At 44.4% G+C, this 123,027-nt stretch overlaps 2 protein-coding genes and 2 long non-coding RNA genes across 7 annotated transcripts; 1 reads left to right on the top strand and 3 right to left on the bottom strand.

Moving 5' to 3' along the window:
- Positions 1-2,811: 2,811 nt before the first annotated feature.
- On the bottom strand, positions 2,812-17,007 carry SDCBP2 (syndecan binding protein 2). 2 transcript variants are annotated; one of them, XM_064382295.1, is made up of 9 exons: positions 16,627-16,825; positions 11,149-11,221; positions 10,378-10,447; positions 9,095-9,195; positions 6,309-6,467; positions 5,574-5,749; positions 5,324-5,495; positions 3,709-3,800; positions 2,812-3,421 (listed from the first exon to the last, which is right to left on the bottom strand). In XM_064382295.1, exons 2-9 carry the CDS (start codon positions 11,200-11,202, stop codon positions 3,367-3,369), a joined length of 879 nt encoding a protein of 292 aa, XP_064238365.1. In that variant the 5' UTR covers positions 11,203-11,221; positions 16,627-16,825; the 3' UTR covers positions 2,812-3,366. The 2 variants fall into 2 exon arrangements, with proteins under 2 accessions (XP_064238365.1, XP_012310706.2); XM_012455283.2 differs by lacking the exon at positions 16,627-16,825 and adding an exon at positions 16,902-17,007 and having other exon boundaries at positions 2,813-3,421.
- Positions 17,008-31,003: 13,996 nt separating this feature from the next.
- LOC105719291 (uncharacterized) lies at positions 31,004-80,531 on the top strand. Its single transcript, XR_001107945.3, has 3 exons — positions 31,004-31,334; positions 74,894-75,011; positions 78,057-80,531. It is a non-coding gene; the product is annotated as an uncharacterized LOC105719291 (long non-coding RNA).
- Positions 72,555-94,823, bottom strand: FKBP1A (FKBP prolyl isomerase 1A). The gene is made up of 5 exons (XM_012455286.2): positions 94,700-94,823; positions 94,572-94,619; positions 76,923-77,035; positions 73,933-74,097; positions 72,555-73,664 (listed from the first exon to the last, which is right to left on the bottom strand). Exons 1-4 carry the CDS (start codon positions 94,734-94,736, stop codon positions 73,969-73,971), a joined length of 327 nt encoding a protein of 108 aa, XP_012310709.1. The 5' UTR covers positions 94,737-94,823; the 3' UTR covers positions 72,555-73,664; positions 73,933-73,968.
- Positions 94,824-94,870: 47 nt separating this feature from the next.
- On the bottom strand, positions 94,871-119,528 carry LOC105719292 (uncharacterized). 3 transcript variants are annotated; one of them, XR_010344518.1, is made up of 5 exons: positions 119,004-119,528; positions 114,592-114,757; positions 100,404-100,470; positions 96,569-98,361; positions 94,871-95,017 (listed from the first exon to the last, which is right to left on the bottom strand). It is a non-coding gene; the product is annotated as an uncharacterized LOC105719292 (long non-coding RNA). The 3 variants fall into 3 exon arrangements; XR_001107947.2 differs by having other exon boundaries at positions 94,871-97,182; XR_010344517.1 differs by lacking the exon at positions 100,404-100,470 and having other exon boundaries at positions 94,871-97,182.
- Positions 119,529-123,027: the final 3,499 nt, after the last annotated feature.

Below are 123,027 nucleotides of genomic sequence, written 5' to 3'. Positions count from 1 at the left end.
CTTTGGGGCTGGTTCTCAGCCATGCAGTGGTCTCCGGTGAGGTGGCTGCTTGCTTACTGAGATGAGGGTTCCTAAACCTTAAACCTATCTGCCTCTGGAGAAGGGTGGGGGATTCTGGCAGGATGAATTGCAGGATGGCGTACTGAAGCCACGATGTTCGTCCAGGCCAAAGCAGGGTGTCCTGGGATGGGTTTCCCAGGCATGCGTGTGGAAGAGCGGGCAGGCATCCTGCAGCCTCCCCGCTCCCAGCCCAAGGCCAGTTGGCCTGGGAAGGTTCACTGCCCCCAACCCCTTTCCCGGGACCATACTGAGTCCCCCAGCCAAGCTGCTGACATTCTTATTACCATTATTATTTTACCAAGTAAACTCACTCCTCTTCCCCCACAGGGTTTGCACCCATCTGGTCATCCCACCCACTCTTCAGAGGCGAGGCTCCACATCTGGGGGGTTGGAGGGACTCTGTGTCTTCCTCGCCACTCTGGTTCTCTGCCAAGGTTGCTTGCCCTCACCCCGATGTTCTGACAGCCATTGCCTGACTCCTGGGCTCTGCCCTTCTGCTTGGTGCCCTCCACGCCAGGTGGGGCACCTGCATGCACTGGGAATGGGCAGCTGGCCCAGCCCTTGGGGCAGGAGCCCCCTCTGCCACACGCTTTGTGCCTCCAAAGCTCCCCCCGCCTTGGTCAGGGCCTCAGACCAGCCATCCTTTGTGGAATATGCCCCAACCCAGCCAAACCAAACCTAAATGCCTGGGGCCTGGCTGGGCATGCCCCTGCAGGACACTGTGGCCATACCACGGAGCGGGCAGTGGACAAAACCAATCCAAAGCCAAGCCGGGACTGGCCACGGACCCAGCCTCCTGTGCCATGCATTCATGGAGCTGCACAGTCTCCTTAGACATAGTCCAAGCTTTGCCGAGAAAAGAAATGTATGAACTATATTTGACAACATAAAGTCTCTATATTTTTCACCACTGGAATTTAGTCAAGCTTCAAGCCCCTCTGCTCCTGTCTGTGTCTTGCGTCTGTGGACTTCCTATTGTGTCTTGTGTTTTGGTGGATGTGACAGGGCTGGGGCCACAGTCTACTCTGTCCCTGCTGCTAGAGAAGCCACCTGTGGAGGAGTGGGCTGTGGCTGGGCCCGAGGTGGAGGTGAATGTAGCCGGAGGAGCCACCTGCGGAGGAGGTGAGTGTAGCCGGCTGCAGCCCTCTACTCCTGCTCTGGCCTGAGACCACCGTGTGGGTCACGCAGGCCCTAACCCACAGTGTTGAGGGTCCTCTCTTTCGGGGGTTCTCCTGGGGTCTTTGATGGGCTTTTCTTCTTGTCAGTGGAGGAAGCAGCTCCCCACTCAGCCCTGGGACAGGCCCTGGGACCGTGACGGCAGGTGGCCCTAGCCCAGCTCTGGAGTGCGTGTATGTGTGCTCAGTATCTGCATCGATGCAAAGGTGCAGGCTGCCCGTGCGGCTCCAGGCGGTGGAGGTGCAGCAGCTATGGCTCGGGCACCGCGCCCTGGAGAGGCAGGGTACAGATGGGGCTGGGAGGGCAAAGCTGGGGTGGGGCCTCCCCTGAGAGAGCTCACCCTCCACAGCGGCCCTTTTCCTTCCTGCCTAATACCTCCTCCCATTGGGCTGCAACCATTTCCTCCTGCCTTCAGCTTCTGAAGCAGAAATCTTTGGGGCCTCCCCTTTCCCCAGCGTCTGGCCAGAGCTGATGAGGTCCTGAGGAACAGTGTCCCCAGGAACCACCTTCTGGAACCTAGTGGCCAGAGGTGGCTTCTGCTGAGTTCTAGGGCTCAGGCCAGAGTGGCCCCACTGCCCGGCCAGTCCAGGCTCAGGCAGCCATTGGAAGCTGGGGCCCGGGCTCTGCACAGAGAGCTGGGCTTGAGTGGAGTGTATTGTAGATTTCTCCCAAGGGGATCACTTAGGTTCTCACTGACACACCCTTCCCAATTGCCACTAGCACAGGGGTACCTTACAGCACTTTGGGGAGGGGTGGGACAAACTCCAAGGTTCTGGGGCCAAGGCCTACCCAAGGGCCTCTGCCCAGAGAACTCACAACCCCCTCTCTGACCTAGGGGACAACGCAAACGGGTCACAGTGCACTCCCATATTAGGCCATCCCCTTGACAAAGAATTCAGGGGATTCGGGAAGTGGGGAGGTGGGGAGGGATCTTGACTCTTGTCTCCTTTGTCCTTTTGTTCAGACAGAGTTGTACCTGCGGCAGACAACTCTGAATTAAAGCATGAACACACAGCAAGCCCCTCAGCCTGTTTTCTTTATACTGTGTGGTTTCTCTAAATGGGAGGAGTGAGGGGTTCACACTGTCCTCCTCTGACACAGGGGTCACAACACTTGCACAGGAAAAAGCCAGGCAGGCAGCCATCGTCTCTGACGTGCAGGTAAGCAGAGAGCTGCGTGGGGCTGGGGCACCACTTCCCTCCTGGGATCAGGCACAGGGTCTGGAACCACCTCCCCCCTGCAACGTGGCACACCCTGCTGGGCACCGTGAGCGCATCGTGTCTCATCCCCCCAGCAACCCCTGAAGTGGCTTCTCCTTCCCACTTTGCAGAAGCAGAAGCAGCCAGTCACAGGGGAGGGGGCCCCAAAGCCACTGCTCTCTCTGCCAGTCCCACTGCCCCACAGTCCCACCCCGTCCCCACAGTTCCATCCTGTCCCCGGTTCCAGTCATCCCTGTGCCAGGCTGGCAGGGAGCATGTGACAGAGGCAGAGCCAAATCATGGCTCTCAGAGGCCATGTGTTGAAAAGACCCTGGTCTCCCCACTGTTTGAGAGAAAACCAGCTCTGGCATGTCAGGGGACCAAGATTCCACAATTTCAGTTACCTTTTTATTTTATTATTTTTGATAGTTTTTGGGGGAATCAATTACCTTTGAGGACAGGATTTTGTTTAAAATCAAATCTTTATTCAAATGATAATCAAGACTGAGAACTTCCGCAGTCTATGACAAAGAGCAAGTCCAGGAAAGGAAAAAGCTCTCATAAAGAATGTCACTCTGGTCTCTTAAAATGTATAACTGTTTTCCTAGTAGAGCAAAATCTTGAAAGGGGCCCAATTGCAACTTTAAGAAGTGTTTAGGCAGCCTGCCTACGTGGCCAGCATTTAAACCAGCGCCAGAGAATCGGCTGCCTGTGGGCCTTGCCTGAGCCTCAGCCCAGCTTAGAGTCTGAGGCTCCAAGGAGGCCTGTGTTTATAAACGACACACCCACGCCATCCCGTGGTCACCCTCCTGGACATGCCCCCCTCAAGGCAACCTCCACCTTAGGCAGCAGGCCAGCTGCAACCCATAGTCGGAGGATGGTTGCCCTTGGCCACAGGAGGGTGAGAGGCCTGCCCTGCCCTCTGATGGCTTTAGACATCTGGGATGGAGTGGTCCATGGTGTGGCGGAGCAGCGTTGGAGACAACCTGGGTACAACAACAACGGTGGCCAAGTTGGCGGCTCCTTCTCTCCGCCCTCCAGCACCCCCATCCCCTTCTGAGCCAGTGCCTCCATGTGGGCCTTCACTCCCAGTGCTAAGACTTACAAATCTCCAGAAGCCACAGGCTACCTTGGAGGGAGGGGAGGGGAAGGGAGGATGGAGCTGGCTGGGCCTGTGCCCCGTGTCAGGGCTGAGAAGGTGGGAGTGGCCGAGCCCAGGTGCAGCCAGGAGACAGGGAGGTGAGGGGATGGCATAGGAGGGGTACAGCCTTACTTTTTGACCATGTGCTCGTAGATCACAGCAGGGATGATGGTCAGGGTGACAACATTCCCAGCTGTGGCCAGAATCTCCATGATCTGTTTGTCCTAGAGAGAAGGCAAGTGGGCAATCACCTTAAGGATTGGGGACCAGGGGCAACCCTGCAGGCCCGTCTGTGAAAGGGTCAGCGTGGCCACTGCTGGAGGACACCACTGACGCCTGACTGCAGGGCACGGCTGCCTCGGACCCCGAGCCTGTCAGACAAGGGTCCCAGCAGACTCCGAGATAAAGCCTTGCTTCAGTGAGAACATGGGCCTCCCACCTGAGGATCTTCTTGGTCAAATGAGCATGTGCTTCCCACCTTCAGCTGGGAGGCCAGCGGAGTGGGCCTGACGCATAACAGGGCCTCATCAATGCGATTCTTCTCCCCCTTTCAAGGGCTTTCAGAGACCCACCAACCCCACGTTTGCTATCCTATATCCCTGGCCCCAGTCACATTTGGGTTCTGGCCTCAACGCATAAAGAGAATCCTCATCCTGTGGGTGGTATTAGTGCACCCATCCACCCTCTGGCTCCTGCTGCCGTCAGGGCCACAAGGGTCTTCCTCCTCTTACATCCTCTTAGATCTGCTTGTTTGGTAAAAAGAGAGGCCTGCAAACACCACGTAGATCATGGGAAGAAAAAGAAACTAAAAGTCTCTAGGCAAAGTGTGCCAGGCAGTCCAAACACTAATGCCGTGGCCACAGAAGAGCCTCTGGCCTTACTCAGAGCCTATTGACCTTTAATTTACACATGTATGTAATCTGGTTATGTGTTTTCTTGGTTGTTCCAAAATAAATGAGAGAATATGTGCTAGACAGGACTAGGGATGGCCACAGGTGGAAATAAACTTTGAAAAGACAAATGATCTCAAGAAGTATGGCTGGCCAGGACAAACCCAGTTCTGAAGAGCCTGATGACCCTATGGATTTCTGAATAACAGGTTTCTAAAACATTCCTACTTCTGAACATGATCCACTATGCAAACAACAGTGCCACACAGAGCAAGGAGGTGTCCATGCAGCCAGCAGCCACCTGGGTGGGTGCCTGGGAACTCTACACACTCCTAATCCAGTCATGCCTCTGGCCTCCGTGTGTCAGTAGCAATAGCTATTATTTATTAAGCACCTACTATATGCCTGGCACTGTGCTCAGAGCTCTAAGTACACTTTTTTTTTTTTTTTGAGAAAGGGTCTCTCTGTTGCCCAGGCTGGAGTGCAGCGGCATGATCACAGCTCACTGCAGCCTTGATCTCCCAGGCTCAAGTGGTCCTCTCACCTCAGCCCCCTGAGTAGCTGGGACTACAGGCGTGCACCACCACACTTGGCTAATTTTTTAGTGGTTTTTTTGTAGAAAGAGGATCTCACATAGCCCAGGCTGGTCTCGAATTCCCAGGCTCAAAGTGATCCTCCTGCTTTGGCCTCCCAGAGCACTGGGATTATAGACGTGAGTCACCGCACCCAGCCCTACCAACACTGTCTTACTAAATCCTCACAGCAGCCTTAGGATGAGGATGCTGAGGCTCAGCTACCCACAGACCTGAGCCCTCCCACCACCCAGCCATCCCTCCCTGGCGCAGCCATCAGCCTACCTTCAGCCCGATGACATTCTGCCCGTTCACCTCACACACATAGTGGTTGGTGAGGAGCCCGTTGCGGGCCGCAGAACTCCCTTTGACCAAAGAGACGACCTTCCCCTTCTTGATCATGAAGCCCACGTGGCCTGTGCTGTCCTTGTGCATGGTGACAGTCCGCTGGAATGGCCTGGCAGGAGGGACAGTGAGCTGGCCTGGGGACATGGCTGGGGTCAGATGGAAAGGCTGCCCGGGCCTGGCTACTCACCTGTCCCGAACCACCATGACGATCTTCTCGGCTGATGCCCTCTTCACCACCCGATGGGCTTTGTGCGCGCTCCACCCGGCACAGTCACGGCCGTCAATCTGCAGGATCTGGTCCCCAAAGCGCAGCCCCACAAGGGATGCAGGGGTGTTGGCCTGGACCAACTGCACAAAGAGCCCCTGGGGGAGGCAGGGCCACAGAGTCAGCGTCCCTGGCCCACCCTGGGCCGGGATCCCTCTTCCAAGCTGTTGTTTTCCTCCTGATACTCTGAGAGCCTACAGTGTCCCAGGGGCACAGCTCTGCGTGGCAGGCACCAAGGTTACCCCATTTTCCTGAGGAAGAAACACTCTAGGCTGCATAGTTAAGAAGGAGATGAGCCAGGATTTCAACCCTGGCCCGAGGCTGCACCCGCAAACACTCTACTGTACCATTCACAAAGGCATGGGCTTCCCTGGCGTCCGCTGTCTACACCATCGCCTGGAAGCTAGATGACCAGGGCAGTGAAGGGCAGGTGGGAAAGGAGACTCCTCCGAGAGACAGGGGCCCATGGAGAGGGCGGTGGAGGGCCCTGTGAAACCCAGAACCAGCGTTGCCCGGGCATCGAGGCAGAGGGACAGGGAGCGAGGGCCTCGCCGCTGGGGTTAGGAGGCCCACCTTACTGTGGACGGGACCTCTGAGCTCTGAGGACTGGTGGGAGGAGCTCAGGGCTCCTCCTCCCGCCCAGCCCCAGCGCCCTACCTGGTCGACTGTCCGCAGCCTCAGCCCTGTCTTGCCGCGCTCATCCTTGCACAGATGGATCTCGCGCACCCCGGGCTTGATCTCCGCTCGCCGCACGCCCAGGCTGTACCCGGACACCGGTGCCACCACCTGGCCGGGCCCATGGTCCGAAGCCGCTGTCTGCAGACACCAGGGAGCAGGGGGTCAGCCAGGCCCGTAGGGACCCTGTGCCTCAGGAGACACTGGGGTGGGGGCAGGGATGGGGAAAGGATGGAGCGGTCCCGGGTCCCATCACGTCCCAAGTCCACACCTCTCCCCTAGGGCCGAGAGGAGACGTGGCTCCATGCGGCCACTAGAGGGCGTCAAAGTCCATGCCCCTAAAAGGCCATGGACATGGGGAGAGAAGGGGCGAGGATACAGAAAGAGGCCCTTCATTCTCCGACGGAAATTGGTAGGAGGAAGACTCCTTTAAAATCCACTTAAAATAGAAAAAGTCACAGTAAACAGAGAGCAGCAGGGGATAAAACTACTGGATTTTTGTCTTAACAAATGTAAAATATAAAAATTAATGATGCAGAAAAAGGCAAGGAACTTCGCTCTCCCACCACTGTTAAAGACGGACGATCTAGCCAGCGCAACAGGCAAGAAAAGAGGGGGAGTCACACAGATCAGGAGAGAAGAAATAAAACGGTCCCTATCTATAGATGGCATGATGGTCTACTAGAAAATTCCAAAGAATCTACAAATAAACTCCTAGATCAAATAAAGAAGTTTAGCAAGGTCCTGGGATGCAGAATTAACATATAAAATGTTAATCGTATTCTCAGCCTCCCAAAGTGCTGGGATTACAGGCATGCCCACCACACCTGGTAGCAGTTCCTTTAAAAAATTTAAACATACATTTATCATACAGCCTAGCAATTGCACTTTGGGCATTTATCCCAGAGAGATGAAAATGTATGTCTATACAAAAACCTGTATACGAATAGCTTTGTTTATAACTACCAAAAACTGAGAACTAAACTATTCAACAGGTTAAACAAATCCTGGTACATCCGCATCATGGAATACTACTCAGCAGTAAAAACGAATGAACGATTATTGACACACACCACAGCCTGGATGGATCTAGAGGGTTTTGTGTTGAGTGAAAAAAGCCAACCTCAAATAGTCACATACTGGATGATTCCACTTATATAACATTCTGAAATGACAAAATTACAGAGACAGAAAACAGATGCCTGTTTGCCAGTGGTTAGGGAGGGTGGTGAGCAGGCAGGCACGACTATACAGAAGCAGAGGTGGTTGTGTGATGAACTAGTTCTGTGTGGATTGTAGTGCTGGTTACATGAATCTACAGACTGATGAAATGACAGAGAACTAGAGACACACATTATACCCGCGTAAGACTCCTGGTTTTGATAGTATACCATAGCTATGGAAAACGTAACCATTGAAGAAACTGGCTGAAGAGTACAAATGACTTCTCTGTACTCACTGTTCATCTTCCTGGGAATCTACTATTTAACAATAAACAGTTAAAAGCCAACCCACATGGTGACTCAAGCCCATAATCCCAGCACTTTGGGAGGCCGAGGCGGGTGGATCACGAGGTCCGGAGATCGAGACCATCTGTCTAACATGGTGAAACCCCGTCTCTACTAAAAATACAAAAATAGTTAGCTGAGCGTGGTGGCACGCACCTGTAGTTTCAGCTACTAGGGAGGTTGAGGTGGGAGAATCGCTTGAACCCAGGAGGCAGAGGTTGCAGTGAGCCGAGATTGCACCACTGCACTCCAGCCTGGGCAACGCAGAGAGACTCTTGTCTCAAAAAAAAAAAGTTAAAAGCCATAAACAATTTAAAATTATAAAAATGTATTTATCATCTTATATCTGTACCAAAATTAAGGTTGGAGGTTGAATGCATTTATGTCCTAATTATTGGAACAAAGGATGGTGACAGTGGGGGCTGCCTACAGCAGGACCTTCTTTGCTTCGTGTCTGCCTTTCACAGCATGACCATGAAGGGGGCCATCGTGGAGAAACACCCCAGGGTGCCACCAGTTCTTCTCAGGGTCCCACAGGGCCTCATCCTTGTCGATTTTCTCCTGTCACATTCTCACTTTGGCAGCGGCTTTGTATGCGTCTGTGACAGTTCTCCATCATCACTTCCATCAACTTCATGAAACTCCCCAGCCTTAGCAAGCTTTGCAGTTCGTACTTTCTGTTTCGTTGGCTCGGGATGAGCCTGGCAGGAAAGACTGACAGGTGGGACTCAGGGATACTAGAGCAAACTGGCAAGGGGCAAGGGGACTGGTTCTGCAGGTGAATACGTTTTCATAGCAAATATTTCTGATATGGTGTCTTTTTCTCCCAGAAGCCGTGGAAAGCAGGATCATGGGGATTCCTTCTTTCTACAGCTTCTGGGAGAAAAAGGGGACCAGAGCTGGGTGGCAAGCTCCTGCCCTCTTGGCTCTGCTTATCCATGCAGGCAACCATGTTTTCGATGCCCCCAGGTTCATGCTGGGTTTAACGGCCTCACTTCTCAACCAGCTCAGGCCCAAGGTCAAAGGGCAAGCCCTGGTTTCCCAGCCCCAAGGCTTGTGGGAAGATCTGAAACTGTGAAAGCCCGCAGTGCTTTTCATGAAGCCTCAAAATTAACAGTGCCATCAAGAAACAGCCACAGAGTGCTGGGGAGAGAGGAAGTCCGAACACAGAGAGAAAGAAGGTCTGCTGAGTGGCAAGACCAGGAAAGAGGGAGGATTGGGACGTTCTGCACCCACAGCAGGCAGAAGCCAAATACCTACACTGTCATCCTCTAGAATCTGAAGCAGGCTCTGCTGGACTTCTTGGCTGGAGAGGGAAAGACCCATATAATTTTCCAATTCTGCCAAGTTTGGGTACAAAGCTGATGGGGAAGGAAGAAAGAAGAAATGTGTCATTCGAGGGCATGTGCTTCCCCATACCTGCCTGGCTCCCCTGTGGCTGCTCATTTTTATTAAGAAATGAGGCCTGGGAATGGTGTTTATTTCCAAGAGTGCAGGGTATCCCAGGAACACTCGCTGGTGAACACTCCTCGAAGGGCCCAGGTGCAGGTGGGACACCGAGTCCTCATGCACCACTTTGCTATTCAACTCCACTGACTCTGTTTGGCACCCAGAAATCTCTGCACCCCTCAATGAATGGTTCCCACCAGGACTGGCAGAGTTCTAATCCCTTCTTGTAAGGAGTTGTGTCCTTATAAGAAGAGACGACAGAGGGGGCAGGTGCTCTCATGCTCTCTCTCTCATGTTCTCTCTCGTGTCCTCTCTCTCTCTCTCACCCCACCCCCAGCCCTAAGCAAGTGCACTGAGGAAAGGCCATGTAAGGACTCAGCCAGAAGGTGGCAATCTGCAAGCTGGGAAGGGAGCCCTCACTAGAAACCAAATCGGCCAGAACCTTGGTCTCGGGCTTCCAGCCTCCAGAGCTGTGGGAATACACATTTCTGCTGTTAGCCATCCAGCCTATGGTATTTTGTTATGGCAGCCTGAGTTAAATAAGGCAAGTGGGGTTCTGGCCCCTTCTCTCTTTGGGGCACTATCTGCCATCCACTTCTCCCCCACCTGCCCCTACCCCAGGCCAGCCACGGTTCCAGCAAGGAAGTGTGGCAAGTGTGGTATTTCATTCCTGGGGTCACATGAGATTGGGTCACCAGAATAGTGCTGACATGCTAAATTGAGGTGACTCCAATTGTTTATTTAGACAGAGGCCCCACAAATGATATCACATTCTCAAGGCAGCCCTGCTGGAGGCATCAGAGAAGACCCAGCTTCCCTAACTCTGAGTTGGGTTTGGAAGGATAAACAGGAGTTCACCAGGCCGTCGAGGAGGGAGGGAGCAGCATGGGCACAGGCTCTGGGAGGTGAAGTGACTCAGCCCAGGTCACCCAGGCAGTAAGATGTGGGTAGCAACTGGAAGCCTGGTCCTCTCCTCCGCCATGTTGAGTAATAACCTAGGAGCCTCCCATACCTTTGGCATTGCCAAGCTTCCCTGATGACCTCTTCCCTGAACGGACTGGGCGCCCAGGAGCCCCCCAACCCAGCTTACTCACCTGGTGTTGGGGAAATGGCTGCCGCCTGGACTGGCAGGGCTGGCATCTTGGGTGAGGCTCTGGCCTGGGCCTAGGGAGGGGCAGGGAGCACTGGTCAGCTGTGGCCAGGACCCCAGGAAACCCACAGCCTGGAGCTCCATGAGGCCAGGGTCTGGGCATCAGGTATGTGAGTGGGCCTGGGGTGTGGGGGGAAGTGTCCACCAACCCTCAGGGCTCAAGATCACGTAAACGTGGCCTCTGCAGATGTGTCTTTTCCTGGGAGGAAGTTCTGAGGACTGTGACCCACCATATGCCACAACTCATTTACTGCCTGCAGAAGGAGGAACATCAAGGCCCATCTCCCAATCAAATTCTCAGCTGAGAACTTCCAAATTCTCAAAGCCCACTGGAACCACAGAGTGCTGGGATGGAGGGACAAGGGGGCTCTGGGGGCTGAGCAGGCCACTTCCCATGCCTAGAGTCTTGTTTTCTCTGAAAGCCTGCCTCAGAGCATGGGGCCTGCCCATCCTGGACGGAGGGAGAGCTGGGACTGGGCGGGCCAGAGCGAGCATGAGAGAGGCATGTGTGCAGCTGCGTGATCTCATCCATTCTCGCTGTAACACCACTGGCATTGCCCCCTGGATGCCTTCTCTGCCCAGCAGGCCCTGCAGTGGAGACCTACATGCCCTGAGGCCTACAGGAATTTCCAAGTGGCCCAATACCCAGCACCTTCCAGGGTAATCCCCAAGGTCCCCTTCAGGGAGTCCAGGCCAACAGGGCCTGGCGACTTACCTGAATGGCTTGGTCCACTTTTAGGTCCTCCAGGGATGGGTACAGGGACGACATGGCTGCTTCTTGGAACACCCTGCAGAGCACAGAGGGTGGGGAGGGATGAGGACGAAGCTCGTGCCCCCTTGAGAGGAGGCACAGGCATTGGTAACAGCAAGCGGGTTGGAAGTTAATATTCAAACAGAAAGGCATCAGGGCACTTAGAATCCCTCCCGGAACTCCGCCCCGAATTCCCTCTCGATATTGGAGCTCTACTGTATTCCACCCATCTCCAGCCTTACTGTCAACTTTTAATCTTGGCCACAGTGAAGACCAGTAGGAAATTTATAAAGACTCTCACACAAACTGTAGCAGAACTTAGACACTCAATAGAGCACTGCTCAGAGGGAGGGGGGAATGGGGGATGGAGAGGCACCATGAGCATTCATTTACTAAACACCTTCTCATTGTCCCAGGGAGAATCAGCAGGGCCTCTGAGCAAGGTGCCCAGAGAAAGTGAAAGGAATGATGACCTCTCAAGATATGTTTTATTTCCTTCCTGATGAAATGTGGGGAAGCAGTCTGCCTTTCTGGGTTCCTTCCTTTACCCACTAACCCCTAGCTCTGTCACACCTCCAGACTTCGCTGAGGCAGTCTACTCCAATGGAGCCCCTCTTGGTCACCCTCGGTTCCTGTGGGACAGGCCTCCCCTCGCTCCCAGGCAGCATGGTCACTGTTCCGGGACAGTGCTGGGCTGAACTTCAGTCTCCCACCTGAACTCACTAATTATCCTGACTGCAGTTCTGAGGGGTCAAGATGTGTCCTGTTCACCCCACTGAACCCACACGTGACAGGTACACATGATAAAGGCATGCCTGCTGGCCGCACAGGAAACTGAGGGGCCTGTGCTTGGGTGATGTGACTTCACTCATAAGGGCAGGAGCTCTGTCCTGTTCACACTCTATCCTTTCCCACCACGACACTGCCCAGCACATGTATGCTAGCAGAAATTGTTTGGCTGAATAAATCAGTGGTTTTCCAAGGAACAGATTGGAAATTTGTGTGGGTATTTTTGGGTGTCACAAGACTGAGGGGACAGTCATATCCCTGGGGGGGGGGACAGGATTTGAAACTCCTGTAATGGATGGGACAGTCCATTATAGTCACCACAACAAATGGTCCTGTCCCACACAACTTTCAGATCAAACCTTCAAGTAGGCCAAAAATCTGTTATAATTGGTTGTATATACAATCACAGTGAATTTTTTCCTAGTTTTAATACACACGAGATTGTCTGGAAATGCATACACTAGGTTAGTTGTGGGGAGTTACACTTTGCTCACCATTCTAGAAAATCACTGCCCACCCTGCTCACCACGGGTGAGTCACTGGAACAGCATGCCCACGTCTGTGCGCATGTGTAGCTGTCAGAGTGGCTCCACGCTTCTACACAAATGTATTTAGCCTTTGATTCAAGATGTCAGATATAAACTGTTGGCAAAATCCAGCTGAATATTCTCTTCCAGTAAATCTAAGCTGACTCCTAAGTTAGGTATAAGCATGATTGGGTGTAAGCCAGCCTCAGCTTTTACAAAGTGAAATGCATATTCTTTTATTAGAAATTGCTTTCATTTCCCTGACTTCTCCTTTATAAAGACAGGGCATCATATTGATTTTTTTACCCGGGGGAACCATCACCTAGGCTACAGCCTCGGGACAAACCTGCCCCTTCCCTTGGCCTCAATTTCCTGCTTTGGGAAATAGCCACGAGGCACAAACTCCATCCACTGCGCGAGTCCAGGAGAGAGGGCCAACACAACGGTCCCTGGGGACTGCCTCCACCCTGGCCTCAGTTTCCCATTTGTCACATCGTTCCGTGATCTCGAAACGACTACCACCCCGCCGCCGCCCCAAACCAGCCAGAAGCGACATCCCCCGGTTGCTACAGGTTACGGCGGTTGCTAAGGGCTACGGCGCCTGCGCAGAAACCCCGCCAAGTGACGCAGCAGCATCTAGAGCGCATGCGTCTCGCCCACCCGGACTCAGGCGCGACTAGGGGTGACTCCCACGATCCCTGTCGGCTACGGAGTGGAAAATGGCGGCCTCCATGCCGTGTGGGTTGTTAGTCGGGTGGGTTTCTAGAGTCCACCCGGTCTCGTGCTTTCTCGGGGCACCCGTAGCTGGCGCCGGCATCCACAAAAATAGATCAGGTAAAGCAGCAGAGTAAGGGATAGGAAGGCTCGGCCGGGCTCCGCGGCCCCTCTTTACCGGATTGGAGGCTGCGAGGGTGAAATCGAGCTTTAAACTCCCCTGGCCTCTGAACACCATTTTAGCCTCCGAAGGAGGAGGACTTATAAGATTCTGTACTAAGGCAGCTGTGGGAAAGGAGGAGAACCATGACGACCCGTGAGCTTCAGGCTGCTTTTGCGCGCCCTTTGGTTTCGGAGGCGTCAGGTCCCAAGGTATTGCCTACCAATTGTGACGTCACTCTTCCTCCCACCCTCTCACCCGTTTCTTGTCTGGCAGTGACTTCTGACCCAGTGCTAAGCTAAAAAGGCCCCACCCTATCCTACGCAGATTCACCTCGGGTCCCACCTACCAGTGACTGATTGGGCTTCTACTGCCTAGGGAAGGGTTCTTGCCTTGGCCGGGCAAATCAGTTCCCACAGCAAAATCAGACCAAAAGCCAGTTATGAGGGACTCAGACAGTTGGGTCTGGCGTATAGGAAAAAGGCTAGGGCAATCTGGAAGGTCTCCTGGACGGAGGAAGAAGACTCTGACTGGGCCATGTAGGATGGATATTCAAGGGGGTGGGAAGAGAGTGCTGTTCCAGGGACAGGGAGGCCCGGGCCTGAGAGTCTAGTTGCCTTCTGGATCCTGTTTATCTCCTGCAGGTTATCCAGACCGGACTCATAATCCTCCCCAGCAGCTGCTGCGCCTCCACAGCAGTCCCACTAAATCCACCCAGCGCTGTGCCAGAAATCTGGGAGTTATCCTCAGCTCCTCCCTTTCCCTTCTGAAGCCATACCTAGTTCTTGCCCTGAAATTTCTGTGACCTGACTTCTGGTAATGTTTATAATCTCACCAACTCCCGCTTTGCCACACTCATCATGAAGTTCATTTATTCCAAACTACTCTAGATTGAGTCCTAAAGCTCAACCTGCTAGTTCATGCCTCCATGCGTTCGCAGGTGCTGGTCCCTCTGTCTTAAATGTCATTCATGCCTTCTCTCTTTTCCTTGTTGTGAACTCTTCTTCCTCCAATTCAAAGCTTTTGCCCACAACCACATGTACCCATGGAGATTGGCAAGCCTCCCTTCTGTAGACTACAGCATTTCTTATATTTGCCTCTTCATCATTCATTCCACAAATGTTTATTAATCACCTATTGTGAGCAAGGCCTTCTGCATTTCCTGGGTTGGAGTTCCACTGTGCTGTGTTTGTTTGCTCATCTCCCTCACTGGTCAGGAAATGTCACTCATTTGTTAACCCCCAGTGCTGTGCACAGTGCCTGGCACACAACAGGCGTCCTGTTACTATTTCTGCAAGGAGTGGAAAAGCAAGCACAGAGAGAAGAGAAAGCCTGATATCCTAAATATACAGACTTTCTTCCCAGGCTTGTCTATGTTTGCAATCACTAAGTAGAAAATCCTCCGAAGAATTACCTGGGCCTAGAAAGGGAGCGAAAATACGACCATAATGAGTTAGGTTGAAAGGCTGCCTGGCTCCTATAATCTGACAATGGAAGTTTGCTCAGTTCTCTGCTAACGGCTTCCCACAAGTAATTAACTCCTCTGAAAGGAAAAGAACCCACCTAACTCTTCTCTCCCAGAGGAATTTTCCTTTCCCACAGCACTTTCCAGATTTCCATCCCTGAGCTTCTGTACTTTTTGATGTTATAAGCAATAACACCCACAACAAACCAATAGTTGGGCTTTGGAGATCAGCAGGGCTGACAAGGGGACTTCAGCCCCCATCTTTGAACTTAGAGTGAGAACACTCCTTTGGAACACTTTGTTCCAAAGAGCTGAAGCAATGGGACTCCCACTCGTTCCTGTGGACAGCTCATCCATCCTTTACAAGACAGCGCGCGGGAGGGAAGCGTGGGTTAGAGTGTCAGAGGAATAGCTCCTGGAAGGCCAAATTAGCCCAGGGATATGGTGAGTCGGAATGGAAGAAGCTGTTGCTAGGCCACCAGCATGTACCCCTGCTCCTCCTCTCAGGGCTGCACTGCCTGCTGGAGAAAAACTGTGACTTCCTCAAGCAGACACACCTGAACCCACCCTCGGAGGGGGGGTGGCGGGGAGCAGGGTTCAGACTGACTGCTTCTGACTTGTGAGAGCACAGCATAGGCAAGTCCCTTTTGAATGCCATTTCTTCCTTTATAATCTGGATAATAATACTTGCATCACAGTTATCTGGAGATTGAAAGATTTTTGAAAAGAAATAAGATGTATATGGAAAGCATTTAGCACAGTACCTGGCACAGAATAGGCATTCAGTAAAAGCCGTTTATTCATTGTTTCAACACTTACTTACTGAGCACCTACTAAGTCTGAGTACTGTTCTAGGTGTCAGCAGTGAAGGAAAGAATTGGTCCCCAAATGTGCTTTTTTGGGGGAGGAGCTGGATAAATAGACTCTGTGACTTTATGTGCTGTGTTAGATGGTAGGAGGAAATAGAGAGAAAAGAGCAGGATGGACGGTTGTGTCAGGAGGTTCAGAAGCCTTGCTGGCGGGCTGGGGTGACATTTGAGGAAAGGCCTAAAGGGGTGGGGAAGAGCCTTTCAGACTGAGGGCATGGCCATTGCAGAGGCTCTCAGGTGCGAGTTGGTGTTGTGTTTAGAGAGCATCTCACCGGTGAGAAGCTGTTCAGAGAGGGAGTAAGGAGCAGTAGTGGGAAGGAGGCTGAAGAAGTAGAGAGGCCAGATCCTGGAGGGCCTGGAGGCCATGATGAGGACACTGGCATTTACTGTAGTGAGGTGGGAGCCACTGGGGGATTTGAGCAGCAGAGTGCCAAGTTCCAGGGGTTATTTTAACAAGCTTCCTCTGGCTGATGTTTGGAGGATAGGCTGCAGGGCAGGAGTGGGAGCAGGAGTCCATGTGGGAAGTGATGGTGGTGGAACTGTCATGAGCTTGGTCCACTGTATGTGAAGCCACCTGTCCAGTGCCCGCCCAGCCCATAGTAGGCTCATTTCCTGCCCCATTTTCTGAGGCCCTGCTGAGGAGGGCATGCACTGGCTCCTTGTGTCCAGTATATCATTCCATTCTCCCGACTGTGTGGGCTCTTTTCAGTCTCCAGATGAAGAAGCCAGTTTTTAGAAAGGTGAAGCCCCTGGCATAGTTCCCCAGCAGGTGTTGAAGGGTTTCTTGATAGAAACAGCTTTAAGCCAGAGGAGGAGGCCTGGGCTATGGATTCCTTGGGGGAAATGGGCTTTTTGCCTGCCTGCACCTTCTGGTTTCAGCTGGAATTGGCCTTTTGAGGAGCAAAGTGTGGGTCTCACCTCCTTGAGCACAGTCATGGGCAGTCAGAAGGCACTGGAGGCCTCATGATGTCTGGGTAAAGAAAATCACTCAGTCCTCAATCAACCCTGGCCCAGGGCTGGGATCAGAAGAAGAAACCTCACTTAACACTTGACTCCTGCAGTGAAGCACTTCGAAAGGAAGCTGCCTGGGAAGTCCCAGAAGGGAAGGGGCAGGGAGGGAATGAGACAGGGTGAGAGCAGGTCTCACTCATCCCAGTCCCAGCCAGGATCAGGTCAGGACCCCCAGCGCTTACCTGCAGGCTAGGTGCTCCTCCACGTCCTTCTCCAGCTGCTGCTGAATCTGTTTCCCTTCCTGGAAGGTAGCCCTGTCTCAGCTGGCTTCGTGCTCTGGGAAGGGTGGCGCCCGTCCCCTGTTCAGCTGACTCACCTTGGACTGGGTTGGGCACAGGTCAGGCCTGTGACTGGGTAAACAAGGCAGGTTGCCAGCCCAGAGGAGGCCTTTGGCCTTCGTCTAGATTTGGAGGTGGGATTAAGGCCCTCACAGCTGCTGTTGAGAGGGTTATGAGCCAAGACTTCTTGGCCTTTTGTTAAATAGCTCTAAATTTGGGTTGGATTCCTAGTCCTGTGGATGGGGAAGGCAGCTGAGTAGAGGGTGGTTTGTGATAGGTATCTAGGGGTCTAAGCCAGGCTATTAAGTGGCCAGACCCTGTGACCCAGCATTTCTTCTTAGAATTTGTTACAGTGAAGTCTCAGGGCCCATCCATCATTGCTGCTTCTAATAAGGAAAATGTAGAAATCCCAAATGCCTCTGCTTAGTAAATCATTATCTGTGGAAGCTCACAAAGCTATTAAAGTCATTTCAGGAAGAAACTACGAGGAAATATTTCTGAGATTCTGGTGAGATATTGAAAAATCAATATTGTGAATCTCTTCTCGCATTTTGCTTTCTCTTTTTGTAAAGTGGACCTGCGTTGAAAACAGTCTAGGAGGACATGCGCTAAAATGCCGAGTATCTCTGGATGGTGGCGTTGAGGTTTTTAGTTTGTACTTTTGTGTGTTCCAAGGTGGTGGTTTTCTTTTTTGTTTGTTTTTTTAAAGTCTTGACTTTTGTAAGGGGAAAGTGATTAAGTTTAATTATTTTAACGGGAATTTAGATTGGTTGTCTCCTGGGAGCAGGACTGAGGAACTGTGTGCTGAAGTGGAGATTTTTTTTTTTATGGCACATTTTTTGGTGTCTTAAATTTTGAAAAGATTAAATGTACTACTTATTCCAAAAAAAATCATAAAAATTTAAACAGAAAAGGAGGAAGAATTTAGTAAGATCCTGGTGGGTTTGGTTGGACAAGGGTGCCTGTCCCATTGGGTGCCTGGAGAGGGACGGGGACCCACATGCTGGGCAGTCCCATGAGGAGTGACAGTGTACACACTCAGGGTGTGTCAGTATCTGGGCTGCCCGCCAGGCCACACAGGCCCACGCCACAGTCCCCATGACCCACCTGGCAGAGTGGCACTAGCCTTGGATGTCAGATCTTGTGCCTACCTATGACGAGCTTGCAGCCCAGAGTCCCACACAGGAAACACGCAATAGGAACAATAACAAGAAAGACGTTTGCCACTCCCAGAGAGCACAGGGATACTGCCTCTGGTATTTTAAAGGCATTATCTCAGTGGTTCCTCATACCTTCCCTGCAGAGTAAGTGTGACTCACACCATTCCTACAGGTGGGGAAACTGAGGCACGGGGGCAAAGTTTCTCTCTCAGGTTAGCTGGAAAGTGGCCCAAGGCTATGCCTTCTCTTCTATGGGACATGCTGTTTCTGAAAGCTGAGGTGTGGGGCATACCTCATTGTAAGCCACGTGGGCCTGAAGCTGAGGTAATGTGGGTGATGGATCCACCTTAGGTCAGGTCTCCAAGGCCAAAGCAAAGTGGAAAATAGAGACTCTAATTGAACCAAGCGACTCCTTCCCCACCTCACTTCATTCAGTCATGACCTGAAAGAGCCTTTAGAGAAGAGAGGAGGAAGCAAGCCCTTCTGGGCTTGCCCTGACTTGCCTGTGGTCCCAGCATGTCAGCGTGGAGCCCAGGTCCCCTAACTCCCATGTATTGAATATATACAGGGACTCTCTTTCTCTTCCCTGGTTTTCTAGTTGCCACCCATCACTGACTTCCAGCCACCTGGAGATACTTTCCATTGGGCATGCCCTTGCTCGAACGCTTCGGTGACCCCCTCCTGCCTCAGGGTCTGGACTAAACTCCCAGGGCTGACATGGAGACCTCCACAGCCCACTCCCTTTACTCCCTCCTCAACATTCCCCCTGCACCTCTCCCTCAGCTGGACCGGGAGCCCCAGCATTCTTGCCCCACCACACACTCACTTTCCACTTGCCTTGACTCCATACTTTTGCCTGTGCTGCTGCTGCCCCTGGCACCCCTTCTCCTGCCCCATCCACCCACCTCACCAAATCCACCACTGAGCTCCTCCAGAAAGCCTCCTGGATCATTCCCATCCACGTGGCCTTTCCCCTCTGACTCTGGATCAGACTATCCTCTTCCATTCTTTAATAATAATCATCTTATATTCGTGTGTACCTTAGGCTGCTAGTTAGACCCTAAGTTCTTTGAGGGCAGGGCCAAGTTATTAGATCTACAGTGGTTACTCTTCTTTTGAGATAGCATTTCTCTCTGTTGCCGAGGCTGTAGTGCTATAGTGCAATCATGGCTCACTGGAGCCTCGACCTCCTGGGCTCAAGGGAGGTCCTACCTCAGCCTCCCTAGTAGCTGAGACCACAGGTGCACACCACCACACCTTGCTAATTTTTTTTTATTTTCTGTAGAGACAGGGTTTCACCATGTTACCCAGACTGGTCTCAAACTCCTGGGCTCAAGCGATCCACCTGCCTCAGCTTCCCGAAGTCCTGGGATTACAGGCGTGAACCACGATGCCCAGCTAGTTAATCTTTTCAAAATAGGGAGTGTAACCTGTGCTCTGATAAGAATATATGTCTGTTTTGTTTACATTTGTATGAGTAAGTCTAAAACTTTGGGTGGCCAATATACAGCACACACTCAGAAACTCCCTAGTAGCACCCGTCCTTCCTGCTGAGCCCAGAGGCCTCTCCGGATCCTCTTATAATGCTGCAGGCAGCTACTGTCACCTAGAGTTGGCTCATGAGGTGAAGTCCCTATGCCATCTGGAATGGGTGCTCCATGATGGCAGAGGCTTGTCTTATCCCTAGGGCCTAGTACTATATCCAGAACACAGCAGGCTCTCAGTACATTTTTATTTTTTAAATAGGATCTTGCTCTTTCTGCCAGGCTCAAGTGATGCTCCTGTCTCAGCCTCCCAAGTAGCTGGTACCACAGGTGCATGCCACTACGGCTGGCTAATTTTTGTATTTTCTGTAGAGATGGGGTTTTGCCATGTTGCCCAGGCTGGTTTTGAACTCCTGAACTCAAGGGATCTGCCCGCCTTGGCCTCCCAAAGTACTGGGAGTACAGGCATGAGCCACCACACCTGGCCTCAGTAAATATTGATTGAATGAATAAATGCCCCTCCTAGAAAAGTCAATCACAGTTAGAAACTTAAATGGCTGACCCTTATTTAAAAGATGCGTTGGGCTCGGGCATCAGATCTGAGTCCCAGCTCTGTGATGCTGCACACATTACTAAACCTCTCTAAGCTGTAGTTTCCACACCTACCTTCTTTACAGACTTATCCTGAAGACTAAATGAGGACTAAGCCTAGGACACAGCTGGCATTTAGTAAATGTTAGTTTCCTACCTTCTCATGGCTGCATGTTACAGAAACAGTCATCTGATTGAAGTGAAAATGGATATGCTCTTCGCAGAAGAGAGAATGGAAGCTGGGCAGAGGAGCTTCTCTGCACTCCAGCCCTCTGCATGGAATCTGGGTGGTGCAGTAAGACCCTGGCTTGTGTCACCACAGCTTTGTTTCTATTGCTGAATGAGAATAACGGGAAGAGTACCATTTGTTGAGTTCCCGCACAGTGGGCGCTCTGCTGGGCACTGGGTATATACTGATCTCATCTGTTCACCTTAGTCCCCAGCTTCAGAGTAAAGCACCTTGCCCAAGGCAACACATCTTGAGAGTGGTAAGGCCAGGCCTTGGCTGTGAACGTCTAGTAGTCTCCTACCCTGGTGCAGCTGAGTCACAGATTGCTCTTTAAGAAACCCACAAAGAAGTCCTTAGGTGGCAAAAATTTGATCACATGGTCACACAGAGCTGCATGGAGTCTGGGAAATGGAGGGAGTCTATTGTTAGCAGGTTCTGTGCCAGCCTCTGTTACAGCGTGCTATCCAGCCCCTGCCCTCTCTGGGTCTCAGTCTCCATATTTGGTCAGGGAAGAGTTTGGATGGATTTTCTCTGAGGTTTCCTCTAGCTGTACTAAGGTCCCACAAAGGGCCAACTCTATGCCACCTCCATTCCCTGCTGAGGCCTGAACACCAAAGGTGTCCACTTTGAGCATTTGGTCTCCAGAGACAACATCCTTCATGCTGTTTCTGAGCTCTGTCTGGTTTTGCTCTTTGGAGATATGTGTGAGTTAAGATAGGCCAGGTTATGCTGCAGCAACAAACAACCCTGAAATCTCAGTGGCTCCTAATGGAAGGTGTCTTTCTCATGCACACTACTATCCACCCAGGGCTGGCAGGGTCCCCATGTCTCCTTATTCCAGGACCAGGGGTGATGGAGCAGCTGCCATCTCAAAGGCTGTCAGAAGCCACGGCAGAGGGAAAGAGGTCTCTATCTGGCAATTAAGTGCTCCAGCCCAAATGACAAATATCACTTCTCACACCTTGTTGGCCAGGTTACCCCACCTCCCAATCACAAGGGAGCAGAGAACTGCCATCCCACCGCATGCCTGGAAGGCAGAGAGTAGGAAATAAAGGAGGATGACATTTATGACAACCTCAGGCCTCTGTTCCAGAGTGCCAGCCAGCTGTGATCACCTGTGTTGGGGCAGGGGTAGCAGATGTGACCTGGGAGGCTGCACTGAGCCCTGCTAGGACCTACCTGGAAGTAAGGGGCTAAGAGATGGAAAGACATCTGACATTCTGGAGGCTGGGTCTGAGGCTGGTCAGTCCAACCTGCCACTGTAGGTAGAATTCCTATGTTGAAACTGAATCTCCAATGTGATAGTACTAAGAGGTGGATTCTTTTGGGAGGTGATTATGTCATTAGAGCAGAGATTAGGGCTCTTATACAAGAGGTCTGAGGGAGCTTGTTTGCCCCTTTACCTGAGGATACAGTGAGAAAATGTAATCTCTGAAGCAGAGAGCACCTTGATCTTGATCTGGAGGACTTCCCAACCTCCAGAATTGTGAGCAGTAGTAAATTTCTGTTAATAAATTACCCAGTTTAAAGTAGTTGTTACAGCACACTGAATGGACTAAGACACAGTCCCAGCAAGGAGCATTAGTTTCCACTTCTGTAAAATTGCGGCAGTATTTCCTAACCTGCAGGATTTTAGTGAAGACGAAGTGGATGAGTAACAGTGGGAAAACGCCTTTCTACTCCCAGCAGCCTTCTATGGAAGGTGTACTTTTCAGCAGAAGACTGCCCAGCTGAGCCCTATGCTGGATTCGGGTGGTCAAATTTGAGAGTAGGAGCTTGGCAAAGGGGGCTTTGGAGAGGCAGTCAGTTTGGAGAGGACATATTGTAAGACCGTGTGCTTACAAAAGCATAATATAGTCCTAAGATTTTTGGGGGGTGACTTTATTTGGGATGGTTTTGGGGGAGTTAATGGAGGTGGGGGCAACTTAGCCCGCGATGGCTGCCCCCATTCAAACAGAAGATTTGGGGGTTCCTGTGGCAATGTACAAGATGGGGGTGCAAAAAGAGGGGACAGGAGAAGGAAGGCAGCATGATGGATGGAGGCTGGAACAGTATAGTGACCCCCAGGGAAAGTCCCTGGGAGGGTGAAGGCAAGTAGGAGAGTACTCTGAGAATAGGGTTAGATTCTGAAGCTGTTGCCTTCCTGTGATGCAGCTCCTCCTCCACCCTCAGATCTTCAGTACACTCCCTCTGTTGACAGGACATTCGCTACTGTACAGTGGGCACTCAGCATGCTGCTTTGTGTCATCTGTCATGTCAAAGCAACCTGTGGACACAGAGGTCCTCTCAGCTTCCCTTGGGTGAGGGTGGGGAGAAAGCAGATCAAAAGCCCAGCCTTGGTGGGAATGTAAACCAGTACAACCACTATGGAAAACAGTATGGAGATTCCTTAAAGAACTAAAAGTAGAATTACCATTCAACCCAGCAATCCCATTACTGGGTACCTACCCAAAGGAAAAGAAGTCACGTGTGGAAAAGATACATGCACACGCATGTTTATAGCAGCACAATTGGCAATTGCAAAAATATGGGAACAACATAAATGACCCATCAACCGACGGATGGATACAGAAAATGTGGTATATATACACCATAGAATACTACTCAGCCATAAAACGGAACAGAATAATGGCCTCTGCAGCAACTTGGGTGGAGCTGGAGGCCATTATTCTGAGTGAAGTAACTCAGGAATGGAAAACCAAATATCATATGTTTTTTTGTTTTTGGAAGGAGTCTCACTGTTGCCCAGACTGGAGTGCAGTGGCACCATCTCGGCTCACTGCAAACTCCGCCTGCCGGGTTCAAGCAATTCTCCTGCCTCAGCCTCCCGAGTAGCTAGGACTACAGGTGTGCACCACCATGCTTAGCTAACTTTTGTATTTTTAGTAGAGATGGGGTTTCACCATGCTGGCCAGGCTGGTCTCGAACTCTTGACCTCGTGATGTTCTCTAAGTGGCAGCTAAGTTATGAGGATGCAAAGGCATAAGAATAGTATAATGAGGCTGCGTGCGGTGGCTCACGCCTGTATTCCCAGCACTTTGGGAGGCTGAAGCAGGTGGATCTCAAGGTCAAGAGTTCAAGACCAGCCTGGCCAAGATGGTTAAACCCCGTCTCTACTAAAAATACAAAAAATTAGCCAGGCGTGGTGGCGGGAACCTGTAATCCCAGTTACTTGGGAGGCTGAGGCAGGGAATTGCTTGAACCCAGGAGGCAGAGGTTACAGTGAGCCAAGATTGCACCACTGCACTCCAGCCTGGGCGACAGAGCAAGACTCCCTATCAAAAAAAAAAAAGAAGAAGAAGAATATAATGGCCTTTGAGGACTCACAGGGGAGGGTGGGAGGGGTTGAGGAATTAGAGGCTACATATTGGGTACAGGGTACACAACTTAGTTGATAGATGTACCAAAATCTCAGAACTCAGCACTAAAGAACTTATACATGTAACCAAAAGCCACCTGTACCCCAAAAACTATTGACATTTTAAAAAAGCCTAGTCTTGGTCCTGCCCAGTGCACAAAGACATGAAGCTATGACTTGGATTTACTCTTCCAAAAGCCTCAAATAGCCAGCCCTGATCTGCTGACACAGTTCCACTTCTGAGCAGAGAAATGGAAAAGAAGCCAGCAGAAGGACAAGAAACTCCCCTGAGATCAGGGGCTAGCTTATTAATCTAGGTGAGCATGCCAATTTGGAGATTAGACAAACTGACCCTGGAGGGGTCAAATGACTCAGTAATGCAGCCAGTCCATGGCACAGGCAAGGTGAGGAGCCACATCTGCCTTCCTACAGCCACTAGAGAAGGAAAAGGGGAACAGAACAGTCACATAGCAATTCAGTAGCAGATCCAGGATCCAGCAACCCCAAATCCTGGTCTCTCCCAGCTGCCAGCCTGGAAACGTTGCCCAGCTCTTTCACTCACTTTTGGCTTTGGCTCCTTACCGCACCTGTGCCAGTGGTTGGCTGGGGTACTCTCAGTCGCTTGACTCCTCCAGGGCTCAGTTTGAATAATCTCCAAAATGGCATGCTCACCTAGGTTGACTAGCTAGCTTCTAATCTCAGTGAAGTGTCTATTTTGTCTTTCTAGGGGAAATCTGGGTGTCAGATAGGGAAAGGCAGCATGATCTGGGAAATCTAAGCCCCAGACACTAGAGGTGGAACTGGTCCCCCTGCATCCTGGCTGGAAGCAGCATTTGAAAGCCGGTCTTGAACGAGGCAGTAACTGAGGACGGCCATTCTCAGGGTTGTGCGTGTGATCTTACTTAACCCTCAGGTGGCCCTGTCAAGTGGATTCCTTCGTTTTCTCATTTTTCCATTGAGAAAACACAAGTAGGATTCAGTTTGAAGACTCGTAGTTCAGTGCTCCCAACAAGGGGCAGGAGGGGCCTGGCTGAGCACTCTGAAGGTGGAGTGGGGCTGGGTGCCAGAACAGGGATGCTTTCCTGGCTGTCTGGAGCTGCTCCCGCTGTGTTCCGGAGCAGGGCAGAACAGGAAGGCAGAAACAATGGGCAGCTGGCAGTGGCAGGGTGCTGAGGTTCCTGAGCCCAGGGGTGGGGAGGCTCAGGCCTGGTCACCACCAAGCCTGGGAGTGCAAGTTTCCTGTGCAAGAGACTAACAAGATTTGCAGCTAACATTTTTGAGCACTTACTGTATGTCCGGACCTGTGTTAGACACTTTAGATGGGTTAGCCTCATTTTACAGATAAAGAAATTGAGGCACAGAGAGTTTAAATGAAATGCTCAAGGTAAGTAAGAGGTGAAAGATTTGAACTCAGGCAGATTGGCTCCAGATCCTATGCTCTTAACTACTATAACTTTATACATGTATACATACATATATGATTATATATGTGTTATACATACTTTCCCATACTTTTCCCTTTTCTCTTAATTTATCATTGCCAGCTTTCTATGTCATCAGTATCATCCTTGTTTAAAGTGCTAACATGCTGACAAGACCTTGTCCGTGTGTCCCGCCCACATCCCAGTCTGTTTCTCCCACTGAGGGGTCTGGATTTTCACCATTGGTGCTGACATTGAGTTAAAGTGTCGTTCCTCTCATTTAAATTAGTGATAACAATGGTGGCACCAAGGGGTGGGCTTCAGGGGTGCTTAAGTCCCTATTTTTTTTTTAAGAGATGGGGTTTCACCATGTTGGCCAGAATGGTCTCGATCGCTTGACCTCGTGATCCACCCGCCTTGGACTCCCAAAGTACTGGGATTACAGGTGTGAGCCACCGTGCCTGGCCACCTTTTTTTTTTTTTAAGCCCCTCTTAATCTCTATCATAATAACCCCTTTATCTGAATAAACACCATCTACAGAAAATAATGTGCTTTTATGCAAACACTGCTTCAAGACAGGCTTCCCTCCCCAGCTCAATCAGCTTGCTGCACCCAAGCATTCCCATGAAGTCCCCCAGGCAGCCTGGCTGGTGGGTTCACGCCAGAGCGGTGCTAGTTCTGAACACAAGCTGTGGGAGCACTGTGGGTTTCTTAGGATCCAGTGGGGTGGAGATTTGGAGCCCAGGAAGACCCAGCCTGGCTTGGTGGTGGTGGCTTCAGAAAGAGCTGGAGAGGGTAGAGGCTCTTGCGTAGGGCTCTGCTTACTGCATTTTATGTAAGATTAAGGCCTCAGATTGGTGCCGTAAAGACTGTGAAGGCCTGTGGGACTCAGGACTCCAGGGTAAGACTGACCTGCCCCTCCTTTCACCTGAGACAGACAGAGATCCCAGGGCAGTAGGGGCAGGGGAGTGGGAGGGACTTGTTGAAAACGCTCCACCATGGCAGCTAGGAGAGGCTGCTGGAGCTGCTCCCCCAGGGGTGAGGAACCAGTTGGAGGACCCCTCCTGGAGCCCCTTTTGGCCCTCACAAGGCCAGCTGGGAGCACCGGATGGGGAACCAGATAGCTGAGTTTTGTGTTCTAGTTTCACCCCTGCCTGTGGGTGGCTGTGTGGCCCTGGGCAAGTCACTCTACTTGGTAGTCTCTGGCTTCCCAACCCTACCACACCTGGAAACACCATGGATTCTCCCGTTCTGCCAGATGATCTAACAAATAATGCTTTTCCTCTCGAGTCACCTGGGCTGGCAGGTGGGTGATTCAGAAGTCATCTTTCTAAACCTCCAATTATTAGTACATATTAATATACATTTACATAATTTCCTTCCAAGGATGGCTCTTGGGGGTCACCTATCATCTACTTCCCCTTCTTATGGTAGCTGTCCTCAATTTTCCTCTGGGGAAGCCTCCTCTCCTCCCCCTCAGCCATGTGCAGTGGGTGGAGTTGACTCTTCTTCTGACTCCAAAAGGGGAAGAGAGGCTTGCCAATCTGTGCATTCCATTCCCCAAACCTCAGAGGAGTGGGGGTCAGGGTGGGGCATGTGACCCAATTCCAGCCAATGGCATCAGGCTCAAAACTGGTTTCGATTGTGTAGTCTGGAAGCTTCTAACCTAAGGGTATTTGAGGCTGGAGTTAACTGGCAGCCATCCTGCTCCCACTGAGAATGGAGCCATTGCAGAGAAAGCAGAGCTGAGGGTGGAGAGACAGACCAGGGCCTCGTAGCTTAATCCCTCAAGTCCAGCTGTGCATGAAGCCAACTGCTTACCCTTAGGCTTTTCAGGTACAAAAGACAATCAAATGCCTTTTTCACTGAAGCCAGTTTGAAGTGGGTTTTCTGTTGCTTACAGCTAGAAGAATCCTGACTTTCTTTGATGTTACTTAATTCTATGATGCTATCAATGGTACGATGTTTTTTTTAAAGGAAACTATTAAATCTGTTTAATAACAGGGTTTGTAAAAATTTTTTTGAGAAGGTCTTGCTCTGTTGTCCAAGCTGGAGTGCAGTGGCGTGATCTCGGCTTACTGCAACCTCTGCCTCCTGGGCTTAAGCCATCTTCCTACCTCATCCTCCCAGCTGCCCAAGTAGCTGGAACTATAGACACATGCCAACCACACCCTGATAATTTTTGTATTTTTAGCAGAGATGACATTTCTCCATGTTTTCCAGGCTGGTCTTGAACTCCTGAGCTCAAGTGATCCACCCACCTCAGCCTCCCAAAGTGCTGGGATTATGAGCCTGAGCCATGGCACCTGGCTTAATAACAGGTTTTTTTCTTTTAATTAAAAAGATGCAAATCAGATTTCCCCTGGAAAAAAAAAAACTGACAATAGTGTATTTTTATTTATAAAATTGCATACCACCATCTCCTTTGGTAATATAATCAAAGTTCTTCATCTAGAGTCTAGACTGTGAGAAACAAACTCACCTATCCAAACCCAAAGAAGGGACTCAGAGACACGGAGAACGGTGGAAAAGAGACTTTTAATGACAGCCTTGCAAGATCAGGTATCTGGTGGGCAGGCACCCCCAGCATGGTTACAACAAGCACTTTATCCTCTAGTGTGCAGGTCCCTGCCCCAGTTCCTCATGGGCTGTACTATGGGGTCACAGTCTTCCTGGACCCTGGACATCATCTGTTGGTCGTGGATAGGGCTTTTTATTTTATTATTTTGTTTTTGAGACAGAGTATCATTCTGTCGCCCAGCCTGGAGTACAATGGTGTAATCTTGGCTCACTGCAACCTCCACCACCAACACCCCCACCCCGGGTTCAAGTGATTCTCCTGCCTTAGCCTCCCAAGTAGCTGGGATTACAGACACATGCCACCACACCTGGCTGATTTTTGTATTTTTATTAGAGACACGGTTTCTCCATGTTGGCCAGGCTGGTCTTGAACTCCTGACCTCAAGTGATCCGCCTACCTTGGCCTCCCGAAGTGCTGGAATTATAGGCGTGAGTCACCTTACCCGGCCGGGTATGGGTTTTAGGTGTTTTCTTTCTCTTTCTTTCTTTCTTTCTTTCTTTCTTTCTTTCTTTCTTTCTTTCTTTCTTTCTTTCTAATTGTATTTGGCTCTGGGGTACATATGTACATCCTGTATCCTGCAGGATTATTGCATAGGAACATGCCATGGTGGTTTGCTGTCTCCATCCCTGCACCTCCCCCCACCCCCCACTGTCTCCTACATCAGGCATTTTTCCCGGTGCTATCCCTCCCCATCCTCCCTGCCCCCCTTCGCTGTCTCTCCCCTCCCCTCCCCTCCACCCTACCATCTCGTCTTGTGAGGGTTTTTCCCTTCCCTATGCCTGAGTGTTCTCATTGTTCATCACCCACTGATGAGTGAAAACATGTGGTGTTTGGTTTTCTGTTCTTGTGTCAGTTTGCTGAGAATGTTGGTTTATAGATTCATCCATGTCTGTACAAAGGACACGAACTCATTTTTTATGGTTGCATAATATTCCATGGTGTATATGTGCCACATTTTTTTTGTCCAGTCTATCATCGATGGGTATTTGGGTTGGTTCCAGGTCTTTGCTATTGTAAACAGTGCCACAATGAACATATGTGTGCATGTGCCCTTATAATAGAATGATTTAAAATCCTTTGGGTATATACCCAGTAATGGGGTTGCTGGGTCAAATGGAATTTCTATTTCTAGGTCCTTGAGGAATCACCACACTGTCTTCCACAATGTTTGAACTAATTTACACTCTCACCAACAGTGTAAAAGTGTTCCTATTTCTCTACATCCTCTCCAGCATCTGTTGTCTCCAGATTTTTTAATGATCGCCATTCTAACTTGCGTGATATGGTATCTCAGTGTGGTTTTGATTTGCATTTCTCTAATGACCAGTGATGATGAGCATTTTTTCATATGTTTGTTGGCCACATATTTGTCTTCTTTTGAAAAGTGTCTGTTTATATCCTTTGCCCACTTTTGGATGGGTTAGTTTGTTTTCCTCTTGTAAATCTGCTTTAGTTCTTTGTAGATTCTGGACATTAGCCCTTTTTCTGATGGGTAGATTGCAAAAATTTTTTCCCATTCTGTTGGTTGCAGGTTCACTCTAATGATTGTTTCTTTTGCTGTGCAGAAATTCTTTAAGTTTAATTAGATCCCATTTGTCTATTTTGGCTTTTGTTGTCATTGCTTTTGGTATTTTAGTCATGAAGTCCTTGCCTATGCCTATGTCCTGAATGGTGTTGCCTAGGTTTTCTTCCAGGGTTTTTATGGTGTTAGGTCTTATGTTTAAATCTTTAATCCATCTGGAGTTAATTTTTGTATAAGGTATAAGGAAGGGGTCCAGTTTCTGCTTTCTGCACATGGCTAGCCAGTTTTCCCAACACCATTTATTAAACAGGGAATCCTTTCTCCATTGCTTGTTTTTGTCCAGTTTGTCAAAGATCAGATGGTTCTAGATGTGTGGTGTTGCTTCCAAGGCCTCTGTTTTGTTCTATTGGTCTATATCTCTGTTTTGGTACCAGTACCATGCTGTTTTCATTACTGTAGCCTTGTAGTATAGTTTGAAGTCAGGTAGTGTGATGCTTCCAGCTTTGTTCTTTTTGCTTAGGATTGTCTTGGCTTTGCAGGCTCTCTTTTGGTTCCAAATGAAGGTTAAAGTGGTTTTTTCCAGTTCTGTGAAGAAGGTCAATGGTAGCTTGATGGGGATAGTATTGAATCTATAAATTACTTTGGGCAGTATGGCCATTTTCACAATATTGATTCTTCTTAACCATGAGCATGGAATGTTTTTCCATCTGTTTATGTCCTCTCTTATTTCGTTGAGCTGTGGTTTGTATTTCTCCTTGAAGAGATCTTTCCTTTGTGGGTGCCTCGATCTTTCTCTCTGCCTGCCCTTAGGATTTTTTCCTTCATTTTGACCCTAGTGAATCTAAACAATTATGTGCCTTGGCGTTGCTCTCGTTGAGGAATATCTTTGAGGTGTTCTCTGTATTTCCTGGATTTGAATGTTGGCCTGCCTTGTGAGGTTGGGAAAGTTCTCTTGGGTAATATCTTGAAGAGTGTTTTCCAACTTGGATTCATTTTCCCTGTCTCATTCAGGTACACCGATCAAGTGTAGGTTACGTCTTTTCACATAATACCATAATTCTTGGAGGCTTTGCTCATTTTTTTTTCACTCTTTTTTCTCTAATCTTGCCTTCTTGTTTTATTTCATTAATTTGATCTTCTATCTCTGATGTCCTTTCTTCTGCTTGATTGATTTGGCTGTTGACACTTGTGTATGCCTCGTGAAGTTCTTGTGCTGTGTTTTTCAGCTCCATCAAGTTGTTTATGTTCTTCTCTAAGCTGATTATTCTAGTTAGCATTTCGTCTAACCTTTTTTCAAGGTTCTTAGTTTCTTTGCCTTGGGTTAGAACATGGTCTTTTAACTCAGAGAAGTTTGTTATTACCCACCTTCTGAAGTCTACTTCTGTCAATTAGTCAAATTCATTCTCTTTTTTTGTTGCCTTGATAGTGAGAAGTGGTGATCCCTGGGAGGAGAAGAGATATTCTGTTGATGGTTTCATCCTTTTTGCGCTGTTTTTTCCCCTCTTCATGGATTTATCTCCCTTTGATCTTTGGTGATTTCAGGAGTCGTCTCTGAGTGGGCGTTTTTTTCTGTTGAGGTTGGAGCTATATCTTTTTTTGGCCTGTAGAGGGCGTTGCTGGGCGCTCTTGGGTTCAGTCAGGTTGTTGGGTGGGTGGTCCTTCCCTGGAGTTTGTTTGCAGGTGAGATTAGCCCCGCCTTCTCAATGGCGTCTCTCCCAGAGCTCGGTCTTCCTGGTTGAAGTCAAACTGCTGGTGTATTTGCTGCCAGGCTCTCTAACAAGGGCTTCGGTTTGAGTTCTGTGGAGGTGGGGCCTGCCAGGCCTTATGGTCTGTTTCCCAACTTTCAACTTTGCCTTTGGACTGTCCGTCCTGCGGGTCTGTGCAAGTTGCTGCGCCCGGCGGTAGCCGCTGCTCAGATTTGCTTCAACTACCCACGGCGCCCCTCAGTCTGGCAGGGCTCTCCAGGACCGTCGGTTGCAGGAGGGATGAGGTAAGCACAGGATCCGAAGTGGGTGGATGAGGTAAGCACAGGTGGAGCACCGAGTGGGGTGAAGTCCCCCTAGACCCTCTGAGCCGGCTGCACGTTTCAGGTGGGGACTCACCCCCCCACTACCCGCTCCCCCACCGCCTCGTCTTGATTTGCCCTGCTGGGCGGCTCTCGCCCTGGAATCACGAAGTCTTCTAGCCGGTGCGTCTCATTTGCTGGGAGCTGCATTCCGGTGTTGCCTGCTCACAGCCATCTTTCCCGGGTTTAGGTGTTTTTTTTTTTTATGGTTGTCTCGCTGCATTTTGTTGCAGTCCCTACTGCGTTGCAATTACAGTCTGCTCAGGGGCTTTTAAAGTATTTGACTTATGACCTAGATATTCAGGCAAGCTGATAAGAATAGATAAAGTGAGCTATTTTGCAGGCTACAAAGTTTTCATTCTAAACTCTTAGGTTCAGGTGAGGGCAGTTAAGGGCGCCCCAACGAGCAGGTGGCAGCTATTAAAGCAGGGGTCTGGTATATTCTGTTCTTCTGTAGTTTGCAGACCCAAGCCTACTCGAGGCACTTTGTCTTGGAAATGGACCACCATTTACATTGTTTCCTACATACACTTTTGAGGAATTTAACAATTTTTACTTTCTTTTTTCTGTTCTTTTTCTTCTTCTTCTTCTTTTTTGGACAGAGTTTCATTTTGTTGCCCAAGCTGGATTGCAGTGGTGTGATCATAGCTCACTGCAGCCTCTAACTCCGGAGCTCAAGTCAGCCTCCTGAGTAGCTGGGACTACAGGCATGCACCACCACATCCAGCTAATTACTTTTGTAGAGACAGAGTTTTACCATGTTGCCCAGGCTGGTCTCAAACTCCTGGACTCAAATGGTCATCCCGCCTCAGCCTTCCAAGGTGCTGGGATTACAGGCCTGAGCCACCGTGCCCAGCGTTCTCTTTTAACTGCATTGTCTGGCTAGCAATAAATCAGTGTTCTGTATACTCTATATAATCTGTTATTTCCATGTGATATCATTTTAAAGGTCATTTTAAGCGATAATTAGGGAATCGGGTAAAATTCCACTGGGCTTGATCACAGTCACCTGAACAATTGGATAGCCGACAGTGACACCACCTAACTCACCCTCTGCCTGCTGACTGGTGGGTTTCTTGGACATCACAATTCTTGGGCACACCTCATTCAAGAAACTTTAAGATGGTGCTGATGGCGAGGTAGTGTGTGAGAACAGCTTATGATCATTGTTACCATTTCTTTGAAGCATTCCAAATTGTTACCAAACTTGAAACAAATGCCCCTGGCTGAGTCTGGGTGTGTTGGGGGCCAAGTGTATAACTGGAAGTTCTCTGGATTAATGTCTATATAGAATACAATGCTTATTACAGGTGGTTTTTTAAAAGTGCTAATATCATATTATTAAAACCTAACCATAACCACAATGATTATTTAGAACTTAAGACTAACAGAAGGTTTTTTGGGCTAATTTAATCACTGACTTTGGAATTGCCAGTGCAGTGATAATAAAAAGCAGACCTATTTTTGGTGGTTTTCTTGTTGCCTTCAACCTTTCTGCAGATTACATCCCCCTCATTGCCTGTACGAAACGGGTCCCCCCCACCCCACTGCTCATTGTGCTCAGTAAATGTTTTGATGATCATAAGGAGAGGTCCGTAATGGGCATTCCCAGAAAGGAGTGAATGAGGGAGTGATCCCAGGACAGGGAGCCATTGCTTCTGAGTCTTAGGCTTGACTCATTTATAATATGCTGTGTGTCTTTAGGGAAGTCACACCCTGTCTGTGCTTCAGATGGGGTATCCTTTCCCTGCTCTGCTTAGCTTGGATGATGGAGATGTCAGGCCTTGGGCAGAAGTGAATGAAATGCTTGCCTGCTCCAACCCTTGGCACCTCCTAGGAGTCAGACCCACACTGGTGCTGGGCCAGGTCAGCCTTCCTGCCTGCCCCTTCTACTCCTGCTCCCCAGCTATCCTTGCACCTAATGTTTAGTGGGGGCCCCTCACGTGAAGGGGCTGATCACTAATGCTCTCAAGGACCCCTGTCCCTGGAGTTGCCTCATGGCTGCCACTGTGAGCACTTCTTCCCAGCCTGTGCAAAAATGGCTTCCCAGTGTCTCACTGCTGTACTGGTTTCACAGCACTAGGCTGGGGCCCTAAAGGACATCTTCCAGTCCTGTCACTTAGCCATCCAGTTAGTTACACTACAGCTGAGCTTGGTGAAAAGGCAGCCTCATTCCTGCCTGGAACTTCTGCTCCTTTCCCACTTTTAATCTGATAGTGGAGTCTGACTCACTGCAGGGCTGTGAGGGCAACAGATGGCCCGGAAGAAAACAAATGCATGCACGCGTGCGCACACACACACACACACACACCATGTTTCACATTACTTTAAGGGTAGTGAGATGGCCACAGAGCAAGAGCAGATGCAGCCAGTCACGGCCTGGCTTTTGACCTTCCCCGGTTTCCTGTGGGGCCCTGCAGTGGTTGCCATGTTCTCTGAGTAGGTAGGATCCTTCAAGAGCAGAGTAAAAGGCTGCGTCCCTGCTATGCCACAAAGTCTTTAGACTCAGTTTCCATCACTTCCAGAAGAACCTACAAACAATGGAAGCCCTTCCGTGTAACGTTCACCAAGGTCAAATTTCCCTAGTTCCTAAAGCTTCAATATTACCATTCCAGCCTTCCTGTGACCAACAAGCTCATCTTGCCGGTGTCCTGAGTCTTTTATTTTCACTGAAGACCGCCTCATCTCCATCAAACATGACAGGAGAGGTCTGAAGGCCATTGGTTGGCAGAGATTGTTTCTTCCCTAGTTCTCCCCTGTGAGGACTGAGAAGTGGTCAGTCTGCCAATCCTCAGAGACAGCTCGGGAGGTTTTGTCTGCCTGGTGCATACAGAGGCGCCTGTGATGGGTCACATCTAATGTCTTCCCAGAGCAGAGAGGAGCCCAGGATGGGGATGTCCCTGTCCTGACAGAGGTGAGGGGCAGGACACTCAAACACATACACATGCATACACTGGAAGATAAGGTCCATGATGACAGGGATTCTTTTGTTTACTATTGTGTTATAGGACCTCAATAAATACTTCTTCAATAAGTGACTGGAACCACACTTACAGTATATTAAAAATATGCATAGAACAACAAAATACTTTTTCACTCATCATTTAGCTAACATTTAAGAGATGATAACATCCAGGCTGGGCACGGTGGCTTACACCTGTAATCCCAGCATTTTGGGAGGCAAAGGCAGGTGGATCACTTGAGCGCAGGAGTTCAAGACCAGTCTGGATAAAATAGTGAGACCCCATGTTTACAAAAAATACAGAAATTTGCCAAGCATCGTGGCACATGCCTGGAGTCCCAACTACTCAGAAGGCTGAGGTCGGAGGATGACTTGAACCCAAGAGGCAGAGGTTGCAGTGAGCGGAGACTGCACCATGGCACTCCAGCCTGGGCGACAGAGCAAGGCCCTGTCTTAAAATAATAATAAATAAAAGATAACTGTTTTGGTGATAATGCAGGAAAATATGCACTCCTCACTGCTAAGTGGGCAACACTACCACACAGGGCACACAGGCTGTGCACTGCACAACTGTGTAATTATAAGAGTGTTATCAGTGGAGGGTGTCCAGATTCTTGAACAAAGAATTGGACAAAATGCACAAACAAAGCAAGGAAAGAATGAAGTAACAGAAGCAGAAATTTGTGGAAAATGAAAGTGCACTCCACAGTTTGGGAATGGACCTGAGCTTAGGGGCTCAAGGGCCCTATTACAGAATTTTGGGGAGTTTAAATACCCTCTAGAGGATTCCATTGGTTACTTGGTGAATCCCCTATGTAAATGAAGAGGATGAAGTAAAGTTACAAAGTCGTTTACTTGGCTATGCCTCATGGAGATGGTATTTCCTGTCACAGCTGAAGTGTGAATAGGCTTTATGTTCCCTGCCTCCAGACACTATTTTCCTGCCTTAAGAGGAAGACCTGATGGAAGGGATTGTGATAAAATGTATCAAAAACCTGATAAGTGTTCATACTCTTTGAACCAAGAGTTCTTCTACTCCTAGGATTTAGCTCTAAGGAATAACTGTGAGGTGAAGGAATATTTAGCTAAGGATCTTCATCACATGGTTTATGGCAGTGAAAAAAGTCTAAGTGATTAAAAATAGTGAATGATTGACTAAGGAATGTCACACATACACTTATATAGCAAAATGCTCTTCAGGAATTTAAATGGCACTACAAGAATAAATTTAATAACCCAGGCAGGTAGTGGCATATACAGTAGAAACCCACTTTTAAAAAGTGTGAGTATATATATGCTTTTTTTTTTTTTTTGAGACAGAGTCTCGCTCTGTTACCCAGGCTGTGTAGTGGCACGATCTTGGCTCACTGCAACCTCCACCTTCCGGGTTCAAGCGATTCTCCTGCCTCAGTCTCCTGAGTAGCTGTGACTACAGGCACCCGCCACCATGCCTGGCTAATTTTTGTATTATTAGTACAGTCGGGGTTTCACCATGTTGGCCAGGATGGTCTCGAACTCCTGACCTCGTGATCCGCCCATCTTGGCCTCCCAAAGTGCTGGGATTACAGGCATGAGCCACCATACCTGGCCTATATATACAAATTTTTATGTGTCTTATTTATAGAATAAACCCAGGACATCTGGGTGAAGAATTACAAATGCTGGTTAGTTTTTGGTATTTATTAATTTTGCCTAAATGAATGTGCATTAGCTACATGATTTTAAAAAATTTAAAAACTTATTTTAAAGATATTGGAAGAAAATACAATCATACCTTATGAGAAGTTGTTTTGGAAGAGAGAAGATTTTGAATTCTATACTTCTCTCAACTATAAAGCTGTAGTAATTTTATAATGGAAGAATAAACCTTTAGAAGAGAAATAGAAGATTTGGGGATCAAGAGGATAGATTAGCACATGCTAAAATTTATCTTTTTATTTGAAAAAAAAAATGATAGAAAAAAATTTAAATATATACATAAATACAAACATACACACTCATTCTCAAAATCTTTGTCAACCAGAAACCAAAAATAAAGAGCCCATTGTTGAAGCAGGAATTGAACTTCAAGACCTGTGGGAGCTGGGTCTAGAAACAGGCTTTGGACCTGTGGTAGCCAGCCTCCAGGATGGTCCCAGATGACCCTTACCTCCTGGTATTCATGCCCTTGTGTAGTCTCCTCCCACAGTGAATCAGAGCTGATCTGTTACTAGGAGAGAATGATACAAGTGACAGTGTATGATTTCCACATTAGGTCATAAAAAGCATTGCAGCTTCCATCTTGGTCTTTTGGATCACTGGATTTGGGGGAAACTAACCACCATGTTGTGAGGACACTCAAGCAGTTCTGTGGAGGCCCAAAATGGAGAGGAAAGAACTGGGGGACAAGCTACCCTGCAAGTCAACTCTAACAACTTGGTTGATGACACAAAGACCACAAAGGAAAGGGTACATAAAGCAGGGCCCTTTGAATCTGGGGCACAGTTTGGCACCATGTACCAATGGCACTTTTGTTTTAATTAATAAACCAATATTGATATATTATTATTAACTATAGTCTATAGGTTATATTAAGGTTCTCTTTTTTTGTGTTGTACAGATCTGTGTTGTTTTGACAAACACATAATGTTGTGTGTCCACCATTACACTATCATACAGAATAGTTTTACTGCCCTGAAAAGCCTCTGTGCTCCACCTTTTTAACTCTCTGCCCTCAAACCAAACCCCTGGCAACCACTGACTGACCTTTTTACATTCCCTATAGTTCTGCTTTTTGCAGAATGTCATAGTAGAAATCATACACTATGCCGACTTTTCAGACTGGCTTCTTTCACTTATTAATATGCATTTCTGTCTTGCATGTCGTTTCTTGGCTTGCTAGCTCTTTTCTTTATTACTGAATAATATTCCTTTGAATGGATGTGCCAGACATTGTTTATTCATTCACCTATTAAAGGACATCTTGGTGGCTTCCAGTTTCTGGCAATTGTGAATAAAGCTACTACATTCATGTGCAGGTTTTTGTGTGGAGTTAAGTTTACAACTCAATTGGGTAAATATCTAGGAGTGCAATTACTGGATCATATGGTGCAAATATGTTTAGTTTTGTAAGGAACTGCTGAATTGTCTTCCAAAGTGGCTGTAGCATTTTGCATTCTCATCACCAAAGAGAAGGCGTTCTGTTGCCAGAATTTGGTATTGTCAGTTTTGTGGATTTTAGTCATTCTAAAAGATATGTAGTGACGTCTCATTTTAATTTGCAATCTCCTAATGACAAATAATGTGGGGCTTCATTTCCATGCTTATTTGCCACCTGCATATTTTCTTTAGTGAAGTGTAACTTTCAGAACTTTTGCCCATTTAAAAAAGTAGATTCTTATTGTTAAGTGTTTATAATTTTGAATACCAGTCCTTTATCAGTTAATGTGTTTTGCAAATAACTAATCTTTGGCTTACCTTTTCATTGTCTTAACATTCTTTCACAGAGAAGTTTTTAATTTTAATAAAGTTCAGTTGAAGGATTTTTTATTCCATGGGTTGTGCTTTTGATGTTGAATTTTAAGCTCATCGTCAAACCCCAAACCACCTAGATTTGTTCCTAGGTTTTCTTCTGTAAGTTTTGTAGTTTTATGTTTCACGTTTAAGTCTAAGATCTATTGTGACCTAACTTTTGTAAAAGGTCTAGATTTTCCCATTTGTTAAAAAGATTATCCTCTTCCTGCACTGAATTGCCTTTGCTCCTTTGTCAAATATCATTTGACTATATATATATATATATATTTTTTTTTTTTTTTCCTTTTTTTTTGAGACAGAGTCTCGCTCTGTTACCAGGCACCAGGCTGGAGTGCAGTAGCGCCATCTCAGCTCACTGCAACCTCTGCTTCCCGGGTTCAAGCAATTCTCCCTCAGCCTCCCGAGTAGCTGGGACCACAGGCATGCGCCACCACACCAAGCTAATTTTTTGTATTTTTTTCGTAGCGACGGGGTTTCACTATGGTCTCGATCTCTTCACCTCATGATCCGCCTGCCTTGGCCTCCCAAAGTTCTGGGATTGACTATATTTATGTGGGTGTATTTCTGGGCTCTCTATTCTGTGCTGTTGATCAGTTTGTCTATTTTTTCACCAATACCAAACAGTCTTGCTTACTGTAGATTTATAGTAAGTCTTAAAGTCAGGTAGTGTTAATCCTCTGACTTTGTTCTTTTTCAGGATTGTGTTGGTCACTCTGGGTCATTTGACTTCCCATACTAACTTTAGAATCTGTCACTTATTGGAATAACTTATTAGAGTTTTTATTGGGATTGTGTTGAAACTGTAGAGTTGGGGAGAATTCTCATCTTAAAATTATTGAGTTTTCCTATTCATATACGTGGAATAGCTCTCTCTTTATTTGTATCTTCTTTGATTTTTGACATCAGAGTTTTCTGTGTTTTCTCATATAGATATTGTACATTTTACTGTATTTATGCCTAGGTATTTCATTACTTTTGGTGGTAATATAAATGGTGTTATGTTTCTAATTTCAACTTCCAACTGTTCGTTGATGGCATAAAGGAAAGCAATAAACTTTTATTCTGTGAACTTCCTATAATCACTTATTAGTTCCAGGATTCCAGCAGTCTTTTGTTGTTGAATCTTTGGGGTTTTCTTTTTTCTTTTTCTTTCTTTCTTTTTCTTTTTTTTTAAGGCGGAGTCTCACTCTATTGCCCAGGCTGGAGTGCAATGATATGATCTTGGCTCACTGCAACCTCCGCCTCCTGGACTCAAGCGGTTCTCCTGCCTCAGCCTCCTGAGTAGCTGAGATTACAGGCGCGCACCACTAGGCTGGCTAATTTTTGTACTTTTAGTAGAGATGGAGTTTCACCATGTTGGTCAGGCTGGTCTCGAACTCCTGACCTTGTGATCTGCCTGCTTCAGCCTCCCAAAGTGTTGGGATTACATACATGAGCCACTGCGCCTGGCCTGGGATTTTCTATATAGACAATCATGCCATCTGTACACAAAGAGAGCTTTATTTCTTCCTTCCCAATTGGTATGCCTTTTATTCCCTTTTCTTGTCTTATTGCACTAGCAAGAAATTCTAGTGCAATCTTGAATAGGAGTGGTGAAAGGAGACATCTTTGCCTTGTTCCTAGTATTAGGGGGAAAAATATCCAGTTTCTCATCATTAAGTATGGTGTTAGTTATAGAATTACTGTAAATTCCATTTGTTAATTTGAGAATGTTTCCTATTATTCCTAGGTCGATGAGAGTTTTTATTATGGAAGGGTATTGGATTTTGGCAATGCGTTTTCTGCATCCATTGATATGATCACATGATTTTCTTCTTGAGCTTATTGATTTGATGAATTACATTGATTGATTTTTGAATGAGGAGCCAGTCGTTCATCCTAGATAAATCCTGCTTGGTCATGGTGTGTGATGATTTTTATACATTGTTGGATTTGATTTGCTAATTTTTTAAAAAAAATTGGGGGTACATAGTAGGTATATGTGTATTTATGGGGTACATGTGATATTTTGATTTGGGGATTCAATGTGTAATAATCACATCAGGGTAAATGGGGTATTCATCACCTCAAGCATTTATCCTTTCTTTGTGTTACAAACAATCCAATTATATTCTTTTAGTTTTTTAAAATGTGCAATAAATGTTGTTGACTGTAGTTACCCTGTTGTGCTATCAAATACTATATCTTATTCATTCTATCTAACTATATTTTTGTACCTGTCTACCATCCCCACTTCCTTCCCTACTCTCCTCGCTACCCTTCCCAGCCTCTGGTAACCACCATTCTACTCTTTATCTCCATGAGTTAAAAAAAAATTTAGCTCCCCCAAATAAGTGAGAATATGTGAGGTTTGCCTTTCTGTGCCTGGCTTATTTCACTTCACATAATGACATTCTGTTCCATCCATGTTGTTGCAAATGACAGGATCTCATTCTTTTTTTATGGCAGAATAATACTCCATTGTGTATATGTGCCACATTTTCTTTATCCATTCATCTATTGATGGACACTTACATTGCTTCCAGAAGTTGGCTATTGTGAATAGTGCTACAATAAACATGGAAGTGCAAATATCTCTTTGATATATTGATTTCCTTTCTTCTGGGTATATACCTAGCAGTGGGATTGATGGATCATATGGCTCTATTTTTAGTTTTTTGAGGAACTTCCAAACTGTTCTCCATAGTGTTTGTACTAATTTACATTCCCACCAACAGTGTATGAGGGTTGCCTTTTCTTTACATCCTTACCAGCATTTGTTATTGCCTGTCTTTTGGATAAAAGCCATTTTAACTGGGGTGAGATGATATCTCATTGTGTTTTGATTTGCATTTCTCTGATAATCAATGATGTTAAGCACCTTTTCATATGCCTGTTTGCCATTTGTATGTCTTCTTTTGAGAAATGGCTATTCAGATGTTTTGCCCATTTTAAAATCATATTGTTAGATTTTTCTTTCCTATTGAGTTGTCTGAGCTCCTTATATATTCTGGTTATTAATCTCCTATCAGATGAATAGTTTGCCAATATTTTCTCCCATTATGTGGGTTGTCTCACAGCAAAGGAAACAAGAGACAATTGTTTCCTTTGCTGTGCAGAAGCTTTTTAACTTCACGTGATCCCATTTGTCCATTTTTGCTTTGGCTGCCTGTGCTTGTGAATTAGTACTTTGCCCAGTCCAATGTCCCAGACAGTTTCCCCAGTGTTTTCTTTTAGTAGTTTCATCGTTCATGGTCTTAGATTTAAATCTTGAATCCATTTTAATTTGATTTTTGTACACATGGCAGGCGATAGTCTAGTTTCATTCTTCTCCATATGGATATCCAGTTTTCCCGGCACCATTTATTGAAGAGACTGCCCTTTTCCCAATCTATGTTCTTGGCATCTTTGTTTAAATAAATTGGATGGATTTGTTTTTGGGTTCTCTATTCTGTTCCATTAGTCTGTCTATTTTATGCCATTAACATACTGTTTTGGTTATTATAGCGCCGTAGTATAATTTGAAGTCAGGTAATGTGATTCCTCAAGTTTTGTTCCTTTTGCTCATAATAGGTTTTGGGTATTGTGGGTCTTTTTTGTGGTTCCATATAAGTTGTAGGATTTTATTCTATTTCTGTTAAGAATGTCACTGGTATTTTGATGGCAATTGCATTGATTCTGTAGATTGGTTTGGGTAGTGTGGACATTTTAACAATACTGATTCTTCCAACCCATGAACATGGAATATCTCTATTTTTTGTGTCTCCCTCAATTTATTTTACCAATGTTTTATACTTTCATTGTAGAGATTTTTCACTATTTTGGTTAGGTTTAGTCTCAGGTATATTTATTTTATTTGTAGCTATTCCAAATGGAATTATTTTCTTGATTTCTTCTTCAGATTTTTCATCCTTGGCATATAGAAATGCTACAGATTTTTGTATGTTGATTTTGTATTCTGCAACTTTACTGAATTATTTATCCGTTCTAATAGTTTTTTGGTGGAGCCTTTAGATTTTTCCAAATAGAAGATCCTATCATCTAAAAACAAGGGTAGTTTGACTTCTTCTTTTCCAATTTGGATGTCCTTTATTTCTTTTTTATTTTTATATTTTATTATGTTTTAGGTTTTGGGGTACATGTGAAGAACATGCAAGATTGTTGCATAGGTATATATGTGGCAGTGTGGTTTGCTGCCTTCCTCCTCATCACCTATATCTGATATTTCTCCCCATGTTATGCTTCCCCAACTCCCCACCCCCAGCTGTCCCTCCCCTAGTTCCCCCTCCCCACAGACCCCAGTGTGTGATGCTCCCCTCCCTGTGTCTATATGTTCTCATTGTTCAACACCCACCTATGAGTGAGAACATGTGATGTTTGATTTTCTGTTCTTGTATCACTTTGCTGAGAATGACGGTTTCCAGGTTCATCTATGTCCCTACAAAGGACATGAACTCATCGTTTTTTATGGCTGCATAGTATTCCATGGTGTATATGTACCACATTTTCCCTGTCCAGTCTATTATCGATGGGCATTTGGGTTGGTTCCAAGTCTTTGTTATTGTAAACAGTGTTGCAGTGAACATTCATGTGCATGTGTCCTTATAATAGAATGATTTATAATCCTTTGGATATATACCCAGTAATGGGATTGCTGAGTCAAATGGAATTTCTATTTCTAGGTCCTTAAGGAATCGCCACACTGTCTTCCACAATGGTTGAACTAATTTACACTCCCACCAACAATGTAAAACTGTTCCTATTTCTCCACATACTCTCCAGCATCTGTTGTCTCCAGATTTTTTAATGATCGCCATTCTAACTGGCGTGAGATGGTATCTCAATGTAGTTTTGATTTGCATTTCTCTAATGACCAGTGATGATGAGCATTTTTTCATATATTTGTTGGCCTCATATATGTCTTCTTTTGTAAAGTGTCTGTTCATATCCTTTGCCCACTTTTGAATGGGCTTGTTTGTTTTTTTCTTGTAAATCTGTTTTAGTTCTTTGTAGATTCTGATATCAGCCCTTTGTCAGATGGGTAGATTGCAAAAATTTTTTCCCATTCTGTTGGTTGCCAATTTGCTCTGATGACTGTTTCTTTTGCTGTGCAGAAGCTCTGGAGTTTGATTAGGTCCCATTTGTCTATTTTGGCTTTTGTTGCCAATGCTTTTGATGTTATAGTCATGAAGTCCTTGCCTATGCCTATGTCCCGAATGGTTTTGCCTAGGTTTTCTTCCAGGGTTTTTATAGTGTTAGGTCTTATGTTTAAGTCTTTAATCCATCTGGAGTTAATTTTAGTGTAAGGTGTCAGGAAGGGGTCCAGTTTCTGCTTTCTGCACATGGCTAGCCAGTTTTCCCAACACCATTTATTAAACAGGGAATCCTTTCTCCATTGCTTGTTTTTGTCAAAGATCGGATGGTTGTAGATGTGTGTTGTTGCCTCCGAGGCTTCTGTTCTGTTTCATTGGTCTATATCTCTGTTTTGGTACCAGTACCATGCTGTTTTCATTACTGTAGCCTTGTAGTAGAGTTTGAAGTCAGGTAGTGTGGTGCCTCCAGCTTTGTTCTTTTTGCTTAGAATTGACTTGGCTATGCAGGCTCTCTTTTGGTTCCATATGAAGTTTAAGGTGGTTTTATCCAGTTCTGTGAAGAAGGTCATTGGTAGCTTGATGGGGATAGCGTTGAATGTATGAATTACTTTGGGCAGTAAGGCCATTTTCATGATATTGGCCTTCTAACCATGAGCGTGGAATGTTTCTCCATCTGTTTGTGTCCTCTCTTATTTCGTTGAGCAGTGGTTTGTAGTTCTCCTTGAAGAGGTCCTTTACATTCTTTGTTAGTTGTATTCCTAGGCATTTTATTCTCTTTGTAGCAATTGTGAATGGCAGTTGCTTCTTGATTTGGCTCTCTTTAAGTCTGTTATTGGTGTATAGGAATGCTTGTGATTTTTGCACATTGATTTTGTATCCTGAGACTTTGCTGAAGTTGCTTATCAGTTTCAGGAGATTTTGGGCTGAGACGATGGGGTCTTCTAAATATACAGTCATGTCGTCTGCAAATAGAGACAGTTTGAGTTCCTCCTTTCCTAATTGAATACGCTTTATTTCTTTTTCTTGCCTGATTGCTCTGGCTAGAACTTCCAATACTATATTGAATAGGAGTGGTGAGAGAGGGCATCCTTGTCTAGTGCCTGATTTCAAATGGAATGCTTCCAGTTTTTGCCTATTCAGTATGATATTGGCTGTGGGTTTCTCGTAAATAGCTTTTATTATTTTGAGATATGTTCCGTCAATACCTAGTTTATTGAGAATTTTTAGCATAAAGGGCTGTTGAATTTTGTCAAAGGCTTTCTCTGCATTTATTGAGACAATCATGTGGTTTTTGTCTTTGGTTCTGTTTATGTGGTGAATTACATTTATAGACTTGCGTATGTTGAACCAGCCTTGCATCCCTGGGATGAAGCCCACTTGATCGTGATGGATAAGTTTTTTGATGTGTTGTTGGATTCGGTTTGTCAGTATTTTATTGAAGATATTTGCATCTGTGTTCCTCATAGATATTGGCCTGAAGTTTTCTTTTCTTGTTGAGTCTCTGCCAGGTTTTGGTATCAGGATTATGTTGGTCTCATAAAATGATTTGGGAAGGATTCCCTCTTTTCGGATTGTTTGGAATAGTTTCAGAAGGAATGGTACCAGCTCCTCTTTGTATGGTAGAATTCGGCTGTGAACCCATCTGGACCTGGGCTTTTTTTGGTGGGTAGGCTATTGATTGCTGCCTCAACTTCAGCCCTTGTTATTGGTCTATTCAGGGTTTCGACTTCTCCCTGGTTGAGGCTTGGGAGGATGCAAGTGTCCAGGAATTTATCCATTTCTTCCAGGTTTACTGGTTTATGTGCATAGTGTTGTTTGTAGTAATCTCTGATGGTGGTTTATATTTCTGTGGAGTCTGTGGTGATAATCCCCTTTATCGTTTTTTATTGCATCTATTTGATTCTTCTCTCTTTTCTTTTTTATTAATCTGGCTAGTGGTCTATTATGTTAATCTTTTCAAAAAAACCAGCTCCTGGATTTATCGATTTTTTGAAGGGTTTTTTGTGTCTCTGTCTCCTTCAGTTCTGCTCTGATCTTAGTTATTTCTTGTCTTCTGCTATGTTTTGAGTTTTTTTGGTCTTGCTCCTCTAGCTCTTTCAATTTTGACGATAGAGTGTCGATTTTAGATCTTTCCTTGCTTCTCATGTGGGCATTTATTGCTATATATTTTCCTCTAGACACTGCTTTAAATGTGTCCCAGAGATTCTGGTATGTTGTGTCTTCGTTCTCATTGGTTTCAAAGAACATCTTTATTTCTGCCTTCATTTCATTGTTTATCCAGTCAACATTCAAGAGCCAGTTGTTCAGTTTCCATGAAGCTGTGCAGTTCTGAGTTTCTGAATTCTGAGTTCTAATTTGATTGTACTGTGGTCTGAGAGACTGTTTGTTATGATTTCCGTTCTTTTGCATTTGCTAAGGAGTGATTTACTTCCAATTATGTGGTCAAGTTTAGAGTAGGTGTGATGTGGTGCTGAGAAGAATGTATATTCTGTGGAATTGGGTTGGAAAGTTCTGTAAATGTCTATTAGGTTTGCTTGGTCCAGGCCTGAGTTCAAGTCCTGGATATCCTTGTTAATTTTCTGTCTTGTTGATCTATCTAATATTGACAGGGGAGTGTTAACATCTCCCACTATTATTGTGTGGGAATCTAAGTCTCTTTGTAAGTCATTAAGAACTTGCTTTATGTATCTGGGTGCTCCTGTATTGGGTGCGTATATATTTAGGATCGTTAACTCTTCTTGTTGCATTGATCCTTTTACCATTATGTAATGTCTTTCTTTGTCTCTTTTGATTTTTGTTGGTTTAAAATCTATTTTATCAGAGACTATGATTGCAACTCCTGCTTTTTCTTGCTCTCCATTTTCTTTGTAAATCTTTCTCCATCCCTTTATTTTGAGCCTATGTATATCCTTGCATGTGAGATGGGTTTCCTGGATACAGCATACCAATGGGTTTTGGCTTTTTATCCAATTTGCCAGTCTGTGTCTTTTGATTGGGGCATTTAGCCCATTTACATTTAGTGTTAATATTGTTGTGTGTGAATTTGATCCTGCCATTTTGAAGCCAGCTGATTGTTTTGCCCGTTAGTTGATGCAGTTTATTCATTGTGTCCATGCTGTTTACCATTTGGTATGTTTTTCGAGTGGCTGGTACTGGTTGTTCCTTTCTATGTAGCTTTTTTCAGGAGCTCTTGTAAAGCAGGCCTGGTGGTGATGAAATCTCTGAGTAATTGCTTGTTCGTAAAGGATTTTATTTCTCCTTTACTTATGAAACTTAGTTTGGCTGGATATGAAATCCTAGGTTGAACATTCTTTTCTTTAAGGTTGTTGAATATTGGCCCCCACTCTCTTCTGGCTTATAGGGTTTCTGCTGAGAGATCCACTGTGAGTCTGATGGGCTTCCCTTTGTGGGTGACCTGACCTTTCTCTCTGGCTGCCCTTAGCATTTTCTCCTTCATTTCAATCTGGTGAATCTGACCATTATGTGTCTTGGGGTTGCTCGTCTTGAGGAATATCTTTGTGGTGTTCTCTGTATTTCCTGGACTTGAATATTGGCCTGCCTTGCTAGGTTGGGGAAATTTTCCTGGATAGTATCCTGAAGAGTGTTTTCCAGCTTGGATTCATTCGCTTCGTCACATTCAGTTACACCTATCAAATGTAGATTAGGTCTTTTCACATAGTCCCATATTTCTTGGAGGCTTTGTTCGTTTCTTTTTACTCTTTTTTCTCTAATCTTGCCTTCTAGTTTTATTTCATTGAGTTGATCTTCGACCTCTGATAGCCTTTCTTCTGCTTGGTCAATTCAGCTGTTGAAACTTGTGTATGCTTTGTGAATTTCTCGTGTTGTGTTTTTCAACTCCATCAATTCATTTATATTCCTCCCTAAGCTGTTTATTCTTGTTAGCATTTCATCAAACCTTTTTTCAAGGTTCTTAGTTTCTTTGCATTGGGTTAGAACATGTTCTTTTAGCTCAGAGAAGTTTCTTATTACCCATCTTCTGAAGCCTGTTTCTGTCAATTCATCAGACTTATTCTCCATCCAGCCTTGTTCCCTTACTGGTGAGAAGTTGTGATCCCTTGGAGGAGGAGAGGCGTTCTGGTTTTGGGTGTTTTCATCCTTTTTGCGCTGGTTTCTTCCTACTTTGTGGATTTATTTATCTGTGGTCTTTGTAGTTGGTGACTTTCAGATGGGGTCTGAGTGGATGTCCTTTTTGTTGATGATGAAGTTATTTCTTTCTGTTTCTTAGTTTTCCTTCTAACAGTCAGGCCCCTATGCTGTAGGACTGCTGGAGGTCCACTCCAGGCCCTGCTTACCTGGGGTTCACCTGCAGTGGCTGCAGAACAGTGAGGGTTGCTGCCAGTTTCTTCTTCTGCTATCTTTGTCCCTGAAGGATACCTGCCAGATGTCAATCTGAGCTCTCCCTTATGAGGTGACTCCTTGGATATATGGGTGTCAGGGAGCTGCTTGAGGAGACTGTCTGTCCTTTATAGGAGCTCAAGTGCTAAGCTGTGAGCTCCGTTGTTTCATTCAGAGCTGCTGGGCAGGTACATTTAAGTCTGCTGCAGCAGAACTGATAACATCCTTTTTTTCCCCAGGTGCTCTGTCCCAGGAAGGTAGGGCTTTATTTATAAGTTTCTGTCATGCTGCTGCCTTTCTTCAGGGATGCCCTGCCCAGCGAGGAGGCAGCCTAGTCACAGTCTGCCAGCAGAGGCATTGTTAATCTGCTGTGGGCTCCACCCAGCTGCCATGTGAACTTCCCTGCAGTCCTGTTTATAGGGGTATAGTTAGAACTGCCTTGGCAATGGTGTTCCGCCTCTGTAATGGCGGACTCTCTCTGTAATGGTGGACTGCCTCGGCAATGGCAAGCTGCCTTGGTAATGGCGGACTGTCTTGGTAATGGCAGACTGTCTTGGCAATGGCAGACCGCCTCAGCAGTGGTGGACCACCTCGGTAGTGGTGGACTGCCTCGGTAATGGTGGATGACCTTTCCCCACAGAGCTGGACCGTCCCGGGTTCAGCTGTGCTTGCTGTGAAACTCTCAATCCAGAGCATTTCAGATTGCTGGTCTTTGTCGGGGTGGGACCAGCCATGCCTGATCACCTGGCTCCCTGCCTCAGACCCCTTTTTTTTCAGTTAAATGGGCAACTCTGTCTCCCAGGTGTTCTAGTCGCCAGTTGAAAAGGCACCCAGATTTGTGTGAGATTTTGTGTGGAGATCCACTGCGCCAGCTGAAACAGCCGCGCTGGAGACTCATGACACTTTTTCACTCAGGAATTTCCTGGCCTGGCTCCCTATTTCAGTCCCCTTTTTATCAGGTGAATGGGTTACTCTGTCTCCCAGGCACTCCGGTTGCCAGCTGAAATGGCGCCTGGACCAGTGTGAGTTTTCTGAGCAAAGAGCTGCCATGCCGGCCGAAACAGCCACGCTGGAGACCCATGGCGCTCCTCTGCCCGGGAATCCCCTGGTCTGTGGGCAATAAAAATCCATCTGGAAATGTGGTGACCACTCACCCTCTGTGCCCTAACTGGGAGCTGCAATCCAGAGCTGCTCCTACTCGGCCATCTTGGATCCCCTCTCTATTTATTTACTTACAGTACTATGTTGTATAACAGTGTACTGGGCATCCCTGGCTTATTTCAGATCTTAAAGGAAAGTCTTTTAGTTTTTCTCCATTCAGTATTATACTAGCTATGAGTCTGTCATATATGGCTTTTATTATGTTGAGGTACATTCCTTCTCTACCCAGTTTTTTAAGGGTTTTATTCATGAAGGGATGTTGAATTTTATCAAATACTTTTTCAGCTTCAATTAAAATGATCATATTATTTTTGTCCTTCATGTTGATATATCACATTGATTAATTTCCATATGTTGAACCATCCTTGTATTCCTGGGATAAATCTCACTTGGTTATAATGAATAATCTTGGTGGGTGTTTTGTTTGTTTGTTTGTTTGTTTGTTTTGACAGAGTTTTGCTCTTGTCACCTAGGCTGGAGTGAAATGGCACAATCTTGGCTCACTGCAGCCTCCGCCTCCTGAGTTCAAGCAATTTTCCTGCCTTAACCTCCCAAGTAGCTGGGATTACAGGCACCTGCCACCACACCAAGCTAATTTTTGTATTTTTAGTAGACACAAGGTTTCACCATATTGGTCAGGCTGGCTTCAAATTCCTGACCTCAGGTTATCCACCCACTTCAGCCTCCTAAAGTGTTGGGATTGCAGGCATGAGCCACCATGCCCAGCCACAAATGATCTTTTAAATGTGTGTCTTTGAATTTGGCTTGCTAGTATTTTGTTGAGAATTTTTGCATCAATGTTCAACAGGGATCCTGGCCTGTAGTTTTTTTTTTTTTGATGTGTCTTTGTCTGGTTTTGGTATCAGAGTAATACTGGCCTTTTAGCATGAGTTTGGAAGTATTCCCTTCTCTGTTTTTCAGAATAATATGAGTAGGACAGGCATTAGTTCTTCTTTAAATGTTTGGTAAAATTCAGCAGTGAAGCAATTGGGTTCTGGGCTCTTCTTTGCTGTTAGACTTTTTATTATGACTTTGATCTCATTACTTGTTATTAGTCTGTTCAGGTTTTGGATTTCCTCATGGTTCAATCTTAGTAGATTGTATTTATTTCTTCTAGATTTTCCAATTTATTAGCATATAGTTGCTCATAGTAGTGTCTAATAATCCTTTGAATTTCTGCAGTATCAGTTGTAATGTCTCCTTTTCATCTCTGATTTTATTAGAGTCTTCTCTCTTTTTTTTTTAATTGGGCTTAAGGTTTATCAATATTGTTTGTTTTTTCAAAAAAACATATTTTTGGTTAATTGATCTGTATTTTTTAATTTCAATTTTATTTCTGCTCTGATCTTTATTTCTTCTACTGATTTTGGGTTTGGTTTGCTCTTGCTTTCTAATTCTTTAAGGTGCATCATTAGATTGTTTATTTGAAGTTTTTTTCTACTTTTTGATGTAGGTGCTTATTGCTGTAAATTTTCCTCTTAGTGCTGCTTTTGTTGTATTCCACAGGATTTGGTGTGTTGTGTTTCCATATTCATTTATTTCAACATTTTATTTTCTTTTATCTTATTTTTTTCTACTTGTAAAATTTTTATACAATAGCAAAATGTTTTTCACTTTCCTTCTTGAATTTCTTTATGACCCACTAGTCATTTAGGAGCATATTGTTTAATTTCCATGTGTTTGTACAGTTTCCAAAATTCCTCTTGTTATTGATTTCTCGTTTTATTCCCACTGTGGTCAGAGAAGATACTTGATATTATTTCAATTTTTTGCAATTTTTAAAGACTTGTTTTGGGGCCTAACATATAGTCTATCCTTGATCCATGTGTAGTCATTGTATTTTGTAGTCATTGCATAAAACGTTCTATAAATATCTATTAGGTCCATTTGGTCTATAGATAGAATCTATAGTTGAGATTAAGTCCAATGTTTCTTTGCTGATTTTCTGTCTGGATGATCTATTCAGTGCTGCACGTGGGATGTTGAAGTCTCTAGTTATTGTATTGGAGTCTGCCTCTCTAGCTCTAATAATATTTGCTTTATATATCTGGGTACTCCAGTGTTGGATGCACATATGTTTACAATTGTTATATTCTCTTGATGAAGTGAACCATTTATTATATAATGATCCTCTTTGTCTCTTTTTATAGTTTTTGTCTTTAAATATACTCCTGCTCTTTTTTGGTTTCCATTTGCAAGGAATGTCTTTTTTCCAGAACCCTTTATTTTCAATTTACTTGTGTCTTTAAAGGTGAAATGTGTTTCTTGTAGGCAAGACTTATTGGGTCTTGCTTTTTTAAAATCCATTTTGCCACTCTGTCTTTTGTTTCTTTATTTTATTTTTTCTTATGAAGATGAAGACTTGCTGTGTTGCCCAGGCTGGAGTGCAGTGGCACAATCTTGGCTCACTGTAACCTCTACCTCCCGGTCCAAGCGATCTTCCTGCCTCAGCCTCCCAAGTAGCTGGGACTACAGATACACACCACCACACCTAGCTAATTTTTTTTGTAGTTTTAGTAGAGAGACGGGGTTTCACCATGTTGGCTTGCTGGTCTCAAATTCCTGACCTCAAGTGATCCACCTGTCTTGGCCTCCCAAAGTGCTGGGATTACAGGCGTGAACCACCATGCCCCACCCACTTTACATCTTTTGATTGGAGAGTTTAGTTCATTTGCCTTCAGTGTTATTATTGATAAGTAAGGATTTACTCTTGCCATTTTGTATCTGTTTTCTGGTTGTTTTCTAGTCTTCCTTCTTTCCATCCTTTCCATCTTCCTTTTAACAAAGGTGATTTTCTCAGGTGGTATGTTTTAATTTCTTGCTGTTATTTTTTGTGTATCCATTGTATGTTTTTTGATTTGAGGCCACCATAAGGCTTGCATATAATATCTTATAACCCATTATTTTAAACTGATGACAACTTAACACTGATCGCATGAACAAGCAAAGAGATTAATAAAAACTCTACACTTTAACTTCATCCCCCTGCTTTTGACTTTTTGTTGTGCCTATTTATCTTATTATACCCTCTATGTCTTGAAAAGTTGTAGTTATTATTTTTGATAGAGTCATCATTTAGTTTTTTTACTCAACATATCAGTAGTTTACACACCACAATTATAGTGTTATAATATTCTGCATCTTTCTGTGGACTTATGGTTATCTGTGAGTTTTGTACCTTCAAATGATTTTTTTTTTTTTGAGGCAGGGTCTCACTGTCACCCTCACTGGAGTGCAATGGAGTGTAGCTCACTGCAGACTCAACCTCCCAGGCTCAAGCAATCTTCCCATCCCAGCCTTTCAAATAGTTGGGACTACAGACATACACCACCATGCTCAGCTAATTTTTACTTTTTGTAGAAATGGAGTTTCATTATGTTACCCAGGCTAATCCTGAACTCCTGGCCTCAAGTGATCCCCCTGCCTCAGCTTCCCAAAATGCTGGGATTATAGGTGTGAGCCCCCAGCTGATTTCTTATTGCTCAATAACATCTTTTTTTTTTTTTTCTGAATTGAAGAAATTCCTTTAATATTTCTTGTAGGACAGGTCTGGGGTTGATGAAATCTCTCAGGTTTTGTTTGTTTAGGAAAGTCGTTATTTCTTCTTCATGTTTGAAGGATATTTTCACTGGATAAATTCCAGTATAAAAAGGTTCATTTTTCTTTAGCACTTTAAGTATGCCATGCTAGTCTCTCTCCTGACCTGTAAGGTTTCCACTGAGAAGTCTGTTGCTAGATGTATTGGAGCTCCTTTGTATGTTGTTTCTTTTCTCTTGCTGCTTTTAGGATCTTTTTTTAATCCTTGATTTTTAGGAGTCTTATTATTAAATGTCTTTGAGGTAGTCTTATTTGGGTTAAATCTGCTTGGTGTTCTATAACCTTCTTGTATTTGAATATTGATATCTATCTTAGGTTAGGAAAATTCTCCATTATTATCCTTTTGAATAAACTCTCTACACCAATCTCTCTCTCTACTGCTTCTTTATGGCCAGTAACTTAGATTTGCCCTTTGGAGGCTATTTTCTAGTTTTTGTAGGCATGCTTCATTCTTTCTAATTCTTTTCTCTTTTGTCTGCTCTGACCATGTATTTTAAAATACACCATTTTCAAGCTCACTAATTCTTTCTTCTGCTTAACAAATTCTCCTAAGAGACTCTGATGCATTCTTCAGCATTTCAGTTGCATTTTTCCGCTTCAGAGTTTCTGCTTGGTTCTGTTTATTTCAATCTCTGTTAAATTTATCTGATAGGATTCTGAATTCCTTCTCTGTTATGAACATGATTTTCTTGAGCTTCTTCAAAATGGCTATTTCGAATGATCTGTCTAAAAGGTCATATATCTCTGTCCCTCTGAGATTGGCCCCAGGTGGGTCCATAGATGTCATCCAGAAGGCAGGGCCTGTAATTGGGAACCTTAGGAGTCTACCTGATGCTCTATTCTAGTGTGGCTGAGCTGCCATCCAAGCCACAAGACAAAGTCCTTTCCACTATTCCCTCCCACTTCCTCAAGCAGAGGAGTTTCCCCATGGCCACCAGTGTCCTAGGCCCATGGTGAGTACTGCCTGCTAGCACCAATGTTCATTAAAGACCCAAGGATTCTTTGGTCAGCTTATGGTGAATGCTTGCAGTCCTGAGTCTCTCCTTTCAGGACAGTGGGCTTCTCTCTGGCCCAGTACAGGTCCAGAAATGCCATCCAGGAGCCAAGACCTAGAATCGGGGCCCCAGGGTCCCACTTGGTACTCTACCCAAACTGGCCAAGCTGGTACCTAAGCTGCAAGACAAAGTCCCCTTTACTCTTCCCTCTCTTTTTCTTAGGCAGAAGGGGTTTTTCCCTGTAGCCACCGTAGCTGGGAATGTACTGGGTCACACACAAAGCCAGTGTGGCTCTGAGTCTCACCCAAGGCCTGCAGCCAGTACTACTTGGCTAACACTGCTGATTATTCAGGGCCAAAGGGCCCTCTAGTCAGCAGGTGATGAATTTTGCCAGAACTGGGTCTTTCCATTCTGGCAGCAGGTTCCTTTCTGGTGAGTTTAGAAATGTCATCCAGGAGCTAGAGCCTGGAATGAGAGCCTCAGACCTCTGCTTGGTGTCTTATTCTGCTGTGGCTGAGCTGCTATACAATTTACCAAAAAAAAAAAAAGTCCTCTTTACTCTCCTCTTCCTCTCCTTAAGCAGAGAGAAAGAGTCTTTCCTGGAGCTATAAGTTGTGCTGTGTTGAGTTGGGGGAGAGATGACACAGGCACTCCCTTGGTGACCCCAGCTGCTGTCTTACTAGGTCACATGCCTCCCAAGTACACTGGCTCCAAACACAGCATAGCACCAGGACTTGCCCAGGAATTACAGTCCTTCTGGCCCAGACTGCCTTTCAAATTTATTTAGGACCCCAAAGCACTTTAGCCCACTTCAGCAGGGCTTGCCAGAACTTCGGTTGTGACCGCTGGGATGGATGATTTGCCCATAGCTAGGGCATGGGCACTGGCTGAGTTCTGCTCCATTGCTTTCCACTGTGAGAGGGCAGCACTAAATTCCAATGCAGTGTCCCACAATCACTGTGCTCTCTCTCCCAGAAGTGCACATATTCTCCACACCACACCCAGGGCCTCTTTCTTTAGTGTGATTTTAATACCAAGTACTGTAATCACTCATCTGATTTTTGGCTCCTATGAAGTGCTTTTTTTGTGTGGATCATTGTACAATTTGGTGTTCTGCCAGGTAGACAATTGTTGGAGGCTTCTTTTTAGCCATCATACTCCACCTCCTCTTGATTTGCTAATATTTTATTGAGAATTTGTACATCTATGTTCCTGAGACTGGTTTTTAATTTTCCTTTCTTATATCTTAATCTGGTTTTGGTATTAGGGTGATGCTGGCCTCATAAGGATGAGTTAAGAAGTATTCCCTTTGCTTCCATTTTTCTGGAAGAAATTGTAGAGAATTGATACTATTTATTCCTTAAATGTATGGTAGGATTCAACAGTGAAACCATCTGGACCTTGTACTTTCTTTTTTTGGAAGGTTACTAATTATTAATTCAATATAAAATCAGCCTCCCCCTTCCTCAAGCAGAGGAGTCTCCCCAAGAATGCAAGGCTGGTTTAATGAGAGACATACATTTAATTCCATCACAATTGATTAGAAAACATACTTCCTATAACTTCAATTCTTTCAAATTTGTTAAGGTTTGTTTTATGTCCCAGGATATGCTCCATCTTGGTAAATGTTCCATGTGCACTTGAAAAAAATGTGTATTCTGCTGCCGTTGGATGGAATGTTCTATAAATGTCATGCAAATATTGTTGGTCCAGGTTAATTTCTTCTAATCTTTTATGTTTTTTTTTTGTCTAATGGTTCTATGAGTGATAGAAGGATGCTTAAGGCCACACTGTAATTATGGATTTATCTATTTCTTCTTTCAATTTTGTCAGTTTTCACCTTCTTTTATAACTCTGTTGTTTAGTGCATACTATTTTAAGGTGGTTATGTCCTCTTGGCTTGGGGTTTGCTCAGTTTCTTAAATCTGAAGATTTATGTCTTCCACCAAATTTGGGGAGTTTTCAGCTATTATTTCTTTAAGTATATTTTCAGCACTGCACTCTTTCTCCTGTCCTTATGGAACTCCAATAACATAAAAGATCTTTGAGTATTTTCCCATAGGTCCCTGATGTCCTATACATTTTTAAAAAATCTATTGTTTTTTCTCTGTTCAGTCTATATAACTTTTATTGGTCTATCTTCAAGTTCAGTGTTTCTTTCCTCTGTCATCTCCACTCTGCCATTGTGTCCATCCAGTGAGTTAATTTCTGTTATCATATATTTTTTTAAGTTCTAAAACTTCCATCTGGGGCTGGGTGTGGTGGCTCATGCCTGTAATCCCAGTACTTTGGGAGGCTGAGGCAGGCAGATCACTTGAGTTCATGAGTTTGAGACCAGCCTCGGCAACATGGCAAAACTCTCTCTCTATAAAAAATACAAAAAATTAGCTGGGCAGGTGCCTGTAGTCCCAGCCATTCATGAGGCTGAGACAGAAGGATCGATTGAGCTCAAGAGAGCTTGCAGGTGAGCTGAGATAATGCCACTACACACCAGCCTGGGTGACAGAGACAAATCCTGTCTCAAAAGAAATAATAAATAAAGAATAAAATAGGCTGGGCACAGTGGCTCACACCTGTAGTCCCAGCACTTTGAGAGGCTGAGGCAGGAAGATTGAGCACAGGAGTTTGAGAGCAGCCTGGGCAACATAGTGAGACCCTGTCTCAATTTTTTTAAAAAAAATTATATTTAAAATTATTTAAAATAAAACTTCCATTTGGATTTTCTTTATATCTTCTGTTTATTTATTGAAACTTTGTTTTTTCAGTGTTCATAGTTTCTTGATAAAGTTGTTGTTTTTAATGATAGTTGCTTTAAAAATCCTTGTCAGACAATTCCAGTGTCTGTGCCATCTTGGTATTGGCATCTGTTGATTGCCGTTTCTCATTCTGGTTGACTTTTTGTTTTCTGACATGACAAGTGATATTCAGTGTTATCAGGACTTTGGGTATTATGCAACTCTGATTCATTTTTATATTTTCTACTTTAGCATGCATTCACCCCATTTAAATTCAGAATGCACATCATGACTCACTTTTGTGGACTGTGAGTTTGAATGTCAATTTGGTTTCAAATTTGGTGTTATCTTGCTTTGCTCTGCCTGTGTGCTACCCAGAGACCAATCTGAAACCCGAATGTTATTCCACATCATAGCTCAGTTCTTAAAGCTTTTGCTGTGTTAATTATGATGAATTTCACACAAAAGCCACTTGGGGATGTGAACAAATTGAAAGCCTCTTTCTGCAGCTCCCTCCTCTCTGTAATTCTGCCCACACTCTCTAACTGTGAGTGGGTGGGTGCTGACTCTGTTACTGCAAGGCAGGCGGTAGTCAATGGGGCTCTACCCTAGAGTCTCCACAGCATCCCATGGGAAGGAGGAAGGAGGGGGCTGTCACCTCTTATCACATTCGTGCAGGATGGGGCTCAATAATAGAGCTCCACTTGTCTCCAAAATCACTGGTGAGGAAGAGGAGTGGTGTCCACACAATAGGGCACAGCAGGGATGGTTGACCGAACTCTGCACCAGTCTCCCCAGAGCCTGCTGGGGAGAGGAGGGCTGTGACTTCTTTAATGGTGTTCGCCTGAAATAGAGCAAGTATTGTCAAAAGGGTCATCTTTGGAGGTTGCAGTGAGCCGAGATTGTGCCATTGCACTCCAGCCTGGGAGACAGAGCAAGACTCCACCTCAAAAATATAAAACTAAAAAAGGGCCCTCCTTCATTGCTGTCTCCTAGGTCCTTTGACTAGAGAAAGCATTTTCCTTAGGACTCTCTTTGTCTGTGCTTGTTGGTCATTTTGGGTTGTGCCTTCCTCTAGTGTCCAGGTTGAAATAAGTGAGTACTATGAAAGCCCCTGAGAACTTCCTGCCAGGTCATCCCTTGAGACTCAAGTTGCCTAGCCAGTCTGTCTAGTTTACTCCACCTTCAGAGGTTTCTCATAGTTGCTTTATGTATTTTGTCCAGTTTTTAGTTGTAATTAGCAGAAAGAATAGGGGGAATCCACTTTATCTTGTGTGGAAATGGAAGCCCCATGTATTTTTTCTCTTTTTTTTTTGAGACAGAGTTTCACTCTCGTTACCCAGGCTGGAGTGCAATGGCGCGATCTCGGCTCACTGCAACCTCTGCCTCCTGGGTTCAGGCAATTCTCTTGCTTCAGCCTCCTGAGTAGCTGGGATTACAGGCACGCACCACCATGCCCAGCTAATTTTTTGTATTTTTAGTAGAGACGGGGTTTCACCATGTTGACCAGGATGGTCTCGATCTCTTGACCTCGTGATCCACCCGCCTCGGCCTCCCAAAGTGCTGGGATTACAGGCGTGAGCCACCGCGCCCAGCCTGTATTTTTTCAAATCAACTTTTTGAGGTATAATTTACATGAAATAAAATGTGTCCATTTAAAGTATACATTTCCATGAGTTTTGACAATGTATATACCACTTCCATTACCCCAAAAGGTGTCCCCTTTGTCTTCCTTCCTAGTCAGTTTCCTCTATCCTGAGCCTCAGACAACCACTGGCCTGATTTCTGCCAGTATAAATTGGACTTGTCTTTTCTAGAGTTCCATATGAAGAAAATCACATAGAATGTAATATTTGTAAAAGTCTTGCTTCTTTTAGCATAGTATCTGTGAGATTCATCCACATTGTTGGCATATCAGTAGTTCATTCCTTTTTATGTTTGTCTATGCTTTCATTTGGATTGTCACCATCCTATGCTCTTGTCTGACAGACCCCAAGAGCCTACTGACCACAGCAGCTCCTGTTACCATGGCTACCATTTCTGCTCTAAGTGCTACTGCTCATAGATCCCAGGGAGGAACATTCTGGTGCATCCCTTAGTACTTATTTCAGGTATGGTTAGGACAACATTCCAGAATAAAAGGATGGTTTCTTCTTGATGTATCTGAGTTGATCTACTGTCATATACTGATTAATCACATGCTTAGACCAAAGTACATAAAAAAGTCATTCTCTTGCCAGGTAAGTTTAGGGGTTTGTAACCTTGGTCTTATACTACTCCATGGCCTATGAGTTAGTAACAGGACTAGTGAAATTCCATAGTCCTGTTACTACAAGATTACCCATATCTTTTGATGATCTATCTGCTGCAAACTCATAGAATCTACTGGACAGTCTTCTTCATTTTATGTAAGAATGACCCCTGTATCATCATATGTCAATGTCCTGCATCACTGTCACCATCCCTCCATGCTGAATACCTCGTGGCTTGTGATGAGTTGAGAACCTCACTAAACAGTCTTATCCACATCCTCAGGTTCTCTGAGATTTTCCTTCTGTCCAGTCCATGCACTTTACCCCTGGTGGTCGAAGTACAGTCATGCACTGCATTCGATGTTCTCATCAGTGCTGGGCTGCATACACAACAGTGGTCCCATAAAACCATAATGAAGCTCAAAAATCCCTATTGCCAACTGGCACCATAATGTCATAGAATAACACATTACCTTTTCTATGTTTAGATCTGTTCAGATACACAAATACCACTGTGTTCCAACTGCCTGTAGTATTCGATAGTCACATGCTATACACGTTTGTAACCTAGGAGCAACAGGTTGTACTATATAGCCTAGGTGTGTGGGAGGAAAGCTGTACTATTTAGATTTGTCTAAGTATAGTCTATGATGTTCACACAATGGTGAAGTCTCCTAATGACACATTTTTCAGAATGTCTCCCCATCACTTTGGCCAGCTCACTCACTTTGTGACGGCAATTGTCAGACCAGCTGAAGGGTGATCTGACCCGTATATTATCTTGGTTAATTTTATTTACAAATTAGATACACGATTTCCCTGATTGCTCTCTTCACAAACTACATTCGAACATACAAATGAAGTACTAAGTGGTTTTTATAGAGGGAAACAAAGCCAGTTTTGTTTTCTACCAATGCAAGGTTGGATTAATTCTCAAAAAGATGACTAAATATTTCCCAGTTAGCAAAGACCTGAGATAAAGAGATGCCAGGTATTTCTCGTTATGTTGGTTTCTGTACTGCTATCTGTTCAGACACAAGCTTCCTTAAAAATATGCTTAGTTGTAATTTCTTAATAGATTTCAACCAAAACAACATATTGCAAGATTTAATGCACAAGTAGATGTGAGAACTCATTTGTGTTCTATTAAGCCAAAGTAAATGTTTTAAAATGTAAAATAATACCACTCTTCTGATATTTTTGTGAGAATACACATTTGTGGAAAATATACCTATCAAAGAAATATCAGAAAATCTTCCAAACTGAAGGACACGTTTCCAGATTGAAATGACCTTCCAAATGCTTAACATAGTAAACAAAAAATGGGAGGAAAGCGGGGGAGAAAAGGAAAAAAGAAGACCCATACAAGGCTATATTATGACATTTAATCATACCATAGATAAATCCTGAAAGATTTCAGAAAGGAATATGAGATCACATATGAAGGAACAGGAATCAAAATGCCATTACCCTTCTCAACAACATTGGAAGCTCCAAGACAGTGCAGCAATGCTTTCATCTTAAGAGAAAATAATTATCAATACAGAATAATATTCCCAGCGAAACTACTAATTGTGAAGAAAGGCATTTTTAGACATTGTGTGGGTATATTATAATAATGGTCCCAATGAATCACACCTCCCTGTATCCACACCACTTTACAATGAGAAATTTGCTGTTTCTTCTAATGAGAGAGGGAGTCTATTTCTTTAACCCTTGGGTCTGGGCTGGCCTGTGACTTGTTTTGACCAATACATGGAAGAAGTGACAGTATGTGAGTTCTGCAGCTGAGGTATTAAGAGGCCTTGACGTTTCTCCTCTCCCCTTGGAACCTTGAGACCACCATGCTGTGAGAAGCCTGGGCATATCTACTGGAGGCTGAGAGGCCACATGACACATCTAAAACTCATACATTAAGATACAGTAATATAATGTGAAATTCCTAGAGCAGCTTAATGCTAGTCTCTTTTTGGTTACCTTTTTTAGAATTGTCTACCTAGTGTATGAGATTTTTGTTATATTTTGCAAATGGTTTCTCTCCATTATAGCTCATCTTTTAGCTTTGTTTATAGCATGTTTTTATGATAGAGAAGTTTTATGTTTTATTTTTGGGGGGTTACATCTATTAATACTTCCCTTTTGTGTCTTTGAGGTTTTGTTTCTTGATTAAGGAGGACTTCTCCACTCAAAGATTTAATCTAATTTACTTAAAAAGCAAAAAATAAAAAATAATATCACAGTATAATATAAGCAGCTGGTTAATGCAGTATGGTGGTAGTTATCAAAGAGAGCTGAGTCTGTAGCTCTAAGGAGTGGCGTGGAGAAGGCCAGGCAGGCACTTGCTCCTTTTCTATTCTACCTCTTTCCCATATATTCCAACCCGAAAGTTGCACCGATCAAGTGTGTCCGGAATCTGACCACTCACTATCTTCACTTCTGCCAGTCTGCTCCAGGCCTCCATCTTTCTTGCCTAAATGAACTCTAGAGCTGGCTTGTGTCCTGCATCCACCCTCTACTCTTGCCCTTGTTTCAGTTATCTATTGCTGTAAAATAAACTTCAAAACCAAGTGATTCAGTCTCACAGTTCTGGTTTTCCTGGGCTGGTTCCTCTATTCGTGTGATGTGGCTGGAGCTGTGGGCATTTGTGGGCTTGAGTGGGCAGAATGTTCAGTGACCTGGTCGTTCACTCACCTAGTGGCAGTTGGCTAAGTTTTCAGCTAGGACAGTGGCCTCTCCATGTAGCTTGTGCTCAGGGATGGTATTCTGGGAAGGAAGTAGAAGCTGGCAGTCCCATTGAGGCCTGGGTTTGAAGTCCCAGAACATCCTTTCCCACTGCCTTGTAATGATCAAAGTAGTCACAAGGCCAGCCTAGATTCAAAGGCTTGGAGGAATACTACCTTTCAACTTCCCAGTTTCCAGAGAACTTTTAAAAACAAATAGGGCTCAACACAGTGACATGTGCACCTGTAGTCCCAGCTACTTGGGAGGCTAAAGTGGGAGGATCACTTCAGCCTGGGAGGTTGAGGGTGCAGTGAGCTGTGCTGTGATTGCTCTACTGCACTCCAACCTGGGTGACAGATCAGACCTTGTCTCAAAATGCTCTCCCCAAAACAGACATAATTCTCCTGCTGAAATCACTGCTCACTAGATCTATATTGTAACAGCCTGCCTCACCTGGCCCCTGCCTAACTCTGTCCTTCATACCTTTGCTCTGTCCCTACTGGTCATACTGCTGTTTCCCCAGCACCCCAAACTCACCACCCCTCAGGGACTTAGGCTAGAACAATTTTCCTCCAGGTCTTCACTAGGCCACTGCACTCCATTGTTTCCAGACTTTAGATAGCTGACATTATTTACTCATCTGTTTTGGGTCTCCTTCACTGTCATGAATGGAAGGTCTCCCTCACTGGCACGAATGGAAGGTCTCCCTCACTGGCACGAATGGAAGGTCTCCCTCACTGGCACGAATGGAAGGTCTCCCTCACTGGCACGAATGGAAGGTCTCCCTCACTGGCACGAATGGAAGGTCTCCCTCACTGGCACGAATGGAAGGTCTCCCTCACTGGCACGAATGGAAGGTCTCCCTCACTGGCACGAATGGAAGGTCTCCCTCACTGGCACGAATGGAAGGTCTCGTGGGCAGCGCTTTTCTCTGTCCTATCCTACATTCACTCTTAGCATCTAGAATAGTGTTATCACAGGAACAGTATAAAAGTATACTCTGTGGTTAACTGAATTTACTGTCCTAAATCTTGGGCATGTGCAGCTTTGAGAAATATACAAATTAATGTTAAAAACAGTGGTCAGTAGCAGGGAGATCCAACAATACACCAGTTCTGCATGCATACCCACTGGCATGTTTCTACCTTCCTAACGAGCCAACAGCTGTTTTGCTGCATCCTGTACAGGGCAGCTGCTGCTGCAAGCCCAGCTGGTGGGTCCGTAATTGATCTGCCTGCTGCATGCCTTGAACTCTGGGAACTCAGATGAACTCATCACACACTCCGGCCAGAAACTAGGGGACTGCTGGCTTTGACATTTTAATTCATTTTTGGTGTCAGCTGCCCTTCATTGATTCACTGAATTATAGAGGTCTGAACAAGAATCCCTACACTGGCTTCTCAATGGTTCTTAAGAAGCCAGTGTAGCCCAAGGTTGTTAACCCAAGGGATCCCACATCTATCCAGGAAGCAAGAGGTGTGATAAGGCCAGAATTCTAACAGATACCCATTCCACATGTGTCAGAGACAAAACTAAGTCCAAGACAAAATCGACAAAGGTGATTTATTCATAAATTTGCAGGAAGGGAACCCTTCTGCTGAAACCTTTGTTTCAGCAAGGATTCAGAGGGGTTAGATGTTCTAGAGTAAAAAGGGGAAATACTGACATTGTTGACTTGGCAAATGTCATATAAGGGTAGGGTTTGTGGAAGCAAGCCAAGGGACGAACTGGTCTTCAAGTATATTTGGCCATACTTGATTAGCTTCAAGGAGGCAGGTGAGCAGTTGGGGAACATTTCAAAAGAGGAAAGGGGCGGAGAGTTTTCTGTGGCCAGCCATTTCCTGAAAAAAGTGAAGGTTCATGGGATGCTTTTTTGCAGTCTATCATCATGGCTCTCAGGGGGTAGGGTGGGGTTGTGGTGGTATGTGGTTGCCACAGCAGTTAAGTTTCTCACATGAATCATTAAATTTCAAATAATTAAAATTTTAGAGTTGGAAGGTATCTTAAATTTAATCTGGTCACTGTGACTACCCATATTCCCACTCTCATCCCATGTTCATTTAATGAATGAAAAAACTCAGACACAGGGTAATTTGGTGTCTAACCCTTAGCAAAGGTTAGATGTAGAATTAGAAGTTTTCCTGAATCCTAGGACTGTAGTATAATATCATGCATTTTAAAAGTAAAACAGAAAAGAAAATTAAAGAAAGAAAATTCAGTAAGTAGCCACATAAACCAGTTATAGCTGTGTCCATTGGTCCCCTGCTTCTTTTTCTTTTTCTTTTTTAATATAATGAGGTATTTTAATAACCTTTATTAAGTGTTTTTTACACCTTGGTCTAAAGTAAACCAAAACCTCTCTGTGTATTATACGCTTACAGGACAAAATCATTGTATTTGTGTATACGTATGTGAAAGTTAGAGATTTCTTTAAACCTTAATTTTACAGTGTAAAAATTTTAGTCTACAATGACAGAATGGCCACAGGCAAAGTGGATAATGTCTCTTTGTGATCCTGGTTGAACTGTGGCCTCACATGGAAGTTGGCTTACTTCTTCGTCTTTTTTTTTTTTTTTTTTTTTTTTAACTTCAGGTGCATACTATATCTGGCATTTCTCCCCATGTTATCCCTCCCCACCCCCCCAACACCCCTGTCTCTCCCCTACACCTTCCCGCCAGCTGCCCCCAGTGTGTGATGTTCCTCTCCCTGAGTCCATGTGTTCTCGTTCAACACCCATCTGTGAGTGAGAACATACGGTGTTTGGCTTTCTGTTCTTGTGTCAGTTTGCTGAGAATGATGGTTTCCAGATTGATCCAAGTCCCTACAAAGGACATGAACTCATCGTTTTTTATGGCTGCATAGTATTCCATGGTGTATATGTACCACATTTTCTTTGTCCAGTCTATCATTGATGGGTATTTGGGTTGGTTCCAAGTCTTTGTTATTGTACACAGGGCTGCAATGAACATACGTCTGCATGTGTCTTTATAGTAGAACAATTTATAGTTCTTTGGGTATATACACAGTAATGGGATTGCTGGGTCAAATGGAATTTCTGTTTCTAGATCCTTGAGAAATCGCCACACTGTCTTCCACAATGGTTGAACTAATTTACACTCCCACCAACAGTGTAAAGAGTGTTCCTATTTCTCCACATCCTCTCCTGCATCTGTTGTCTCCAGATTTTTTAATGATCACCATTCTAACTGGCGTGAGATGATATATCAGTGTGGTTTTGATTTGCATTTCTCTAATGAGCAGTGATAATGAGCATTTTTTCATATGTTTGTTGGCCTCATACATGTCCTCTTTTGTAAAGTGTCTGTTCATATCCTTTGCCCACTTTTGAATGGGCTTTTTTTTTTTTCTTGTATATCTGTTTTAGTTCCTTGTAGATTCTGGATATTAACCCTTTGTCAGTTGGGTAGATTGCAAAAATTTTTTCCCATTCTGTTGGTTGCCGATTTGCTCTGATGATGGTTTCTTTTGCTGTACAGAAGCTCTGGAGTTTAATTAGATCCCATTTGTCTATCTTGGCTTTTATTGCCGTTGCTTTTGGTGATTTAGTCATGAAGTCCTTGCCTATGCCTATGTCCTGGATGGTTTTGCCTACATTTTCTTCTAGTGTGTTTATGGTGTTAGGTTTTATGTTTAAATCTTTGATCCATCTGGAGTTAATTTTAGTGTAAGGTGACAGGTAGGTCCAGTTTCTGCTTTCTGCACATTGCTAGCCAGTTTTCCCAACACCATTTATTAAACATGGAGTCCTTTCCCCATTGCTTGTTTTTGCCGGGTCTGTCAAAGATCAGATGGTTGTAGATGTGTGGTGTTTATTCTGGGATCTCTCTTCTGTTCCATTGGTCTATGTCTCTGTTTTGGTACCAGTACCATGTTGTTTTGATTACTGTAGCCTTGTAGTATAGTTTAAGTCCAGCAGTGTGATGCCTCCAGCTTTGTTCTTTTTGCTTAGGATTGTCTTGGCTGTGCGGGGTCTTTTGTGATTCCATATAAAGTTTAAAGTGGCTTTTTCCAGTTCTTTGAAGAAGGTCATTGGTAGCTTGATGGGGATGGCGTTGAATCTATATATTACTTTGGGCAGTATGGCCATTTTCATGATACTGATTCTTCCTAACCATAAGCATGGAATGTTTCTCCATCTGTTTGTGTCCTCTCTTATTTTGTTGAGCAGTGGTTTGTAGTTCTCATTGAAGAGGTCCTTTACATCCTTTGTTAATTGTATTCCTAGGTATTTTATTCTCTTTGTAGTAATTGTGAATGGGAGTTTGCTCTTGATTTGGCTCTCTGTTTGTCTGTTATTGATATATAGGAATGCTTGTGATTTCTGCACATTGATTTTGTATCCTGAGACTTTGCTGAAGTTGCTTATCAGTTTGAGAAGATTTTGGGCTGAGATGATGGGGTCTTCTAGATATATAATCATGTCATCTGCAAATAGAGACAGTTTGACTTCCTCCTTTCCTAATTGAATACCTTTATTTCTTTTTCTTGCCTGATTGCTCTGGCTAAAACTTCCAGTATTATGTTGAATAGGAGTGGTGAGAGAGGGCATCCTTGTCTAGTGCCTGATTTCAAAGGGAATTCTTCTAGCTTTTGCTCGTTCAGTATGATATTGGCTGTAGGTTGTCATATATAGCTTTTATCATTTTATGATATGTTCCGTCAATATCTAGTTTATTGAGAGTTTTTAGCATGAAGAGCTGTTGAATTTTATTGAAGGCCTTCTCTGCATCTATTGAGATAATCATGTGGTTTTTGTCTTTGGTTCCGTTTATGTGATGGATTACATTTATGGATTTGCATATGTTGAACCAGCCTTGCATCCCCGGGATGAAGCCTACTTGGTCATGATGGATAAGCTTCTTGATGTGCTGTTGCAATCTGTTTGCCAGTATGTTATTGAAGATTTTTGCATTGATGTTCATCATGGATATTGGCGTGAAGTTTCCTTTTTTGTTGAGTCTCTGCTTGGTTTTGGTATCAGGATGATGTTGGTCTCATAAAATGAGTTAGGGAGGATTTCCTCCTTTTGTATTGTTTGATACAGTTTCAGAAGGAATGGAACCAGCTCCTCTTTGTATGTCTGGTAGAATTTGGCTGTGAACCCGTCTTGACCTGGACTTTTTTTGGTTGGTAGGCTATTGATTGCTGCCTCTACTTCAGCCCTTGTTATTGGTCTATTCAGGGTTTCAACTTCCTCCTGGTTTAGTCTTGGTAGAGTACAAGTGTCTAGGAATTTATCCTTTTCTTCCTGGTTTACTGGTTTATGTGAGTAGAGCTGTTTGTAGTTATCTCTGATGGTAGTTTGTATTTCTGTGGGATCAGTGGTGATATCCCCTTTATCATTTTTTATTCCATCTATTTGATTCTTTTCCCTTTTCATCTGGCTAGTGATCTATTTTGTTCATCTTTTCAAAAAAACCAGCTCCTGGATTTATTGATTTTTTGAAGGGTTTTTGGTGTCTCTATCTCCTTCAGTTCTGCTCTGATCTTAGTTATTTCTTGTCTTCTGCTAGCTTTTGAATTTTTTTGATCTTGCTCCTCTAGCTCTTTCAATTTTGATGATAGGGTATCGATTTTAGATCTTTCTTCTCTTCTCTGGTGGGCATTTATTGCTATAAATTTCCCTCTCGACACTGCTTTAAAGGTGTCCCAGAGATTCTGGTAAGTTTGGTTTCGAAGAACATCTTTATTTCTGCCTTCATTTCATTGTTTATCCAGTCGCCACTCAGAAGCAAGTTGTTCAGGTTCCAAGTGGTTGTGCAGGTTTGAGTGTGTTTCTTGATCCTGAGTTCTAGTCTGATTGTGCTGTGGTCTGATAGACTGTTATGATTTCTGTTCTTTTGCATTTGCAGAGGAGTGATTTGCTTCCAATGATTGGTCAATTTTAGAGTAAATGCAATGTGGTGCTGAGAAAAATGTATATTCTGTGGATTTGGGGTGGAGCGTTCTGTATATGTCTATTAGGTCCACTTGGTCCAGCTCTGCATTCAAGTCCTGGATATCCTTGTTAATTTTCTGTCTTGTTGATCTAATACTGACAGTGGAGTGTTGAAGTCTCCCACTATTATTGTGTGGGAGTCTAAATCTCATTTTAGGTTGTTAAGAACTTGCTTTATGTATCTGGGTGCTCCTGTGTTGGGGGCGTATATATTTAGGATAGTTAGCTCTTCCTGTTGGATTGATCCTTTTACCATTATGTAGTGTTCTTCTTTGTCTCTTTTGATCTTTGTTAGTTTGAAGTCCATTTTATCAGAGACTAGGATTGCAACCCCTGTTTTGTTTTGTTTTGTTTTTTTGTTGTTCTCCATTTGCTTGGTAAATCTTCTTCCATCCCTTTATTTTGAGTCTACGTGTGTCTTTGTATGTGAGATGGGTTTCCTGAATACAGCATACTGATAGATTCTGACTTTTTATCCAGTTTGCCAGTCTGTGTCTTTTGATTGGGGTGTTTAGGCCATTTACATTCAATGTTAATATTGTTATGTGTGAATTTGATCCTGCCATTTTGTTACTGGCTAGTTTTCTTTCTCATTAGTTGACTCATTTTCTTCATTGCATTTTTGGTCTTTGCCAACAGGTTTGCTTTTGCAGTGTCTGGTACTTGTTCCTTTCCGTGCTTAGTGTTTCTTTCAGGAGCTCTTGTAGGGCAGGTCTGGTGGTGACAAAATCTCTCAATAATTGCTTGTCCATAAAGGATTTTATTTCTCCTTCACTTACAAAGCTTAGTTTGGCTGGATATGAGATTCTGGGTTGAAAGTTCTTTTCTTTAAGGATATTGAATATTGGCCCCCACTCTCTTCTGGCTTGTAGGGTAGATCTCTCTGCTGAGAGATCTGCTGTGAGTCTGATTGGCTTCCCTCTGTGGGTGACCTGACCTTTCTCTCTGGCTGCCCTTAGCATTTTTTCCTTCATTTCAACCCTGGTGAATCTGATGATTATGTGCCTTGAGGTTGCCCTTCTTGAGGAATATCTTTGTGGAGTTCTCTGTATTTCTTGAATTTGAAATTTGGACTGCCTTGCTAGGCTTGGGAAGTTCTCCTGGATAATATCCTGGAGCATGTTTTCCAGCTTAGATTTATTCTCCCCATCATATTCAGGTACACCAATCAAACATAGATTAGGTCTTTTCACATAATCCCATATTTCTTGGAGGCTTTGTTCATTTCTTTTCACTCTTTTTTCTCTTATCTTGCCTTCTCTTTTTATTTCATTGAGTTGATTTTCAGTCTCTGATATCCTTTCTTCTGCTTGATCGATTCAGCTATTAAAACTTCACACTGCCATGTGTGTACCTGTGCAACAATTTTGCATGTTCTCCACATGTACCCCAAAACCTAAAAAAAAGTTAAAAAAAAAACCAAAAAACGTGTGTTTGCTTCACGTAGTTCTCGTGCTGTGTTTTTCAACTCCATCGAGTCGTTTATGTTCTTCTCTAAGCTGGTTATTCTAGTTATCATTTCATCTAACCTTTTTTCAAGGTTTTTGGTTTCTTTGCATTGAGTTAGAACGTGTTCCTTTAGCTCAGAGAAGTTTATTATCCACCTTCTGAAGCCCGTTTCTGTCAATTCGTCGCACTCCTCGGTCAAGTTGTGATCCTGTGTTGTTGAGGAGTTGTGATCCCTTAAGGAGGTGTTCTGGTTTTTGATGGTTTCATCTTTTTTGCACTGTTTTTTTTCCCATTTTTGTGGATTTACCTGGCTGTGTTGACAGGGAGCTGCCTGATGAGGTCACTTGTCTGCCTGTGGAGGCACTACTGAGTTTCTAGGGACTCCTTCAGGTTACTAGGGAAGCTTCTTGTGTCTTTTTTTGTTTATACTGGGAGATTAGGCCCGCCTCTTCCACTGACCTGTAGGCGCTGCTGGGTTGTCAAGAATGCTGTCCCGTTGCTACGTAGGCTTCCTGTGTTTTTTGTTAAAACATGTAGCCCAGTCCCACCCCTCTAGTGGTGGGTTGTGCCCTTCCTCCACTGGGCTGGATCGTTCAGGGATCTCAGACTGTGGCACTGGCTGCGCAATCCATTAGAGTCAGAGCTTCGGCCCTCTGAGGTTTGTCGGGGAGGGTAGGGACCTGCCCAGCCGTACCTGGCCATCTCCCTATTTCAGCTTCCTCTCTCTCTGGTCATAGGGTAGGGGCCCGCCCAGCTGCTCCCGCTTACAACTCCCTCTCTCTCTCTCCCCTGGCAGAGGGAGGGGGCAATAGCTTAGTCCGCAGGCTCTTATTCAACTCCGAGCTTGTAATTCCCGGCGCTTGACTGGCAAAGATCCCCTGTTCTGTGTATTGCTGAGGCTTTTGGGGAAGCACTGTATCTGGACTGGAGTGCCAGTCGGAGCCTCTGACTTGCTGGTCAGATGGACTTTCTGGGTGAAGCAGCACCCCTCCCCGCCTCGGTCTGCCCTGAGTGGGCTTTGCTCACCATTGGACCAGACCTGTTGAAAAGCACCTGGTACCTCGGTTGGAGCTCGGAGATCTCTGGATTTCTGTCTCTCTCTCACTGGGTGTTGTGTCTAATCGGCCATCTTGGATCCCCCACTTCTTGTTTATTAACAGAATCTGTTCAGGGACTGTAGGGCTCAGAGCTTCAGGGGAGTCTGAGCCCTTCTCCAGCCCTGGGGATGGGTCTTGATTGATCCAGGTCAGTCAAATTCTCCACAGATTTAATTCTGGCCAATGAATATAAGGAGAAATGAGAAGGTGGAAAGGTGTCTTAGTCTACTTTTTGCTGCTATAATACAAATACCACAGATGGGGTAATTTATAATGAACAGAAATTGATCTTGCAGAGTTTTGGAGGCTGGGGAGTCCAAAAGCAAGGTGCAAGGGGCTTCTTGCTGTTACCTCATGGTGGAGGGCAGAAGGATGGGGGAGAGAGAGACAGCGAGAGAGCGAGCGAGAGAGAATGAGAGCGAGTGCAACACATGGAACTTTGGGAGACACATTCACGCTATAGCAGAGGACCGCTGGAAAAGGAAGGTTTTTAAGTTTTTTTTAGGACACCATGGAAGTGATAGCCATTTTCCTCCATGGGACATGGATGGTGTTTTTGTTTTTGGCATGGGAAAAGGCTTATACAACTCTGGTCAACTTGGCAACACTAGTCAAAAGTCGAAAAATCTCCTTTGACCCTACAAATCCCCTCTATTAACAGTATTATATCCTACAGAACCTAGGTATTTAGGAGAGAAAAAAAAATGTTCAAAGATGTATTGACTTTTAATAAAAGCAAATAATTGGACATAACCCAAGTATACAAGTACAGGTTATCAGGAAACACTGTGAAGGACTTTGAAATAGGTCTTACCCACTGCCCCCACCTCTGCTGCCAATTACTGGGTGTTCCATCTAATCTAGCCCACCTTTCTGGATTGATTCCACCTTTCATTTCACTGCCTTTGAGCTACTTTACAATTATGTAAATTAAGGGAAACTGATAATGCACATGATTCTTGTTCATAGAAATGCAAATTGTGACCAATGGAATGTAGCTGATTATTGTTCTACAGATATTGGCCAATTTTGCCAGTTTTGTAACTAGGAAGCAAATTCATTTCAGCATTCCTGCTAGGCTTATAATTATTTTTTCTTTGGATTCTCCTTTGAGCCAATTAAAATGTCCTGCTGGTTCTTTTTTTTTGGTTCTCTCAATAATGAACAAGCTAAATACAATCTTTAACATGTTAATTTTCTATGAGTCATAATCTAATTTCTTAAAAGTTATCCTTTAACAAGGTAGTTACGTAAATTTAATATGTTCATGTGATATAATTTACTTGCAGCTCTCTTAAAACAGTTATAAAGACCATATGGCAACATGGACAGATACTCCTGATAAAAACGGCAAGTGGGGAAAAAAGCAGAAATGCAAAATTTGTACTATGCTGTGATTAAAGCTAAACGCTGTAAGTGCTCAGGGCAAGAAACAGAAGGGAAGGAGAAAAAAAATTGAACCTGGATTTGCTAGGATGGTAGGATCCTGAACAGATTAACAAAAAAAGAAACCCTGACTTCTTATTCTGTTGTTATATATTAAAAATAATATTAAAATGGCCCTATATTAGTTTTCTATTATTGCTATAACTAATTACCACAGTGGTTTAAAGCAACACTCATTTATCACCTTAGTAATAAATTCTGCATTTCTGGAGGTCGGAAGTCCAAAATGGGCATCACAGGGCTAAAATTAAGGTATAGGTAGGGGTGTGTCTCTTTCAGGAGTCCTAGGGGAAAATCCATTTCCTTCCCCTTTCTAGTGTCTAGAGGCTGCCAGCATCTCTTGGCTTGTTGCTCTCCTTCCTCCATCTTAAAAGCCAATACCTTAGCATCCTCAAAGTCTTTGCACCCTCACTTCGCCTTCACTGATGCTTGTATGGATGTGTGTGCTTACACTGCATCCACCCAGGTAAATAAAGAGACTCTTCCTGTCTCAGAATCCTTACTTAACTTCATCTGCAGAGTCCCTTTTGCCAGTTAAGGTGACACAGTCACAGGTCCTGGGGATTAGGATGTGAAAATCTTTGAGGACCCCCATCCTCAATCAGAGGATTTCCCTGAAATGCAAGTTCAGTGAGAAGAGCTTTCCATATGTTTGAGTGAAGTCACAACACTGACTGCTGAGTGCAAAAGGACACAGTGTAGGATCCCATTTAAATTAAATTTCAGAACAGGCAACACTAGCCTATGGTGGGAAAGAATTACAACAATTATCGCTTCTCAGTGTGGGGTGGGGTTGACTGGGAAAGCCCATAATGGAATTTTCTGGTATGGTAATGTTCTTTATCCTGGCAGGAGCACAAAAGCGTACACAAACACTACTCTCTAGTCAATGATATGCACTGGGGGAATTGTTGTGATGTCTGCCATTTACTCTGAAGAGACATAATGGATAGTTTGATGGACAGATAGATATGTGATATATAGGCACAGTAACATGTTTATGATAGAATCTAGGTGGTAGATATACAGGTGTTCATTTTAATAATCTTTGTTGTTTGAAAACTTTTATAAAAAACTGTTGGGGACACTAAGATATGGCCCTGGAATATGACTCTGGCAGTCTAGATTATAAATTAACAAAAAGAACTTAGGAAGCCAGTAAAGGAAGCTCTTGAATAATTTCCTATTTAAAATCAGTGGTTCTCAACTAGGGCAATTTTGGAAGGTGTTTAGAAAGGTGTGGGAGCATTCTCTGTAACTCTGAGTAAGGGCAGGGTGTTACTGGCACACAGGGTAGGGTCCAGGGAAGCTACTGCAATCACGCAGCCTCTCCACAGGACTAAGTCTTTCTACACTAGATGTTACTGAGGAATACCAATTTAAAATCAAAATCTTCCCTTCGAATCTCTTCATGAATTTGCTTGCAGTTGCTGGTAGCACATCTCCAAATGGACTGTGACTCACTTCTCCAAAGTCTGTTGCATCTCCCACTTCTCTGTAACCCAAGAACACTCAGCATAGTGCTCTACTCAGAACATACATTTAATAAATATTTGATAATGGGGAGGGGATGTTCCCTGACTATCTTGGCCTGCCCTTCAGGCAGTTCCTTTGATGCAAACCTACTGCCCCCCACATTCCCCCTCCTCACTCCCAACCTCCTCACCCCTTAATGGCTAATGCGAAGGATGTTCACTGCTGCATTTTTCTGCCAAGACACAATCTTGAAACTACATCCCCACTGCCACCCTCCTTCACCCAGCCCAACCCCATCCTCCTGCACCAAATGGCAGGGGAGGCACCTGAAAGTAACCACCATAACACAGAGCTGAGAAAAGCCGGCATAAAGCACTTTTATTGCAATAATAAAACTTGAAACTCATATATGGTGCTGGGGGGAGGGGTCAGCAATGATTTCTCTCACCAAATCACTACACAGGACAGCAAAGGGGTGAGAAGGGGCTGAGGGAGGAAAAGCCAGGAAACTTTGAGATCAGCAGAGGGAGCCAAGCATCAAAACACAGGAGATGCTGAAGCTGCGATGACCAGCATCATTTTCTTAAGAGAACATTCAAGGATTTGTCATGATGGCTGGGCTTTCATTGGGTGTTAAGTCTACAAACAGCACCTTCAATTTAAACTGTCAAAGTTCTCAAGATTTAGGAAGTGGTGGAGCTTGGAAAGTTATGAGATTACAAAATTCCTGAAAGTCCATTAGAAAAACCACAGGATGGGAAAAAAAAAAAAAAAAATAAGCCAGGCCACAAAGAAGGCTTCAGAGGTCCCTGCTGGCTCAGGGACAGATAGATACCTGTAGTGTCCAACATCGCAGTGAAAATGACCTGCTTTCAAAGGCAGAGGGTTTAAGGAGAGGGTGGGGTGGGACTGGTGGAGGCAAAGGCTCTCCCCATCCCCACCTCAGTTTTAGGTAGGGCTTTTATTTTAACCCAAGGACATCTCTCAACTTGGAGAATAATTCAGCCCTCAACAGCGCCTCAAATCTGCTATGGCTTTGCAGCGCAGCAGCAAGAATGTTTAATATATAATAGATAAAAATTTCATCCAAAAAATTAAAATAAAATATTCTTGCAACCCCCCCAACACCAATTCCTATTCTAAAGTTAACCTATCACTTGTGCTGTTAATAGTTGATCATGTACTTAACTGGAAACCTAGATCCAAAAGACTGAAACTGAATCTTCACCCCAAAATGAAAACAAAATAAAATGAATAACTTGAGGTTTATGGCATATAGTTTAGGTAAACACACATACGAGGATAAAGGGGAAGAGGAAATGGAGGTGTTGGAAGCAAAGCTGAGTGACAGAACACATTCAGTCAGGGCAGATGTCTATACAGAGTGTAGTGGAACATCAGGAAAAGCTCCATATGGATTCATGTGCACGCATCTGGAGGCACCAGATCCCTCCACGGCAGACCTGTTGGGGACAGAAAATCTGTGAGTTTCCAGCAGCTCAGTGTTCTTTGTCTGCAGTGGTGACAGCCACGATGCCATCTGCCACGCCAGATCCCTTCCCCAACAGCTGAGCAGTCTGAGACCAAGCCACTTCTCTTCTAGCTGGAGAAAGCCAGATAGGCTTGGGCTGGGTCCCAGGTGTATGTTCTCTCTGCTACCCACCAAAACACTGGGCATAACATGGGAGGCACAAAGGCAGTGAAGGACCCTTCAGCATTTGATCTCCTTACCCAAGAACAGGGAGCTAAGGGAGGAGGCCATTCCTGTCATTCCAGTTTTAGAAGCTCCACATCGAAGACAAGAGTGGCATGTGGTGGGATGATGCCTGGGTGCCCAGTGGCACCATAGGCATAATCTGGAGATATAGTCAGTTTGGCTCTCTGACCCACACTCATCTGTGAAAAGAACAAGGAAGAAAGACTCAGCTTGACACACACCCAAGCTGTCTCTGTAAGAACAAGAGCTGTTTACCTAGGTGCTCCTTGGCCAGGATGGTATTGACTTTGCAGCTGCCCAGGCATCACCACCTCCCTGGGCAAGACTTGAAGGTTGGCAGTCAGATTCCATGACCCCTGCATCTCACTCCAAGAGGCCCAATGGCAGTTCAAAACCTTTCTTGACTCTCAGAAGGGTCATGCCCTCAACCTTTCTACCCAAGACTTAATGACTAATGCTGGGCAGGTAACATTCCAGATGTCTCACCACCTAGTCCCCCCTTCAGTGGTCTGTCACTCAAAGGACACGTTTGGTGACATCTATGCTCGTCTTGAAAAAGGAATACTCTGAAACTATGCTTTAAAAAAGTATATACATAGAAAGTAATACTTGGGGGTAGTCTATATTTCTTCTGTATTTTTTCTACTTTTACTTTTTTGCCCATATAGGAAAACTTCAAAAAAGATAGTATGATTTTCTGGGCTACACAATAGCATGTACTATATGATACTATTTTTGAAAATACTGATTATACCTACAACAGAAAACATCTTTGGAAGGACATACCAGATTTTTGCTATGAGAACAATGTGGATAGTGAGTGACCAGTAAGGAGATTTTTACTTTAAAATATGTATTTGTGTATTATTTTGTTTCAAACTAAATACAGAAATAAGTATAAATATCTACTTTCTGAACAGTGAGCAGGTTCTCTGCAGTATTTCCATCCTTCGACCTATCTCTGCTTTGCTTTAGGTCTCCCACGTTCCTGGCTTTCGGACTCCACTGGAGGGAGGATGAATAAAGAGGAAGCTGCAGGCTGTGAAGTGTCTAATCCTTGCTCCCCTCTGAAACTGGGACATGTTGGACCAAGGTGGGAAGGACAGTGAAATATGGCTTTATCTTGTACAATTCAAAACAATCATATTCCTTGACTCAGCAATTCTACTTCCAGAATATTCTGCTAACAACTCAAATATCCATCATAGAAGGAGTGGTTTCATAGGCATATCCACACCAGGGATTAGTCAAAGAGAATATAGTGGTGGCTTTAAATGTACTAACATGAAAAGATGTCCAAGATGGATGAAAAAAAGCTGCCAAAATAGTCCTTGTGGCATGATTCAATGCCTGTAAACATGTAAAACCAAAACAATATCAAAAGGAAAGGAAAAGGGGCATAAGACAATTTCCCTTTTCTGTGTTTTTAACTTATATGCTGAAAAAATATGCTGTGAAGAATTTAAAAGATGTTTTATGCAGATCTCAAACTACCCAGACTTCTCACAAATGATAGGGCTGTGACTGACCCCAAAGCACCAGTTAAAGGGAGAGTCAGGCATCTCCCCAATACTCCGTCATACCTCTCCAAGCCTGAGATGTGAAGTAGGCTGATAACACTATCTTGATGGGAGATACAGCACTTAGGATATACGACGCAGCGACTGTTCCAATGCTGGAGCAGTCAAAGACGGGATGTGGTATGAACAATGGCTGGCATGCGAGATAGAGGATGGGCTACAGATCTAAGAGCCAGCTAGACTAGGGAGACAGAGGCCAAAAGCTATGGTTGGCAAGGTTTCCCAAGGGAAGTAAACTACAAAGCCTCTTCCTCATACTGCCAACCCTCTGCTCTACAGGAACAGAAACCCAGACACCTGCGACTGGAAGGCTTCAAGTTTCTGAAAGTTGAGCAGTTTATTTGGAGATAAATCAGTGATGTTTTATAGAGGAAGTAGAGCATGTATATTCTGGAAAAGAGAGAGACAGAAATCTGTCTTCCATCTTGGTTAAATTTCTGATTCTCCTTGGTGAGAGGAAAGCAGACTACCCATCATGCAGAGCCTAATTATAAAGTTCCCTGGGTCTTAGGTCATTGAAAAACATCCCTTTACCTGGTTAGAGCCAGAAAAAATCCCCAGGATTGATGGGAAGACAGAATCCAGCTGAAATTTGGCAACCCTGGGTCCCTACTGTCTCCTGGGAATTTTATAGTGTTAGCAGAACAAAAGCTGTTTCCACAAATGGGGAGGAAAGAGATTAGGATCACAAGACAAAATTACTTTCTCCATTAGTATGACCTGTCAGAAGCAGTCTGACACAATACGGTTAATAGTAAGAGAAATAATTAAAATCACTGATACTGCTTTTTACTCATACTGTCCTGAGGCCAAAGATTTAACAATACACTGTGATGCTAGGGACAGGAGGAGATTGCACCTTCATAGCCTTCAGGCAGTTCAGAGTGCAACCCCTAGAGACAGCAACTTGGCATATCTGTCAAAAAACAGTACACACAACTTTAAGCACTCACCCTACTTTTGAGAATATGTCCTATGGCGACATTTGCACGCATGTAAAATAAAATCTGTACAAGGTAAGTTACTGCAGCATTGTTTACAATAGCAAAATTCTGGAAATTACCCAAATACTCATTAATAGAGCACTAGCAAAATAAGTTATAGAACACTTACATAAAGAAACACTATGCAGCTGTATCAGAGTTTACTCCTCTTTCATGTACTGGTATAGGGAGTGTCAAAAATAGATTAAGTGAAAAAGTAAACTGCAAAACAGTATGTATGTGAAAGCAAGAAAAAAGCAGTATGTGCTTAAACCACAGTACAAAAAACATTAACAACAGGAGCTTCTTGTGGGGTTATTGGGCAGATGGGATGAGAGTGAGACTTTTCACTTTTTAAATTTTTGAGCCATATAAATATGCCATCTATAAAAATAATATAAAAGGTAAATACTAGAAAGTAAAACAAAACAGAGAGCATACCTGGGCAACCCCTTCTTCCCAGCCTCGGATCACCTCCTGCTTGCCTAGCATAAACTTAAAGGGCTTGTTTCTGTCCCGGGAGGAATCAAATTTCTTTCCATCTTCAAGCATCCCTGTGAAAAAGGGCAGTTGTAACATGAGCAACAAGTAATGACACAAGGCAAGTCAGAGACCAGCAGAGCACCCATCAGAGATGCTAGTGCGGAAGAGTCTGGCAGGAATTGCGGTACCTAGGGAGGGTTTCCTGTGGCCTCACTGGGCATCTAAGGAGTTGGGGTAGTCCTACACCAGACCTGTGAATGCTCTTCCCTGACTCCAAGCAGTAAGTTGACTACAAAAGGACCCTGCATACCAAAGGTGGTTGGCAGTCCACCTTGTTCTGGAGATGGGAAGTATAAACTTCCTCCTGCCATGACTCTCCTAGCACCTGGTGGATTTTCTCCCCAACTAAAAATAACTGTGGTCCCTTGAGGTGCACAAAATGTCTAGAAGACACACACAGTGCAAGAAGCAATCTTCCTTCCTAAGTTCCCCAATCACCTTTCACATATAATGTGTTTACATGTTGCTCCTCCATTGTTCAATGCAGGCAAATCCCCCTCCACTATCTGCCACCCTCTCCTCTGTGGTTCACTGATTGTGACCTACACATGTTGCTGCTCTCCAGGCTGTGGGTCAGCACTATGGGATGTGGTAAGAGGAAGCTATAAGGCAAGCTGTCACTCACATTCTAGTGCCAAGTGTCTCATACCAACAGGAAACCTGGGGCATAAAGCTGGGCCCTTGTAGGCTGGTTCCTAAGCTGTCATAATCTTCCTGGAAAAAGTAAAAACCAACCTGGGCTGAAGTAGAGAAATGAAAGACAGAATGTGTGCAGCATTCATCCCACTTATTTTATCCATTGCTGCCCCAGAAAACAACCTGTGCTGATTTTTGCACAGCTAACACTTATGTCATCTCTGTTAAACAAAGAGAGCAGGAATACTAAGGAGGTTAGAATGGTTGCCCTTAAAGAATTAACTCAGTAAACCCAGCCAACTGCTAGCAACTCTGTTGGCTGTGGCTCCACTCTGAGGTACTCTAACTGGGCTAGGTGCTTTCCACACATGAACTAATTCAATTCTTTCTCCACAGCACTATCCCCATTTCACAGATGAAGAAACTGAGGCAGACAGAAGTGAAGTAGCTTGCCAAAATAGTAAAACTACATTATAAATCATAAACCCAAATGCCACGCTCTATTATCCGTTTCCCAGAAGCTGGACAAGCCACGACGGCACCTTCCAATAAAAGGGGAACTCCAGAGATGCTATGAGAAAAGAGGAACAGACATCTGCTGTAGATATCTGCAACTTCCTTTTCAAAAACAACATCAGCATTGGTTTCTCAGGGAGCCACTGCCAGCCAAATGTGATAGCTGACACTGAGTTCCTGAAATTCTCTAATTAGGATCCCAGATTGGAGGGTCAGCCAGTGGTTAACATATAATTGGCACAAAACTGATTTTACTGGAAGACTGTGAGTGGGCACTCACCATGGTTCTAAGCATTAGAAAATCCACAAAAACATTACAATTCTGTTGTGTATGAGTTTAGGAAAAAAGGAAAATCCTGACAAAATCCCAACCTAAAAAACAATGTCAATACTTGCAAGTAGGATGGGGAGGCAGAGATGAATTGGCAGCGTTATCACAGCTACTGGACTATGTGGACTTTAACAAAATAAGAAATCAGGACGGGGGTTGGGTAGTGGTGTTTTAACAGAGCAGGAGTAGAGACGGATGTCCTGGGAGCAGAATGGATGCCAATGCTGCCTGCAGCCTGAAGCTGGGAGCTGAGGACTAAGAGGAGACAGGAGGGTGGGGATCTGTACCTGTTCCAAGAAATTGGTGCCCCAAAACTGGTAAGCTGGGATATGCATTTAGTTCATTCCTTTACCAGAATGCAGTCACCACTCAATGAAAGAAATAACTGATGGCAGGACTTGAACAGTTCTCTATAAATGAGTTCCTAGGAGACAACAGGTCTCCAGGCTCCACAATACCCACCAAACACACTGCCTTTAGCCCGTTTCAAACTGTACTTCTTATACAGAATCCAACCCAACCAAACTCAGAGGTAAGGGTGAGAGTAGGCAATGAACAGCTTTGATCCTCCATTCCTTGGCCAGGCAGGGAGCCTTTCCATCCACTTCCATGAAACTGCTTTTAACAGAAATAAGAAAACCAACTTCAAGGCTCAGTAACCCACCCAAGGTCAGAACCACTGAGTGGCACAGCCTGTGAGCCACAAAGGAGACTGAAAACCAGAAAGAGCTTCTCTCTAGTCTACATTATTTTAAGAAAAACATGCCCATAGGGGCAACCTGGAACCAAGGCTGTGGGACAACCTGGACTCAGCACACTCACCTTCCTTTCTAATTAAACATCAACTTCCCAGGAGCAACAACAGCCTGGCCCAGCAGATGAACTGAAATCAATCTAAGCTTTTCCCCTATGCCAGGGGTGGTGTGGGGTAGGGATTTGGGTCAGTTTGGGCACTTACACCTACTTAGTCTGGGCACCACTGCACCTGCTGTGATGTCTACTGGCGTCTTCCAGGAAAGTCCTACCTCAGTAAAAAGAAAAACAAAGACTTGGGAAGAAAGTTCATGCTCTACCTGATGAATGCTGTTGTGTGAGGATATCATATATGGAACATGCCAGTGACCCTGTGACCACACGAAGGCCAGGCATACCACAAGATGGTCATTCCAGTGCTCTGAATCAGCCCCAAACCACTTCCCTCAAAACTCATGTTCTAAAGTGATTAAAAGTGTGCTTTGAAGGTAAAACCAGTGACAGTCAACAGGTCAGTGACTGCCAGGAGTCAAGGGTAGAGGGAGGTAAGAACAGATGGAGCACAGAGAATTTTTAGGGCAGTGAAAATGTTCTGTATGATGCTATAATGAATACATGCCATCATACACTTGTCCAAACCCACAGAATGTACACCACCAAGAGAGAACCCTAGAGTAAAATATGGACTTTGGGTGATCATGATGTGTCAATGCAGGTTCGTCAATTGCAACAAATGTACCATTCTAGTGGGGGATGCTGATAATAGAAGGCTATGCATGTGTGGGACCAGGGGATATATGGGAAATCTCTGTATTTGCCTCTCAAGTTTGCTGATAATCTAAAACTGCTCTTAAAAATAAAGTCTTACAAAAAAAAGGAAGTCTGCTTTGCCTTATGTTGGGTCTTCAGTTGCCTCCAGCCAAACACAACTGGCATGAGGTAAACCTTTATTTGACATTTAGTGAGCACACCACAATGCAGTGCTGCCACAACAGGTGTAACAAAGAAATGGAACTCAACAACCAAAACCACAAAGAGATATCCCTGATCTGCGACAATGGACCAGTATCTTATGTCAGGACCCAGTACATGTAACCACATTTTATGTATAAACAAAATAAAATTTACATGTAAGTTACTACACGGAATATACTTCTCATTTTTAAAAAGAATGCTGATTGTGACCCACTAAATTTATTTCATGATACATTAATGGTTTGCAACCCATAATTTGAAAAATATGGTATATCTATAAAAGAATTACTCTATTTCTTACCAAATTTGAACATGCCCTGACCTGTGCAAGATAGTATTTTGATTGCAATGAAAACCACAGGGTACTGAGACAGACTCCCTAAACTTTGTTTTTACTGCCTTGATCAAATGCAATGCCAAGCAACCTCCAGACACTACATGCATCCATGTATCAATGTTGCTTTGCCTGAGGTGAGATACTTCAATTATCTATCTGACTGGTACCAGGATAGAAGGACAAGGTGGGACATAGCCTGAATCTGCTGCCGAGCCAGTATGGAGACGTGGATGTTCTTCGGTGAAGACTATGGCTCTGTGAGAATGCCTGACCCCAGCTCTCTTGAGCCTACTATCTTGGACACTGAGGGGCAAGCCTCTCCCTAGTATCTTAAGAAAAACATAAAAGCCAGGAAGCAGGATTTCTAAGTCAAGGAGCTTAAGCAGGACCTTTGCCTAGGATCTTTATTTTCCTATGCTATTTTGGATGATCTGTTGTCCCTGGGAAAGGGACGTACGACTTGCTCTAGAATTTCAGACCAGTCACCAACTGTCAATCTCATCTACTTTTTTAAGGAGAAATCTTCACAGGGAAGGGTTGGGTGGTGGCAGTGGTGTTGCGATTCCTTAGGCCCAAGGAGAGGATTTCCCATAATGAAGTCAGAAAGCTAAACAATAACCTGCAAAAATGGGCAGGGTGGTATGTGATTAAGTGGGCGTCACACAACTGGCACAAGCTATAGGACAAGGAAAAAAGAGGGCTTCCCAAGCGGGGAGGAACAGGCCACTCATCTATGGCCATAAGTTGTCAGGCAGGGGGAGAAGGCAAAAGCAGTGTTTGTTAAGCTAGAATGAGTGTGCATGTAGCATTTTCAGGGGGGGGAATTATGCTGTTCAGTCTGTAATGTCAAAACAGGTAGGGAGGACTTTCATTCCTGGTCAAGATGGAGGACAAGGATCAGATTTGTTCTTGAAACAACCCACAACCAATCCCTTCCTCCCTAAAAAGAGTCCCACAAAATACTAAAAACCACCTAGACAAAATAGCTAAAATGATAGTTTGTAAGACACCAGACATCCATAATGAAGAACAATAATTCCTGAGACCTGGGAAACAAGGCCAGGCCTATATCCTTGGGAGTTCCAGGGAGAGGGAAGGGGAATGGAGCTCAAGGCACCTAGAGTCAGGTCATAGGACAGAGTACTGGCAGGAGAGAGCTATAAAGAGCTCCCCAGAGATCTACAGAGGGTCCTCTTTTGAGTATTCAGCAGAGTCCCTCTCAGTGCATACATTAGAGGGAACTATTCAAGGCCAGGAAAAGAACTATCCAAAAGGCTTAGAGGAACAGTACCCAGTACTCACACAGGGCTCCAGTCAAACTGGAGAAACTCATGATTCACGAAGCACTGGGCAGAATACTCAGGAAGTTCTTGCCTATAGCAGGAAATAATCAGCCCTAAACTGAGCTCTGGACCTACCTAACAAATCACAAAAGCAAGACTCACAAGCATCAAACTGTTTCCAAATAACTCAAATGCTTCTCAGTATAAAACTCAGGAAAATTTATAGGAATAAAAATATCCAGCACACCAAAAGGTAAAATTCATGTCTGGCATCCAAAGATTACTAGGCATACAAAGAGGCAGAAAACAGGACCCACAATGAGGAGACTTATTAATCAACTGAAAGCAACTCAGACCACACAAAATGTTAGAATTAGTAGAGGAGGACCATAAGACTCCAACTTTCGGAAATGAAAACTACAATGTCTGAGATGAAAATTATATTGGGCTGAAATTACAAAATATTCACACGTAATACAGTAAAAACTTCACGCCATTATCAAACATAAACTCAAAATGGATCCTAGACCTAAATGTTAAATGTTAAAAGAAAACATAAGAAAGAAAGCTTTGTGACCTTGGGTTAGGTGAAGGTTTCTTAGTATGATGTCAAAAAGCACTATCTATAAAAGAATTAATTGAATTTCATCAAAATAAAACAATTTCTGTACTTTAAAAAGCACTCTTAAGAAAATGAAAGACAAGCCATACACTGGGAGAACACTTTTGCAAAGTACACACCTGATATAGGACTTATGTCCAGAATATAACAAACCATCAAAATTCAGCAATTAAAAAAATCAATAAAAAAAAGGCAAAAGATTTGAACAGACACTTCACTGAAAAAGATAGATGGCAAGTAAGCATATGAAAAGATGCTAAACATTCTGAGTTATTATAATAATGCAAATTAAAACCACTAGGAGATGTGTCTACCACCGATCTGAATGAGTAAAGCTAAAGACTGACCACGTCAGGCATTATTAAGGATGTGAAGGAACTGGAATTCTCATACACTGCTGGGTGGGAATAGAACATAAAGCTTCGGAAAACAGGTTGATAGTTAAGTTAAACTTACATCTCCCATATGACCCAGCCATTCTAATCTTGAGTATTTATCCAAGAGAAATGACAGGCTATGTCCATAGAAAGACTTGTAAACAAATGTTCAAAGCAGATTTATTTTCAATAGCCAAAAACTATAAACGAATTCAAACATCCACCAACTGGTAAGTTGGTAAATACATATATCTATATAGAGAAAATTATTTAGCAACAAAAAGGAACAAACAATTGATACATGGGATAACACAGATGAATCTCAAAATAATTATGCCAAGTGAAAGGCAGAGACAAAAGAACATACTGTTTGATCCTGTTTATATAAAACTTTAGAAAATGCAACGAATCTACACTGACAAAAAAGCACACCAGTAGTTGTTAGAGGAGGGTAAGGAGGGGTGAATTCAAAGGGGAACAATAACACATCAAAACTTATGAAACTGTACATTTTTAAAATGTGCAGTTGATTGGATTTTGATCATGTATCAATAACTTTTTTTTAAAAGGAAAAGAAAAAAGTAGACATTGGCATTTACTAAAATCCTATATATGTTTAGCTCCTATATCCACACTGGCAATGAATGAATAATGCTTCCTCTGTTTGGGGAAGGAACAGGTAAAGCAGGCAGCAAGTCAAGTCTCAGCAGTTGCTTCAATTTTAACTCTGGAAATCACTTGTGCCAGGAGCTGGAGCCCTTGAACAGTGAAACCACCTGCCAAGTTAGTGCCATAATTTCCTAGAGAAAGCATGCCCTGCTGAGACAAGGCAACTGAGGTTACAGTGCAGATATGGCAGCTGACAGTCTTTAAGCTCTAAAGGCCGCTCAGCATAAAACATCACAAGCATTACCTTTTAATTGAAGAACTGACCGATTTCATTTCTGGCCATACAAAAGCTTATAACACATGCCTGAGAAACTGCCTGGAATAGCTCCATATTCTTGATTTCAAGTATTTAGTATTGGCTCTCCTGACTGAATGCAGTCCAAGCTCACAGACCTGGCCTGCGTTCTGTGTCCTGGTGGCACCTGCGGTGCTGGTATTCAGAGGCACTCTTAGATTTGCTTTACTTGCATGATTTTTAAGGACAAGCATGAGGCCTTCATATTTAGACCTTCTTTCCTATATGGTAACATGAGTATAAGGGCTAATCCCAGAATGGTAGTCTTTACTTTTAGCACCTTTAGTTACTAATCAGTGAGCAAAATGTGAAAATGTGCTCCAGTTAAAAGCACAAGACCATGAAAGGGGCCAAAGCTAAGACTGCATGCAAAGGCTGTTGATGTCACCTCGCCTGGGTCTCCTCTCAAACTGAAATTCTTGGAAAGGGAGCAAAAGGGTTTAAAAAACAAGACAGTGCAGAGAGTCTCAGGTCTGTCTACCTCCCAGCAGCCTGCGCTTTCCTACTGCTTATCAAGGAATCAGCAGAGGGAGACTTGGCCAGCAGCTGCTGGGCAGCAAACTATCCCCAGACTACGTTCCTGGTGGTTGGCTCAAACCACTAAAGCAGTGATTAAGACTCAAGACCAGGACCTGGAGATTCGCAAGGATCACTGGGATATTATTTCACTAATAACCCAATAGAAATGGAGTCACTTCCAGGGCACTCTGCTTTGGGGAAGGGCAGTCCCATATACCTTCTAGTGGGAAAGGAAAGAAGACTGAAGAAGGCACCTCTATAGACTTATGGCTTCACCACTTGTAGTGAAAGCTCATGACTCACAGTGCAGTTTAAAGTTGTTCATGAATCTTTGCAGGAGTGTTTCCTACAGGCAGCATTTTACAGGAACCAAAATATGGGAAGTTTTATGATTAAACAAACAATAACAAAAAAAACAATATCCTAAGCCCCAAACCTTCAAAATAAAGTCCTTGCCATTTACAGTTTGGAGAGGGACAAAGGATTTCTACTTTCAACATGCAGGTGAGTTTCTTAAGGACAAAAAGGTGCAATGAGGCCAGGTGCAGAGGAGGCTCATGCCTGTAATCCCAGTGCTTTGGAAGGCCAAGGCAGGAGGATCATTTGAGGCCAGGAGTTTGAGACCAGCCTAGGCAACATAGCAAGACTCACTCCCCGCCCCCACCCATCCTGTCTCTATGAAAAATTAAAAAAAAAAAAAAAAATTAGCCGGACGTGGTGCATGCCTGTAGTCCTAGCTACTTGAGTGGCTTAAGGGGGAAGATCACTTGAGCCCAGAGGTTTGAGGTTACAGTGAGCTATGACTGCGCAAGCGCACTCTGGCCTGGGCAACAGAACAAGACTATCTCTTTTTTTTTAATTTTTTTTTTTTTCTAATAGACGGGGTTTCACCATGTTGGTCAGGTTGGTCTTGAACTCCCGATCTCAGGTGATCCGCCCGCCTTGGCCTCCAAAGTCTTGGATTACAGGCGTGAGCCACCATGCCCGGCCTGAGACTATCTCTTAAAAAATAGTGTAATGGTTGAATGGAGGTAGGGGGAGCCAATATTTTTCTGAGGCTTTGCATTTGAAGTCACTTAGAACATTCCCAGATGGGTGTATGGCTCAGGGTCTAATGTTTAGCTGTTTGCTTTCCTCCTTCTCCTTATTAGATATAGAAGCTCTCTTAACCACCTTTAACTCAGCTGCCTTACTCAGAGACTCATACAACTCACAGCCTTCGTACCCCAGCATGGTGAACACTCCCTCATGCTTTAGTCTCTAGCTCTTGATCACTCCTTCAGTCCCATGAGTTCTATATTCATAAAGAGAGGAGTGGTTACCTATGTTTGTCCCCAAACCCATTTATGGTAGCTATATTTACTGTATAAAGATAATGTAATTAAATAGCATGTGAGTCAATAAAATGAGTGTGAATACAAACAGTGGTTCTAGCTGACTGCTGGGAAAGACTCAATAAAGGCAAGTCACTAAAAAACTATTGCTAGTGAATAATCTTATGAGAGACTACATTTAGAAAAAGAAATCTTAAAAATCTGGAAAGGTTGGATTTTTATATGTTCTTACAACTGTCTTTGCTCTACTTTAAAAAAGGTCAAATTGGTTTTGCAAGAACTATGATGGGGAACTCCACTAGCAGAGCCATACTCAAAGAAAAATGATTTATGTTTGAGTTTGAAATAGATGTTGAGAGAAGTCATGTCACTTTTATGTTAGCATACCAACTACCCACTTGTCTTAATCATGATGGGTTAAAAGGGATTCTACATTTAGATAGGCAAAAGATACAAATTCAAATCTTACATTTTTATTCCATTTCTGGGTCTCTGTGGCTGCATTCCAGCACAACCTCCCTGAAGTAAGGTTCTGAGAACTCCTTATGAGTGAGGGGTATGACCAAGGGTCCAAGTGCCTACTCAAAGAGGGAACCAGCTCACTCTCACCAATATTTCCCTGAGATTACAAACCGTTTAAGTACATTTCCCATACGCGGAATGGAAATGCTTCTAACCTTTGGCTAAATCCCTTTAGATCCTATAACCAAAAGTGTATTTTCAAAGGCAGGGTCCATAATGGGAAGAACATGCAGAATCCAGAGGCAATAAGAAAAACACAAACCAGAATGCATGCCCTGTGGGTGTGTCTCTCCGTTTTCCATTTTAATCACAATATAAATAAGAGGGCCTACCATGTTGTATCATATGGGGAGGGGGAGAAAGAAATAGCACTAGACTGGGCGCAGTGGCGCACGCCTGTAATCCCAGCACTTTGGGAGGCCAAGGTGAGCAGACTGCCTGAGCACAGGAGTTCGAGACCACCCTGGGCAACCCACTGAAACCTCACCTCTACTAAAATACAAAAAATTAGCCAGGCGTGGCATCGTGCACCTGTAGTCCCACCTACTCGGGAGGCTGAGGCAGGAGAATTGCTTGAACCTAGGAGGCAGAGGTTGCAGTGAGCTGAGATTGCGCCACTGCACTCCAGCCTGGGCGACAGAATGAGACTCTGTCTCCAAAAAGAAAAAGAAAAAAAGAAATATCACTTAACAGTGGCTAGCTGGACGTGGTAGAAATATGCATTTTCTACAGGATATAATGGTTAAAGGCATGAGTTCTGGACCTCTGTTACAGACTATTATAACTCCCTCCCTGGTCTCCCTGCTGCTGCCCTTGCTCTCCTATAGTCTAAACCTGACACAGCAGCCAGACCCTATTACCCCTTGGCTAAAAAAACTCCTGTGACTCCCCATCTCAGGAGATAAAGCTCTTAAAATGGCCTACAGGACCTACCAAGAGCTGTCAAGCCTCCGCCCCTACCACCATCCCTCTAACTTCACCTCTGATTACTCTCATACTTCTCCAGTCCCAGAACATTGCTTCCTTATGTTCTACACACACACCAGGGATACCCCCACCCATGGGCCTTTGCATTTGCTGCTCTCTGCCTAAAACTGTCTTGCTCAAATAGTCACATGGGTTACATCCTTACCTCCTTCAAGTCTTTTCTCAAATGTTACTTCTTCATTGAGGCCTTTGCCAGTCTATCTAAAAGCTCAACCTTTTCCTATTCCCTTCTTAACATTTACGAGTTTACACACAACAGTCATGCTTATTAATCATATTTATAATGTCTTTTCCACTACAGTGTAACATGAAGGCAGGAATTGTGTCTTCTTTCCTCCTAAATTCTTGGTAGCCAGGACAGTGTCTTACACATAACAGACATTCAATAAGCACTTACAGAAAAAGTCAAAGTACCCTTTTCTCTTCCTGGCCTGTATACATACTTGGAAGACCCTTTCCTCCTGCCTGACTGCACCAGACACACCCAAGACCAGGTGGCACTTTCTCCAAGAAGTTCTAGCTTATAGCTGTAGGGTGCTTGGGGTATTTTCATTGTAACTGACCACTCCCTACAGGGTAAGCACCTTGAGGGCAACACTGAGGCTTTGCCCAGCTCCTTATATATTCACTGAATAAATATATAGGAACTGGTTATTTCTGCCTCCCCGACTTTCTGCACTGCTAGAATATACCTGGTCAAAATCAAAGGGGTCCGCGGAGGTAATGCAGGGACTTAGTTAAGCTTAGCAGGAAAACAAAACAAAAACAAAAAACAGAAGGAAAAATAAAAGTAAAAATAAACTGACGGAATCCCAGGTCCTAACTGGACACTCATTCAAACAGTCACTCAATAGCTACTCTATGCCAAGACTGATGGGGAGACCCTGGAGAACAACACTTAGTGTGGGTCTGGCCTCCTGGAGCCTGCAGTTTGTTGGGGAAAGAGCAGATGCTAACTACACAGATCCTGACTATGATGAGGGCTAAGAAAATAGATGGGTGTGTTGTAGCAGAATTAGAAGCATGCATGTACACATGTGAAGTGTTACTTCAGCTGTGCTATAAAGAACAGAAAAGAGCCTGTCATGCAGGGAGTGAGGGCAGTGTGGTAGCACCTAAGCAAAGGGGCAGAGACCTCCATGTGGGAAAAGGCTTGGAGCATTTGAGCAATCCAGGCCAAGGTGGCTTGAGCTCCTGGGAGCGAAAGAGTAAATACAAGAGGAAGAGACAGTAGCATCTAGGAAATGGTTATTTCTGCCTCCCCAACTTTCTGCACTGCTAGAATGTACTTGGTCAAAATCAAAAGGGTCCAGAGGAGGGAAGGCAGGGACTTGGTTAAACTTCTTAGCAGGAAAACAAAACAAAAACAAAAAAATTGAAGTAAAAATAAACAAATGTCACCATAAGCACCAAAGGGAGAACTGGATGCTATGTGATTAAGTTATTCATAATAACCCTGGCTTCTTCCATGGGAAATAGCAGGTGACAATATTTTTAGAGAAAATTCCAAGGCAGACAAATGATTTCCAGTTTATGGATCTAATAAATCCCTCAGTACATCATAAAAATCAGTTTAAGCACTAAAAATGTTCTAGTTAAAACATATATGAGTAAACGAGTGAATTTATGGCATGTAAATTATATTCAATAAGGCTGTTACCAAAAAAAAAAAAAAAAAGGGTGGGTCTATGGACCCCACTAAAAGGAACTAGAGCTCTTTGAAAGATGGGTGATAGTAGGACCGGAATAGTGAAACCAAGAAATGGATGAAGGAATGGTGGGAGCCTGTCAAAAAGGTACTAGAGTCAGCTTGAAGGGCTCCTACTGGCCAAATTTAGGATGACATTAGCATCAAAAAGAATAAAGGATATCATTGTCTTAAGGTCCTGACCAAAGTTTTGAGCCCACAGTACAGTAAAAGCAAATAGAGGGGGAAAAAGTCACTTGCCCCCACTGGGAATGGCAACACCCCATCAGTTAACATTCATTTTTCATTTTAAAAACTGGTAATTAAAGGCTGGACATGGTGGCTCATGCCTGTAATCCCAGCACTTTGGGAGGCTAAAGGGGGTGGATCACTTGAGGCCAGGAGTTTGAGACTAGCCTGAGAAACCTGGCAAAACCCCGTCTCTACAAAAAATACAAAAATTAGGCTGGGTGGCATGTGCTTGTAGACCCAACTATTTGGAAGGCCAGATGGGAGACTGGGATGGGAGTCTGGAAGGTTGAGGCTACAGTGAGCCATGATCAAGCCACTGCACTCCAGCCTGAGTGATGGAGACACTGTCTCAAAAAATAAAAATAAAAATTGCTATTTAAAGGCAAAGAATGAGCTTTACCTTATAGCAGCTAATGAATTATATTAGCTGTATAATGAATATATTCATTATACCATAATGAAGAATAGCAGCTCATGAATTTAGAAAAGAATGAAGGAATTTTATAAATCAACACTTTGTGAATGCCAATGAAAGATTTCTTCAGGAGAGAATTATCATATAGTGTAAACACCACTAGGTGAAAGGCTGATGAGCAACAGGCCATCTATGGCTACCTAAGCACGCCACAGATCACTGCTAATTGCAAAGGGGAAAATATACCTTTACAAAAAAGATCAAATTTAGCATCATAACTACTGATGTTTCCTATGTGTGCTGAGGATGAAGTACTCATACTAAAATGTTTAAAAGGAATCTATTCAGACATTTAAAACATTAAACATCCGGTTCAGAAAAATCAAGGCAGGGAACAAGTTAAACTATACCATGAGAAAACAGTAAGACAGATGTGGAGTATTCTATAAGATAAATTGCCTGCTTTCTTCGAATAAATCAGGGTTAAGGAAAAAACAGTGTAAGGACTCTTCTAGATTGAGAGTACAGACATAACTCCAATGAATAAGGCTCAATGGAACTGTGGCTTTAAAAAAAGAACACCACTTTGGAGACAACTGGGTAAGTCTCAATCGGCATTTGCTTCACAGCAGGCATCGTTATTCCCATTTTATAGACAGCAGGTGGAAGCTGAGAACTGTGGGACAATTTGCTCAAGCTCTCAGCTTGTTGGACAGCAGGGCCAAAATGAGAACACAGCAAAGAACCCACATCCTCTTTGGGGATCAATGTCCACCTGGCAACACTTCTGCCCACTGCCTGAGCTGGCACTCTACACACCTGGGATACAACCAGTGTCCTGTTTCTGCCTTTGCCCCCAACAGCCTGTTGTCCACACAGTAGCCAGAAGGAGGGGGACCTATTAAAATCCAAGCCAGCCAATGGCTCCCACCTAGTTAGAAAAAGCCAACATTATTATAACAACTACCAAGGCTCCACCATCTCATTTCCTGCCACATACCCTCTCACATAATCCACTTGCTGTTCCTCTAACGCAGGGAGCAGACACCAGCCTCAGGGTCTTGCATGAGCTCTTCCCTCTGCCTGGGATACTCTTCTAGTTAGCCCCATAGCTCCCTCACTAACTTCCTCTGAGTGAATGTTAAAATGTCATTTTTTCAGAGGCCTGTTCCAATCACCCTCGCGAAAAGCAGCCAACTTCCCTTCCTACCCCTCACTCTGCTTTAATCTCTCCACAGTGCTTCTTACTACCTGATGTGCCCCATGGCCATACTATCAGTCTCCTCATCATGAGCAAAGTCCCACCAGATCAGGTCTTTGTCTATTTAGTTCACTAGCCATATCCCTAGCCTGGCTTGCTGCTTTTGCTCAAAATACATATGCTGTGGGAAAAAGACAAAGGGTCTTGTTGCAGCCTTGCCCCAACAGTTACAGCCTGTGTGCCTCAAGACAGCACATGTCAGGGAAAGCCACCTGAGGCATTTCTGCTGAGGGTGAACCTCCCTCCACACATCAGATCACCAACTAAGATATACCCAGCAAGGGAGTGTATGAAATAAAGCAAAGAAGGGGGAATGAGGCAAGGAAAAGCAAGGAGGCTGCAGCAAAGTGGCCACACCTGCCCTGGGAGCCTCAGAAGCTCTCCCAGTTGACCTCCTGAGGACATAAGGCTGAAGAGCTTTTGGTTTTTCTTAGTCAGCCAGGAGGCTATAGCTGACTTAAACCTGATCCCAAGGAAAAGATGTCCACCTACTTTTTAAGAAGAAAAAGGAAGTCCCCTTCTGAGAGTCTTTTAGTTTTTCTCAGTCAGAAGCCAGGAGGCTATAGCCGACTTAAACCCGATCCCAAGGACAAGATATCCAGCTACTTGTTAAGAAGAAAAAAGAAAACATTCCTTCAATTCCCCTTGAGGTTGCTCTCACAATGGCAGGCACATGGCCTACTGAAATAAGTAAAAGAGATCTAAACCTAGCTGTGTGCCAGGACAAGCTCTACAGTAAAGATGAAGCTACTGGAAGCAGCAGGGAGGAGCTGTGAGAATTCACTGGCTGCTAAAGGCACTTACTCGGCAGGTTACCTTTCTACCACCTCCCTCCCTCAATGACTGTCATGCTCCTAAGAGATGCTTAGCTGGTGATAGTGAACTTTTTATTTTCTCTCTGGTACCACAGAGGTAGTGCAGGCCTTCCTTTAAGGCCTTGCTCATGCTGTGCTCTGCTAGAAGGTCACCGAAGTCACCAGAGGGACTCTTGAGAGTGTCATCAAGGCGACTACTGACAGCCACTAGTGGCATTTAAAGCACCCATGTGGTAAAGGTCAGTCTGTGCTTTGCACACCTCTGATGGCTAAGGGGAGATTTTGGCCACCTTACTTCTATCCCTCTTTCTCTGGACCTGTGCCCAGATCAGCAGCAGTGGGCACTTGGCAAGAGCTGACTGGATCAAGAGTGTTCACCTTACTCAAACCCTCCTTCTCAGGAAATGTAACAATCAGACAGACTCACAGCCAAGCAATCTGAGCCAGATACTCAAAAGAAGACAGAGAAACGACATGGGGAGGGGTGAAGGGTGAGCATGCAGGGGACATCTACCACCTACCAGTTGGGAGAAGCAGAAAAACACAAGTCTCTAACAGGAGACTACTGAGGTAGTCAGGCAGGCAGGAAATAAAACACAAAACAACAACCAAAACCAAAACCAAAACCAAAACAAAAAAACAGATGAGAACTGGAGGCATCACGATTATTGCCTTTTTCTTCTTGGGGACCAGTGCACTTCCTGCCTTTGAAGACCCCTGGAACCTTTGTGATAAGCTCCAACTTCTGATCATGTTCCCCAAGATGGATTCTATCCCCAGTAACTTAAAAGCCTCAACTGCTACAGATGAGATCTCACAGTGCCTACCCACTCCTTTCACGCCCCCACAGGTCTCAAACAGGTTATTCCTGGGATGCTGGTGACAAAGACCCATGGGAACAAAGCCGCCAGCCTGCTAGAAAACAGCCTATTCTGTGAGCATGAGGCAGAGCTGGCTTCTCACTAAGGCGTCTTTGTGGGGCTTATCAGAATGAAATAAAAAAGAAAGCTTTTGTCCTAATGCATCCCAGGGTCCTGCTGCTGTTCTGGGAACATGTAGGTGGGTGCCACCCGAGAGAAAAACACAGACTTCAAGAGGCACTGGAAACCCTGATGGTGTTCTGGGTCTCATGACCATCTGTTCTCATAGGAAAAGGCTCCAGACACCCTGTGTGAAGAGGATATTTCACCAAGAGGCATGGTGAAGTGTGGCACTGCCTACATACTGGGGTCCAGTCCAGTTGGCAGCACCAGAACATGGGTGAGCAAAAGGGGCAGACGTGGGAGTGGGACACATGTTGCCAGACACCCCACTGTGGCTATGTACAAGCTAGCATGGGGAGGGGGTGTGACAGAAGGCAGCTCCTCATGGCTTGAGTCCCAGTCTTTGCCCCAGTTGGCTGTGGGAATTGAATGAACTGCCCACTCACCCGTGCACTGTAAATAAAAGGCAATGGTTACTTTTCTCATCCTTCCAATCAAAAATCACCAAAAGCATGCGCTTTCATCAACTAGACCTCCCAGGCTCAGGTGCTAACTGTGACCTACAGGGACAGCTATTTAAAACATCAAAAGCGCTTTCCAGTTTCTTTCACAGACATGAGACTGCTCCCCACAAAGATGAGTTTCAGTGCCTCCTCCTTTGGCAGCCTTTTTAAAGTTCTAGTCCTTAACTGCTATGTCCTGCCCCCATTTCTACCCATGGAGAAGGGCAACAGAAATTAAAGGGCACGGGAGGAGAGATGTTAGTTGCCTTTTCCTCTTTCCAGTTAAAGTCATTTCCCTCAATAGAGGGATCCCTTCATATTTCCATGATTTGGAAGGGAAAGGTGGAGCTTATTCGTGAACAACTTGGCCAGAACTGCCCACAGCCTACTACCCAGGAGGAAGAAGAGGAGGAGAGGGAGTGGGAAAATAGAGGGAGGAGGAACAGAGGAAAGGGTGGGAAGGTTGCGAAAGGGGAAGAAGGAGGTAGAGGGAAGGTTATTCCTATCAACAACTGTGGCTACACCAATCATTCCCACCCTCGTGGGACCAACAGCCGCAGCCATGGAGTCTCCGCCAACTCAGCTCTCTCCCTCTCCCGCCCCTGCCCCCATACAAACCAGGAGGACCTTGTAAGGGCAAGGAGTAAAAGCAGTACACGACTCTGATGTCTGACTTCCGGCTGGGGAGGGGGCGGTGTCTAATATTTCCTCCGGCTTACATTATCACTGTTTATTATCCTCCAGATTCTTTAAAATGGTTATGAGAAAATTCTCTATTTCTAGAAGAGCTGGGGGACTAAACTACATGTGCAGCTTCCGGTCAGCCTGAGCCATCGCTGCCACAGAGTCTTGGATTTCTAAGTGGCTCAAAAGTAAAAAGCCGGAAAAAGGCCGTGCAGCTCTACTTCCCCCCAGGCCAGGAAGAGCCAAAGCAATGACTTAGGAAATGGGTCGTTTCCCCACCCGCGGCAAAGGGGCGAATTCCGAGTCGCCCGGAGGAAGCAGCAGCTCTGCAGACTCGGAATTACCTCGTCCTTATCTCCATTGAAGAGAGGGCTGGAAGCGGGGATAGGGTCACAGAAACGGTACAAATCCTTCCTAATAGTCCCTGGCCAGAGCTCTGCCCATTCCTGAAAGTGTGACCTTGGGAAAGTGACTTCGCCTTGCCAAGCCTCAGTTTCCTCATCTGAGCAGTGGGAATAAGGGCAGCAACTAAGGTGTAGAAAAGCTGATGGGCTAGATAACTAACGCCTAGCCCGCCGCCAAAGCTCACAACCGCCAATTCAGACCCGCCCGGGTTTCGCAGGCCTGAGGCTGCCCCTGAGCCACCGCCCAGGCCTCAGCCTCGGGCCACGCGGGCCTCGCCGCTGCCACGCCCCGGGCCCCCGGACGCCGGGCCCCAGGCCTTGGCGGCCAGCAGCACCCGGGCAGGGGACCGCGGTCCGGGTCCCCACGCCGCAGGGCCCCCGACTCACCGGTGTAGTGCACCACGCAGGTCTGGCCGCGCTTCGGGAAGGTGCGCCCTGAGGAGACAGAGACGGGCACTGTGAGCGGATACGCGCAGCGTTGGAGGCACTCCCGGCCGCCGCGCGCCGCTACTCACCGTCTCCTGGGGAGATGGTTTCCACCTGCACTCCCATTGCGGCGGCGGACGCTGGACGGGCGGGCAGCGCGACGGGCGGCGTGGACCGACAGTGAACTGGCGGCGGTTCCACGAATCTGCCTACTCCCTCGGCGAGTCGCCTGCGCACGCGCACGCCCCTTCACGCCCAGCCTTGCGTGCGCGCCCCACACGGCGCGCACGTCCCGGAAGCCCAGACATCCGGAAGGGGGGGACCGGAAGCCCAGAAACCCCGAGGCCTCCGGATGCAGCTGTATTTGCAGAGTTAACGTGCTTCCAGCCAGTTAAGCATCTCCCTGCCTAAAGAATGGGAGGTCCATTCTTAATAGGGGGTCCGCCAGTCACCGACTGGGTAACTGTCAGCAGGTTTCCACTTCTAACACACAGTTACTCATCCTGGAAAGAGCATAGTTCTGAGAAGACAGCGCACACGTAGTACTATGTCATCATTTTATAAGTAGCTCTGGGTTCTGAGTTCAGCTTTTCTCCACTGGAGGAAGAGTTGTCCAAATTCATTCACTCACTCACCCATAGCTTACATGCATACATTCTTATTGAGCATGTGAAAGTTGATAATACAAATTGGGTCACTCTTGTCATGCCCAATGAAATCAGAATCCAGGGGCCAGGGAAAAAGCATTGGAGGCATACAGCACCTGTTCCAAGAATTAATATTTCCACTAACTCCGCTGTTGAAATGGCCTGCTGTTCCCCTAAAACCAGTTTCAGCTAGTAACTGCTGAAACAGCCTGCTATGACCTAATACTAGTTTTACTTACCACTGTCACTCACCAATCAGAGCTTGCCAGATCCCTGAAACTTTACTAGTGCCACTGTGCTTTCTTTCAAAACAATACATTTCCCTTTCTAATAAAACTCCCAACCTTCTCTTGATTCTTTGGACATATCAAAGACCACCAGATCTGTGTGTATGCCCAAAGTTGCAATTCTTGCTTCCCAAAATAAAACATTAAATTTAGAGATTCATCTCCATATTTTGACTTTGAGAAGCACTTTCTATATGTCATGTCCTGTGTGCCAGGTGCTGAGGATACAGCAGTGAAGGAGTCAGACTTAGTCCCTGACCTCACAGAATCTACAGTCTAATATGGGAGAGATAATTATATAAATTGTTTAACTAAAAAAAGATATGGAATAATTATAAAGTTTCAAATCTATAATACTATGAAGCAGTAATACATGGTGTCATACTGTGAAGGACATATTAATATAACAAAGATGCCTGACTTAGTCTGGAATATGGTCAGATATTTACCTGAGTTAGGTTTATCCAGGTTTAGCCAATATCAGAAGGCCAGTTGTGTGTATGTGTTGGGGTAAAGGGAGGCAGAAAGAGCAGTACCTGCAGAGGCACTGTGACCCAAGAGAACACTGTGACATGGTCTAGGACGTAAGGAGGCAGATGTGACTAATCTTTCTCTGATCTCTGTGTGTGTGTGCTCCTGTATTAGTTTATTCTCACACTGCTATAACGAATACCTGAGGCTGGGCACGGTGGCTCATGCCTGTAATCCCAGCACTTTGGGAAGCTGAGATGGGCAGATGACTTGAGGCTAGGCATTCAAGACCAGCCTGGCCAACATGGTGAAATTATGTTTCTACTAAAAATACAAAAAAATTAGCCAGGCATGATAGCATATGCCTGTAATCCCAGCAACTTGGGAGGCTGAGGGACAAGAATTGCTTAAACCCAGGAGGTGGAGGTTGCAGTGAGGCAAGATTGTACCACTGCACTTCAGCCTGGGTGACAGAGTGAGACCCTTTTTTTGAAAACTATATATATATCCAAGACTGGGTAATTTATGAAGGAAAGAGGTTTAATTGACTCACAGTTCTGCATGGCTGGGAAGTCTCAGGAAGTTTACAATCATGGCAGAACGGGAAGCAGGCACATCTTACATGGCAGAAGGCATGAGAGAGTACATGAAGAGGAGCTGTTAAACACCTATAAAACCATCAGTTCTCATGAGAATGCACTCACTATCATGGAAACAGCATGGGAGAAACCACCTCATGATCCAATCACCTCCCATCTGGTCCCTCCCTTGACCTCAGGATCATAGGAATTACAATTCAAGATAAGATTTGGGTAGGGACAGAAACCCAAACCATGTTAGCTCCTGTAGCGTTTTAAATATAACCTCACAGCTTTTACCGTCATCTATGTCCCCTTTCCTAAAATCCCAGTGAGCTTGTGACCGTTCTGGCAACTTTAATATAGTAAGAATACAGGCCGTGACAGAACCAACTTAACTGTGGCTGAAAAGAGACTGAAGTTGCTGTCTCTCTCTGCTGTAACAGTCCAGACGCAGATGGTTCAGTGCAGGCAGTACTTCACAGGCTGTCCAGGGACTCATTCTTCTTCTACTTGTGGCTCCCCATCCTTAGAATCCTACCTTCATATGCATGGTCCAAGATGGTTCTCCAACATATTTTCATTTCAACTGGTGGGAAAGGGGAAAGGAGGAATGTGAGGATACATTGCCCTTTCCTTTAAGGGCATGACTTAGAATTGCACACCTCTTCCCCTCATACTTCATATTGACTATAACTTAGTTGAATGGTCAAATTTAGCTGCATGGGAGGCTAGGAAATATAGATTTCATTCTGGGTATACACATACTCAACTAAAATCAGAGGTTCTATGCTCACAGTAGGGAAGAATGGATATCAAAAGATGAAATTTAAAAGCGGGCCCCAGTAGTTGCCAGGACACTGCTTCACACCACCTAGAGAAAAGTAGACTGCAGAGAGAATTACTGATGGCAAATGAGAGCAACCAGGGGCAAGAGAGTTCCTGGATTCAGTCTTTCCTGAAGCCTAGCAGGATAAGGCTTGCCTCACATTCATCCTGTGGTCTCTCTCATGGCTCTGAATTGGGTATCAGTTCAAAACAGAAGACATGCCTTTGAGATAGTGGCCAACCCAATCCATGTATATAAGCATCGTTTATCACTTCTTCTGGGGGTTCCCCAGGAACCTCACATTTGCACCACTTCTTCCTCAGTGCTTTGGGAAAACAAAGGAAAGCATGTGGCTATCAGTTCAGCCATCAGTGGTGACATGCAGCACAGACCTGAGATGAATTGGACCTGAGGACAAGGGGCACTTATTGAGCATTTATCTGGTTTTTGAAATAACTGGGAGAGTTTTGTTTCTAAATTAGTTTAGATTCTGCTTATATATAGCCTAGTTATTAATTAACAACTCTGTTAAGTGTTTAAATTCTTTGGGATCACCCTTAGCAAACCAGAACAAAAAACAGAAAGAGTGAGTGACTCTAAGAGGTGGAACTGGGAGAAAGAGCAGGAGATTCTGACTTTCATTTAATATCACTCTGAACTGATTAAATTTATTTTTATTCTCTTTGTGTAATAGGAAACAGGGAATCATTTCAGTCTGAAGTCATAAACCTCCCTGATGACAAGGGGAAGTGACTCCTTCCCCGAAGTCTTCAAATCTGAAAAATGGGGGTTGGATTTCCTTGGGTTTATCCTGTTTATGGTTTACTCAGCTTCTTGAGTCTATAGGTATATGACTTTCACCACATTTGGCAAGTTTTCAGCCATTATTTCTTCAGATATTTTCTTCTGCTCCACTGTTTCTCCTGTTCTTCTCAGATCCTGATAACACAAACATTAGATATTTCGTTGTCTCACAGGTGCCTGAAGTTCTGTTCAATTCCCCTGAGTCCTTTTTCTCTGTTATTCAGACTGAATAATACCTATTTTTGTATCTTCAGCATCACTGGCATGTTTCCCTGCAACCTCCATTCTGCTATTGTACTCATACAGGAATGTGTTGTTGTTGTTGTTGTTCTCATTTTATTTTTCAGTTCTAACATTTCCACTTTGTTCTTTCTTATATGTTCTATTTTATTTGCTTGAACTTTTCATCTTGGTTGAGCACGGTGGCTCACACCTACAATCCCTGCACTTTGGGAGGATGAGGCAGGCAGATTGCTTGATGCCAAGACTTTTAGACCAGACTGGCCAACATGGTGGAAACCTATCTCTACTAAAAAATACAAAAATTAGCAGGGTGTGGTGGCACTCGCCTGTAACTCCAGCTACTCGGGAGGCTGAGGTAGGAGAATCGCTTGAACCTGGGAGGCAGAGGTCACAGTGAGCCGAGATCACACCACTGCACTGGGTGACAGAGCAAGACCCTGTCTCAAAAACTAAATAAAAATAGGCCAGACATGGTGGCTCACGCCTGTGATCCCAGCACTTTGGGAAGCTGAGGCAGGCAAATCACAAGGTCAGGGGTTCGAGACCAGCCTGACCAACATGGTGAAACCCCGTCTCTACTAAAAATACAAAAATGAGCAGGGCATGGTGCCATGTGCCTGTAATCCCAGCTACTTGGGAGGTTGAGGCAGGAGAATTGCTTGAACCGGGAGGCAGAGGTTACAATTGAGCTGAGATTGCACCATTGCACTCCAGCCTCACTCCAGCCTGGGCGACAGAGCGAGACTCTGTCTCAAAAATAAATACATAAAAACTAAAAAATAAACTTTCCATTTTTTTATTTATTTCCAGATTATTTCTATCTGCAGAGGCACTGTGACCCGAGAGAACACTGTGACATGGTCTAAGACATAGGGAGGCAGATGTGACTAATCTTTCTCTGGTCTCTGTGTGTGTGCTCCTCTATTAGTCTGTTCTCACACAGCTTCACAATGCTATAAAGAATACCTGAGGCTGGGCACGGTGGCTCATGCCTGTAATCCCAGCACTTTGGGAGGCTGAGGTGGATGGATCACTTAAGGCCAGGAGTTCAAGACCAGCCTGGCCAACATGGTAAAACCCTGTTGGGTTTTCACAAGAGAGTTCCTGGATTCAATTTTCCCTGATTCCAGGGAAAGTTTTTAGCCATTTTTCTTCAGATGTTGTTTAAACATTTAAAAATGTTTACTTGTTTAAAAGTTTTGTAATACCCACATTAAAGACTTTGCCAGGCAATTCCAACAGCTGTGTCATTTCAGCATTGACATCTGCTGATGTCAATTGTCTTTTCCCATGTGAGCTGAGATTTTCATGTTTTTCACAACTCAGGCAATTTTGGACTATATCATGGACATTTTAAATTTCATAATATTCAGATCCGTTTTTAAAAATCCTACCGAGAATGTTGGTATTTTTGTTTTAACAGACAATTGACCATATTGGGCTTAGGCTGTGAGCTCCAACCAGCCTTCTGTGGATTGTGATTTCAGTGTCAGTTCTATTTTCAAAGGCTTTGCAGTGCCATTTGGATCATTCTTATATGTGCACCACTCAGTGGTCTATCTAGGACCTGGGCAGTGATACATCCTTTGTTAAGTTCTGAAAGTCTGTATGAGCTGTTTAGTATTTAATTCACACATGCAAAATACAGGGATGAGCCCAGAAGTTGATAACAACTTTATTCGGTTACTTTCCTAAGCTCTTCTCTCTCTTCTTAATACATTTTTTTTTTTTTTTTTTTTATTACGGGAGGCAACTGTTTTTCATCCTCCAATCGAAAGTATGGGAACTTATTTACCCTGTTAGGCCAGCCACTTCCCATATCTATACCTGTGTTTGGGACCAAGCAGTGAGTGAACATAGGGAAAGAAAAAGCAAGAAGTCTGTCTTACCCTCTTAGGACCACAGCTCCTCTGATTGGAGGAGAAGGTTCTTACCTGTCAGTTTTAGGCTTCGTAGACCATCACTGCTGTTGCTGCCACCCTCACAAGGATTTCTTGGGGGCTAGGGTACAAGTGAATTGAAAAAAGAAAAATAAAGGGAAATTCCCCCCATTCTGGGCATTTGGAGGCCCCTTTCTGCTCCTTAAACCAGGGTTAGAGGGCTTTTCCTGGAGCTTTCTCTTTCTGCCCTGGTATACATTTGCAGATTTCAAGCTGCATTGAGTCCAGCCTGGGAAGTATTGGAGGAAAAAAATAGTAAACTAACTTATGGCCCCGTGGCGCTTCACATTCCAGTTTTATTCCTCAATCCATCTGCTACTACTTTTCAAAGTTCTTAAATAGCAAGCTACTCCATGCATTTTGTCCATGTTTTATAGCTGCGTTCACTGGGAGAAATGGGGTGCAGTGTGCTTACTTCATTTTATCTGAACGAGGCCCTGTTCTCTCTAATTTTTTAAAAAAGAGCTCCTTCCAGAGACAGAGAGAGACAATGATAAAACAAATTAATATTAATAGTTCGGGAGTCTGAATGGTGGCTAAAATGGGAAGTTTTCATACTATGTTTTGGAGCATTTTTGTAAGTTTGAAATTATTTGAAAAAAAATTTTTAACTCTGGGGAGAACAAATGTAGGAATATAGAAACCCCTCATAAGAATAATAATAAATAAAAACAACAAAATATCTTTTCATTTAAAACAATCTCTCTATGGGGGTGAGCATTAAAACAACTCAAGCTGTTGCTTGCCTCCCAGTCCCCCTTCCCAAGATGGCATCTGGGGTAGGTAAAGTCCTCAGATCCTCTTGGAGTTGGGGGTGAGGGTGCTGCCTGGGCTGCTCATGTGTGGACCCAGGAAGAGGTGGTCATTCTGATATTTCTAAGGGCATCTGTAGCAAAAGATGCTTCTGGTTATCTATTGTTTTGAAAAAACAACTGCAATCATTTTGGTCATAGGTCTTCAATTTGATCAGACTTGGTGGGTAAGTCTAGTCTGTATGTCATCTGGATGTCTGAAAGGCTGGGGGACTTGACAGCTGGAGGCTGAACTCATCTAAATGTTCACTCACTTACATGTGAGGACTTATTGCTGGGATCTCAGCTGGGTCTATCAGTCAATGGCTTAGTAAATTCCGGCTGCTATAACAAAACACTACAGATTAGGTGGCTTAAACAGCACACGTTTGTTTCTTACAGTTCTGGAGGCTGGAGAGTCCAGGATTAAGGTGCTGGCAGATTTCAGTTCCTGGTGAGGGCTTTCTTCCTGGTTTGTGGACAGCTGCCTTCTTGTGGTATACTCACATGGTGGAGACAGAAAGCTCTGGTGTCTCTTCGTCTACTTATGTGAGCATTAAACCCATCATGGGGACTTCACCCTCATGACTTCATCTAAACTTAATTAATTCCAAGGCCCCACCTCCTAATGCCATCACACTGAGAGTTAGGGCTTCAACATACAAATTCGGGGGGTGTGAGAAAACATGGACATTCAGTCTATAACAACGAGAATACCCATATGTGGCTTCTCTATGTGGCTGTATGGCTTCCTTACAGCGTGATACCTGGCTTCCTGTAGGGAGTGTCCCAAGAGAAACAAATGGAAGCTATATCACATTTCAATGACCTCATCTTGGAAGTCATATAGCATTACTCCTTTCATAGTCAACCACTCTTCTCCTCCTAGATTAAAGAAAAGGGAATTTAGGTCCCATTTTTTAATGGCAGAAGTATCAGTTGCATCATTAAGAGAAGATGTGAAATGGGGGATCTTGTCATGGCCATTTCTGGAACATACAATTTGCCAGAAAGAGCTCAGTGATTATTAAAACACTAAAATACCTCCCATAGCAGAGTCCCGAGCCCCTCAATCTAATTGCCCTTATCCCTACTCTTCCCTGGGACCCCCATTTCTCAGGCCTCCCAGGATATATTGTCTGAAGAGTTGATAACCTGGCATAGCTAGGACCTCTGGGAACTTGCTCCAGCCTAGGGCCAAAGTCTTGTGATAGGAATTGCCTTGCTAGCTGTTAAATCTTTTGAGTATCACCTGTGGCAATGACGTGTCCTCTTTGGCAGGCTCCCCAGCCTGACCTAGGGGTCTGGGGGGACCTTTCTTGTTTCACCTCAGATGTGGGACTTTACCTTTTAGTGTGACTTCCCTTCCCCAGTGCTTTTGACCTTCCCTTTATTCTGTGTAACCCTGCCTTCTCCAGGATTCGTACCATCAGTGGGGAAGCCAGGATGCACAGACTTCTACCTACCTTCCCCTGTCCCTTTGTGACTTCACCCTTCTCTCATGGCAGAATCTTTTTCATTAAGTAGCATTCTCATGCCCCTTTCCTTACCACCATGATAACAGCAGGAAAAGAGACTGGCAGCTCCCTGTGGGAGAATTTAAAAAATATTCCTGTTATATGGCCAAGGTGGGAAGAGGTGAATTGAAAGAAGCCAGCAAGGCTCAGGTATCTGACATGAGAAGATGCTGATTAGAGAAGTGAGGGAAAGAGGAAGAGCATGGAGTGGGGGCAGCCATAGGACAGGAGGTACTAGAAAGAAAACAACATAGAAAGAAGATTTGTATAATGATTTGCCATGTCTTTGGAAAGTACAATCCATGAGAGTATTACCATGTGATACCTGGGAAATACTTAAGCTACTTTTCAGTTATTTTGGGTCTTATTTAGTTTTATTGATTGTGGTTATGACTTGCATTTCTCTAACAACTAATAATTAATCATCTTTTCTTTATTGGCCATTTGTATATCTTTTTTGGAGAAATCCCTATTTATATCCTTTGCTTATTTTGAAAGGCAAAGGTTGTCTTTTTTTTTTAACTATTAAATTATGCGTTCTTTATATATTTTGGATACAAGTCCCTTATCAGATATATGATTTGTAAGTATTTTCTCCCATTCTGTGGGTTGCGTTTTTCATTTTCTTGATGGTGTTCTTTGACATACAAAAGTTTTACATTTTGATGTAGTACAATTTATTTTTTTGTTTTATGACTTCTGCATTTGCTGTTGTAACTAAAAAGCCATTGCAGAACCCAAGGTCACAAAGATTTACTCCTGTTTTCTTCTATGAGTTTCATAGTTTTAACTCTTAAGTTTGGCAAGTATGATATATTTTGAATTAATTTTTGGGTCTGGTGTGAGGAAGATCACAATCATGACTTTGTATGTGGATAATTTTCTTTGCAACAAAAGAAACTCGTACTAACTTGTTACAACAATTCTGGACAGGATCTAGTTTGAGGCATTAAGAAGGATAAGATGTCAGTTTGAAAAGAGCCTCTAACAAAGCAACATGAATTCTGCTAAAACTGAAGCAGGAACAAACATCAAATTTATGGTGAAGCTTGGGTGGAAAATGGGGAAATCATTGATGCTTTACAAAAAGTTTCTAAGGACAATGCCCTCCAAAATCAGCAGTTTACAAATAGATAACTTGTTTTAGGAAGGGACAAGACTATGTTGAAGATGAAGCCCACAACAGCAGACCATCCACATCCATTTGTGGGAAAAAAATTAGTCTTGTTTGTGCGTTGATTGATGAGGACCAACAATTAATATCGGAAATGATAGCCAGCACCATAATCTCAATTGGTTTAGCTTACACAATTCTGCCAAAATACTAAAGTTGAGCAAAGTTTCCACTTAATGGATGCCCAAACCCTTACACCCAGATCATCTGCAGACAAGAGCAGAGCTTTCAGAGGGAATTTTAGATGAGATCCTGAAGGATTTTTTTTTTTTAAATAATTGTACTAGGAGCTAGAACATGGCTTTATCAGTATGATCCAGAAGGCAAAGCACAATTAAAGCAATGGCTACCAAGAGGTGGAAGTGGTCCAGCCACAGCAAAGGCTTGTTTTCTTTCTGGACAGCTGATGAATGATAACATCTGCTTATTATGAGAATGTTTTGAGAAAATGAGTCAAAGCTTTAGCAGGAAAAAGGCTGGGAAAGCTTCACCAGAGAGTCCTTCTCCACCATAATGATGCTGCTGCTCATTTCTCTCATTAAACAAGGGCAATTTTATGAGAATTTTGATGGAAAATCATTAGACATCAACCTTACAGTCCTGATTTGGCTCCTTCTGACTTCGTTTTATTTACTAATCTTAAAAAAATCTGGGCCGGGCGCAGTGGCTCACACCTGTAATCCCAAGACTGGGAGGCCGAGGTGGGCAGATCACGAGGTTGAGCGATCAAGACCATCCTGGCCAACATGGTGAAACCCCATCTCTACTAAAAATACAAAAATTAGCCAGGCGTGGCAGCACCTGCCTGTAGTCCCAGCTACTCAGGAGGCTGAGGCAGGAGAATTGCTTGAACCGAGGAAGCAGAGGTTGCAGTGAGCATAGATCGTGCCACTGTATTCCAATCTGGGCAACAAGAGTGAGATTCCATCTCAAAAAATAAAATCCATAAGGGGCACCAATTTTTCTTCAGTCAATATTAGTTAATGTAAAAAAGACTGCATTGACATGGTTAAATTACCAGGACCCTCAGTTCTTTAGGGATGGATGAAGTGGCTGGTATCATCACTTATAAAAGTGTCTTGAATTCAATGGAGCTTTTGGTGAGAAATTAAGTCTATATTTTGTATTTTCAGCTTTTAATTCCATTTTCCATGAACTTTTTGAAGTCCCCTCATATTAAGTATCTAGAGTAGCTAAAATCATAGAGACAGAGAGTAGAATGCTGGTTGCCAAAGGCAAGAGGGAAAGGGAACAGGGAGTCATTAAATGGCTACAGAATTTCAGTTCTGGAGGTATATGATGGTGATGGCTGTGTAACAATATGGTAGTATTTAATGTCTCTAAACTGTATACTTTAAGATGGTTAAGATAATAAACTTTATGTGTATTTTACCACAGGGAGAGAAAAAAAAAAGAGGGGAGGGGAATTCAGATACGAAACTGACAATCTAAGAAAATACGGTCTCACTTTCCCAACCCAATTGGAGAAATTGTTTCTGTGGTCTCTAAAGGAGTCATTGTACTGACTTAGCTACACTGCCCACTGCATACAAGGTTTGGGCAAAGCACCTGCTGGGCAAAGCTTTGCCAATATAGAAATGCATAAGTAACAGGGGAGGCTGATCACCTCCAGTCTCTTGGCCCAGTACTGAGCCAAGAGCTCAGTACTTATTCCCGCTGTGGCAATTGAGCTGCCCATTGTTACTGCCATGCAGCTTGGTAACACTCAATTTGGCATAAGCAACAGCAAAGGTGTGCTTCTAAGCTAAAACATCTACAGCCCGGAAAGCAAAATGTGCATTCTGAAAGGGGCCTCTGCAAATCTGAAGTTTGGAAACATACCTGAGATGGGTGGGATCTGAGACCCCGAGGGTGGAACTGCCAAAAGTTCCAACCCCTTTGTCTCCCTTTGAGCTCCTATAGCCCTCTGCTTTTACTCAACAGCGAAAACCTTCTGGACTTGAAATATCAAGTGGATAAATGTCTGACAGTATCTTGGCTATGTATTTTAAAGGTTTATAAGTTAAAGGGTTTAATAATTCTGGTTAAGGGACAGTCTCTAATGGTGAAATTTCAGACATTCATCAGTAAATGAAGTTGATGCATTTGAGGCTTATCACAGTTTTAGGAGGCTCCAGGAATCAGAGACATTGTCTCCACTTAAATGTCCAAATCGCCTCCTCAAACAAGCTTCCAATGGGCTGCCCCACTGGAAGGTTCTGCTTGAATATCCCCACTGACAGGGAAGCCACTACCTCCAGGAGTAGAAGCTTTCACCTTTGAATAGTCTGTGTATTGAGTGAAAGGGCCTGTGGGAATGGGGATTAGACCAACTCTTCTGCTCGGGGGTAGAAGTGAGTACAGGAGGCCAACTCTGAAGGTTCTAAATTTGATGGGCAGCCAGACTGGGAGGTGAGATGTATTGCTGTATCATCAGGGCATGACTGGGACTGTCTAGTGCTGCACAAAACATAAGGCTTGGGTGAAACTATAGCTAGTCAAAACTCTAATAAATTCTATGGTGGACTTTTGGTGGCATTTATCTTTTCTGGTAACAGCACTTTGGTTTTCATTTGGGGAAGCACTCCTTCTCCACTCTTTGCCATAATGTTCAAGTGGAACTAATGCAACTCTCAGCTCCAGGAGTGGTCATGTGACTCAAGCCCTTAGAAACAATGATTGATATAGGAATGGGCATGTCTTAGTCCATTCTGGCTCTGAAACAAAATACCATAACTTGGGTGGTTCATAAACAACAAAAATTTACTTCTCAGAGTTTTGGAGGCTGGGAGGTCCAAGATCAAGGCAGATTTCATGTCTGGTGAGGGGCAGCTCAAAGATGGCTCATAGATGGTGCCTTCTGGCTGCATCCTCACATGGTGGAAGGAGTGAGAGGTCTCTCTTGGGCTCTTTTATAAGGGCACTAATCCTATTCACCAGGACTCTACTTCATGACCTAATTTCCTCCCAAAGTCCCTACCTCTTAATACCATCACCTTGTGGGTTAGAAATTTCAGCATAAGAATTTGAGGAGTGGTACACAAACATTCCAACTATAACTGCATATGATCCAAACAGAGTGTCCTAGCCACCTCAGGCTGCCATAACAAAAGACCATAAACTGTATGACTTAAACAACAGAAAGTATTTTTTCCCAGTTTTGGAGGGTGGAGTCTGAGATCAGAGTGCCAGCATGGTTGGATTCTGCTGAGGGCTCTCTTCATGGCTTACAGACAGCTGCCTTCTTACCATGTCCTCGCATGTGAGAGAAAAAGAATGAGGAAAAGTTAGAGAAAACGAGAGGGAGAGTGTACTCTCTTTGCTATCTCTTCTCTCTAATCCCATCATGAGGACCCTACCCTCATGAGTCTAAACCTAATTAACTCTTTGTTGTGCTGAACCCCTATTGACTCCAATGGGGATGGCATCAGGTTCAAGAGGCCAAAGAAGAGACCCCTAGAGCTAGGAAATGAGACATGAGGTCTTATTGGGGGCCTACATACAGGGGAGAGAGTCCAGTGGTGGTGGGCTAGACAGGAGAACCGTGGTAATACAATTCAGTGGTGGCAGGCTGGATGGGACAACCACATGGCTCAGTGGTGGTGGCCTGGGCAGAAGAACCACAGCTGCTTGTAAAAGATATGCAGTTTACATAGCATTTTCACTTAGGGAATGAAGGATTTCACAAGGGAATGGAGGATTCTGATGCCTTTCACTTTCCCCAGTGAAGCCAGATCATGCAATGCCTTGTAAGGTACCTGAATGTTTTCTGAGTGCAGTAGAAAAGCCTGTAGGGAGGCACAACAGACATTTTTAAAGGATCTCTAAGAAAGTCTGTTCTGGGACTGTACTACTTCCCCTTTGGGAGCAAAGAGTAAGGATTAAACTTTCCGAGGACTCCCAGGACACCAAAATGATTTCTAAATCAACCCTCCCCCTAAAGGTCTCCACCTAGCAACTTCATCTAACCCAAAACAAAAGGTCTTGATCTCCTGCATGGCCTGCATTCCACAGGACAGGCCATATGTTCCTCATAGACTCAGATGTTCCTCATACACAAGAAAGGAATCTCCAAGTTGGCCACTCCCAGATTTCCTAGCTTGAAACCCACATTCAGGTGTGTCTGCCATACAGAGTTATTTTCAGAGTATACTTAAGTTATTGCTATTAGGTGCATTTACCATATACTCCCAAAGGTCCTATCTCCAAATACCAGCACATTGGAGGTTAGGGCTTTAGCATATGAATTTTGGAGTGACACAGTTCAGTTCATAGCACACAGTTAATCCCGAATTCTTGTAGGTACAGTTACTAATTAAAAGAGAAACCTGATTATAGTAAAGACAACAGTGTCAAAATCTAGATTACCTTTAAGCTTTCCATTTTATAGGACAATAAATTACTCTTTTTGCCAGTCTAAATTGAATTTTCTGCCACTTGCAAGTAAAAGATTCTAGAGTAATATGATCCCCAAACTCACGAATCACTTGATCTCCAAAGGCTGCCCTTGCTGGTTATCAGTTGCTTTGGGTGTGTGTGTAATGATTGTAGGAGGTTCTTACACTCAAGCCTTCATCAGAATCACTTGGAGAACTCGGTAGAGCTCAGATTGCTGTGCTTCAACCCCAGTTCCTCCTTCTGTAGGTCAAAGGTGCAACTTAAGAATTTCTATTTCTAACAAGTTCTGAAATGATGTTGATGCTATTAGTCTGGGAATCTCACTTTGAAAACGTTGGTGAAATGGAAGTCCTTGACTCCCGAAATGAGGATACCTGGAATCTTTGTGGCCCCAGATTGAGACAAGGGGTAGAATGAAACTTTTCTTTAGTGGAAAAGGATCATTTTGGTATGTCCTGGTGGTCCTCGGGAAGTTTAATCCTTACTCTTAGCTCCCAAAGGGGAGGTAGTACAGTTCCAGAACAGACTTTCTTAGAGATCCTTTAAAAATGTCTGTTGTGCCTCCCTACAGGGCTTTTCTACTGCACTCAGAAAAAATTCAGGCACCTTATAGGGCACTGCACGATCTTGCTTTGCTGGGGAAAGTGGAAGGGATCAGAATCCTCCAGTCCCTTGACTCTCCTCTCACGTGCTATGTCAACAGCTACAGGGCTTATACATGCTGGAATTTCCTGGGCCACTCCAACAGCAAGGAGCATTTTCCAGGCTACGAGATGTAGCAAAATTAATCTTCATAATCATAAAAAACACACCAGCTCTTCTCCTCAGCTCTCTAAATGTCTTGGAAATTCTTATTCTGTGTGAATCTAAGCTAAACTATATCTCTCAGATGCTTTAGAGCCCAAAAATAGTTCTTAGACTCCCAAGTATGTAGTCAGATATTTGGATTGGGAATTGTGATCAGTAGATCATAGCAGCTATAAATAATGACTCAAGGCTCTAGGAGGAGTCACCAAGAAGTGTGTACCAAGGGCCAAGACAAGGGTCTTAACTGCTCCAGGAGATCAGGAAAGGGACTCTTCACCATCTAGCAAGGCAACAGGAAGCCGACTCAACTGTAATAATTGCAGTGACAGGTGTTTTGCATAGAGTGGCTTATGTAATCCTGATCCCACCATCACTATTATTACCCCTCTTTTACAGAAGGGAAAGCTGGGCTTAGTGACATAGAATAGCTTGCCTATGGCTACATGTGGTAGCTTGAAAAATAGCCTCTCAAAGATACCAGGTTCTAATCTCTGGAGCCTGTAAATGTTACCTTACATGGAAACAGGGCCTTTGCAGATGTGATTAAGGTAAGGATCTTGAGATGGGGAGGCTAATCATAGACTATCAGGGTGGATCTTAAATGCAGTTGTGTGTATATAAGAGGAAAGTAGAGGAAGGTATGACCCCCCATACACATGAAAAAGAAGGTACTGTGACTATAGAGATGAGAAATTTGAAGATGTTGGCCTTGAAGATTGAAGTGATGTGGCCATAAGCCAAGGAATGATAGCAGCCACCAGAAGCCGGAAGAGCCAAAAAGGGATTCTCCCCTAGGGCTCCCAGAGGGAACACAGCCCTGACACCACCTTGGTTTTGCCCCATTGATACTGATTTCAGACTTCTGGCCTTCAGAATTATGAAAGAGTAAATTGTGAAATAATAAATTTATTGTGTTTCAAGGCACCGTATGTGCCTTGAACACAACAGCCTCAGGAACCTAAAACGCATAAGCCCAGAAATGTACCCAAGTCTGTCTGGCCCCAGTAGCTCTGCTGTTTCCTTTGTACTGTGGAGCCAGGCAGGAGAAAACGAATGCTACTCCCCATGGTCTGCACTAATAGAGATGGAGTGGGCATGAGAACCCACAGGGGAACCATTATTTGGTTTGGGAGCATGGTGTACATTTTTTAATTATGAAGATTTATTTTGCTACATGTGGTAGCCTGAAAAATTCCCCTTGGTCAGGCTTCTGAACCAAACATTGACCTAGTGGGCCCTTAGTGGCTGGACACTGAGAAGCGGGGGTGAATACGGACAACCCAGGATGAGGGATGTGCTACAGATGACCCCAGATAGGACAATCATGTTGATGTGAAAGTGATATTATCAGATAGGCTAACAGATTCTGTTAGCATCAGAAGCTGCCAGGTTAGCTTACCACTCTGCCATAGATATAGCTGGCAGGAACACATCAAGCCCATATAGATTAAGATGACTTATTACATAGACAGCAATGGTATTAGCTCCCCATAGCCCTTAACCACAGGATGACACTGGAACAGAAGGGGCCAAGTGACATGCAATGAAGGTGATGGATCCCTGTTGCTGAGAAGCCAATTTTATGCTGCAGCTAAGCAGCTTTACAGCCTGCAGCTCTACCCTGAGGGGAGCAGGGGAAGTGAGCAGGCCCACCTCATAAGAACCAGCAAGGCAGATGAGAAATGGCTATGACAGTTTCCCTGGAGATAGAGAGGCGGGTGAGAGACAGCCTTGTGGCAGCAACTTGCAAGCCTGCCTGACTTCTCACAATCTGGGTGATCACAGGGTATCCCACCAAGACTTAGGTCAGCAGTGGTGAAGCCTCACCCTGTAGCCTAGGTAAAAATATGCAGGGTTGTCAGGGCACCAGCATGGAGGAGTTCCCCTACAAATATGAGCCCTTCACAGTGAAAAGGCAAGAACTTAGATTTTGCCACTTTTGAGTCTTCATTTGTGTGTGTTTGTGTGTGTGTGCGTGTGTGTGTGTGTGTGTAACAGGGTCTTGCTCTGTTGGCCATGCTGGAGTGCAGTGGTGCAGTCACAGCTCACTGCAGCCTCAATCTCCCAGGCTCAAGTAATCCTTCCACCTCAGCCTCCCAAGTAGCTGGGACTACAGGCATGTGCCACCACACTGACTAATTTTTGTATTTTTTGTAGACACAGGGTTTTGCCATGTTGCCCACACTGATCTCGAATTCCTGGGCTCAAGTGATTCTCCTGCCTCAGCCTCCCAACGTGCAGGGATAACAGGCATGAGCCACTATACCCGGCATGCTTATGAAGACTCTTGTGTCATGTAAAACTTACATTAAATATGCAGTTTTTTCTTCTGTTAATCCATCTTACATCAATTTAATTCTCAGGCCCAGCCAAAGACCTTAAGAAGGGAGAGGTAAAGTTTTGCTTTCCCTGGACCATCACTCTAGAAAGTTTCCTACTGTCCCTTTTGAGTCAACAACTTCCCCAAGAAGCAATCACTGTTCTCATTTCTGCAATGATGAAAATGTTCCATATCTGTATTGTCCAGTACAGTAGCCAATGGCTACATGCAGCTATTAAGCACTTGGAATGTGGCTTGTGCAACTAAAGAAATGAAATTTTTATTCAACCTAATTTTAATTAAGTTAAATTTAGATAGCCACATGAGGCTAGCTACCATATTGGAAAGCTCTATCTTCGTGGTTTTGATAGTTCACATTGTTATGTGCCTCAGCAGTTAGTTTTTTACTGCTGAGTGAGGTTTCTAAATTTTTTAAATTTATTTTTAATTGCGGTAAAATATACATAACAGAGAATGAACCATTTTAACCTTTTTTTGTTTTTAATTGAGTTGGGGTCTTACTCTGTTGCCCAGGTGGAGTGCAGTGGTGCAATCATGGTTTACTGCATTCTTGACCTCCTGCACTCAAGTATCCTCCCACCTCAGCCTCTCGAGTAGCTGGGACTACAGGTGCACACTACCATGGCTGGTGAATTTTTAATTTTTTTTTTTTTTTTTTTTGAAGAGATAGGGTCTCACTATGTTTCCTGGGCTGGTCTCAAATTTCCAGGCTCAAGTGATCCTCCCGCCTCAGCCTCCCCAGGTGCTGGAATTACAGCAGTAAGCTACCACATCTGGCCCCATTTTAACCATATTTAAGTGTGGGTTCAATGGCATAAAGTACATTCAAGATTGTTATGCATCAATCACCACCATCTAGCTCCAGAATGTTTCCCCTTTCCCAGCCAAAACGCTGCACTTTTTAAACAATGACTCCCCATCCCCTTCCCTCAGCTCTTGGCAAATATCATTCCACACATTTTCTATTGCTGAGCACATTTTTTACTGCTGAATAGTTTTTTTAAAAAGCTCAGTACTATCCCCTGCCTCCTTGATATCACTCTGCTTTGTATATGAGTTGAATCCTTGAAGGTTAAATACGCACATGACACAGTTCATCTACATGCCTTGGTTTCAGCATGTTCTTTTTGGCTAGATGAGTCTTTAACAGCAGGACCATGCCTTCTGTTTCTCTGAATCCCACATTCTGGATGCCCTGCTATGCTGCTGGTATAGAGAAGATGTCTGTTCATTGTGAGTTCTTGGTACCTGATGGTGAAGCTGAGTAGGGCACCAACTTTGCTGAATTCCCATGAGGCATCTGAGTCCAAGGCTATAGAGCAGGTCATACCACAGGGAAGGGACTTTCACAAGCAAACTGCTGGTTTTCCACCAAATCCATGAGGCTGAGCATGTGGTCACTTCCCCTGACACTTCATCTTGATTACATTCTAGGTGACATGTCCAGCTGGGTTACATTATCCAGCCATGTCAGGTGTGGCCATATGACTAAGTTTTGGCAATGGAACTAGAGCAGAAGTGTCCTGGAACTCAAGCTGAAAACACTGGACTAGTGTCTTCCACTATTTCCTCCTCCTTCTAGCTGGAACTTTGACACAACATCCTAAGTTGGGGATCATAACAGTGCCTTAGAGGATTGTAGGGCCACCCTCCCAGCCTGGGACTCTGGATGACTTCATGAAACAAGCCTGCCTACTTCCCTGGACTGCTATGTGAGAGGAAGATAATGCTCTGTCTTGTATAAACCATTTCATTTTGGGGCTAGCCTTTGTCCTAACTAATACATCTACAGACAAAGCTGAAACTAGAACCTGGACCTCCTGACTCCCAGGCCATCCCTACACCATAGTCCAAGGGGTATTGGAATGGAGGAGAAAGAAGTGAGTGTGGCAAAGCTATCTTCAGTGGCAGCAGAAGAAACGCCTCCACTCTTACCTGAAGGTACTTTCTGTTGCTGGGTCTGGGCCTCAGCCTTAAATTCTCATTCCTGGCTGTTTGCAGTGGCTTCCTACTTGGTTTTTCTGTCCTAGCCTTTCTCATGCTGGCTCACCCTCCTTAACATAGTCAGAACAGTCTTTGCAATACTTATGTGGCCTCCGGAACAGACATTTTATCCAGCAGCCATTTGTTTTCATTGTTTCCCTTCTTAGAAGAGCCTATCTTCCAAGACAGTAGTTGAAATATCAGTAATTTGTTTTTCAGTGTCCCTTGCAGCAAGGATTTGCCATGTAGCCAATGGGACACATATTCTTTTTTTTTTTTTTTTTTTTTTTTTGAGATGGAGTCTTGCTCCGTCACTCAGATTAGAGTGCAGTGGCACGATCTTGGCTCACTGCAACCTCCACCTCCCAGGTTCAAGCAATTCTCCTGTGTCAGCCTCCTGAGTAGCTGGGATTATAGGCACATGCTGCCATGCCCAGCTAATTTTTTGTATTTTAGTAGAGATGGGGTTTCACCATGTTGCCTAGGCTGGTCTCGAACTCCTGAGCTCAGGCAATCCACCCACTTTGGCCTCCCAAAGTGCTAGAATTACAGGCATGAGCCACCATGCCCAACTGTCATTGTTGTATATGGCAAATGTTATGTTTAATTTTTTGAGGTACTTCCAAACTGTTTTTCAAAGTGGCTGTACCATTTCACATTTCCACTAGTGATGAACGAGGGTTCCAATTTCTCCACATCCTCCCCAACACTTGTTACTGTCTCTCTTCTATTGTAGCCATTCTATTAGGTGTCCAGCCAATAAGAACTATGGGAAAGTCTGTCAGGGGACTTTGGGGAAAGATTTTCCTCCCTAATGAAGAGATGTATGAAACAAAGACATCACAAGGAAAGAAAACTACAGACAAATATCCCTTATGAATAAAGATACAACGATTCTCAACAACATAGCAAACTGAATCCAGCAACTTACATAAAGGCTATACGCCATGACCAAATAGGATTTATCTCAGAAATGCACTGCCTCTGGTGCCTTTTGGTGGTAAGAAGCCAACTGGTTTTTCCAGATGACCCTGGGAGCTAAGGGAACCAATCCTTCTTGCATGCCCATTCTGTGCCAGACAATGACATGCTGATCTTGCTCAGGCTCACTACAGCCCTGTGTGGGGAATTAGAGGAGGAGCTTGAAGCCCTAAGAAGCGAAGCCACTCACCGAGATCACAGAGCTGAGAAGAGCTGAACCAGGATTTACCCCAGGGTGTTCTGACTCCAAGGCTGGTGGGCTCAGACAGTGGCTGCACACTGGAGACACCTCCCACTTCCTGGACATACCAGCATGATGACATCAGGCACTGGAAGCTTCCATGTAGGCCTGCAGCCTGAGTACAGAAAAAGACAAAGATCCCTTGAGTCATCTGGGTGAGAAAAGGCAGGGAATGGCAGGCACAGTGTGGTGTGCTAGTGATGGCCTGTGCACAGATGGCAATTTGCCAATCCTTTTGCAGGGTGGGCTCTGGAGATAACTGAATCTGGAGAGAGTATGAATCTGAAGCCCTGCCCCTAGCCCACACAGGGCTGCAAATCACAAGGCTATAAGTGTTTCCTGCCTTCCTGGTGTGGAAGTGGCTGAAGAGCATGTGAGGCCAGCTTCAGTTTCCACATCTTAGAAGGGGAAGATGACCTTAGAAATTGCCCCTGCCCTTCTGGAGACTCTCTTGAGACTGCAAGATTGGCTTGAAGGAAGAGGTCATCAGGTCTTTGCCAATTGGTCCCTGGGGCCCAGAGAGGAAGAGAAACTAGCCCACGGTCACACAGGGATGCTTGGCTGACCCAGAATTGGGGCAGGCTTTGGAATCCCCACCCAGTGCTCTTTTTGCTGCCTCAGGCTGCACTAATGCCACCCCCTTCTACTTGGAAAGCCAGGGAGATGAAGAAGAAGCCACTGGGCAACAGGGCATAAGGTGATGGTGGAGGGTGTGCTGCAGTGTGGGAAACAGAGCAGCCAGGATGCTGCCAGGGAGCTGAGGGGTTAGGGAAGGGAGGGCTGTCTTAGTTATGTCAGGTTGGGGTGTGCCACGCACTTGTGATTTCAGTCTCACGTTCTCATCTTGAAGGAACAGCACCCAGATTTTCCTTTCCTTTCCCCTCCCAACCACCCCTAAGTCCACTCCCTATCCCCAGCTTCTAGACTCAGCCAATCGGTAAACTTCATCCCCCTGGCCACAGTGACTGGTTCAGGCAGGGTCACATGACTCCATCAGAGCAATGGAATTGCTCTAATAGCCCTGGAACTGTTGCTGGAAACTCTGTGAAACAGGAGTGGGCTGGAAGGATGCAATACAGTAGCTGCTGGTGATCATCTTGCCACCATAGGGGAAAGTCATCTGACAAAGTGGTCAAGACAATGATAGCAGGGTTGAGACCTGAGGCAAGGACAGATTCCTGAGGACATTGTCTGGGCACCTGCATCCAACTATGCCCTAACAGCTGTGGAATTTCCAGTATTGTGAACCAATATACTTTCCCTTCGGTTAAGGCAGTTTGAGTTTTGTTTCCATCTTTGCAATTAAAAGATTCCTGCTACAAAGCCCTCATGGATCTGCATTTTTTTCTCTTAGGTCTCTTCTACCATTAGAGAGTTGTAGACTTTTCCAGAGGATAAAGGAGCTAATAACACTACTCACAATTCATACTTCATTCAACAAATATTATTGTTTACTTCCTATGTTCCATGTTCTTGCTGTTTGGTGGGGAGCAAAAGAGAAGTTCCCATCTTTGTTTATGAATCAAGACAAAAACAAATTAACAAGCTAATGCATAATGATGAATAATGCAATGTGAAGAAAAAAACTGCTAAGAAAGAATAATGAGGTAGGAGGGAGCTACTTGAGATTAGGCAGTCATGCTGAGTTGAGAGTGAAAAGGAGCAGCTGGGAAGGTGTCTGGGAGAAGGCTGTTCTAGGAGGCAGAAACAGCATGAACCAGAAGCTTGTGGAAAGACTGTTCACTAGAGGAACAGAAGGAAAGCCAGGGAGGCTGGACAGGAGTAGGCATGGGAAGCTGACTGGAGTGTAAAGAGAAGCCTGCGAAGACCTGATAGGGCTTTGTGGGTTTGAATGTAATTCAATCAAAGAAGCCACTGTTCTTGCGTCCTCTGTCATAGTAAGAAAACCCCTGATTTGCTTGTTTTTATTATTTTCTTAACTTTTATTTTAGAGGCAGGGGCTACATATGCAGGTTCGTTACATGGGTATACGGCATGACGCTGGGGTTTGGGGTATGGCTCCCATCATCTGGGTAGTAAGCATAGTATCCAACATACAGTGTTTTTCACCCACGCGCCTTCCTTATTGCTCCCCACCAGTAGTCCACTGTGTCTACTGTAGTGTCCGTTGTTCCCGTGTTTATGTCCTTGTGTGTTGTTTCCAGTGTTTAACTCCCACTTATAAGTGAGAACATGTGGTATTCGGTTTTCTGTTCCTACATTAATTTGTTTAGGATTATGGCCTCCAGATGCATCCATGTTGCTGCAAAGGACATGATTTTATTCTATTTATGACTGCAGAGTATGCTGTGGTGTATATGTATCATATTTTCTTTATATAATCCACTACTGATGGCACCTAGGTTGATTCCATGTCTTTGCTACTGTGAATAGTGTGGCAATAAAGATATGAGTGCATGTGTCTTTTTGACAGAATGATTTATTTTCCTTTGGGTACAAACCCAGTAATGGGATTGCTGGGTTAAATGGTAGCTCTGTTTTTTGTTCTTTGAGAAATCTCCAAACTGCCTTCCACAGTGGCTGAACTAATTTACATTTCCACAAACAGTGTATAAGGGTTCTCTTTTCTCTGCAGTCTTGCCAGAGTCTGTTGTTTCTGACTTTTAATAATAGCAATTCTGATTGGTGTCAGATGGTATCTTACTGTGGTTTTGGTTTGCATTTCTCTGGTGATTAGTGACGATGAATATTTTTTCAAGTGTTTGTTGGATACTCCTATGTCTTCTTTTGAGAAGTGTCTGCTCATGTCCTTTGTCCATTTTTAATGGGGTTATTGTTTTTGTCTTGTTGATTTGTTTAAGTTTCTTATAGATTCTGGATATTAGACCTTTGCTGGATGCATAGTTTATAAATATTTTCTCCCGTTACGTAGATTGTCTGTTTATTCTGTTGAGAATTTCCTTCGCTGCACGGAAGCACTATGGTTTAATTAGATCCCACCTGTCAATTTTTTGTTTTTGTTTTGCAATTGCTTTTGGGGACTTAGCCAAAATGTTTTTGTGAAGGCCAATGTCAAGAAGGGTATTTTCTAGGTTTTCTTCTAGGATTTTTATAGTTTGAAGTCTTATATTTAAACCTTTAATCTATCTTGAGTTAATTATTTTATATGGTGAAAGGTGGTGATCCAGTTTTATTCTTCTGCACATAGCTATCCAGTTATGCATCCCAGCACAATTTATTGAATAGTGAGTCCTTTCCCCCTTGCTTGTTTTTGTCTTGTCAAAGATCAGATGGTTATAGGGTATGGCTTTATTTCTGGGTTTTCTATTCTGAGAACCCCTGATTTATATTTAGGCACACAGGACCTCTGACTATGGACACCATTTCCCAGACTCCCTTGCAGCTAGGTGTGCCATATGAGTAGACACTGGTCATTGGGATGTGAACAAGTGTGAAGTGAGTAACATCAGGGTCCTTCTTGTAAAGAGCAGAAAAATACCCACTTTGTTCCCTTTTCTCTCTAGAATAGCTGGCATGCAGGCATGGGTCAGACCCATCTTAGACTGTGGCAGGAGAACAGTACTTTAGAGATGACTGAGCAACAATCCAGACAGAGCCTGAGCTCCCACTGGTTTCACGGAAGAGTTGCTTTATAGGTTGACATTTTTCCTTCCTAAGAGAAAGAAACAGTCTTATCTACTGCTAATTTGGGGCCTTTCTGTTAATGCAGCTGAAATTATACAGAGGTGTTTAGAGCTATGGGTTAGGATGAGACCACCCAAGACAGTAGACCTCAAAGTGTGTTTTTGGGAGCTCTGGAAACTTTGAGGGTCATTGAGATGCCATCAGGGGTCTGTGAGGTCAAAATTTTTTCCTAATAATGCTAAGAGGTGTGTACCTTTTCCACTGTCATTCTCTCACTAGCGTATGGTGGAGCTTTCCAGGAGCTATGTGCATGGAATAGGGCAACACAGCGTATATAGAAGTAGTATGAAAATCCAGCTGTCTTCCAGACAATGCAGGGATTCACAGAAATGTAAAACAATGTCACTCTTCTCATGAAATGCCTTTTGTTTGGAAATATGGTCAGTTTATTATATTTATTTATTATATTTGTTAACACATAATGTATTCATTATTTTAAAATTAATACATATTTTAAACTTTTCTCCATTTTACTTTCTAACATAAATATTAATAGATACAAACCCACCTAAAAAGCTCTTTCAGACCTTCAAGAGTGTTTAAGCATGGAAAGAAGCCCTGAGACCACATAGGTGAGAACCACCATCCTTTCCCCTGTTCGGGATGCTCCCACAGCCTGGGCTCCCCAGTGCAAGCAGGGACTCCCCAGAGCACGAGACCACCCTGGCCTCTCTTGGATCCATGCCCCCTCTTACCTAACTGTTCCTTCATCCCCAGAGCCAGCTCCAGGCAGGAGATGCAGTAGAGCGTGCCCAGGACCATGGCAGCCATCATGTATGCCCTCTGCTGGAGAACAAGAAGTGCATTAGGCTATGTGCTTCACTCCACCTCTACACGTGTTTGTGTAGTGACACCAGCCTAGAGGGCCTTCTATCCCCATCTCCCATCTCTGTAAATCCTACCCACTCTTTGAGTCCTGGCCCAAGGCTTGTTCTCTCTCTCTCTCTCTCAAATGCTTTCTGTGTTCTCATTTATCTCTGCCTTCTCTGGGAATCTTTGGTGCCACAGAACAATCTCCTGTGTGTCATTCCTGACTTCCTAATTCATCTGCCATCTCCTTGAAAGGGGAAATAGTGACGTCTTCTGCTTTCCTATAAAGCCTAATAATAACAACAACAACCATAATAATAATTGCTAACAATTATTGAACAGTCGCCATTATTATATTAGCTCATGTTTTCCTTGCAACAGCTCTCTAAGGTGGGCTCTATGATATTAGCCTCGTTTTACAGATGAGAGGACTGAGGCTCAGAAAGGTTAAAAAACTGCCCAAGCCACACATTTCATGAATGGAGGCCAACATATAAACCAGTCCAACTCTGATGGGCTACTGCTAGAAATCAATGGAATGATATGCACTTAGCACAGTGCCTGGGGGATAGAAAGTGCTCTACCACCCAATAAGCATTTATTGAGCACCTACTATGTGTCAGGCACTGTACTAGGTGCTATGGATTCAGCTGTGAGCAAAGCAAAGACCCTTCTCTCCTTGTGCTTGTAAGCTGCTCCTGCCTAAGCCTTCCCTCTGCTGTTCCCTCAGCCTGAAATGTTCTTTCTCCAGGTTCCTGCATGGCTTACTCCAACACCGCCTTTAGATCTCTGCTCAAACATTACCTTATCAGTGAGACTTCCTCTGACATCACCACCTAAAATCTCAACTCACTCTGCCCCTCCCTGCAGCACACCCTGCCCGATGCCCGCATGTGCTATGGGCCTCACTCACTCATGGATAATATCTGTTTCCCCTGCAGGATGTCAGCTCTGTGAGGGTGAAAGATGCATCTGTCTTTTCCCTGCTGTAGTTTCCGGCACAGCATAGCACCTGGTATACAGTAGAGGCTCTACTGTACCATATGCCAAATGGATGAATGAACATAGTTGGTGGTGAAAATTGTTATGAAGAAAAATGAAGCTGATCAAAGGGGATGGATGGGGTCTGGGGTCTCTCTTCCAGAAGGAACATTTGATTGGAGACCTGATTAGAGTGTGTGTGCTGGGGGAGTAAGGTTGGGGGGAATTGGGAGAAGTGTCTTCCAGGAAGAAGAAAACCATGTGCAAAGGCCCTGAGGTGGCAGCATGCCAGGCATGTCTGAGAAACAAGAAAGAGGCCAATGTGAGGGAGAACAGTGGGAGATGAGGGGGAAGGGCCGGGGGCCAGCTTGTGCAGGCCTTTCAGACCATGCTGAGGGATCTGACATTTCCTAAGGGTGATGGGGAGCCATGGAGGAGTCTACAGATAATAGCTGTTATTACCATATTTCAAGGGCCCCTGTGAGCCAGGCCCAGGTAGGCTGCCTTACACACACACTCCCATTTGATCTGTGTGTCCATCTTCAGGTTTCCTGTTCCCTTTTTTACAGACAGGAAAGCAGAGGCCAGTGGGCCCCTCCTTACTGCGTCTCCAGAGAGTTGGTGAGTAGGAAGCTGCTATTGCCATCAAGGAAGCCATTGTTCCATGAGCCATTGAGCTCCATGCAGCCCTAGTTCATGCTGCTGTGGATGTGGCTCCCCAGCTTCCCCTAGATGTGGGTGCCCACCAGCATGCTGATGGCTTCCATGCCTATGCTGATGGAGGTGATGCAGGAGATCAGCAGGACTTATTTCCTGTTCCCAGGATGAAGTAAAGAAACCAGCAGATGGCGCCAAAGGCAACTTTTATTGCCCTTGTTGCTCGCTAGTATAAGACACTCCCATTAGTGCCAAGACACTAATGCAAGTTACCACCCCTTTCCATTGCAACAACTCAGCGGTTACCCTTTTCTAGAACATCCTGAATAAAGCATTCTGAATAACTCACCCCTTAATTTGCATGTAATTAAAAACTTATGTGTCTGGTAAAGATCCTTGTTAGACATAGGGATAATAGTGAGCATCCCAGAGGACTCACCATTAGGGCGTCTGTTAGACAATTGGAGCAAATTCAAATTTGGTTTAAAGAAAAAGAAAGTCATTTTCCATTAAAACACTGTTTTGAGTTCAATACAAATTGGGAGACCAAGAAATTTGGCCTAAAAATTGTTCTTTATGTCATAATACTATATTACAATTGGATTTATTCTGTAAAAAAGGAGAGGTCTCTTATGTACAGCCTTTTATGGCCCTCTACTGGTTCCCAGCCTTTTCTGTCATAATACTATTTTACGATTGGACTTACACTGTAAAAAAGAAGGACAGGTCTCTTATGTACAGGATTTTATGGCCCTTTACTGGTTCCTGTTACTTCTAGGCACCAAGAAGCCATGCCTAAGAGAACCCCTCCTAGCTGCTTCCCCTAGAAGGCCTATGCCTGCCCCAGAATCTCCTCAATCCTCCAATTCTGGAGAGGGATTTCTACCAGTTCTCTAATGCAGGATTATACCCCAAGGTCATGGGGCACCCCTCCCCCTTATCCAATTAGCACCAGCCTATACCCCCTGCTGAAGGAAGTAAGCCCAACCAGTACTGACAGGAGTGGGGTCCAGTATCAGCTCCTAAAGTCAAAGCTGTGTCCATCACAGTAGGTAGCTAATGGAGTACATGTGCCATTTTCTATGACTGATTTGGCTTTATAAAAGGAGAAATTTGACCAGGTTTCAGAGAATGCAAGGAAGTTTACAGAGGAGTTTAAGTTGACCATGTTCTTTGATCTAACTTGGCATGACTTGCAAGTATTGTCATCCATTAGTTGTGCCATGGAGGAGAATTAGAGGATTCTGAGTGCCACCTGTGAATGTGTAGATGGAGTGACTACACATAACCAAGGCCATGCCAGTTGCTGCATGAGGGAAATGCAGTTCCAGATCTGGACCCTCAATGGGATAACTGGGAGGCTCCCAAGATCTCGAATGCAGAAATCACATAGCAATTCATTTAATATAAGATATAAAAAAGTACATGATTAAGCCAATTAATCATGACAAGGGTAAAGAAGCAACTTAGGGAAAGGATGTAAACCCCACTTTGTTTCAGGGAAGTTTGGCTGAGAGACTCAGAAATGCAGACTCAGACTTCCTGGAAGGGCAGACTCCCCTGGGTATGCATTTTATTACTCAATCTGCCCCTGGCATTAGGAGGAAGCTACAAAAAGCAGCAGTGGGACACCAAACTTCTTTAAGCCAACTCAAACATGGCCACCAGGGTTTACAACAATAGAGATGGCAACAAGAAGAAGATAAAACAAATTAACAAAAATAGCCAAAAATTATAATTATTAGTGGGTGCTTCAAGCCTTCTGAAACCTCAGGGTTACCCATCCAGTGGAAATGTTGTGAGATTGGCATCTGGGATGCCTAGACAACAGCCCCAACTCACTGGCTTCTGGGTCAGAATCAGTGTGCCTTCTGTAAGAAAGAGGGCCATTGGCAATGAGAATGTCCTAACCATCCCTGGTGAGAGACATAAAAAGCTCCTTGTCAATAACTAGAGCTAACTTTCTTCTACTTGCTCCCAGTGAGCTGCCTTGCTTAAGTAAAATTATTGGGAGTTATTGGGGGTCCTGAACCCTTGACCCAAAGGACAGCTTCTTGCAGTGGCAGACAAGCAGCTGCCTGAATATTTTTCTTCACCGTCTCCACTTCTGGTGAGTTCTCCAATGGCTCAGGAACTACAGGATCTTCCCTTTAGAAATGCTGTTTGCGGCCGGGCGCGGTGGCTCAAGCCTGTAATCCCAGCACTTTGGGAGGCCGAGGCGGGTGGATCACGAGGTCAAGAGATCGAGACCATCCTGGTCAACATGGTGAA

Source organism: Aotus nancymaae, unplaced genomic scaffold (genome assembly GCF_030222135.1).
Source record: "Aotus nancymaae isolate 86718 unplaced genomic scaffold, 86718_ANA_hifiasm-v0.15.2.pri h1tg000029l, whole genome shotgun sequence".
Taxonomy (NCBI): Eukaryota; Metazoa; Chordata; class Mammalia; order Primates; family Aotidae; genus Aotus; species Aotus nancymaae.
Note: the sequence above shows the minus strand (reverse complement) of the source record. Positions and strands in the feature narration are given on the sequence as shown.

Excerpts from the sequence above, each read along its gene's own strand:
- SDCBP2 (XM_012455283.2), bottom strand. The coding sequence starts at position 11,202 with ATGTCGTCCCTGTACCCATCCCTGGAGGACCTAAAAGTGGACCAAGCC. Across the intron at positions 9,196-10,377 it reads AGCCATTTCCCCAACACCAG|CTTTGTACCCAAACTTGGCA; the intron begins GTGAGTAAGCTG and ends CTTCCCCATCAG. Across the intron at positions 6,468-9,094 it reads AGATTCTAGAGGATGACAGT|ACAGCGGCTTCGGACCATGG; the intron begins GTAGGTATTTGG and ends TGGTGTCTGCAG.
- FKBP1A (XM_012455286.2), bottom strand. The coding sequence starts at position 94,736 with ATGGGAGTGCAGGTGGAAACCATCTCCCCAGGAGACG. Across the intron at positions 94,620-94,699 it reads AACCATCTCCCCAGGAGACG|GGCGCACCTTCCCGAAGCGC; the intron begins GTGAGTAGCGGC and ends CTGTCTCCTCAG. Across the intron at positions 74,098-76,922 it reads GGGAAGAAGGGGTTGCCCAG|ATGAGTGTGGGTCAGAGAGC; the intron begins GTATGCTCTCTG and ends TTCTTTTCACAG.